We start from the raw sequence: 144179 nt of genomic DNA on the forward strand, positions 1-144179 counted from the left end.
TTACCTAAAACTTTACGAAGCTTACACCTCTTTCAAACGCGTGACCGAGGGAAACGTGGACATGTACTACACGCCCAGCGAATTCATAACCCACAGACCCATGTCCGTCATCAATACCACGAAGAGGAAGCAGGTGGTGGTCAACGATCGCACCAACATCAAGGTCGTCTGCGAGTTCAACAGTCCGCTGCCCGAGGACACCGTATGCAGTGTGATCCTAGTCGCCGAAAAGTCCTTCGTCCACGACGTGAAGAACGAGAGAGTCACAGAGCAATTTTAACAAGTTTTTAATATTTTTTCTTGCACAATAAAAAATTTTTGTACTAGCACAATCAGTTTCAATAGCACAATACAAAAAATTTCACTAGTTCAAGATCAGTTACAATATCAATTTCATCACTTATCAGTTACAATATCTTTTTTTTCTCATCAGTTTTTGCACTATAACACAAGACAATCAGAAATTTTTGCACAAAAATTTTGTTGTTGTTGTTTTTACATGGGAAAATTAACAATAAAATTCTTTTTTTATTGTTTCAGATGCTGTCGAACATCAAAAAAAAACACATACACATACAAACACACTAAAAAAATAAGCATGCAACTTTATTTGTAACACACACATACATTCACCATCTTCATCAAGAAAATATTATAATAAACATAATTATTTTTATCTATCACACAATAAAACTCTATATCCAAAATATTACAACATCAAATAACACTAGAGTCGTTAGTACACGTTGCATGTATTACGGAGGTCCTCTGTAGGGTTTCATGGAAGTTTGGGGAAAAAAAAAAAAACACACGTGAAACTCTACAGAGGTGCGGCTATCTAGAACCGCAGCCGTTAGAAAACCTTTTACTTTTTTGGTTGGGCACCACGCACCCTGGCGAGGTTGTAGGGGCCAGGCATCCTAAAAAACAACAATTATTATTTGTTTGTTTGCCTCACAATACGAAAATAAAAATAAGCACGCGCGCACGTATACATGTGCAGCACATCGTTTCCGCGAGAGAGGTTTACAAAAGTCACGATAGGTCTCTCTCCTTTTATCTTACAGCAACATTGGCATCTCTATCTCTATTTTTTTAGTTGCAGGTGGGTTGCCAACACACTCTAGTTAATAATGCTACATATTATACACACACACGCACGCACATACTGTGTTGCCATCCATCCATCCATCCATCTCTCTCTTTTACGGCAGTATATATTTGTTGCCGGTTCTCCTTACCCAGCATATGTATGTTACGTCAGTATATAAATTGGCTAAGCCTCAAGCAAGGTAGCCCTTGCCAAGTAAGAAAAAAAAAACTGTAGGCGTTGGCAACACTGTCGGTTGTTCAACTCTTCCCTCTCTCTTTTTTTTGTAAAAAAAGCTATGGCAAAAATACCAGTAGGTTAGCAACACTGCTTTATGCACTATAAGGCCTCAAGCAAAGTTGCCAGCTCCTTGCTTTAGGTTAGGTTAGACCAAATAAAAACCTTGGTGACTTTTCGAGTAAGATGTTGGCAACGCTGCAAGGCAAGCCTCAAGCAAGGTTGTCAGCTTCTTGCTTTAGGTTAAGTTAGACCAAAAACCTTGGTGATTTTTTCGAGTAAGAGGTTGGCAACGCTGGTGAGGTTAACATACACCGTGAAAGGCTACAACGAGTTGGAAACAGTGGTGAGGTTAACATACACCGTGAAAAGCTTCAAAATATCAGTTGGTGAAATTTTCGTGGGGTGAGTTGGCAACACTGGTGAGGTTAACATACACCGTAAAAAGCTACGCCTCGCCCGAGTTGGCAACGCTGGTGAGGTTAACATACACCGTGAAAGGCTACGACGAGTTGGAAACAGTAGTGAGGTTAACATACACTGTAAAAGGCTACGCCTCGCCCGAGTTGGCAACGCTGGTGAGGTTAACATACACCGTGAAAAACAACAACGAGTTGGAAACAGTGGTGAGGTTAACATACACCGTAAAAAGCTACGCTTCGCCCGAACACGTACACTCACACACAAAAAAAAGCTAAAAAATTATACACCGTGAAAAGCTACGACGAGTTGGCAACACTGGTGAGGTTAACATACACTGTAAAAGGCTACGCCTCGCCCGAGCAGAACAAGCCTCAAGCAGTGTTGCCAGCTCCTTGCTTTAGGTTACATTAGACCCAAAAACAAACCTTGGTGACTTTTTCGAGTAAAAAGTTGGCAACACTGCAGAACAAGCCCTCAAGCAGTGTTGCCAGCTTGCTTGAGGTTAGGTTATACCCAAAAACAAAAACCTTGGTGATTTTTTCAAGTGAGGAGTTAGCAACACTGCGAGCGCCACCGAGCGCCATTTTCGGTTGGTGAACCCGTGCCACTGTACTACTCTCATTGTAGGTTAGTTTAGTGCATAAAACGTCGTAAAATAAAAAATAGGTCAAGAACAAGTTGGCAACACTGTTTGAGGCTTGCTTTGCAGTGTTGCCAACTCTTTGCCTTAGGTTAGGTTAGACCCAAAAACCTTGGTGATTTTTTCGGGTGAGGAGTTGGTAACACTGCGAGCGCCACCGAGCGCCATTTTCGGGCTGTGAACCGGGTTGATTATACTACTCCTTTAATTTCTTTACCTAGATCGCTGATGGCGTCGATCACAGGTTGATCTTGACGTTTCTTCTCTTCGTAGAATCCGCGATTCTCGGATTTCCAACCTTTGAAGCGTTTCGCGAGGTAATCGCGAAGCTTGAGATTTTCGTCTTCGATTTTTCGTTTCGTCATAACGTTATTTATACACGTCGTTTCTCACAACGTTGCAACGTTTAGAAAGTCGTTGATTTTGTTTCTGTATTTTCCGTCGTTGGGTTTCCTCGTCATGTCGATCGTCGCGAATCCGAAATCGTCACTGTTCCAACAGTGGGAGCAGCAGCGTTCCGAAAATTGATTGTAGTTCATGTCTCCGCCTACGTAGTCATCGTACGCGTGCTTGAGGTTGGTGTGATCTTGACGAAACAAACATATGAAATTAGCGTTGTCGCGTACTAACTGTTTTGGAATTTTGGAAAACGTTTGAGCTAGGAAGAAGCAATCTATTCCTTTGTGACGACCTTGCGTGAAAAAATTGCGAATTTCATTTTGATTTTCCAGGATAACATCGTCGAACACAACGACTGAATTTTCACGACAATCGTCGAGTGGCTTTATTTCCGAAGCGAACGTTGCAATGTCCAGACCATCGTACAGTTTCATCAGTTGCTTGTATTTCGCTTGTTCGAGACTTTTCGAAAATACGTAGAGGTGCCTGTTCTTCCAATCTAACCAATTCGGTGCGAGGAGAAAATTGTCCACGAGCAGTGTTGTTTTCCCACACCCCGAAGGACCTACGATCAGACAGCGGATGCTGTCGGGAAGCAACTCACCGTTCTTTTTTCTCGTTTGACTTTCCGAATCCGGTAGACGTTTCACCACGTTCCATGTACTTACAAGATCACTTCGTTCGCGTTGATCCAACTTTTTTCTGGAAGCCCCAGCCATTTGACAAACAGTTTGTTGCCTTTTCTACGCAATACTTTCTCGATGAGGTACGTGTCGGGATGTTTTGTTTTAGAGAGTTCCTCTTCGTAAAATCTTCCTTTCAAAATCTCACCGCTACTATCTTTTATTATATACGTGTGTCGGTTTCCGGGTAAAACTCGAACCACCGTAAAAAGTTCCGTGCTCCAATTTTTTGTGAACCCCTTCTCGAAGGTGCGTTTGAATTTGCTGATCCTCACCTGGTCTCCAATTTTGAATTTTGATTTCTTGGTAGTCGTGGGAGTGTACTTTGGACAGTAAACTGTAGAAATTAAACGCTGCTCGTCAGATTTCGTAACGTCAGCTGGCTTCATGCCTATCGTTCTGTGTACTGTATTATTATAGGTGTCGACGAGTTCCGGCAGTATGTCGACCCATTTGTAATTTCCTCGAAGCGTGAATCGTTTCCACATGTGTGTTTTCAAGGTTCGATTAAATCTTTCCACGATGCTGGCTTTGATGTGACTGAAGGTTGAATAATGTCGAATGTCGTGTTTCCGAATAAACTTTTGGAATACACCATTGTAAAATTCCTTCCCCTTGTCCGTTTGCAAAAACCGAGGTTGTCTGTCGCTTTCGCGAAAAATTGTCTTGAATGCTTCCGTGACGCACGTTCCTGTTTTGGCTTTCAAAGGTAGAGCCCATGCGAATTTCGAAAACGTGTCTATGACGGTGAGGAGGTACTTGTTGCCCTTGTTCAATTTATGCACATTTTTTAGATTGCCGCTACTCATCTCCACGAGGTCACTTTGCCAGAGGTCATCGATTCCCTTGGTTACCACAGCTAAACGTTTGTAGTTGCGGCGTGCAGGTTTATGCAATTCTTCGACGATGGCTTGCCTAGACATTTTTTAGAGATTACGTTTGAAGAGAAGCACCAGCGTGATGGGATTCAAAGAGGGTGGCACTTCGCTCGTGTTTTGAATGATCAGCTTATCGCCGGCACTCACGTCGAAAACGGTGAGATCTTCGTCTTCGTGTATTTCATATATGTTGCGCGTTTCGTTCCAACGTGCCAGAGGAATGTTTCCTGCTTTCTGGACACCACGATTCGATATCAAGGTCATGGTGGGAACGCTAGCTTTTCTGCCGTGAGACCAGTACGAAAATTCATTTATCTGAATCGTGCCATCGAGGAGAAACTTGTAGTACGGATGATAAGGATGTAACATGTACAGTTTGTTACCTTCGACGAACGTGGAGATTCTCTGTTGATTGGGTACGCTGTTGATTTCGATGGCTTGCAGAGAATGCAGTTTAGCGAATTTAGTATCGACGCTAACGAGGTTGCTGTGAAGCTGTCCCAGTGTATTTTGTACGGGCAACAAATGTTCGACGATGGTATCCGTTACTGTAGAAAATGACGGTTTGATTTTCACTTCCACGTTCAACTGCTTGTAGTTTTCGTTGAGTTCTTGTAACTTGGCACCGAAAGAGGCCAGCGCCGATTCCTGCGTGGATTCCAATACTCCAACTTGATCTCTGATGTTGACGACGATACTCTGAAGGTTCTCGACTTGATTCAATTTCGAACTTTTCTCGGTAAGATCGTTCACGATGCTTCGCATCTCGGTAAACTGCGTGTGAAGATCGGCGACGCTCTGCGAAGTGGGCAGCGTCGACACCAGCGAAGCAAGTTCGTCTCGAATCTGTTCCACGTTCGCCGTTTCCGTTTCTAGTCGTTTCAGCATACGTGATATGTTCCTTTTCAAAGCGTGTAATTCTTTTGAGGTGGGGAGATTGGCCACCCTACTCTCGAGATCGCTCAATGAACTTTTGATGTCGCTCGAATCGGATAGTGCCGTCACCGCCGATTTCAATTTTTCCAAATCTTCGCTCGAAGGTACGCTTGTCCGTAACGATTCCAAGTCACCCTGTATGTTGTCGAGGACATGATGAAAATGAGCAAGATTGGATTCGACGTTCAAATTTTCTAAATATTCGATCTTCTGCTGAACCGTGCTCAACGTGTCTTGTATGCTCGTCAACGCACTGGCTTCAGCGTGAATATTTTTAATTTCTTCGTTGATCAACTCCAGAGACGCCTGAAGCGTAGCGATGGTGGTTTGAATGTGTTCGAAATCTTGATAAGCCTCCAATTGAATTTTTATGTTCGCGACGCTTTTGCTGATGACCTGCAGTTCGTCTGACGATGGTAGGTTCGTCATGGTATCTTCCAAAGTCTGTAACTTGGATTTAATTTCTTCCAACGTGCCGGCGAATTCTTCTTGTAATTTGGAAACAACAACATGCAAGCGTTCTACATCAATATCCTTCACGACGGTTTGAAGTTCAGAGAAATTCTTTTCGATTGCCGAAGTTCGTTCTTCGATTTCGAGTTTCAATTTTTCCAAATCTTCATTTTTCGATTGAAATTGTTGTAATTTGGCCAAATCATTTTGAAGCTTATCCACGCTCAACTGTATATTTTGAACGTTGTCGTAAGAAGGTACGTCGACATAATTTTTTATGAGCGTTTTCAGTTCGGAATCGATTTTCAGAATGGGGTCGAGACATTGCGTTTGGAGCGTAGCGATCTCGGACTCTAAACTTTTGTTTAAGGTCTCCTGCAAAGCGATCAAATCGCTCCTCAACTTTTTAATTCGGACGTCCAACATGAGAATCTCTTCTGCGTGGTCTACACGCTTAGTGTTGCCGAAAATATCGTTAGGCATTTTGGTTAACGGTTATTTATAATAGGATAGACGATTCGTAATTCTACGAAGAGAGGAATGAGTTTGTCGTAATCTCCTAGGAGTTCCACGTATAAACAATCTCCTGCAGAAACATCGTATGTAATGTTAGAAAGCATCTTGTCGTGCTTGATTCGAAAAATGTTCTTGCCGCTAGAAATTTTAATATTTTGCCCTTCGTTCTCCGGATTCACGGTGATTTGAAGTTTCCCACCGATCGGAATTTTGTAAAAATGTAAATTGTTGTTGAAGATGTAAAAAGTTTTGCCGACGTCTTCATCCAATTTCGTCCAAATGCTGTTGAGGTGAATGATCAACAGACCGTTGAGTTTAGGTAACACGGAAGGTAAAAGGTTATTGGAATTTGGTAGTGGAGTTTCCATGTTGCTTTGTTTCCGGAAACCAAAAAGATTCATTGTCCCTGTTATTTAAAATAAATTAAATTTCTACATGCTGTGCCCCTTCGTAGATCGAATGAAGAAAAAAGAAGATTTTATCTGCAGCAGTCCGCAATACAAAAAGACTCTAACATATAATTATCTCGTTAAAGCACAATGAAGAAAAAAAAATAAAAGTTGAATTTAATGAGCCTCGTGTTTAGAGCGAGCCTTAACGACATAATTACAACTTGCAACTTTTCATCGCCCGAGGGCTCCCCTTTCATTATTTTCCTCCGTCTGTTTTTGAAAAAATGGCAAAAGACACAGCGGACTTCATGGCTATGGGGTTACAGTTAACACACGTCACATTTATCGCTTCCATTGCAGTGGCCCCACTCTCTGGTATGTATTTGACAATCGAGAACACGCAACTTGTTGTCCCTTGCATCCAATGCGACCTTGGTTACGCGCGTCGTGTACAGTTCGTGTAAAGTATTCGCAATGCGATGATCTGTGCTGAGTTTTTTTTCACCATGAAAGAGGCATTCTTTGTAGTCTTTCATGTTGAATTTAGCAGTACTTGTTCTTCCTACCCCTTTCGCTTTCTTGATCTCTTTCTTATCTGCAATCTTGACGCAGTACATTTTGGCACGAAGCCCCGCAAATTCGCTGATGTAATTACCAGCCGCTTCGTCTTTGAACTTTCCTATGGTCATTTTGTTTTCCGTCGAATGCAAGTGATGGCCTGATGGTAAGTTACTGAAATCAAAAAGATGCTTCATCGAACTCAGATCACGTTCGAGGCTTGGTGTTTGGATTAGAAAAATGAAGCTATCCGTGTCAATGTAGCATATTTGGATGTTATCTCCGTAAAAGAGTTGAAACCGGTCGTAGTACGATTGGTACATGTGCAATTTTGATAGTTCAAGGACGGTGGCACCTATGGCAATCGGCTTGTTGAGCATCACTTGCTTCTTGTTCTTCTCGACGAATACCAGATTCTCGTCGAAAATGGTGAAGTTTTTGAAGTAGGGGGACGCGACAATCTTTTCGAATTTCTTTTCGTCCGTGACCAACGTTGCGTCGATGTAATTGCGCACGTTCTCCATCGTCTTGCCGTAGATGGCGTTGTTGAACAGTTTGTACAGATCCTTGTCTGCAGGCGATGTCGATTGCGCTCTGCGTCGCGTGTTCTCGGCTATGTAGGGTTCCAGCCACCTGCTCTGCCTAAATTTCAATCCTCTGTGTATTTTCTTCAGCTGCAAGCCGTGACGCACGTAGAATTGAAGGAGTCGGTAGTGCACAACGTAATTCCTCTTGTTCTCCACGCTTAGTATGAGTTTTGGCTCCGATGATCCTCCAGGTGGCTTCTCTTTGGTGGGGGCCAGGGCCAATCCGTGATGTTTCTCGTGAAGTGTTTCGGGATAATCGAGATCCACTTCCAAGAAACAGCCCCATTCGTTATCTTCGCTCCAGTTGAGAAAAAAATCCTCGCAGGAGAGTTCCTCTTTGGTCATCCACGCGTAGTCGCTGATGGGAAGACACTGGGACATGGAGTGGCCGTACAGGTTGTTGACATCCCAGTAGACGATGTAGGTGTTGGGCTTCGATGCATCGTAACCAGGCGTACGAAGATTGTTTGCCTGAGCATGGCGTCGGGGACATTGGACGATGCCACCGCGTATTGCACTCTCCATGAAGGCATACTGTTCCTTCTCTGCGATGAGTCCCAGTTCCATGTTGGTGTATTTCATCATCGATTCCCAAGTCAATCCCGGCGTCGTGAAGAAATACGCAGGATCCAACTTGTAGATCGAGATGCATCTCTTGCGAAACGACTCGAAAATGTCCATGAGGAGAGTCACGTCCAATTTCAAATACAGGTCGTGATAATCACGAAAAGTTTGGCAATTGAAGGCCGTCCACACACTACGAGCGTGTTCGTAGTCCTCTTCGGAAAAGACGTCCTCCGTGAGATGGGAATAAAATGCCTCCCGGGGTGGAAGTTCCGTCTCGTCAAATTTGTCGAAATCATTGACGTACTCGTAGGGGTAGACGCCCTTGCGACGCAACAGATTCAAATTCTCATCTCTCCCCGAAGAACACTTTTGCTTGGTGGCCACAAGATCTTCGTCGCCAAGTTGAGCTGCAAGGGAGGCCAGGCTGGAGGACAGGAAATTGTAAGAGTCCAGGATTCTAACTTCCACACTTCCTCCTTCTTCGAGAGGGATCCACACTCTCACCGCAATATACTTCTCGCTCGTTCTCGGGATGATGCTGATTCGAGTCGTTATGTTGTAGAGCTCTTTGACGAACAGATGCGTATCGTACTTCTCCGTGTAATGCAGAAACACGGCAACGAAATGCGACTCCTTAATCTTAAGATTGCACGAATTACAGATCGTGCTCAGGAATAATCCATTCTGATGATCATGGTGTACGACCTTGTGATTTTCGGGGGTGAAAGCCTGGTCACACTCCGCGCATCTTGTCGCCGTGTCATGTCTCCGCTGTTGTTCCGTCGTGAGAGCAGGTGGAGAAACGTAAGAGCCTTTCAGGCTGGGTGCAAGTTCTCTTGCGTATTCCGCTATCTTCTTAACAAAATGTTTTGCCGCATCAGGTCCGCAATACAAGATGACATCATTTAATTTTTCTCCGTAGATGGAGAAACTGCAAGGCTCGTGGTGAAAAATTTGGATTGTGCTTGAGGTAGAGGGATCAGGGTTGCAAGACGTCATGGGAACTTGGAAGCTTTCAAAGTCGGCATAAAGGACAGCGGGATGGTGGAGAAGAGCCTGGTGTTTCTGAAATTTCATCTTGGTTCCGGGTTCCGGCATGACATCTTCGGGTTCTGCAGTCACGGAGCCAAAACACTTGTGCTGTTCTTTCGTCTTCTTTCCCACGCGAAAAATTCTCAAACATCGATCGCAAATTTCGATCTTATCGTGATCCTTGCTGATCTGTCTTCCTACTAATCGTGAGAAATTCCGTATCAAACTGTAACGGCCATCTACAAGCAAGAGTCGAATTACATTATTCTGGCTTCTCGCAGGTCTTAACACAAGAATGTTGCCGGAATCGTCAACCCCAAACACAGAAATATCGAGATCTTCTCTTTTTTCCTCTCTATAGTTTTTTAAAAATTGATTGATCTTATTCAGGGGCACAGGATAGGAAATTCCTCTCATCATATTCTCGTATCTCCTCTCGTATCGTCTGTAATTGGACAGGCGTTCGGGGTGTTCATTATTAGCTGGGTGTAATGCGGCGATGACAGACCATAGGAAACTCTTCGCATCATTACTTTTTATGTTCAACACTGCATTTTGCTTTTTTTTTGTTTTTTTGTTTTTTTGAGCGCTGCGTAACGGTTTGAAATTGCAGACTCGAAGCTGTAACATGTGGCTGCGACCGCAAAGACTCCATCCACTTCCACGACCTTCAAACTCTTCTTGTTTTTGTCCCAAGTGCTCGAATAGCCGTGTCACAATTTCCTCCAGATCGTCGTGATTGCTCTCATGTAAGCCTTCGCACCCTACGTAAAAGCTGAAAGTGCTTGACTCGGACGAGACAACTTTCTCATACAGCAGGGTCAAGACGAGATGAATTTTAACTGCAACATTAACGATGCAATCCCGTAATTGATCAACTACTAGAGATTTCACATTGTCGAGGAAGATGCTCGAGTCATATTTTTCGTCACTTCCAGATTTATACGTCATGATACGTGCACTTTTATTCAAAGCACCGCCGCCTTCATGCGCATCAATGCGAGATTTCTTTGCCGGGGGGACTACGACGTCATGTTCCGGTAGACGACATTTTTTCAAATGCCTAGCAATATTAGGTTTAGAAATTAATTTTTCACAGTTGCGACATGCCACTTTCCCGCAAAGACCGGAGGGACCTGGTTGCGGTTCCATTTTTTCCTCTGTTATTTATATATACAGATAAATTTTTTTGGGGGGGGTTGGTAGGGGAAAGCACACTGAAACAGAAGGAAAAAAAGTTGAAAAAATGCTAGACATTTTTTTTTTCCTTCCACATATATATATTATTGGCGAGCCCAACTTAAGAGTTCAGTATGGGGCTTATGGCAACAGCGTTGCCGCATGGTGTGCAGTAGAAGAAAGCTCCAGTGCACATCGAGCGTCTGCTGTTGTACACGCAACAACAAAAGTTAGTGGTCAACAGGGCTGTTCACTGCCAAACTTTTCCTCTAGAGGCGCCACCCCTGTTTGTCCCTAAATAATTTCATTCGTCATCTGGTTGCCCTAAGCTTTACATTGGAGTGCGATAGGATAGCTATTCAAACGTTATTTTCAACGAAGGTAAGAACTTCTTGTGTAAATCGATAACAAAAATTGTTTAGCAAAGCTTTAGGATTATGTAGCAAGTCATAAATTTCTGAAAATTACGTTGTCCTGAACCTAAGAATTAATATATTAAAGCGCAACGACAGGGTAGCTCAGACGGGCTAAATATAGTATATTTATGCACAAAGAGCACTAAACTAGACGTTATTTTGGTTGTCCCTAGCTGCTATGGGTCTATAATTTAAAAAAAAATAGATTTCTGCACTACGGTTTTATGTTTCCTCTTGTTGCAACTTGCGAGTATGTGCAATTCAACGGCGAGAGTAGGAATCGGGGAAACTACCTAAATTACAAAAAAGAAAATATATTAAGTGGATAAGCGCATAATATTTATTATTATACACTATGCCCTATCCTATAACTTAATATTAACATATGTTTTCTTTGTATGAAGCAGACATTTCCCCCTCGTATTTTCGTCCTTTTAAGATTATAATTCCTGTAAATAAGAAAATCCTAGAGGTTGCGAGATATGAAACAGAATGTAACATATTTCTTGTAATAACTATTCTTCTCAATAAATGTGTATGTATAAAATAGAGAACTATATTTACTAGCTATGAGGAAAAGTATGATATCACGATAAAAAATAAGTCGGGTATTAATAACAACTAGCTATAAAAAAAAGTGCAGTTGCGTGGAATTATTATGTATTATTCTTTACCAGATTCACAAGAATAAAACACTTAAATTGTGAAAATTCAAAGTGACGTAAACAAGTGCTGTGCAAATTTAATGCTATTTTTAGATCCGATATCTTTTCTGTTATTGACGATCGTCTTATTAAAATTCTTAGTTTCACAACACTGATGTTCCGATATAATTTCCGATGTTAAGATGAAATTAAACTTGCAATTTAATGTAATAGCAGCACGTTCAGCATCAAATTCCCCTTATATTTAAATATGGGAGAACAATTGCCCATCAAAAGCGTGGGGTCACAACATGGGTGCTGGCACCTACAATAGTTTGCTTTGACTGGAACATACAAGAATGCATGACTTGGTGGGAAGCTGTTCATTCTTGCAGCTGTTGGTCCACAATAATGACGGTCCGTGGAGGAAGATTTGAAAATAACTGTTTCCGAATATACTTTTTATACGTCTTGCTCTCTATTTTATCACAGTGTTTTTCTTTCCTTTATGCACATAAAGGCGACAACGTTACCACTGCCCCATCGGGGAGGCCTCTTTCACATTTTTCGGTGCACTGTCTCATTTGAAACGGAACAGTGTTCATTATAATACCGGCATACACCAAAGGACCCCGGTCGTCGCATTTTAATTAAGGGATTAGGGTTCCATACCCTGTGGAGGCATTTAAAGGTTCGTATCTCACATAAAAACGTAAGTCCGTCTAGTCCCAATTAACATATCTGTGCAGAAAAATAAATTTAAAACTCAATTAATCAAAAACTAGAGGTGTGAAATAGATGAAGTTCTGTTGTATTTGTGTAAACAATGATAATAGAAAGAAAGACAGACATTGGAAATATTCAATCTAAAATGCTCTCGCTTTGTATCCATCAGTTAACGTTATTGCCTTTCAAACAACAAGTTCCGGATTAAATTTACTTAGGTATCTCATAAATCTATTCCCTATTTATGCATTTGCGTCAAACTTTACTATCTGGAAAAAAACTGCTCAATCATTTTATGTTCTTTTAATATAATGCTATCTAACTTTTTATAATAGTTAGTCATCCTTTGGGAAGAGCAAGTGAACCGGGGGTATTCCCGCTAGATCCACCAATGCATACAATATGCCTGTTTTCAGAGAAAAATTCCCCAAAACAAGAAAGCCCACACACAAAATAATAAATTTCTTGACCTGGCCCCAAGACGGAAGCCTATTCACGAACTTTTGCCTGGCCATTCCCCACCCCCTTCCCCACCCCCTTCCCTCTTCCCAACACGTGTTTGCAGCGAGTGGCAACAGGGGGATGGCTGTTATTTTTGACTCCCCAAATCGCGCTTAACATAAGAAAGGAAAGCGCATTTTTTGAATGTTCTGAATTGTAATAGAAGGTATAGAGCATCAAAACCTTACATTTCCTCTCCTTTTTGCATATTTATTATTTTCTCTTCGCATGTTAATAACTTTTGTTTCTGGCAGAATAGGGATGGGGATCTCAAAAGTAAAAGCCCATAACGGCCCATACTGAACTCTTAACTTGGGCTCCTCTATAGACGCGAACAGTATGTGTGTGTGTGTGTGTGTGTGTGTGTGTGTGTGTGTGTGTGTGTGTGTGTGTGTGTGTGTGTGTGTGTGTGTGTGTGTGTGTGTGTGTGTGCACTGTTGTAGGAGGTAAAAAATATGCGACATGTAAGTATGTATGTCAATTTTTTATGACTCCCTCTTGAATATGTGAGTGTCAGACGCAAAACAAAATATAAATATATCATGAAAAAAAATAAAAACTTACCTTTCAAGAAAGATAGAGAGACTTCAAAAACTTGTAGCTCACTAAAAAACTTCCACGATGATATGTATGTATGTATACTGCCAGACAAACAAATTAAAAAATACTGAACTGCCACGATTGACGTTCACCTTTCAAGAGAGATAGAGAGACTTCAAAATAAAACTTGTAGCTCACTAAAAAACTTCCACGATGATATGTATGTACTGTTTGACCAGCAATCCGAGAGCTCTCGAGTTTTCTGCGCATGCCCGAAGTAGAAGAGTCCAGTCGTAAATTGGGGGGGGGGGAGTTTGCGGAACCGCTTCTCTGAAACGCGAGCAGCGCGAGTGTCACGTGGGGAAAAAGAGCAATGTTGCCAACCGGAGAATATTGTCACAAGATATTGGAAGTGTTCTGGCCGTGGAGAGGCGTCTTTGCAAAAGCTGAAGTCTTGAACGTAGCGCCAGTTCGGCATCTTTGACCCAACCCCAGAGGAAGCCGACTGGACCCGTATCTCGTTTCGAGCCACCACTATGGGCGTCCGGAAGTTGGAGAAAATATGCCTTGTTTGCCCCCCTGAAAAAAAAAACCTTCCTTGCCCCTCCCCTGGAAAAAATCCTGCGAACGTCCATGGCCACCACCTGTTTTTCCGTAAAGCGCTGTCGTCACTTTTGCCTGCAGTGTTTAGACATCCATTCATTCACTGCGACGTTTTACTCCCAAGGTCTTTATATTATATATAAAAGAATAGCATAGCACAATAACACTAATCGAGATTCAACTCTTCAATACCAACAGTGAAACTAAAATTGGCAAACAGCATAGTTGTGCATGTCCCTCGGTTTTCGTTACCTATGTTCTGGTGAATAAGCATCCTCGCAGATTGGTAACACTGTTCAACGTGCAACTGCGAGCGGCGTTCTCGCGCCTGCCTTCCTATCGCCAACTTCCCCTTTTTCTTGGCACTTTGCCAACTGGAGCTCTCGGTTCGCTGGTCAAACAGTATGTATACTGCCAGACAAACAAATTAAAGAATACTGAACTGCCACGATTGACGTTCACTATGATAAGAAAGAAAACTGCTACGTTATATAGGAATCCCCACCCCACACGACCACCTCTCCTTTGGTGAAAACACAATGAGCGCTATAGTCAATGTCCTAGCAATAAACCCCGTCAACGTAATTAACGTAATTAACGTAATAAACATCGTCAGCGTAATTAATGAGGCGCGCGCGCGTGTGTGTGGCACATCGTTCCCGAGAGAGGTTTACAAAGGTCACGATATACAAACATTGGTGTCCCCGAGACTTGGAAGATTACGATAAGGTGCATTCATACTTCAAGAATGAGAGGATGAGAGGATGAGAGGATGAGAAGATGAGAGGATGAGAAGATGAGAGGATGAGAAGATGAGAAGATGAGAGGATGAGAGGATGAGAGGATGAGAGCTCATCTTTCACTCATCACTGCTTTTTTCTGCGCAGTGATGAGTGAAAGATGAGCTCTCATCCTCTCATCCTCTCATCTTCTCATCTTCTCATCCTCTCATCCTCTCATCCTCTCATCCTCTCATCTTATGCACCTTATCGTAATCTTCCAAGTCTCGGGGACACCAATGTTTGTATATCGTGACCTTTGTAAACCTCTCTCGGGAACGATGTGCCACACACACGCGCGCGCGCCTCATTTATTACGCTGACGATGTTTCGCAACGAAGAAAACGGCACCAAAACATCAAAAATTCATTTTACTCATTTGGCGTTCGCCAAAACCTCAAAAGTCCCGGTCAAATGTTTGTATATCGTGACCTTTGTAAACCTCTCTCGGGAACGATGTGCCACACACACGCGCGCGCGCCTCATTAATTACGCTGACGATGTTTCACGGCGCAGAAAAAGCAGTGATGAGTGAAAGATGAGCTCTCATCCTCTCATCCTCTCATCCTCTCATCCTCTCATCCTCTCATCCTCTCATCCTCTCATCTTCTCATCCTCTCATCTTCTCATCCTCTCATCCTCTCATCCTCTCATTTTTGAAGTATGAATGCACCTTATTGTAATCTTCCAAGTCTCGGGGACACCAATGTTTGTATATCGCGACCTTTGTAAACCTCTCTCGGGAACGATGTGCCACACACATGCGCGCGCCTATTTATCTATCATGGGTAGATCATGTTCCGCGCATTTATTTGTTGTGCTGACACAGCGTGATGAGTAAATGCACTTTCTTATTTTTGAAGTATGAATGCACCTTATCGTAATCTTCCAAGTCTCGGGGACACCAATGTTTGTATATCGTGACCTTTGTAAACCTCTCTCGGGAACGATGTGCCACACACACGCGCGCGCGCTGGTGCCTCTTATTATTTTCCTATTGTGAGGCAAACAAACAAATAATAATTGTTATTTTTTTAAGATTCCTGGCCTCTAACCCTGCCAGGGTGCGTGGTGCCCAACCCAAAAAGGTTCTAACGGCTGCGGCTCTAGATAACCGCACCTCTGTAGAGTTTCACGTGTTGTTTTTTTAATTTGCGCATCGAACTAATTTATATTGGATTTTGATCGTAGTGTGCAGTGTTAATTTGATCAGAGGTGCCTTATCGGCTGGATTGTTGTTATTCTGCAGCACCCTCGAGGTGAAATCCAAATTGTACATGTGCTTGTCGAAATGCTTTTGTATGCGTGGAAGGGTGTGCTTGGACCAGTGGGGAAATTTATTTTTTGCACCGAGGTCTGTCGCGGAAGTCTTCGTGCTCGAATTGTGCGAGGGGGGGGGGGGGGGTTGTTGTCGAAGATTCGTCCAATAGGAGTTGGCAACACTGACTAGTTGCTTCACAATTTTTTTGTTTTTTAAATATATGATATTTCACAGGCGAGGCTAACCTACAAGTTACAAGTTGACGGTGTAATCTTCTATAAGATGATAAGTATGCAATAAGATGAAGAAGACGCTAACTGGCAATAGCGGTGTTAATGTTTCCAGCTTTCTACCCCCTCTCACCTGGCCTCCTCCCCCCTATGGCGCAGTGGTATTTAAGGATTCGATACTCGCACAAGTGGTTTTTGAAACTGTAGGTCCACCCCTGATTAGTCTTACTTACAGGGGGGGCTCTTGTAAACACCACGGGGAGCGAAAAAAAAAGCATACTTCTGTTTTTCCACATGTATGTATGTATGTATGTATGTAATGCGATTTGTGTGAGGGTCAAAATTTTGAATTTACGGCTTAATTAATTTGCATGAATGCTTAATGTTTGATTTTTTTTATTTCTAGTTCGATATGAGATACACACAATTTTATTTTTGAAGTACAGTTAATATTACCTAGTTCGGGTTAAGCTGTAACATACAACTAGCGATCGACACGACCACCTGACACACAGACAGAGAGAGTGTGAGCAAATTCAAAGTGTGATCTATCGTGAACTAAACTAACCTCACTCACCCACCCACATATAGTCTTACAGGTAACTTAAAAAGCAGAAAGTAGTATATAGCATGACAGGTCGATCTATTGTAAACTAAACTAACCTCACTCGCCCACCCACATATAGTCTTACAGGTGACTCAAAGGCAGAAAGGCAGCTATATCACTTGTAAGGGGCAACACACAAGATCTATTGCAAACTAAATTAACCTACGACATAAGCCATGGACATATTTTCCAGACAGGGTATAAGCAACTCACCTCTTGCAATTGTATAACGGGGAAAATTAACCTACAGCTGGCAACACTGTTTGAGTTGCTTTCGACGAGCCAAACTTATATTTTGCAAATAGGCTAAAGCTAATTTTCTACAGCTAGAAGCTTGAAACATATACCCTCGCAGATTATGCCAACTTACCTCATGTAAAAATATTACCTAGTACAGTTAAGCTGTGACATACAACTAACGATCGACACGACTACCTGACACACATAGGGAGAGAGTGAGACAGCTTATACGCAATATATTCCTACATATTGTACTGGGTTTAAAAGGTAATTTGCAACAACTATTTCACTCACTCCCTATCAAAATCTTCTAACCGCATGTTTTTGATACTTGCTGCCAGAACATGGTGGTTTTAGACTGTAAATTCAACCCGATTATTCTATTTGTGCATGATGCCTGCATTTGGAATATTTAATTTTTGGCATACGGTATTTTGCGTGCTCCAGTAACCTTGCGCTCGATTCACGGAAGCTATGACGTGTATTTCCTGTTTCGCGAACATGCGAGAATTTTTCACAATAGATAATATATTGCAAGAGCGAGTTGTTTGTGTATATAAATCTAGTTTTTGGAAATGGACATGAATATAATGTCAAAAATTATTGCATAACTTAAAAAACATTGATATTTATTGTACTAGCAAAGGTAAATGTGGAATGCCTTGCCCCCCCTCAGCTGTTAGGTTAAACACCATAAAAATTTCATTACTGATAGCAAGCATTCTCATATTGACAAAACAGATCTAGTAATGAGCTGTCTTGCAAGTCTCCCGAGTGAAGGAATATGATGCCACTATAAACTGTAAACAAGATATGCAGTCCCTTGCATGAGATGTACGAGGCTTATGAACCTCGACCTATAGAGTTGTACAATGGATGTTTTTTTTTTAAGCATAGCGGTGTGTTTTTGCTTATTTCAATGTCATCGAGCGGGCATGTAAAGAAGGGGAGAGAAAAAAAAGAGGAGGAGGGGTTATAACGGATAATTCATATTTCGATTTCAATACTTTTGCTAGTCACGATTCACCTGCTATTTAGAAGGATACTGGACGATAGCTAAAAGCGAGTGAAGGAGAGAAATGTTATTTTTTTTTTGATTGTGTGTGATGAAATAGTTTTAGATAATAATAGTAGGTTAATAGAATTGTAGAAAACGGCTGTATCGTGATGCGAGGCTGAAAGCAATTTTGAAAGCAGTCTCGGGCATCTTCGTGTTCAGCCAACAAGGAAAATGCACATGGAGGGTGCAAAGGTATTGTCTATAGATGGTTTTTCTGAATAAACATACATATCAGTTTTTGCAGTCTCCAGATGGGACCGGAGCTTTTGTTTTGGTTGGACAAGGGGTTCAGATAAATGCATGGACATCAAAATAAAAGAAAAAAAATTTACTCCATCGCTCACATGTATTGAGTCTTCCAATAACATACCTCGCGGGGGCGTACCTACATGTATGCAAAATATAGTTAATGTCTTATTTCTCGAACCTGTGGTCTGTAGATTTGCTTTTGTTGGCAACAGAAACAGAAAAAATGCCACCATGTTATTGTATGCTGATATGGGTGTACTGTAATCATAACAATTTTTCTAGTTAAAAATCTATGTCGAAAAGCAATGTTGGGTGACTTGTCTGTGTTGGGTCTTATTAACAACTTCACAGCTGTACCTGCACAACTCATCGACTACAAGGCAACAATGTTAGGAAATGTGTGCATGGCTCCGAGAATACAATTTAAAATCACTAATGTAGCATGAACCCCCCTCCACTTGTGTGTATTTGAATATGCGAAAATTAGACACTTTGAATAATCGAGGAGAACAATCACAAAAAACAGCTTGCACCGTATGACGTGTTCAAACTTCAGATGATTTTTGTTAATCTACAAAAGCCAAGTGCCGAACGGAGATCACTACGAAAATTAGGAAAAAAGAAAGAAGCGAGGCTATTTTAGCTAATAGCAACGATGAGGATGAATAATGGTTGTTTTTGATAAAATTGACGAAGTCAATATGCCTAGCCTAAAATAAAATTCAACAATTAATGTTAAACATTTGCCACTCTGAAATGGGGACAGCTATCATCATAACATCACTTGTTTCTGACCTGTCCATATTGGCCCTCTCTCTACCCCTCCATAAATTTGATTCGAAAGGTACAATTATTCCAGTTCTTGAATAAGACTCGCATATGCCCTCAGAAAAAAAACAAGAGAAGAAATAAATAAATCAAGTTATGTATATTCTTCATCCCCAACTTTCTTCCTCAACACCGCACGAAGCCTCGAGTTTCGGATATTGTTGTTGTGCGACAGGATAGGATAGATGAACCGTATGTTTACCGAGGACCAGACGTAATCAAATATTTTTTTTTGAAAAAGATAGTTGAAGAGGTTGAGACCATTGGCAGCCTCTTATGTGAATCGAAACCAAAATGCTCTTATTATCCAGCGATGAACTTCAATCTCACAATAACATTGAAATGTGTCTGGTGTGCGATCAAAGGTTTCACCGACGAGAACCGAAAGTAATTTCATCATAATTATTTTACCCGGAAACTACATCGGTGGAATCTGTAACATAATGTATTCATGTATGTGTTTGACAATCATATATCACTTACTAGAACAATTTTCATATTGTTTTCACTACGTGAGATGATATTTTATTTATATTTACGATAAAATAGAGGTTTGGGTGTAATAACAGTTTTTATTAATTAATTTAGAGATGCATTTTTTATTTGTTGAGTTAATGATTAGGTTAATTCGTTATTTCTCGCGAAAAAAAAGAGGAACACAGCTGAAAGAAAATACACAACTTGTATTATTGAGGTCAAGAGTTTGTTTTAACATCACTTTTTGCACACATAGGCTAATCACGACTCGGGATACGTTTAAAATGGAATCTGAAACATTGATTAGGTGACCTGACTGGAACTCGGAATAGGACACACTGATTACAAGACGTCGATATATTACCACTTGGTAAGAAATTGTAGTGTTTCAATTCACACACACACTCACAATTTAAAACAACTAAACTGATCGCAGGCCCAACTGGTGGCTAGCATACACAACTATCCATCCACCCGTCGTCTTCTGGGGGGGGGGGGGTAAACGTTCTTATACGTTCTTGAACGTTTCAACGTTTATATAAGAACGATCAAAAACGTACTGTAATACTCATCTTCACGATTAGTCAAACGTAGTATTCATTCGCTGTACATATTTTCCGTCCTTAAATTCTAATAGTAACAAAAACCTTCCATCTCTCATTTTATATTTAATTCTGTGCAAATCACATGCCTGGAAGCTTGCGTGTATCACCCTCACTGTTTATTCAGATATTGACCTTAACTATTGATCATGCATTTTTTTATTGCATATTTCCCATGTCAACACAAAATATATATTTTCTCTTGAATTAATTTTAACAATAATGATGAAAATTAGAGAAAGAGTAGAGAGAGAGAGAAAGTCGTCTTCCGTAGCTGAGCGAGTTACGGCGTTCACTCGTCTTGAGATTGTTCGCTGCGAGACGCCATAGGTTCGAATCCGGCTCTGCTCGGAATTTATTCGGCCTACGTATAGGGCCGGTGGCAACCCACCATCGTGAGAAAATTGGGGGAGCTATGAGTGACTGGTGTAAGCTGGTTTCAGATATCTTCTATAACGGCTGAGGGTTCGTCGTGCTGACCAAGATCACCTCGTTGCCAGTTAAAGATAACTCTAGGTAGGATTCCCCATCCAAATTTTTGTTTCGTGTTCATGGCGATGGTAGTGCCCAATGCTGCAACTTTTTTTCGCAAAGAAGCATCTTTGCTCATGACCCTCCTGAAAGCGGCATGCTCCAATTTCTTGTCTGCTTCGTGACGTGCATCCAAATTCGTGTGCGTGTTGTAAGCAATATCGTAATCTTTGCATGCCGCGTCCAACAGATTCACACCCTTGTCTCCTCTCTCCAATCTTTTCTCGAGTTTGGTACCCGGTCCGCAGTATTGGTAGCCAAGTAAATGCATCTCGAAAAATAACTTGTTGATGATGTCGTTCACGAGTCCCTTTCCTTCGGCAACGTTCCAGAATCTCGGAGGCAGCATGTTGATAATTTTGATCAGGTAGCCGATACCTTTGTCGTCGTTCACGATGAAGTTGGAAAGTTTGCCAACATTGTAATTGGAGAGTGATGTTACCCCTACAGATTTTACTTCACAATAGAGGTTGTTGACACTCATCGAGACACACACACCCCCCAGAAGACGACGGGTGGATGGATAGTTGTGTATGCTAGCCACCAGTTGGGCCTGCGATCAGTTTAGTTGTTTTAAATTGTGAGTGTGTGTGTGAATTGAAACACTACAATTTCTTACCAAGTGGTAATATATCGACGTCTTGTAATCAGTGTGTCCTATTCCGAGTTCCAGTCAGGTCACCTAATCAATGTTTCAGATTCCATTTTAAACGTATCCCGAGTCGTGATTAGCCTATGTGTGCAAAAAGTGATGTTAAAACAAACTCTTGACCTCAATAATACAAGTTGTGTATTTTCTTTCAGCTGTGGTTCCCTCTTTTTTTTCGCGAGAAATAACGAATTAACCTAATCATTAACTCAACAAATAAAAAATGCATCTCTAAATTAATTAATAAAAACTGTTATTACACCCAAACCTCTATTTTATCGTAAATATAAATAAAATATCATCTCACGTAGTGAAAACAATATGAAAATTGTTCTAGTAAGTGATATATGATTGTCAAACACATACATGAATACATTATGTTACAGATTCCACCGATGTAGTTTCCGGTAAAATAATTATGATGAAATTACTTTCCGGTTCTCGTCGGTGAAACCTTTGATCGCACACCAGACACATTTCAATGTTATTGTGAGATTGAAGTTCATCGCTGGATAATAAGAGCATTTTGGTTTCGATTCACATAAGAGGCTGCCAATGGTCTCAACCTCTTCAACTATCTTTTCAAAAAAAAATATTTGATTACGTCTGGTCCTCGGTAAACATACGGTTCATCTATCCTATCCTGTCGCACAACAACAATATCCGAAACTCGAGGCTTCGTGCGGTGTTGAGGGAAGAAAGTTGGGGGATGAAGAATATACATAACTTGATTTATTTATTTCTTCTCTTGTTTTTTTTTCTGAGGGCATATGCGAGTCTTATTCAAGAACTGGAATAATTGTACCTTTCGAATCAAATTTATGGAGGGGTAGAGAGAGGGCCAATATGGACAGGTCAGAAACAAGTGATGTTATGATGATAGCTGTCCCCATTTCAGAGTGGCAAATGTTTAACATTAATTGTTGAATTTTATTTTAGGCTAGGCATATTGACTTCGTCAATTTTATCAAAAACAACCATTATTCATCCTCATTGTTGCTATTAGCTAAAATAGCCTCGCTTCTTTCTTTTTTCCTAATTTTCGTAGTGATCTCCGTTCGCACTTGGCTTTTGTAGATTAACAAAAATCATCTGAAGTTTGAACACGTCATACCGGTGCAAGCTGTTTTTGTGATTGTTCTCCTCGATTATTCAAAGTGTCTAATTTTCGCATATTCAAATACACACAAGTGGAGGGGGTTCATGCTACATTAGTGATTTTAAATTGTATTCTCGGAGCCATGCACACATTTCCTAACATTGTTGCCTTGTAGTCGATGAGTTGTGCAGGTACAGCTGTGAAGTTGTTAATAAGACCCAACACAGACAAGTCACCCAACATTGCTTTTCGACATAGATTTTTAACTAGAAAAATTGTTATGATTACAGTACACCCATATCAGCATACAATAACATGGTGGCATTTTTTCTGTTTCTGTTGCCAACAAAAGCAAATCTACAGACCACAGGTTCGAGAAATAAGACATTAACTATATTTTGCATACATGTAGGTACGCCCCCGCGAGGTATGTTATTGGAAGACTCAATACATGTGAGCGATGGAGTAAATTTTTTTTCTTTTATTTTGATGTCCATGCATTTATCTGAACCCCTTGTCCAACCAAAACAAAAGCTCCGGTCCCATCTGGAGACTGCAAAAACTGATATGTATGTTTATTCAGAAAAACCATCTATAGACAATACCTTTGCACCCTCCATGTGCATTTTCCTTGTTGGCTGAACACGAAGATGCCCGAGACTGCTTTCAAAATTGCTTTCAGCCTCGCATCACGATACAGCCGTTTTCTACAATTCTATTAACCTACTATTATTATCTAAAACTATTTCATCACACACAATCAAAAAAAAAATAACATTTCTCTCCTTCACTCGCTTTTAGCTATCGTCCAGTATCCTTCTAAATAGCAGGTGAATCGTGACTAGCAAAAGTATTGAAATCGAAATATGAATTATCCGTTATAACCCCTCCTCCTCTTTTTTTTCTCTCCCCTTCTTTACATGCCCGCTCGATGACATTGAAATAAGCAAAAACACACCGCTATGCTTAAAAAAAAAACATCCATTGTACAACTCTATAGGTCGAGGTTCATAAGCCTCGTACATCTCATGCAAGGGACTGCATATCTTGTTTACAGTTTATAGTGGCATCATATTCCTTCACTCGGGAGACTTGCAAGACAGCTCATTACTAGATCTGTTTTGTCAATATGAGAATGCTTGCTATCAGTAATGAAATTTTTATGGTGTTTAACCTAACAGCTGAGGGGGGGCAAGGCATTCCACATTTACCTTTGCTAGTACAATAAATATCAATGTTTTTTAAGTTATGCAATAATTTTTGACATTATATTCATGTCCATTTCCAAAAACTAGATTTATATACACAAACAACTCGCTCTTGCAATATATTATCTATTGTGAAAAATTCTCGCATGTTCGCGAAACAGGAAATACACGTCATAGCTTCCGTGAATCGAGCGCAAGGTTACTGGAGCACGCAAAATACCGTATGCCAAAAATTAAATATTCCAAATGCAGGCATCATGCACAAATAGAATAATCGGGTTGAATTTACAGTCTAAAACCACCATGTTCTGGCAGCAAGTATCAAAAACATGCGGTTAGAAGATTTTGATAGGGAGTGAGTGAAATAGTTGTTGCAAATTACCTTTTAAACCCAGTACAATATGTAGGAATATATTGCGTATAAGCTGTCTCACTCTCTCCCTATGTGTGTCAGGTAGTCGTGTCGATCGTTAGTTGTATGTCACAGCTTAACTGTACTAGGTAATATTTTTACATGAGGTAAGTTGGCATAATCTGCGAGGGTATATGTTTCAAGCTTCTAGCTGTAGAAAATTAGCTTTAGCCTATTTGCAAAATATAAGTTTGGCTCGTCGAAAGCAACTCAAACAGTGTTGCCAGCTGTAGGTTAATTTTCTCCGTTATACAATTGCAAGAGGTGAGTTGCTTATACCCTGTCTGGAAAATATGTCCATGGCTTATGTCGTAGGTTAATTTAGTTTGCAATAGATCTTGTGTGTTGCCCCTTACAAGTGATATAGCTGCCTTTCTGCCTTTGAGTCACCTGTAAGACTATATGTGGGTGGGCGAGTGAGGTTAGTTTAGTTTACAATAGATCGACCTGTCATGCTATATACTACTTTCTGCTTTTTAAGTTACCTGTAAGACTATATGTGGGTGGGTGAGTGAGGTTAGTTTAGTTCACGATAGATCACACTTTGAATTTGCTCACACTCTCTCTGTCTGTGTGTCAGGTGGTCGTGTCGATCGCTAGTTGTATGTTACAGCTTAACCCGAACTAGGTAATATTAACTGTACTTCAAAAATAAAATTGTGTGTATCTCATATCGAACTAGAAATAAAAAAAATCAAACATTAAGCATTCATGCAAATTAATTAAGCCGTAAATTCAAAATTTTGACCCTCACACAAATCGCATTACATACATACATACATACATGTGGAAAAACAGAAGTATGCTTTTTTTTTCGCTCCCCGTGGTGTTTACAAGAGCCCCCCCTGTAAGTAAGACTAATCAGGGGTGGACCTACAGTTTCAAAAACCACTTGTGCGAGTATCGAATCCTTAAATACCACTGCGCCATAGGGGGGAGGAGGCCCGGTGAGAGGGGGTAGAAAGCTGGAAACATTAACACCGCTATTGCCAGTTAGCGTCTTCTTCATCTTATTGCATACTTATCATCTTATAGAAGATTACACCGTCAACTTGTAACTTGTAGGTTAGCCTCGCCTGTGAAATATCATATATTTAAAAAACAAAAAAAATGTGAAGCAACTAGTCAGTGTTGCCAACTCCTATTGGACGAATCTTCGACAACAACCCCCCCCCCCTCGCACAATTCGAGCACGAAGACTTCCGCGACAGACCTCGGTGCAAAAAATAAATTTCCCCACTGGTCCAAGCACACCCTTCCACGCATACAAAAGCATTTCGACAAGCACATGTACAATTTGGATTTCACCTCGAGGGTGCTGCAGAATAACAACAATCCAGCCGATAAGGCACCTCTGATCAAATTAACACTGCACACTACGATCAAAATCCAATATAAATTAGTTCGATGCGCAAATTAAAAAAACAACACGTGAAACTCTACAGAGGTGCGGTTATCTAGAGCCGCAGCCGTTAGAACCTTTTTGGGTTGGGCACCACGCACCCTGGCAGGGTTAGAGGCCAGGAATCTTAAAAAAATAACAATTATTATTTGTTTGTTTGCCTCACAATAGGAAAATAATAAGAGGCACCAGCGCGCGCGCGTGTGTGTGGCACATCGTTCCCGAGAGAGGTTTACAAAGGTCACGATATACAAACATTGGTGTCCCCGAGAATTGGAAGATTACGATAAGGTGCATTCATACTTCAAAAATAAGAAAGTGCATTTACTCATCACGCTGTGTCAGCACAACAAATAAATGCGCGGAACATGATCTACCCATGATAGATAAATAGGCGCGCGCATGTGTGTGGCACATCGTTCCCGAGAGAGGTTTACAAAGGTCGCGATATACAAACATTGGTGTCCCCGAGACTTGGAAGATTACAATAAGGTGCATTCATACTTCAAAAATGAGAGGATGAGAGGATGAGAGGATGAGAAGATGAGAGGATGAGAAGATGAGAGGATGAGAGGATGAGAGGATGAGAGGATGAGAGGATGAGAGGATGAGAGCTCATCTTTCACTCATCACTGCTTTTTCTGCGCCGTGAAACATCGTCAGCGTAATTAATGAGGCGCGCGCGCGTGTGTGTGGCACATCGTTCCCGAGAGAGGTTTACAAAGGTCACGATATACAAACATTTGACCGGGACTTTTGAGGTTTTGGCGAACGCCAAATGAGTAAAATGAATTTTTGATGTTTTGGTGCCGTTTTCTTCGTTGCGAAACATCGTCAGCGTAATAAATGAGGCGCGCGCGCGTGTGTGTGGCACATCGTTCCCGAGAGAGGTTTACAAAGGTCACGATATACAAACATTGGTGTCCCCGAGACTTGGAAGATTACGATAAGGTGCATAAGATGAGAGGATGAGAGGATGAGAGGATGAGAGGATGAGAAGATGAGAAGATGAGAGGATGAGAGGATGAGAGCTCATCTTTCACTCATCACTGCTTTTCTGCGCCGTGAAACATCATCGGCGTAATAAATGAGGCGCGAAACGGGGAGAGAAAGTGGGTTTTTGAGGTTTTTGTGGTCGTTTGGTCAAGAAATCAAAGTTGTCGTCAAAGGCATATTTACTATCTACTCGCACAATAATATTTCTTACCAAACTGTAAATTTACAAACTCAGAGCAAGAAATGTAAAACACTGTAACTGAGAATTCGCCTGTTGTGTTTAATAATAAATAAATAAATAAATAAATAAATCTTCTTCGTATTATTATTAGTATTTGCAGTAGGGTTACGGTTTCTGCTGATTCTCTAACAACATAAGACGCCAGGGATCCTGGGCTCGAATCACGGTCTGTCCATGGGTGTTCTTTTTGAGTGTCCATTATTTTCATCATATCATCACTCATCCTCATCGTCGCGATTAGCCAAAAGTGGCAGAAAAGCAACGCTAAATATAAAAAATAAAAAGAACTCTCTAACTATATTAAACGGCTTTTTGGTCTTCATACGTTAAACTGATAATGTACACAGTTGTGCTAATAGTTCTTAATATGTACAATGTGCAGTGAAATGATTAGCACAGTGCACTACGATGCCAGCGATCCCGTGTTCGAATCCCTGCCTGGACAAGGGTGTTCTTTGTGAGTGTCCATTCATCAATTTCACCCTATACTCTGTCCTCAGTTATCTATGGAGCAAGGCCTCGCATAACATCAGAGAAGCGGGGGGGATCTAATGGGCAGAGCCAAGCAGTACACGCTGCTCGAAGGCTGCTAACTGCAGTCGCTTTGCCACGTCCTGGAGAAGGTGACACCAGTCCGGCTTAGGCCAGGGAAGGTACAATTCACCGTACATTCTTAATTTTTATATTACATTAAATTTATATACAGGATTGTATTTAGAACTGTCTCTTTGTTTGTTGGTCACATATATCTCCATTAAATATATTTCAACTACTGGAAGGCTTCTTCTTCTTTATGGATACGTGATGGACATCTTCTTCTATTTGGCTAACAAGCTTCTTCTTACTCTGCTAATAGGCTCCCTCTTCTTCTTTATCGATATGTGAAAGACTTCCTCTTCTGTCGGCTAATAGGCATCTTCTTCTATTAGTTGATATACTAATTTTACTATTGGTTAATGGACTTCTTCTTCTATCGTTGATTGGTTAATAGACTTCTTCTTCTATCAATTGGTTAATAGACTTCTTCTTCTATCAATTGGTCAATAAGTTGCTTCTTCTATCAATTAGTTAATAGACTTCTTCCTCTATCAATTAATATGATGATTCATCTATTGGTTAATAGGCTTCTTCTTCTATCAATCAATATATTTATTCTTCTATAAATTTCTTCTATCAATCAACTTATTCTTCTATAAACGTCTTCTTCTATTATTTGATATACTTCTTCTTCTATCGATGAAATCATATGCCTTTCATATATTTATTCTTCTAGTAAATATATATCTTATTTACAAAGGTACCTATATCCAAATCCCATCATTTATTACACATTGGATTGATTCTTGTATCTTCCCTTCTTTTTTTGGACTTTGTCAAAGATACGACAATAATTCAACTCAGTATTTTTGCTGCACAATAGCCTAATACAAGCATAACAAATGGGCACATCGTAGACAGTAGAGGTATAAAATTGTAATCGCTTTTTAACTTCATTTATCTTTACACATAATCACATAAGCCGCACCTGTCGATCATTTCTTTATCTTGCCTTTATCCATCTCCATTGTTTATCTCAGTTCATAAATTTATGTCACCACAATTAATTTCAGTTCACCAAAGACCTTCATTTAATTCGCATGCGCATTGTTACTATAATCTGCGATCCTAATATTTCTTCCCCGTGCTGCCATCTATGATTCTATATTTAAATCATTGGCCATATGGTTTACATGTGTGGGTACGTAACAGCTTCTCCCCTCCATGCAATCCCGTTCCCTGTCACGTGTTCATTGGTGGAACCATCTCGCGTCACTACTTGCGCAGATACTCACTCATCACTCATCTTTGCGATTAACCAAAAAATGGCAGAATGGCGTAACCAAATCAACCAATCAATGTACAGTATATGGAAACGTAACAAGTAAATAAAGTTACAAGTATATAAATAAAAATAATAATGAGAAGTTAATAAATTGACTCGTAATTAGCAGTAGCGGGCGGTGGAATTTTCGGTTGGGAAAGCATATCACGAAAAATTAATAAAAACAAGAACTCAGTGTTTCTACATGATGCGGTTATACTGAAGAAATGAGTACTCTACCTGATACTGTTTCCTTAACGTCTCTGAATGTCCTGGCGCAGTTGATCATATTCTCGAATTTCAATTGGTCTGTTGTCAAACGTAATGCAACATACGATCGCGTGTGATTGAAAACAATTTTCAAGATTTTCACACATTGCAATATTCACAAATCCACTTTGGTACCACGTAGTTCTTCCCGTAGTAAATAGTAAACAATCTCAACACTAAAGTTTTTGAATCAAACAAATAGAAATTCACCCGCCCGAAAAACAGTAGGCTATCTATTCACCTCGCAAAGCGCTTGAAAAAAGTGTGACCGCAGCCAGCGAGTTTTACCAACTCTATTTGACGGATGTCCATGGATATGTTAGCTGTCTTAATAGACCGAACGCTCTGAAACGTTTATCTTCACATAGAATATGTCATCCGTTTGTAAGTAATCATGTTATTGTGTTTCTCCTGTGTTTTGAAACTCTATAGTTTATTTATGGATATTAATTTTTAACTAGCTTGGTGGATATGCTACATCGCTGACATTATACAGTACACTTGGACACTTAATCGTGAAGTTCGCAACACTGAGGACATCAACAGACTGAACCGATGGCACTCTGGCTTTCTTTCAGCTCTTACCGATTGGAAAACAAACTTTCCCTGCACATAACGTAGCCTCCCATTGGATATTTCAAGGTCGCCTGTTGATTTTTCGGTGCGTTGTTGGTGTTGGCTGCCTACAGGCTGGCCAGGGTGATGTGTCGGAGATGTTTTGTCAACACGCCACGAGAGGGTGCGGATGGCCCTATATCGGAAAAGAACGAACTTTGGAGGCTTGCAGGTTGATTCTGTTGAGCCAATAGGAAGAAATAATGAAAAACCAAAAGTTAAAGAAGTACTTTTGTTCTTGTAACAGTTATACTGTGTGCCAGCACTGCTTGGCCTTGCTGTACTGGAGTGCACGCACATGGTAATTAGCTTATGGGAGGGAGGTAATGGGGTAAAGAGTCACTGTGTCAGTATTTGTTCAATTTATATTTTGAGCCTAACAATGAAAAAACAGGAATTTGGCATTGAAAACTGCTTTATTGTTTTTCGAAGTATTCTCCTTTATGGTCAATACACTTTTGCATTCGTTCGAACCATTTGTCAAAGCAGTTTTTCCCATCTTCTTGAGAAACTTCCAAAATATGGTTTTTGAACGCTTCAACGGCGTCTTCCGCCGACGAAAATCGTTGTCCACGCAATTTATTCTTGACATTCGGGAACAAGAAGAAGTCATTGGGTGCCAAATCAGGACTGTACGGCGGATGACCCATCAATTCGATTTTTTGACTGTTCATAAAGTCGGTTGTTAGACGAGATGTGTGACAGCTGGCATTGTCTTGATGAAGAATGATCCGACGGCGTTTGTTTGTTTTCCGTATTTGACCGAAGACCTCTGGCAAGCAAATTGTTGTGTACCATTCAAAGTTGACCGTTCTACGTTCCTCTGAAGGCACAGTTGCCACATGACCAGTTTTCCCGAAAAAACAGGCGACCATTTGTTTCGATGTGCTTCGAGCGCGAACAACTTTTGTTGGATTTGATTCATCTTGAAACACCCATACAGTCGACTGCTGTTTACGTTCCGGCTCATATGCATATATCCATGATTCGTCACGTGTTACAATCTTATATACGTCTTTTGAAGCACCACGATTGTATTTATTGAGCAAAAGACGCGAGCGTTTTTTTGAGTTTTTGTCAAATTGTGTGGGATCCAACGAGAACATACCTTTCTCACAGCTAAATGATCATGTAATATTTTATATATGCTGGTGGAACTAATACCTATGGTTGCCTCAATGTCACAGTATGTCACATGACGATCTTGTAGTAATAAGTTTTGCACAGCATCAATGTTTTCTTGAACAACAACTGATTTTGGACGACCTTCGCGAATCTCGTCGGTGAACGAATGGCGGCCACGATTAAATTCGTTATACCAGCGTTTCACAGTGGCAAAGGATGGGGCTTCATCGCCAAATGTGGAAGTAAGTTGATCGATGCATTCTTGTCTTGATAATCCACGTCGAAAATCGTAAAAAATCATCGCACGAAAATGTTCACGAGTTAATTCCATTTTTTTGTTGCCGCGCAATCTCCAAGGCAACATAAACAACACAAATGAAGCTATTGACAAAACATTTGAAGTACGTTATGGTCAGTAATGCCAGACGATTCCGTGCAAACGTCAAATCGCGCCTAACTTCAATCAGTGTTGCCAAGGCTCAAAATATAAATAGTGACCCTCGTAATTTGTTTAAATTTGGCTAAGATAATTTCTCTCCTTTCTACAGTTTACAAGTTGTTGAAACCACGCTTTACTTGCCAGAGATGACAGGGATTCTGTACGAACCACTTCCCTAAAGCCTACAATGTTGAAAAATCACCTCTAGACGTAACATATTACGAAACATAATTATTCTAACCTTTCCCTTAAATCTGACACTACTTTCCTCTTAGAAGCAGCAAAAAACATCAAGGAAAGAGGCTTTAAAACAATTAATTCTAATTTGTGAGAAGAATAATATGGATGCTTGCCATCTTCTTCTAATTGAGAACAATTATGAGCGCGAAAATTGTAATTTCGAAAATATTTTCTTCCTTTTGAAAAAGGGGCGAGGAGAAATTAGGAGTGTTATTTCTCAAACACAAACATTGCATTCTGCGTTATCCTCAGCAACAAAAGCAATAAAATTAAGTTAGCCGGCCCCCGTGGCGGAGTGGTTAGCACATCGCGCTACGACGCCAGTGGTCTCGGGTTGGAGTCCCGGTTAGGACTTGGATGTTTGTGTTTGTCGGGGGATACTACCGCATACGGGTATTCCTTCCATTAAAAAAAGTCCCGGCCTAGGTATGGGTGTCCAGTCATCAATTTCTCATGTCATCACTTATCCCCATCTTCGCAAATTAGCCACAAGTGGCTCAAAAGCGAAGTAAAATAAAGCAAACAATGAAAATGATATCAGAAAATTCTTATATTAATTTCTCTGTCTTTTAACTTTTATCGGAAAACGATTAATACCTACATTATATTGTTACATTCTATTAAATTTCATGGCTTATATTTGTTGAAATAACAATTGCTGTCGTTTGTCTTACTATTTAGAAAGCGAATATACTTTCCTATACTACATATTTATAATATAAATGAACTGAAACATACAGACCACGATCACCATATTGAATATTGGAAGAGATGAATGAATAAAAATACAATTTGTGGGTACCTTGACAGCGAGGCTATTCGGTAATGATTATACGAGGGTCATTCGGAAAGTAACTTCCGTTTGGATATAGAAGGAACACCAGTATATTGTGAGAGTTTCTATTATATACAACTGAAAGAGACAACTCTAAACTATTTTTCTACATAAGCACCGTTTCTGTTGAGACACTTATCATATCGGCGAACAAGGTTTACAATACTCATGTCAAAGAAATCTTCCGCCTGTGCATTCAGGCACGAAGAAGCTCATGGCATCTGTGTTTTGGGACAGAAAATGGATACTGTTGGTGGAGGTCCTGGAACGAGGCACAACAATCAACGCCCAAGTGTATTGTGAAACCTTGAAGAAATTGTGACGAGCAATTTAAAACAGGCGACGTGACATATTGAGTTCTGGCACTGTTCTCGTGCATGATAACGCTCGAACTGCTGCTCGAACCAAGCACCTTCTCCAACATTTTCAGTGGGAATTGCTTAACCACCCTCCTTACAGCCCTGATTTGGCCCCTAGTGATCATCATCTCTTTCCACAAATGAAGACGTGGGTAGCGGCACAGCGCTTCAACAATGAGCTGAAGGACAGTGTTACTGCATGGCTGAATGCACAGGCGGCAGATTTCTTTGACATTGGTATTGTAAACCTTGTTCGCCGATATGATAAGTGTCTCAACAGAAACGATGCTTCTGTAGAAAAATAGTTTAGAGTTGTCTCTTTCAGTTGCATATAATAGAAACTCTCACAAACGGAAGTTACTTTCCGAATGACCCTCGTATGAAATGGATGAAGGGACACTTACAAAGAAAAACACATGCCTAGACCACAACTTGAACCCGGAACCACGGGTGGATACATTAAGAGCCGATCGCTCAGTGCTCTCGCACGCAGATTTTTTTTCGGGGAGCTGGATTTGAAAAGGTGGATATTTCGTAGCTGCAGTCTAGGGGGAAGTGGAATCCTCATCACTATCTTGTCTTCACCGAGAATCGATCCCAGAACCTCTTGATTACAAAGCGACGACGTTACCACTGCACCATGGGACAGGAACTGTATGTCACGTGTGCATTAATTTGCACAAAATCCAGTTGCATCATGAAACGTTAATAATTCTCCAAAATTACTTACAAGTGGACAGAATGGCATAGAAATCATATTTTTCATGAGTACAATGTCCTGAAATGGCGTTTCTCGCAACAATTTTGACATTTTACGCACAAAAATAATTTCCTCGTTTATATAAGTAAACTTCCCAATTTCGTTTCATTCTCCCTATCTCTAATGTGATATTTTTTTTATTTTAATAATCAACAATCACATAGCAAAGGACCGGATTCGATACCTGGTGGAGGCAAATTACACAGTGGTTCGGATCCCACTTTGAACTGTAGGTCCAGTGCATACAGTAGTCCTAAAAACAACAATTTAAACGTAGCAAAGAAGACGATTTTCACTTTATAAATTGCACATAGTATTAACTCTCAAGTGACCAGTTGCAATATTATATTTTATGAAGTAATGCACATTAGAAAATTTTAAAAAACTAAACCTACAGATTTATTCAATGAGAGGGATTGTATTACATTTGTTCGAGTTGGTTATTCTGTACTTTCATTATTTAAATAAGGTAAATATCGTCAAAATGATTGGAAACTCTATGCTAAAGTTATAACGAATTCTCAAAGACTACAATGTTAAAATTTTATCTTCATATACCTAATAGTTTCTGCGAGAAAGGAACTTAAAGTTGCAACAATTGATCTAACATTGTCCAGGAACGCACCCCCAAATAACCTGACAAGTTAAGTCCCAACATGCTCAGATCGCTGCGGAGCACTTCCTATTACGTCATCCTCCCCACCACTCTTCCACGCAGTGGTCTCTCCTTGAGAGTACCAGTGGTACCAACTCAGCAAAATTAAGCGGCTCATATTATATTAGTGGTTCATTTTATTTAATCCGGCCTTTGAAAATGCGTGCGGTGCGCGGATCGTAATCTGTAGTATTACGCACGCGCGTTAAGGTTTATAACGAAGAGATACTACAGGGCGAATGCCTTCATTTTCTGAATGCGACATCGAGCAGTGGCCTGTTTTTTTTTAAAAGCCGAGTGGGGTGGGGGTTCTTTTGTTTATCGTACAACAATCACTACGAGAAGGCAATCTGATAACACGCTTGCCTGTGTTTTTTTTTAAACCATTGAAATGTGCTTGCTCCTTACTCTTGGCTGCATATTTTTTAAATGCAAGCTCCTCTTTTATATCTTATCGATATCAGTATGCGAAAAATATTTCACCGTTGTTTAACCCTATCTTTCTTTATCTGACGTCACAACTGCAGGTAATATTTTCACCCCCGTCTGACCCCATCATTCGTGTGAAAGAGGTTCTTGTTTTCGGAGGTGTTTCTCTGCTGTTGAAATTATGTCTGTGAAAATCAAATCAAGCCGGGTCCAACGAAATCCACAATCTGCTCTGGAAAGCCCCTTAGAGGACAGGCCAGAGAAATTGTTTACAATGTTGCAACATATTTGCGAAATCAGAAGGAGTTACATAAACAAAACTAAATACGTAATACATAAATAATAATACATAAACATTCAAATTTCGTTAAAAATACTCAGACCATTCCGCTCCCTCCAGGTTGCAACACTGCGAACTAACGTCGTCGCAGAGAAGGGAGTGGGGAAATGAGGTGTGAGGTGCGCAACAGCTATTTCCAGCGTCTTGTTTTTAAACTTGTCAAGTTATAGTCTGCGCACCTATGTCTATCATGTCCCGATTAACCGGTCTATGTCCAAATGTCCAAAGTGTACGTGAAAAGCAAACTTCGACAGTTCGATCCGTCCGAGAACTTTTGGATCCAACCTAACAATCCGATCCGCAAGAATTCAATGTTGGCAAGAACTATCCATAATTCACGCCCTCTGGATTCGAGGCAAGACCAGGCAGGCGTTTTATCGAGTCCCGTAACGTTTCAGCCAACTCACGCAGTCGTACTCAGCTCCTATTTGACAAGGTGTCCACCGTGAAAATGCAACGCGTAGAGAGAACGTGCAAAAACGTCGGGCTCCGTTAACGCGCATGCGCGGGATTCAGCTTTGCTTCCCCTCCCTTCCCCTCTTTATTCAGTACACCGTGGCACATTTCCACGCAACGCTTAACCTCTTAGTTCTCAAACGGCTGTCGTTGTGGTCGGTTGTGGGTTAGGTGCCTGTGCAATGACGAGACGCGAGAGATCGGAACTGGGAAAGTTAAGTTAGCTTGCAAATTCACACCGGGTTGTCATTTTAAAAGCTGTTGCACATTAGTTTTGCAAAACATTCAATATTTTACATATTTTGAACCAAAGTAACTCATTTTCCATAACAGTTGACATCTTTCAATTTCTTCTGTGCGTACAACAATGAAATTTTGAACACTCTAGCACCAACGCTACTTAAAGTTTCAAAACAATGAAGAAATATATTAAATAACAATACTAAACGAAACACCCTTCCTTGTAAAATGAAGCACGAGTTAACACATTTAAAATAATCACAGTAAAACTTTAAAACGTACTAAATTATGTACAATATAATTTCATCCAATCATATCCGAAATGTAAACGTAGCCGATTTGTTGTTCTAGGACAGAAACAACAAACTATAAACATAAACAAGAAAGGGAAACAACTACTAAAAGTGAAGAATTAGTGTTTAGTGATTGTTGAATAGTGAAGTGTGTTGTGTTTAATTGTTGAGAAAACAGACAAGGAACCTCATGTGTGTCGTGTAACAATATACTAGCGCGATGGCTGGAATGCTCTCATTGTTTCTTCTCGTCTGGTGCGTTCTTCTGCAACAATGTAAGTACCATCATTTTTATTGTTGAGTAGTTTTCATAAGATAACGCAGAACCTCCACACGTACTGACGTTTTTCAGTGTTGTCAACGTCTTGGAATATAAATTAACTAAATCGTGCTTATGTCTTGGATAGGAATTTACGGAATTTAGCAACAAGTTCTTGTTTAATGGTCTGTAAACGTTATGGAATGACGGACTAGAGGCGTCATCACAGGTGCGGAAATTTTGAAAATGAAAATTCTACCAAATTATTACAAATTTGACAATTTGTTTAGCTCTCCATGAAGATTACATGATTACTTGTACGGAAATGGCGGATATTTGGTTCCAACATATCCACGTTGGCAACAGTGATTATTTAAATATTGCGCTAAGATTTCTAACAAATACATAAAGTTGTTATTTTTGTGAATAGTCAGTACTGTTACATAAAATGTTCTTCCACAATGGTCGCATATTGTTCTTCCTCTGTATCTCTGGAAGAACTAATGTTGTGCAGGGCACATGATTACTAATGGGAAATGCTGTAAACATCACACTGTCTCTACATGTTAGTGAAAAGTGTTAACTTACGCACCGTGTGAGCTAAAGGTAGCTTCGAAAATGCTTACGGAATAGAAAATCCAATTATCGACGACTACTGGAATTGAAAGAGGCTAAACAATACCAAGGAACATTTTATTATATTATTCGTATCTATTTTATATACAAACTATGCAAGTTTGTATTTTACGGTGAAACTCTGTAGCATGGGCGTACTTGAGACTTATCTTTGTGGGGGCAGGTACGAACTTGAGGCTTACATTGGGGGAGGGGGGGAAGAGTCAAACAGTTTTTCATCACATAGAAATAGTGTCCAGTGCTAAATAACTGCTACAATTGCGAAATAACAAATAATATTATTTATTACTTAGCTCCTCAGGTCTCGGGAAGTTAACAAAGAATTCTTGTAAATTTTTAAATAAAAATGAAAATTGGGGGCAAGTGCCCCCTTGCCCCCGCCAAATTATGCCTATGCTCTGTTTGGATTATAAATCAATGTGATTGATTACATTAGAATGAGGCTAGAGATCGAAAGATGAGTTGTGACTGGTTTTCTAATTGCATCTGCAAATCACATTGCATTGAACCACTTTCGCTCGCTCAAATTCGATCGAATCTCCCACTCTCGAGCGTGATTCGCTCGAACATATAGAATGGCAAATATCATTTCAATGTGACAATAATCGTACAAATATATGTATAAAATTCGTGCTGGTAGTTTCAGCCCGTAATCATCTATTCATTTTCATATATTGCTATGTATTGGTAAGATAGGCTAAATTACATTTTAACATGGAGATGATGACTATGATCACATTAGTTTCAATTTCACTGCGTCTTTGACTTCACGGAACATATTTGAAGGCCCACAGACAAATTACGGTTGTACGTGAACTACTGGGCTTCGAGCGTATACCGATCGTTTTGACTGTTCGAGCGTTTTTCGCTCGAGCGAAGAAACATCGATTCCGTAAGCCATCTAGCGTCATCCGTGCGAACTATTAGACGATCGAGCAAAAAAGCCTGGATGCAGCACTCTACGGCGAGACCAAACTTTTGAATAGTATAAACTGAGGTTTATAAAGTTATTTTTTTATATAAAAATATAATACTAATTTACAGTAAGATATCAATTGAATGCCACCAGTGTATCGCATGAGTAGATAACGAATATCTGACCTTCCAGGAGATTTACAGACAAAAGTATAGATGGCGCGCATATTTTAATTATCATATTCTTGTCATTAGCCGTTCTTTGATACATTACGGTATGTACAATAAGACGTAGTTTATATAAATTATGACTTTCTGTGTTTTGTCTGTATGAGAAATACTCATAGTGCTTAACGGTTTGTCAACATGCCGGGTATGTTTCAAATATCGAAGAAACTTTAATAACTTAAAGAAGGATAGTTTAAGTTATGAAACTGCGTAAGTTAATTTGTATGTGCTGGTTTGGAACTCTCAATGAGAACGTTTTTGGTTGATTGAAGTAGGGATTAAGGAGTAGCCACAAGGGCCAAATGCGAAACCAATTAACATGTATGAAACGTTAGCGACCGAATAAAGTAATAGGATTTAGGTAGTCGCTACGCTAGAGGAGTAAGTGACACGATGATAGATTGATTGATTGATTTGACGTCGCTTTTATGACCCTTTGGCTGAATGCAACGATGAAGATAAATCACGACAAGCACATGAACAGGACACGCAGCCTACGTCCCACAGAGGATTATAATAGCTCTGAGCTCAGACGCCAAAGCTTCGTTAGCCAGCATTTGAGTATGTTGGTGTGAAATCAATAAACCGATGGTGGCTTCCCCCACTGGCGCAGTGGTAGCGTCATTGCCTTGTAATCAAGGGGTCCCGGGTTCGATACCCGGTGGAGGCACAAGTGGTTTGGATCCCACTTTAAACTGTAGGTCCAGTTCCGATTAGCCTTACTGTGCACAAAGTTAAAGGACTTAAAACCTCAAATCAAATCAAAAAATAAACCGACTTCAATAGAGTGTGAAAAGGAAGAATAGGTTTGTTTTAATTGTTGTTTGAAGTCCACTTTATGCACACATACGCTAATCGGGACTGGACCTACAGTTTAAAGTTTGATACGAACCCTATGCAAAGTGCCTCTACCGGGTATCGAACCCGGGACCCCTTAATTAGGGAGGAATAAGTGTGAATGCAATAACAACAGGCTACGGAGCTAGACGATAGGAGACAAGACTTATCAGATTCTTGACTGGTTTTGTTATAGGTCTATATGGAATTCTGCCTGTGTTTCTCGTATCATGTCGATATCTAAATTACAATGTTGGCCTCGTCTCCAGTCTTCTCTGATGAAATGTATATTGGTGCTAACGCAACGACACGCTTGGTCATTGCTCAGGATTCCAACCAAGAACCTTATGATTTTGGAGAACCTTACGTTGACTATTCCTCCATGCACGTCATACGTCTCTATTTTTAGACCCATAGGAGTAACTTAGGGCTAAACTTTGGGGGGGGGGGGGGGTAGAATCGAAAAGTTTTCTATTCCATAAATATAACGTCCAGCATTATTTGCTTAATAACTGCTACATTTTTGAAATTGCAAATATTGTTATGTATTACTATTCTTCTCGTGACCTGGGAGATTAATAAAAGTTCGCTTAACTTGTAAATTATAATAAACGCAATTTTGGAAGGGAAAGTGCCCCCTTTGCCCCCGCCAAGTTACGCCTATGGCTTTACCCTTCTCATCTCGGTCAAAACACTACAAGGACAAGCGCAATAACAACATCTTGGTATTGCCAAATACGAGGCTTCATTACCACAGCATCATATGTTTCTACCAGTCCCCATCCTGTGCGAGATCAATCCACTGTTGATCATCCTTGCCAGCTTCCTTCAGGTTCTTCTTAACATTTTCATTCTATCTTCGTCTTGGCCTTTCTACAAGTCTCTTACCATCAGGTTTACCAACAAGAACCCTAGAAACTTTTCTATCCTCTCTCAAGCGTGCTACATATACTGCTTACCCAAGGCTTCTGGATTAAATTATTATAACAATATCAGGGAATGAATACAGAGTACTAGACGAAACACGCCCTCTCAATAAAGACGATATTATTATTATTATTACTAGTTAAGTATCATGTAACCTTATCTATTCCCCTGTTGAATAAGTCCAAATATCTCATATACAATAATAATATTATAATATCACATCGAAAATTATAATAATAATAGTAATAAGATGAATCGAGAAAATGGAACTCTACACCCCGCGACAGGTTAAGTTTGCAGCAACGTTTTGCATATATAGACCCAAACGTTTACCCCGACACCCCCTATACGCCTTCATGGCGTGGTGCTAAGCACAGGGGAACACTTTACCTTTTTTTACGTTAACGCAGAATATAGTTCTGCTGCAATACTGACGATTTTCTCACAGTCTGCGATATGAACAGCTCGATGGTTGAGGCAAGACTGGAACGGAAGGAGCAGAACGTCGTTCTCACGCGGATTAATACATAAAACCTGCTGCAAAATTAACCTATCGCGGGGCTTAGTTAAGAGGGCGGCGGAGTTTGGCAAAGGTCGAGCCTGACACTCTTCTCGCTCCATGCAAGAGTCAGCCAGCAATCAGTAAAATTCGAATTGCTTTGCCAGTGGAGAAATTTTAGCCTCCGAAACCAGAATGAAAAGAAACAGGTGGGTGTCCTTTTCCTGGAAACCTCACTGCGGGAGTCGCGGAGGAGGGGAGGGGGTGATGAAGGGAGGAAGGTTCTCTGACCTCGGGTTTAGGACAGCCGAAAATAATTCCTAGTCCCCTGATATGTCGCTAAAGTAAGAATCACGAACCTTCCGACCTTCTGTAAACAACCGTCTAACTTCGAGTTACGTATCACTCCGCGCCAGCTGTTCGTGAATGGTGCGGCCATCATATGCTGCTCACTCGCAACCTTTAATTTTACGTAACATGGAAAAACGTATTCTTATTTTAACTGATAATCTACACATTGAAGTATAATTGATTTTCTAGAGATTGATTAAATACGTGTTCTTGTTTAAGAATGAACATATTTTTCTACGTCCCATTTATCTGACATTGGGTTAACAGATCCCCCTTCCTCCCTCCTCTCTCAGTATGACAGCGCCAAAGTTATACGTACAAGAGAGTGAGAGATTCGTTTCAGTAAATTCAAGCCGTTTGGTTTTATTGCTTCCTCTTCCACCAAATTATTGCCCAGCATTGTTGACATGTAGAGTATTGTTTTCTCCTTTGTGCAACAAATATACCGCCAGTTTTAGCAGAAGTTAAACAAAGATAAGCCGGGGAATAAAAATAGATTGTTTATCTTTCTCTCGGTTTCTCGTGCACTAGAAAACAAGAAGACGATAATAAGCACATTATTTACGCACGTCTCATGCAAGTAATGTATTTTCTTACCTTGATTCAGCAGTTCCTTTTTGAACTTGAGACATTTTCGGCGCTAGACATCATCTTGTCAGAGTACGGTCTGTCAAATTTGCTTCCCAAAAAGGAACTCAACGTGGCACAAGAGACGATTTAACGTCGACTGCTAAAATTGGGGAGATCGTCATCAATCATCACTATCAACATCTTTCCCACAGTGGACACGACGGCTCTTTGATTGAAAGAATACGAAAGCAACTCGCGTTGTATTGCGTTTATCTCAAAATCGGTGTACTTGTATATACGAGCAACAACGTGTTTTTGTCGCGGGACTCACAACTTGACCGGTCGTTTTCCTTTCTTTCACCACACCGAAAACACAAAGACGGAGACACACAATTACACTTGGACACCAACTTCACTGCTTGCTCAGGATAGCACCGACACAACGTCACATAAACGTTAAGAACAACCTGCTTCTTGCCACTTTTCAAACGGCTGTATTTCCGAAAGACTACTCTGAAAACACGAGAGACCTTCCTGCACACATGGAAGTCGCCATGTTCGAAACTGGCGCTATTTTCTTGCTGTTCACGTGATCGATTGTAATTTATACAATAATGACGTATTATTATTATAAACAGAAACATTTAATGAAAATATATTTTAAAATGCATAATCCAATGTAATTTACACGTTTTTCTTCCATTAGCTTACTTTCATAGAACGGACTACATGATGCGGAACAAATCCGTTATTAGGCTGTTGCCAACCTCAATACTTCTCACTAAGTCAAGTACAGAAACGGAAGTGGTATGTCGAATGTCGGCATATGATAGTGTGATTTCACATTGTCAGTGACGATCCTCCGAGGATGGGGGAGGAGTCGATCTATAATCCAGAGATGTTCACCATCCGGATGGTGACATCCTCACACTCCGGAATACTATTGAAGGAGGGCATGCCGTAGGGTGAGGGAGGTTGATTTAAAATGAACACCTCTCAACAAGAGAGAAGAAAAATGTGACAATATTTAAAAATTCACCCCCGAATATGCATTTTATTTTATATGTAGCATACAATAAAATGTGATCGCCTCAAAATATTTCTGTATTCTACAGTCTTCTTTCCCCACTTTTATGCTTCTCAAAGTTGCCGTTTTAGTTTCCCTTGGTGTCTTTGCTGCATAATCCAGCATTTTTGAACGAGATGAAAAAGGACATACGAGTGTGTTTTTGGATGAAGTAACTTTAGAGATGTTGAAGTACACTCTGGAGGATACCGGAATGTGAGACATTGAGGTGTAGATCGACCACGTTGTGACACGCACATTTGTCATTAGTTACAAGACGATGAGGGATAGGTGATATTCGAATTCCAAATTAGTTAGCCGCCCCCGTGACGGAGTGGTTAGCACATCGCGCTACGAAGTCAGGGGGAACCCCTGAATCGTGGCCTGGTCATGGATGTTTGTGAATGTCCATTCATCGATTTCATCATATCATCATCATTCATCCCCATCTTCGCAAATTAGCCATAAGTGGCACAAGAGGGGAAATAAAATAAAGCAAATCAATCAAACCGAATGAATTATTTCCATTATTTTTATCTAATTAATAATTATTAATTTAGTCAATCAAATCATATGTATTAGCTTACTTTGAGTAATAATAAATCATTACACTTTCAAACATGAAATAAATTTAATGAAGAAACCCCGGTTTCAAAACGTAATTTATCTCAATGCGTCTCATTTTTTAACAAGGTTATTTTAGAAAAATATGAAAGATAATTACTCCTTTGGTACGGAACCGTCTTACTCCTGAGGGATAAGATGTAAATTTTGTATTTGATTTTTTAAATTTAACGTTGCTTGTGTTCCACTTTTGACTAATCCCGACGATGAGAATGAGTGATCGTAAGATGAAATTGATGAAGGGACACTCACAAATAACACGTGATGAGTCTGAAAGTCGGCCGATGTACTAGGCAAGATGTACATTTTCATATTTTTTTTTTTTCACATACATTCAATAACTTTCAACAGGTCATCAGTGATACACTGCTTATTCCGCATCTGTTGACACATGGAATGTTTTTACACCTTGTAGGCTATGTGGATTATTTTTTTTTCATAAGTTTGCAACACTGTTAGGGTACACGTGCTTTTGTTTACAGAAGGTCTGAAGTTCTATGATTCTCACTTTAGGTGTCTCTGTATCGCATCGGGTCAGGAAACTACTTTCATGCCACTCCAGGCCACTCTTAATGATTCTTACTGGTTCGCAGACCTTCGTGGCGGAATGGTTAGCACAGCGCACTACGACACCAGGAGTCTAGGATTCGGATCCCGTACTGGGCACAGGTGAGCTTTCTAAGTGTCCCTTCATCATTGTTATCATATCATCACTCAATCTCATCTTCGCGTTTAGCCAAAAGGGGCTAAAAGGTTAAGTAAAATAAAAGAAATCAATATTATTTGTTGGAATATAAATAGTGGAGATGATATAGTATAGAAAACACGTTATCGGAAAATTTACTGCAAAGGCATTCTGGAGTTGGGGTTCAACCTTATTCGTTTGACCATTGCAAAACTCAACAGACACTGAATATGTACGTTTACATGTGTTGTCCGAATATATATCCTAGAGCTGTCACACTGCGATGCCACTGCAATCCTACCGCCAGCTCTGCAAGTATATCTCCTGGCATCTGTTGCGTTTGGCAAATGTTTCACACAGTTGAGTGGACGAGGTTTTCAGGTGCGCTCTGCTTCAGGGGTTGTGGATTCTAATTCTATCTTTCTTTCGTCCCACTTTCTCTCTCTCTCTCTCTCCCCATCTCATTTCTTTCGTTTCCTCTCTTATTTTACCTTCTGTTTCTTCCTATTTACTTTTTCCTCACTTCTCTCCTCCTTTCTGTTCTTTACCTTCTACCTTCTTTTCTTCCCTGTTTCTTCTCTTTGTGTCTATGTTTCTGTCTTATTCTGATTCCTTATCGATTTCTATTGTTTTCATTCTCTGTATTTTGGTGTCAAATTGTCCATTACAATTTTACATTCAGTCTCTTTTTCACAATGTGGAATTAAAATGGCAATAAGCAGATGTTGTTCTCTGCTTAGAAACAACAAGATCCCATATTCAAAACAACATAGGGCGTGGAATAAAAAATAATGAAAGTTGTGATGGGTAATTTGCCTACTATTATCTTTGCCGTTTGCTGTACGTGTGTGTGATTTTCTGTCTACAATTAATGATGCTGAATTTTTTTTATTGCAGTTTAATTCTGTAGACAGTTAGATTAGAAAGGGGACGAAGAGCATGAGTGATGATTGGGTGGTAATGAAAAAGGGACACTCACATTCCCGGACATGTATTCGAACTTAGGTGCTGAGTCCGAAAATTGAGCACGTAGCGCACTCGTTCAACGAACCGGCTGAGTATAAATGAACACGCTTGGCAAATGTTTTTGACAAGTCCTCGTATATATTACTGGACAACCATGTCTCAGTTTTGTTTAAAACGGTGATGGTCTTGGGTGTCTTCTATTTAGGCCCCATGTCCTCATATCATTGATAAAATTGTCTATGCCGCGGTAACTCAGTCGTTAGGGCGTCTGACTACCATGCGAGAGACCCGGGTTTGATCCCCGGCGGGGAAGAACCAGGATTTTTTCCACCTGTTCAAGCTGCTCCGGCCCCCACTCAGCGTCGTATAAAGTGGGTACCTGCAGGAAACTGTGGGGGTTAAAGGCGGCCAGGGGCGTGGTGCTGATCACATCACCCTTACATTGTGAGGAACTGTGTATATAAAAACATAAACCTTGTTACGGATGTATAAAATACTTGCAGTTTGGTAACTGTGTTTCAATATCCCTGTAAAGTGTGTGTAAGAAAGAAAAGTGCTCATGTCTTTGTTAATATTTAACCACAGGATACACCAATAGCAGATGTGCTCAAACAAAGACCTCTCTTACCATTATAACTTGACACGCAGCTATGGGTCTCAGCAAAGTCCTGTGATTGCTTATCTACCCTTGGTAGGACTTCTTAGTTCCAAAGGCGGGGAGAAGCAATACGTCATATTATGTTATCTTCTGCATGGGTGAAAACTTATGTTTCATCACTTATTAGTTCGTATTGGGTCATTTTATACACATGGTATAATACTATTACACTATCCAAAAAAAAGTCTTCAAGCACGGTTCATATTATAATCTCCTACTATTTTTGAAATGTCATCATATTATACGCAGTAATCAGTATAATCAACGTTTGTAACTTTAAACATTGAAAAGAGAATTAACATGAAACTTGCAATTCGTTACATATATGCCCTTGTCTTTTTCCACCAACAATATCAATCATTATGTTTTCTTAAGAGTTTAACATAAAGGTTGGTCGTTAAGCACAAGCTCTCAAGAATGCGTCATGCTGTTGAAATTCCAGCGATTACTGCAGTTGAAAAACATCCTCATACTGTGAGTTTCTATCTGGCGTCCTCGTTTTGTAGAGGGAGCAGCAGGGGTGTGTGTGTTTGCGTGTCTGTACACACACACATTAAATGTATCTGTTGAAGAACGTATTCTCAAAAACCATGCCGCAATTACAGTAGCACCCTATGTAATCGTAAGAGCAAATATATTCATTGAAAGAATAATGGACTGCGGTACGAATTGCAACGCTTTAGTAGAGTTTGATTAAAACCGCATTATTTTGCATTGCATTGGCGAAACGGTCCTGCGTGTATTTGATTTCACTCTAAACCAATTCGGTAGCAAACACAGTGTTCGAGTTTGTAAAATTTAAATATTTGCTTTAGCCAAAACCAATACTTTTATCCAAATATTTCCGTTTTTTGAATACACAAGAAAGATACGAATGGGATTAGATAAACAATACTATCTGACCAATGATATTGTAGCACATTACATCAATCTCGTTTCGTTGAACATATATTTTAAGGGGTTAATGCTTTTCCATGCGTGTGTGCTTCTTTGGTAGTGTTTGAATGCGAGAGATGTCACTGCTTTAACAAAGTAACAATTACAATTTCCTCTAAAAGCATACGTCAAGTAATTTTAGGGAAACTCGTTATAATCACAGAAGATTTTTAAAATCAGAAAAGAGCATTTTGTATTGTGGTAATGCATTTAAAACAAAAACATGCAAACATTTATAAAAGTAATTTCACATAAACAAAACCGAACTATTCAAGGAACTTAGACACTCACAATACCACACAAAAAAATATCTCGAATTTCAATACTACCAACACAGGCCATTATACAAAGGGATCCAGTTATACAATTCTTTATCAAATAGTTACATAGATATTGAAGATCCACGGTCTTCAAAAGTAAAGTAAAAATATAAATATGTATTATATTCAGTTAAAGAATTTCAGGAACTAAATAATTTTATAAAATAATTTTAGATTGTATACATTGAACAGTATTGTATTTGTATATTTGTAATACTATAAAAATAGTGCCCAATTTATGTACACGTATAAGTATTATGTGCGCTGTCAGCATTTCGTATTAATCTGTAATGTACGGTCACCAGCAATAAAATTGGGACACCTATATTCTGAAATACACGTTTCCCTGCAATGTGCTATTTGTGTTGGATAATTTTACGGCTAAAAGTGGATTTAAATAGCAAATTTTCAATGGCAAAATCTACCACCGCCGTTAAGTTAGGCAACACATACAAGTTTCGTCCATAAAACAAGTAATTACCTTCAAATGACTTTATCACCTTCAAAATAATCACCAGAGGAGCCAATACACTTTGATCAGCGTTTGTACAGGTCTTGGAAACACTGTTGATAGTCATTGACACTAAGTGTTCGTAAAATACGCGTAACATTTAATTTAATGTCCACGACGTCGTCAATTTCTTTCCCTTTCATAGCCATCTTGAGCTTGGGAAAAAGGAGAAAATCAGAAGGCGATAAGTCCGGAGAATATGGAGGGTGATTGATCACTGTCACTGAATGCTTAGCGAGGTATTGTTGTACAAACAATGCGGTATGAGGCCGAGCATTATCGTGTAACAGAAACCATTGGCCAGAATGACAGAGGTCCTTCCTAACCAGCTTCATCCTGTTTCTGAATCGACCAAGCGCTTCCTTGTAATACCACTGATCGATTGTTTCGTTTTCAGGGACAAATGCATGGTGGATTAGTCCTTGGGAATTAAAGAATGCGATCAGCAGCACCTTTATATTCGATTTCGACATCCGTGCTTTTTTCTTTACGGGTGAGAACTGTCTCTTCCACTGGGCACTCTGTCTCTTTGTATCGGGGTCATGTTGTAAACACCAGGTTTCATCTCACCATACACTGCCCGTATCATCTGTAACGTTTCTGTAAACGATTTACCCAATTTGTAACAAAACTTTATGCTGTAACGTTGTTCCATATTGGTGCGCGTATTTTGTACGCCGCCTGCACACGACCTGCAACTGACGCACGCTTGCCCCGATACCGACTGCCTGTAACAGGTTGAAACATGCACTGACGGGAAGTTTAGATATAGCTCTTTGCAGTTTTGCCGCAATACGGTATATTGTTATTTGCTTTGGTTCTTTTTCTTTGACAGTTCAGTTTCTTTATGGGCGGACCTTGTACAGCGCATTGCAGCGAAGTGAGTATTTCAGGATGTAGGTGTCCCAATTTTATTGCCGGTGAGTGTACATTCACCAATGCCACTCAGGGGTATTTTCGGTGTCAGAAGTTCTCAATAAATCTCAACTCTCATTTCATAAATTATCTATTAAAATGTATGAAGTACCATAAGTGTACTTCATTCGTGTCCGTTAATGTTCCAGTCATCAAAGATGTCCCTGCCGACAAGTATGCACCCTTGTGGATTAAAGAAGGGTGCCATTCTGTAACTGAATAACTCACGGAGTCAAGACACTACAGGTTGTTTTCCACTTAAGTTTTCATGGCATGGCGCTGATAATTTACAACTATTTAAGTCTTCAGATAGACATTTGCCTTAGTTTGAACTTGGCAATAGAAATTTGGTCACGTTTTCGGAATTACTAATTCGATAGCTCTTTATGAGTTTGAGTTTTCTTACATTGAAGTTAAAAAAAAGGTAAAGTGTTCCCCTGTGCTTAGCACCACGCCATGAAGGCGTATAGGGGGTGTGGGGATAAGTTATACTAAGTGTTATCATAAGATTTGATCACCAAGTTAGAACCGATCTTCTAAGCTAATTAGAACTGCGAGGCAATAATTTAGAAAAAAATAATACTTCCCGAAATGAAATAACAAATACGACATTGAGTGTGCATCCCCACCCGCAAAGTAAAAAGCTTAATTATTCCTAAACACTAAGGTTCATTACCACAGCAGAATGCGTATCGTATCACCAACCTGTGCAAGATCAATCCACTCTTGACCTCGTTTACCAGAGGTCTGTTACCATCAGGTTTCCCAACATGAATCCTTTAAACTTTTCTATCCCCTCTCAAGCCCGACATGAGCTGTCCACAAAAATATTCTTGATGTAATTATTAAAATTATTTCAGGGGATGAATACAGATGGCGCAGTTTTGTACTCTGTACCTTTCCCCTACTTTCAGCCGTTTTATCTTCCATAGGTCCAAATATCTTTCTCAAAATTTTATTCTCAAAAACACTTAATTTGTGTTACTCTGTTCTTTAAAAGACAATGTTTTACATCCACAAATAACTACAGGTTTAACTAATCTCTTGTATATTTTAACATTCAATTCTTTATTATTAAATTAGATCCATAAATGTCATGTATTTAATGCATCATTCTGTGATCTGCCTTAGCTTTCCCATTGAAACATTTATTTCGACCAACTTTTAAATCAATATTGTCCACACCTATAATATATTTACAGAAATCTTTAAGAGCTACTATCCGTGACAAAAATATTGAGCCCTCGATTTCCGCGCTTGTAAAACTGTACTCCTCGGGAGGGAAAAAGTCAAATATATCTCATACAAGTGTCTGCTTTTTAGACAAAAGCAAGACAAAGGGATTTTAACTCTGTTTTCTATTCAGACAAAAATGTTTGTAAAAGTGTAGGTTTTTTTGTGGAATTTTTACATTAGCTACATGTGTGTAGCTTCGTGTAAAACCGTCATAAAAATATGATTTTTTTGTGATTGCAGGGACGGCGCCAGAAATTTTCGACCGGGTGGGCAGAAGCTGTATATTGATAGATTAGGGTGGGCAGGTATAAATGTAAATATACTGGGTGTCATTTTAATGGCGCCCACGGACCAGAGATTCGTATAGAGCACATCAAAACAAACAACTTTTCTCAGCAACAGTTTTCTCGTTGGCGTGTCGAATTCGACGCTACAGCCGTTCAAAACAGACCGTTTTGCCGCCTGGATGCTGGCAACCCAACACAACATTTGATCGTATCTGTGGCGTCATTTCCTGCGGCGAAACAGCGCACGGCAGGGTTGCAAGGAATACACAAATTTTGTGAAAAATGACAAACTACCAACCACATTATTAGCTGTAAAACGAAGCGAGAAATGCGTCCAGAAGACCGAACATCATAACCTACCAGCCAGAAGATCAGCAGTCATCTCCGGTGAAGGGGGAAGTGAACCAACGATATGAGAATGGTAAAAATACGTATTCAAAATGAAGTGTCAATATCGGATTTTGTCTGAGCCTACATGTCAAATATCAACAACAATAAATTTTATTGGACTTACAGCTTACATGTGGCTGTTTACGCCCAGTTACATGTTAAATATTTGCACAGCTTACATGTGGCTGTTTACGCCCAGTTACATGTTAAATATTTGCAAATCTCGTTGCAAGGTTGATATCTACAGGTTTGTGTCCAGATGCCATGTCGTGCTTTTCTGCTGATAAGGGAAGTATCCGAGGTTCACGTTGTTACATTACGGCTAAAACACGTACAGCCACAGTAACAATCTAATGATGAATAAGTAGCGAATATACTGTCCTGTTCACAGCTGTAAACTATTACATGTGTATCCGGTGCATAGATAAACACAGCCGTCGGAGAGCTTGTATTACTACTACTTATATCCCTGTATTTTCAACCATTTTTGCCACTTGCCTCATAATTCCCTGAATATACATTATATTAACCTATGTGTTGCTTACCTTTGGAATTTTGAGTTCTTTAATTTATTTTTTGTCATCTGTTCAGTGTGTCACAGACAACTAGTATCAGAAGGACAAAGTGGATAAGACTAAATTGTAGATGCCAACTTGGTAAATAAATTTGCAAATATTTGACATGTAAGTTGAGACAAAATTCGATATGACCACTTCCACTTGAATTCGATTTTCATTCTACCATTTTTCGTATCGTTTGTTTACTTCCTGTTAGGTTACAGAACGTGTTTTCTCGTTTTGTTTTACGGTAAATAATGTGGCTGATTGTAGCTATGTCATTTTTCACAAAATATGTGAACGCATCGCTTCACGACTGGATATGACGTCACCAATGCAAACAAATGTTGTGTGTGGTTGCCAGCATTCAGGCGGCAAAACGGGCTTTTTTGAACGACTGTAGCGCCGAAACGACGCACCAACGAGAAAAATGTTACAGAGAAAAGATGTTTGTTTTGATGTCCTCTACACGTTTCCGTGGTCTGTGGGCGCCATTAAAATGACACCCTGTATATATATGCATGCAAGACACATATATGTACGACATGCATGCATATGTATCCCCTTCTCTCTTACACTCCCGAGTTCCCTTCTATTTTCCTTTTCCTTTTCATCTTTTCTGTTTTACTCCCTAATGCCTTCTTATATCTTTCTTTCTCAGCTTGTTAACGTTACATCTTTCTCCCTTTCTTTCTCTCGATCCATTCTTCAAATGTTTCTCTTAACTGCCATGCACAACACATCACATGTATGCTCCTCTTAATCGCCGCCATCAGATATTTGGATTAAAAGTTATGTCTTATTGGGAATGTAAACACGCACACACGGAAAACCCAATTCTTTTTCATTCTGCATAAAGTATCCCCAAGGTTATGAAAGGCTATTTTGACAAAAGACCGCCCAAAAGTAATAATCAATTAACATTGAAAAATCTGTTAGCTAAGTAGTTATTCTGTTTCTGAAGTAATATTCGTTAATCATGCCGGAGAAGTGATACACGTAGGGTTAGATGAACACATACACTGAGGTAACAAACAGTTTACATTTTGTAGAATGTGATTTTGGGCACAAGGAATTCATCGAAATTGGTCACTATACCGGTAACTTTTCGAAAGCGCTCAAATGTTAACCTCTATCCTGAGCAGTATACCTGGAAACTTTAATCTTGCAGGCGAACGAGTCTCTGGCGCCAAGAACCACAGTCAAAATAATAATTTGTGGGGGGTTGTATTTTCAATGTCTGCGTGTATTTGTTTTCTCCCTTTCGTCACTTTCATCTAATCACGATTGAACCTCATTGTCGCCATTAGCCAAAATTAGCAGAAAAGTGACTTCACATAGAACAAATCAGTCGAATCAGCAACAACTTACTTTTACAAAAGTGGAGTTTCATTAGTTCATACCACTTCGAATGTTGAGGTGGTAGTTTCAGTTTCACAGTGTTTCATTGTTGAATCAAGGCAGCTAACTCAGTGAAAAATAACGTTGTTTTCCGAAAGTCTCAAATATTGTCTCTGGTAATACACCCTCTTAAATGAACTCATCTTCTATTGTCATAATATAACACGTTTCCTGCGAATTCTTTCTGTATATTTTTTTTCTCCCATGGCATAACGTTGTCGCCTTATAATGAAGAGGTTCATCTACTGCCCCCTCTCCTGGTGGAAGCACCATGCACACTGGTTCAGACTCCACTTTAAACTGTACTTTTAGTCCCGATTAGCCTATCTGAGCATAAAAGTCGACTTAAAAACAAATAGACAAAATTTTCTTATGGATACTTCGTGACATACCTTTTCTTCTTTACTTCATCTGCATCTACAAATTCTGTTGATGTTTTCGGCTAAACCTCTGATGCTTCTAAAGTTTAAACCATTCTCATCGCGATTGATCTGACCCACTCAAAACAAAGCTTTCCTTCCAACCCCTTCTTTAAATTCTACGTAAGTTAATCACAAGAAAATCGCACGATTACGTAACTGATAGGCAAGAATTTATGTGTGAACTAGAATTTCTAAACAGAATTACAGACCCATTATCAATTCAATGCAATGTAGACCTAATTCAAAAGTCGAAATAATTTATTGTGTTGCTGGAGGAAGCAACGCTGAGATCTTTATTTGTTTATTTAGAGATTAATTTAATCATACGCAGGCCGGGATTTATATATGTGAAGACCCGAAGCTTACAACACCAAGACCCCACCCCAATCCCCTCCACAGTTTCAGTTATATCTTTTCGCCAAGCTATATGAGGTGGTTAGTTATACCTTTATCTACATTTTTTCATCACATCCAGTGTACCTATTTTTTTTTCTATATGCGGTAGCCTACTTTTCAAAGCAGTTTTTTCCTCAGTGAAGACGGCGACAGGGGAGCAGCAGCCCTCAAGCTCACCCTAAATTCTGATCTCATTTTGACCATACCCTGTATAATCTTGCGCCTCCTAAGCCCACTAGCTGCTTCTAATCATAGAAGTATTCAATTGGTCCCAGTTTTATTGTTTCAAGATCTCTTGTAATTCCTTATTGCTTTCTAATGACAAAGTTAAATCAGCTTTTTATGGGATGATGATATGTGAACATTTCTAGTATAGATAATATTCGTTAATAAAATATACATGTAATGAACATCAGAATACACTTATTTATTGCAACAATCACATATCTCTAAGTATGTGTACTTAGTGAATTTGATTGGGTGGGCAATCGGGTGGGCACAGAAATTTTTGGGTGGGCGCCTGCCCACCCGTGCCCACCCCTGTCGCCGTCCCTGTGTGATTGAAGCTTGGTTTTGTGGAAATATCTCAGTCAAATATAATGGTACTATCAGCTGTAGAACAGCCACAATTAATGATTAATTATGATGTTGCAATCTTGGAAATGGTCAGTGCAATGATCATGAAATGCATATCAAAATGATGGCCGTGGAATAAAAATCAAATTTCCATATCTCATTCTTTCACACTGTGCGATTTGAAAACAACAGAGCGAATTGTTTTTCTTGGCAACCGGTTCCCGCGCGATTCACATCGTTGCTAAGAACGCATGTAGAGCAAGTGAGCTTTGTTGCCAAGCGTTTCCACTTGCCCTTTAAACTCCGCATCCAAGCAGCTTTGACACGGGAAATGAGCCGAAACAATGTGTTGCGCAAAGGAAAGCATTCTAGAGATGCCGAAAGTTTCTTTTGTCACTTCTGTGTTTACATTCCTGCCATGAATATTGCCTGAACTCCCACATAGCCATAATAATTCTTACGTGCATTCTATCCAGGCAGTCGGTCTCTCACGTGTTCGCGTGTTTGTTTGTACGCACAGTATTGAGTGGTGGCGGTGCTGTGTAGTGTTGTCCACGAGACGAGACTTTGGCCTGTCTCGTCTCGTGGAAATGCTGTGAAATGCTGTCTCGTCTCGAAAATATTCGTTTGTCAAAGGGACACATGATCAATCTCGTCTCGTCTCGAATTTTTAAAAGCCTGTCCCGTCTCGTCCCGTGGGCAACACTAGTGCTGTGAAGTGATTTTTTTGTTGCATCATAATGGCAAGACGGTAATATCATAGTGGTGCAAAATAAATTATAGTCAGTGCCAAGAGATATTTCGACCAGGGGAAACGAATAGCCGCATATCACGACATAAACCAAGGTGTCAAGTGCACGACGGAGTGCTTGGGAGTTACGTCAGCACAGTGAAAAAGGTATGTAAAGAAAAAGGGAACAACAAAAATTTGCGTCGACCCAATATTTTATTGGGCGTGTTTCTGCAAGATGTGGTGAGAAGAAAGTTACACGACTTGTATTTTAATTATCCAGTTCAACAGAATCCATTATGAACAGCATTTTATACTTTTACCTTTCACTCATTATATTTATTGAAAATTTATTAGTTTTTAATCCTTCTGTCTCTCTAAATGAATCCACAACTCCTTGTTTATTACAACAGTTGCAGCTGTGTAAGAGACCAAAATATAAAAACAATAATTCACGTGGAATGTATAGCAACACGTTAAATGCTGAAACCACCACCACTTCTCGATACAATGCTTAAGTGAATTTTTCGAGATAAACACAATTTACATGCGTTTTTGCTCGAAATATATTTTGAAATGTTAGTTGGCGTGAAGGCTTGAAAGACGCAATTTTTAAAATATAATTTTTATGCGTTGCTATCGCTAGTACGCACCTCGCTCTGTTTCCCTTGCTTATGAAATCGCTGTACACAGCAGGTGCGTTATTATTGTATACAGAGAGGACTGGATCTCTCATCGAACATCGTTGCACTCAATATATCTGTTTAAATGTGCGACATAAAATATTACTGGGAAAATGACGTTCATATAAATCCGAGTTGAGTTGTTTTCTCTTTCTTTAAGTTCACTTTATACACAGGTAGGCTAACCGGGACTGGATCCGAACCACTATGTACCTCCACCGAGTATCAAAGGAGACGACGTTCATATGAAGTTAACAGCTAGAAGAACTCCACCCCCCCCCCAAAAAAAAACCTGCAGTACTCCATTTGCAGTATGAGAAATATTTCATTCATTACTTTATGCTGCGACAATACTTTGGATCGGCTAGACGGAACTCACTTGCGCGATTCTCGAAGCGAAGTGCAGGGAAACGGCAACGCTGTGGAAGTCGCCCGCAGCCCGCGGAGTCTGAGATTGGCCACACCCGGGCATACGTCATGCACCCGTTTACCATATTAGGAGTGTGAGCTGGAACCATATTTGAGATACAAATGCCAAATATCAACAGTTTTTTGCAATTTCATTGAATTTCTAATTATGCATTTCAAGTTTGCACGTTTTCCTAAAACGCCAATTTTTGAAGCATCTATAAAAAATATGCATTTGATTTTTTCTACACAGGTGCAGAAATAATCAAACTTCAAGTACACAAAATCTTAAAATTATATGTACAGTCGATTATGAACTGTATGGTGTTAAGTTCCCCGTTCGTGAAAATTGGAAGAAAAAGCTACACTTTTCAGCGATATTTTTATTATAGTAACATATCAAAGTTAAGATTAATTTTCAGATAACGCTTATTAAAAAGTAGATACTTGAAGCTTTCCAATGAGGTATATTTGAATTTTTTCCTCCCACGGAATACAATTTAACAAGCGATTGTAGAAATACGTTAATATTTCAACAGCAGAGAAACAAATGAGAAAATAAGTTAGATCGAAAATTTAGGTGGAAATAAGGAACAGCATCAGAAGGTTATAATTCCATGTTCTATGACCCAATACACGGAATTCCAAAAATGAAATTGTTTTGTGAGAGGTCAAAACTGACGACTTGATTTTTGTTATTTAACACTACTTTTCTGCCACGTCTGGCTAATCGCGACAATAAGGATGAGTGATGATATGATGGAATTGGTGAAGATATCGTTACAAATGAAATCTTCGGCTTCATAAACTTCATGACTGAAATTTTCCCTGAACTTCAAAATGCTTTTCGATCCCAAAAATAAAGAAATCCTGGTTTGTTGATGATCACTAGGGCTCGCATAATTATGCATTTTGCATATTCATTCATATATTTCATATGCACGTACATATTTGTATTAAAATAAGTTGATGTGCATATTTTTGTATCCACAATCAACACCGAGCGTATACTGTATTTAGTTTCCTTCTCCTTGTTCCTCTTCTCCTTTCTTTATCTTTTCTCTGTCTTTCTTCCTTCAACAACTTCAGACAAGCATCAAAATTATAGAAGACGTTAAAGAGGTCCTCGCCCAGGTTGAAGATCCTGTGTATGTACAGAAATTGGATGCAGCATTGAAAACGAACAGTGGGTTTGCAACATTGGTTAAACTTTACAAAATTCTGCATACAAATGGACAACGGGTGGATGATCTGAAACTTGATGTGTCTGACTTTGTTGCCCTAAAATACAGTCCACTTGTATCTTGCGAACTGGATCGTGTGTTTTCGGAATATAAGACTATTCTAGCTGAAAACAGAAGGAACTTCAAGTTCGAAAATTTTAGAAATCAAATTGTAATCAAATGCAATCATGATCTTGATCTGCAATGTATTGTTTCATTTAACGCAGAAGCGTATTAATTGAAAAAAAGCTGTGTAGCAAATGAGCATTCAGAATAATGCATATTCATTGCCTGGCATGTAATCTTTTGTAGTTTGTAATATACAGCATTTACAAATTAAACAAGTTGTTAAAGTGCATATTTAAGTGCATATTTTACACTTTTTTAGTGCATATTTGCATGCATATTTTGCGTTTCTTTAGTGCATAACTATCCGAGCTCTAACACTCATCTGGGTGTAGAAGAAAATCCCCAAAACTATATGTAATGAACTAATGATTTATAATAATAATTGTGCTTTGATTTTTACTCCCCTCACCATAGCTGTGACGCTTAAGGCGTCAAGCTTTGTGCTCAGGCTATGGAACGCTCGCTGGTTCCAGTCTCCTGGGGGAAGCGTGACAACTTTTCTCCTGAGATTTCGGCCTTTGTATGTGACCGGTGGACACCCACTATGAGGAAATTGGGGAGCTACGAATGGTTGGTCGATTGAGTTAAAATATTTGGGTGCTTCGCCACGTATGGCCCTTTTGCATCCCTCTAAGTACATAAGGAGAAATTCCCTTAACTTAATCCCTTACCTTAAAGTTAGAAAAGGAGTTTAACGAGCAAATTGCGAAAGTTTAAAATGCAAGTTCTTAAAGGACTTGCACAGAACAAACGTAACACATTATAAAATATAAGGATAGCTACGAATTAGTGGCGTAATCCGGTCATGGAAATCTACAACAACGACTGAGGGTTCGTCGTGCTGCCCACACGTCACGCCCTAATAGGTTGCATGATAGTCACGTGGGAGTGAGGCCGTCAGTCGGCTGGTAGGGCTTTATCCTGAAGGGCTGTTGCGGTACGAGTCACTATTATTTTCTATTAATATTAGATATTTGTGATTTCTATATTCAATTTTACATCAACAGCCTGATCCTTTCTGTAAAAATTACTGGCAATTTCCAAGTTGGCTGTGCAAATGATTTGCGCGTAGAAAATTACACAAACTTACATTTTAATAATGCGTTCGCGGTAATTTGAATAGCTCACGTGAATCGAACCCTGGCGTCGTGTTCAGTAATCAAACACCCTGACGACTCACCTGCAGAAAGCAGCAAGTCAGAAATTCCCTCTCCCGTTGAGGCCAAAAAAAAAGAAAGAAATCTCTTTTCGGTAGAGCGAAATATCAAGAAATTCTCGCCCGTTAGGGATCTCGTGCTACCCTCCCCCCATTCCCCTCCCCGGCGCTATTTACAAGAGACGCCCGCCGTTTCGAAGAGCGCTCAGCAATCTCGCAGGAGTTTTCGATTTGCATTTCAAGCGGGAAAGTCCTCAGCCAGCCCGACTCGAGAATTATCCATACACCTCAACAAGACTGGCGAGATAAAGAGACGAGGGCATCTCTCTGAAGATTCGAGTTCGGTTCTCTAGCAGCGATGCAGAAAACGGGAACGATCGAGGTAAAAAATACTGCAGGAGGCAAAACACAAAAATCGGTACGAAGCTCGCTGAGATGAAGTTTTAAATTTGCAGTTACGGACGTAACTTGTTCCATGAAAGTGCACTACGCACAGGTAGCTTAACGCACATATAAACGTATTTGAACTTATGTAGCAAACCATCTTCGCTATGAATTACTGCTCCCAAGAAGTTCTGCCATTCACCGCTGAGAGGCGCCACTGGCATCTTTTAGCTTTCGCCTGTAGACTAAAGCGTTCAATAGATGGCGCTGTTATATTTCAAACCTAGACATCTGTGTTTCAATCCACTGTCGAAGCGTGACGTCACAAGATCCACTGCCCGGATGTATGGGGCATTTTGCAGCAGGTCAACGTCTGGTTAACGTAAATCAATAGAGTAGAATGTGTCTTCATTTAAGCAGGCGTGTTTCTGAATCATGAGACGTTCTTGTAACCAACCCTTGTCACAGATACAATGATGGATTTAGATATTTCGATATATTATTGTACGTTACTTTTGAGTGATGATATTAACAAATTGACGAAGCAACTCTCACAAAGAACACCAGCGGCATCCTCGATGTCACAGTGGTATCGTCGCCGCCTTGTAATCAAGATATTCCGGGATCGATACCCAGTAGAGGCAACATAGTGTTTCGATTCCCACTTTAAACTTCCCGATTAACCTGTCTGTGAGTAACGTGGACTTAAAACAAACACTAAATCTCAAAAGTACACCCGCCTGCCCCCGTGGCGGAGTGGTTAGCACATCGCGCTGCAACGCCAGGGGTCCTCGGTTCGAATCCCGGCCTGGGCATGGATGTTTGTGCGTGTCCATTCATCAATTTCATCATATCATCCCCATCTTCGCAAATTAGCAAACAGTGGCACAAAAAGCGAAGTAAAATGAAGCAAATCAAATCAATCAAAGAATCTATGTCCAGGCCAGAATTCGAACCCGCGACCCCTGGCGTCGTAGTGCGATATGATAACCATTTCGCAACCATTTCAGAACCATTAATGTAGTCTTTGGACAATATGAAATTATAGTTAGCGGCCTAATCTCGCGGGAGATGAAGGTTCGATTCCCGGAATGGGTGTATGGGCATTCTCAAGTGGGAACATCTCCAGCGATAACCCCACATGTAGCTGCTCTGGGGTCCACCAATTCTCTAAATGGATACATTTCGGCGGAGCGTGGTGTTGATCACATCACTTCTACATATGGCCGAGATTGTGAATGCGTGTAGGGCATCTATGTACAAGGGGTATCTTTACAACAGTATTCTTCTAATAATGTTAATCATATGTAAAATAAGGAGCAGTAAATTCAAAGAGTATCGGGGTTATAATTACAACTATTTATACGTATTAAAAATAATACGCGTATCTTACAATTAATTAGAGCTGCTCTTTCTAGCGAGATATTTCTGCAGATTTAGTAGTCTATTCCAAAGCTGATATGAATGTTTCGTATAGTCCCGTTTCGCTTAATTGCTTATCAGCACAATACATAATGCGATTCATGACCTGGCCACCATTTTAGGTGAAACGGGACATTTCATCTCGCTAAATCCCATTTCGCCTAAACTGGTTGAAAGGGAAATGTTTAAAATGATGGAAATTTAATGGTCTCTCAACAGCGATTGATTGATTGAGTTGGTGTTTTAAGTCCACTTTATGCACAGTAAGGATAATTGGGACTGAACCTACAGTTTAAAGTGGGATCCGAACCACTATGTGCCTCCACCGGGTATCGAACCCGGACCTCTCAACAGGGAGATACGTGCTCTGTTTTGATATGTTAATTCATCATTAATTAGCGCTTAAGGTTAAGTTAATAATGTAATAACTTAACCTAACCAAATCTTACCTTAATTTCCGTTTAGCATGCGACTAAGGCTATTGATTGTTATATTGCTATTAGACTCTTCTGACAGTTCCTAATTAGCATCGGCAAATTCTCTATTTGTTTTTGTGTTTACGTTGATGTAGCGCGTTAGCTACATCTGAAACCGTCACAATTTCCCTCACTTGCAATATTTCCCTTCCAACCGGTATATACCCTGTCCAAACTATCTGTGGAACAAGGCCGTGTCATTTTCTCCCCTCCACGCAATCCCGATCCCTCTCACGTGTTCAATGGAACAGTCTCGCGTCACTACATGCGCAGAGACTTGTTTTCGTTCGCTTGCTTTAGAGATACCCGCGACAGAATATAGGCGAAATGGGATTAGGAGAAACGGTATATCCCTTTTCGCCTAAAATTGTGGACAGCTGTCAGGTTTGATTGACAGGTTCAGGTATTGCGAAACGGGATACGATCATCTGGTCATCTTTTCTGTGAAGTACAAGAACTGCAGTCATGGGAAAAAAAGTACTTCCCCTAAAGATTGGATTGGATTGATTTGTTGTTTTATGTCCACTTTATGCACAGTAAGGCTAATCGGGACTGGACCTACAGTTTAAAGTGGGATCCGAACCACTATGTGCCTTCACTGGGAATCGAACCCGGCACCCCTTGATTACAAGGCGACGACGCTACCACTGCGCCATCGAGGATGCCACATCCCCTAAAGAGCCTTAATACCAGTAGTCTTATGGGAGAAGTATTTGATGACTAAAAGTGGTAAACGTTGTAAGTGCAAAAAGCGAAAGTGTTGGGAAATCGCATCGTTCAGCACATCGTACGAACGTTCACACTAGTGCTTTTTTACACGCAATTTGAACTACTTAGAGGGCTACCAGCCACTTTTCACGTTTACCACATTAAAGCATGGCACATTTCACAGTTTAACGTGGAAAACGGTGTTTGAATTCTTGTGGCACTTACAGCGTTTACCAGTTTTGGTCTTCATTTCTTTCCCCGGCTGTACACCGAAACGACAACTTCCTTACGAAAATACAGAGAAAGCTGCAGTAGTGACCTCATCTTCAGAAGCGGCCAACTTCTTAAACAAAACTAATCTGAGAAACTCGAATTACTTTTCTTGCCGCGATGTAATTTCACACTTCAGGGCAGCTTGGGTTAAGTCAACGAATTTTCCCCACCTATCCACTTGTAAATGTTAAGAGTTAGTGGGATAATTCTCGCTCTTCAAATATATTCTTTTTTAATATCAAAGAATGTGCTCATTAACTCTTGAAAAATCAGCTGACGCCATCTTCGTATTTTGCCCTTGCACATCGCACGAAGAAAATTTCTCTCACCCACACGTGAACTTCCTCTTCGCTCACGTCACTCCGAAAAGCACGCTTGGTCTTCAAAGCCAGGCAGACTACGTCATCATTTTTTTGTCTTCTCTCTGTCCTTGAAAATCATTCTCTTCTGCTACGACTAAATTATTCATGCTTCTCCAGTATCTCTGAGAGAGCCTGGTTTACAAGACAAATGCTCGTCGTAGCCAGATCTATCCACGTGTCTTGTTGTAGAACACAATATTCGGCAATGTTCGCAAACTTAAAGGAGAATAATACTGCTATACGGACATTTGAAAGAGGAAGTTGCTTATAAATTGGATAATAAACCTTTTCGAGCAAGGCCTCATCTCCAGGAAGCTATAAACTCGCGGCAAGCCACGGCACCTAGCGACCTGTTGAGTAAGATGAGTCAAGGAAAAATGGATAATAAACCTTTTCCTGCTCCCATAAAAATAGGCAATAATTAAGCTGGAGAGTTCAATGTAGTAACCGATCTCTAACTACGCACTGGTAATGATCAGGCTGGAAAGTTCATTCGAACTAACCGATCACTGATCTTGCTTTAACTTGCGTAAGAAACTTCTATGTTCATGGGCCACACTTCTCATTGGGAAATATATTACTTATTAAAACAAAGTACTAATCATAATAAAAAAGTAATGACAAATTTAACAAATTAAGAGTCTAAGAATAAAATTGTATTGAGAAAGTAAGTAGCATTCTTTTTCTGTGAAATCTCACCGTCATACTTCTGTAGACATTTAATTTACTGTGCTGCCATCTATTAGACATATTCAGCAACCAGGTTAACTAAGAAAATCAATTTGAATATATATTCTCAATCCACAGCAAGGATGAAATTAATGTTAGTGAGATGACGATGAGTGATGATATGATGAGATTTATGAAGAGAGACTCCCAATGAACACCCGTGACCAGGCTGGAATTCGAAATCGGGAACCCAGGTGTCGTAGCCCCCAGCTATGCTAACCCCTCCGCCACCGAGATCGGCGAGGCACTTATTCATTTAGTTGTTATTGTTTACTACGGGTTGGTATAAGGGATGGACCGGTCGACTACGTGTGTCCTCACCCATTGCCCCCCCCCTCTTCCCTGCACTTTTTGATCCACCTTTAGAATTAGGTCGGCTTTAGATTAAAGCATTTCCTGTAACATTTTTGCTAGCATAAATGCTACGTAAATACTTCCAAAAATCTTATAACGGTAACAGAGAGTACTTTACACGAAAGCTTTTCATGGAACATTTCTGTTAGCTGTTGCAATTACAATGTATAATACATACAGCACGAAAGGCACGTCGAGTTACACCGTCTATGGTGAGTGCACGGTGTTTACAATTGAAAAAGCTAAAATATTCTTCCATACGTGTACAGTAAACGTTGTAAAGTATGTATTTAATCAGTGCCATTCTTCTCTACCTAAAACCATTTAATACGAAGCGATATTCCTCTCGGTTGAATAGTTATCGTATTTTAAAAATGTGAAGTGATACGTTGTTTACATCTGACGCGGCCGCCATTACAACTGCACACGTGACCTAGTGGTCGCTTCTGATTGGTTATGCTACGGAAATAGAGCCGGTTCTATCCTTGAGAAATACAAGGCCCGCCCATAAAAAAACGAACTTTTTTTAAGGAAAGAAAACAAGTAATTACCTTCAAATGACTTTATCACCTTCAAAATAATCACCAGAGGAGGCAATACACTGTGACCAGCGTTTATACAGGTCTTGGAAACATTATTGATAGTCGTTGACAATAAGTGCTCGAAAAGAGTAGACCAAGCACTTCCTTGTAATACCACTGATTGATTGTTTGGTTTTCAGGGACAGTTGCTGCGTGGTTAAACGTCTATCACCTCTCACCAGTGCACGAACTTTCTCCACATTGTCGTCTTTCCTTAAGGTTGAAGGTAGGGTGACCAGATATTTGTAGACTTAAAAGAGTATAGTCTATAGGTTGAAGGTGCGCATGCACAAAACATAAAAAGAAAACGAAAATAAGGGTGGATATTTGTCATTGCTTCTATTATAGCCACTATAAAATAGGCCTACACTCTACAGATTCAAATTACTTATGGGTCTAATGTAATTAGATAATTACAAATTCTTACTCACCAATGGGCACCATCGCTCATACTTCTGGGATGATTTTCCTTTCTTGAGTATGTTTAAATCGTACTTTATTGCCAGTCCAAACTATTCACAGGTCATGTCCACATTGAATTTCACTTTCATTACTTGTTCGAGTGTTGACAACAGGAGTGTACATTTTTCCTCTCGCCAATAAGTTTTAATAACATTGAAGAGCCTTTCACAACCAACATTTGTACCAGGCAGAGTAAACAAGAATTTTATAAGAGGCACAATGTCTTTTAAATTTGACCCAGTCTGTACTAAATCTTTGCACACTGACCTCCACTTACCCATCATTGATTCTTTTCTTTCCCCCCAATCTTCAAGATGTTTTTCAACGGCTTTTGAAATTGCACAGTAAGTTTAAAAAATATCATTATTAGGGATGAGCCGATACCGATGCCGATTGATCGGTATCGGAAAGTATCGGTTGGAATTCAGCTACCGATACCAGCCGATACTTTCCGGCATTTTGGTCTTTCACGGGATCCGCAAAAATCCCGCGCGGCTTCTTGACAGTCTAATTATCCTAGAAATTATGCAAAATTAAAACTTTCTTTTTATTTTACATTAATTTTGCACGAAAAACTATATTTTGTGACCACATAATATCTATTTTAATATTCTGATGCAATTCTTGAATATTCTAAAGCAAATTTCTTGGTATGTTGATTCATATAATTGGAGGAGAATATTTACACACCAATATTGATCAATATTTTAAACAAATTTTAATTATTGCAATTTTCAAGTATCGGTATCGATGGGAACCGATACGAGTATCGGCATCGGTATCGGTTCAAAGTGGTATCGGCTCAGCCCTAATCATTATCATTAAATTCCAATGAATTTGAAATATGTTTTGCTTGTTGATGGAATATGAAAATGACTCTTGAAATTGATGGGAAATTCTTGAGTCAAGGAGTAAATACTTCAGTTTGTTGACATCTTGACTTTTTCCGTTCTGTGGATTTAAGGCATTTTTACGCGTAAAATAATGAATGAAATTAAATAGCAAGGAAAAGAGTATATTTGGGGATTTTTGCAAATTGAAAAGAATATAGAGTATATGAACCTCTAAAAGAGTATAATACTCTTAAAAAGAGTATGTCTGGTCACCATATTGAAGGACGTCCTGATCTTGGTTCATCCTCGACACTTTCACGTCCACCTTTCAAACGATTGTACGTATACGATTCATACACCTGGGTTCTTGATAATGCTGCATCACCATACACTGCCCGTATCATCTGTAACGTATTAACCAATTTGTAACAAAACTTTATGCTGTAACGTTGTTCCATCTTGGTGCGCGTATTTTGTACGCCGCCTGCACACGACCTGCATCTGACGCACGCTTGCCCCGATATCGACTGCCTGTAACAAGTTGAAACATGCACTGAAGGAAAGTTTAGATATAGCTCTTTGCAGTGTTGCCAGAATACGGTACCTTTCTATTTGGTTTGGTTTTATATTTTAGGTAATTTGGTTTCTTTGGGGGCGGAAGTTGTATAAGGTTTTTCCTAGTGCTTTACAGAGCAGAATACTTTTAGTTCAAATTCTTAAAAAAAACAAATGATAGGTTTCTGATATCTTCGTAATTTTCATGGCTTGCAAATTCGTCATTTAACGTTAATTTCTTCTTTCATTCTACCGTTCCAACCATTTACAAACAGAGGCGGCGCCAAGAGGGGGCCTAAGTGGGCAATGGCTCACACGAATTTGGACTGGCCTGCCTGTTGGCCCACCCTTTAAAACGAGATAGGTAACTTTCTACGTACAAATAAAATAACAGTGCATGGCTAAAGATCAATATGTTGGAAACTTTGCTTAGACACATAATAACAACAGTAGAATCAAAATACATTTTTCTTTGAATATATGACACACCACTGTTCACTTTTTTTTCTCGTATTCCTTTTCTCACCTCAATCTTTGACAGTTCTGTTCCCACATTCGTGATTTTCATTCTATCTGCATGGGCGGTCTGCGACTACAGAAGTCCAGGGTTCGTATCCAGGCGTGGGCATGGGTGTTCTTTGATCAATTTTATCATCCTCATCGTCGCGATTAGCCAAGGATTGAAGAAAAGCGACGCTAAATAACAAACATCAATCAATCAATTCTTGCACGAGGGTCGTTCAAGGAAAAAGTTTCCTTTTTTTTAGAAAGTACGAGCCCGATAAATGAAATGAAACTAGGAATGTGTTCTTACGTCTTTCCTCTACACACAATGCAATGTTCGTGCGGGCTACCGCGCATGCGCGGCACGTGATTAGCGTGAGTCATGCAGTGAGAAACGTGCCCTGGCCATAAGGAGTAGCGAGTCATGGCGGAACAACGTGTTTTGGCGGGGTGGAATATTGCTCACAGAGTTTTTGAATAAAGGGGGAAACAGTCAATGCTGAACGTTATCGCCAAACAATGGAGAATGGAAAAAAAAATAGCAATTCGCCGCAAAAGTCCTGGACTCCTTTCTGTTGGTGTCATTCTTGTGGATGACAATGCTCGTCCCCATTCGGCAGCACTAACACAGGATAAGCTTCGAGAAATTAAATGGGAAAGGTTACCACCCCCATACAGCCCTGACTTGGCCCCGAGTGACGTATTTCCTGCACTGAAGTCCCAGCTGCAGGGTCAACGTTTTCACACTGATTTGGAGGTTGAGACAGCCGTGAAAAGTAGAGTCATTCGGGGTGAAGTCGGCATATTAAGGACAAAATGCAGTAGTATTTGCTTATATAGATAATTATTTGAAAATAAAAATGCATAGTACAAACTTTGAACCTTCTGCAGCAAACGCAATATAAATTTATGTGTATGTGTAAAATAATAAAATTGGAGGAAAAAAATATAAAAAAGTAGATGTATTACCGGCTTCACCCCAGCAAACGGGGTGAAGCCGGTAGGTAGACGGGGTGAAGTCGGTAGGTACATGGGTTGAACCTAGTATATGTTTATCAATAATCATATGTGTACCATCACATATTCTTCAGGCAACACCATCACAACATCATCAGGCATCTAATATATCATCACCACCACATCATCAGACGATCATCACCACATCATCACAAGTCATTCCATCATAACTTCTCAACATTTTCCACACACAAAGTACATGGGTGAACCAAGTGCACTTTTATTAATAGTCATACTATATTCTACCCTGTATAGATCCTATCACCACATATTTAAAAACTACTATGGACCCTATCACTAGGCCTACATTATCATTATGCATCTCTATCATCACATCATCATATGCATCGGCTACGTCATAACTGCTCAATATTTTCACAACACATTTTCTGTTCAACATTTTCCGCACACAAACTGCAATTTATGAAAAGCACCTACACAGTATTCACGATATCATTTTGCACAACGTTGACATTGTATCCACTCCAAGAATTTGCTGCACGTCTCGTTGCTGTATGACCGTCCACAAAAACCGCAAATATTTCCTGTATCAGCTGAATCTACAGTGTTTGCCGACCTGTCTCAGTACTTGCCGATGCACACTGAAGAGACGTAGCTGTAGATGTAGGCCTAGACCTTCCTCTTCGCCCTGACAGCTTGGAAATGTGATCGGGAGAGGTCAGTATTTCAGTTTCCTGTCTGGTTCTTGTTACTTTCTGCTGGGACGCTCTCTTTGCGGGTGACTCCAGTCGTGACATCCGAATTCTGTCTTGGCTGTTCAGAGTACGTTCTCCTTGTTTCTTCATTACGCGCCTCAGTTAAAGAGACGTCAATAATTTTGTCATCGCTTATGGCCAGCCTGTTCAGTGGAAATATACCAGTAACTGCAAGCTCTATATTTTCCATGTGCAAGGAAGTACCGACTTCACCCCACACAATAGTGCCGGCTTCACCCCATATAGTGTAGTTCTTCGTTTTGTACCAACTTACTATCAGTTTAGCAAGCAACACGGTACTTACTTTCTACACTATACACACAAACCTTACCTTACCATTTGTAATAATACGCAAACCAGAATAGTTAACGAAACACATTCTACGCCTTAGGTTATCGAGTTGGAAATTTATAAGCGAGATGACAAAGAGCGCGAATGAGACACCTTCAAAACAAGAAAGCCTCGTGGTTTGCTTGCTGTGCGTTCTTCGTTCCTCGTTTCCTCCCTGGCTGACAGAGTATGACTAACTGGTGCCAAAACAAGAGTTCGTTCAGTCCCTCAATACACTGTGATGTTGCTAGTTCTCCATACGCTTCGCGTTACCGACTTCGCCCCACTACCGACTTCACCCCGAATGACTCTATTCTTCGTTCCCTGAACCCCGAATTTTTGGCAGATGGCTTTCAAACATTTGTGCAACGATGGGACAAATGCTTGTGCCGCCTTGGAAATTATGTTGAAAAGTGAGAAAAGACCATGCTACTTGGTGCAACTTGATTTTTGTCTGTAACTTAAGAAATACATTTTTGGCAACATGGGGAAACTTTTTCCTTGAACGACCCTCGTATTTACAATTGTATTATTTTGCTTTACTTTTCTGCCACTCTTGAAATTAGGAATGATAGATGAGATTGTTGAGTGGATACTCACAGAGGACATCTAAGGCAAGGACGGGATTCAAACCTGTAACCCTCCCGTGCACCGAGGGTACTATTCTTTGTTTCATGATTTTCCCTTTAAACTCTTTCGTCGTGTGTTTCTTTCTTATTTGCGGCAGAGAACACAAGTCGATGTCACTATCGAAGGGTTTCTGGTTCGATTCCCGGCCTGGGAGAGGAATCGACAGGGAATTGTATTGGAGTAAGATAAAAGGTGAACGAATATTTTCAGGTGCGCCCTGCTTGGAATTCTTGTCGCTAAAATTCCCCTTTTCCCACATCCCTTTCTCTCTCTCTTTCTTTATCGTTCCTTCATTGTTTCTGCATTTCTTCTTTCTACTTCTTCCTTACTCTGTTTATATTCTGTCTCCTTCTTACTTCGTGTATTCCTTTCATTCTATCGCCGCCCTCTTTGTTTCTGTGTCTATCATTTCTTTATTTCTCTGTTTCTGAGTATTTCTTATTCTTGACCTCCATTTTTCTTTCTCTTTCTTTTTACTAACTTATTCTTCCTCTGTTACATTATATCTCTCTCTTCCTCTCTTTCGCTCTCTTTCTCTTTCTTCCTCAGTTCCTCCATTTCTTTCACTGTCTCTCAATTTCTGTCTGAATCTTTCAATCTATTTCTCTTTATCTCACAGCGTGATTCTTGATTGAAATGAAAATTTCGGGTGCGTCGGAACTTCCACCTGGTGGTGAAAATTTGAACTATATTTCGTCAGCTTTCCCTTCAGCATGGACTCCATCCGTTCCTTGTAACGTGCTCCAGATGTCTCTGAATAGGTGAACCTCAGCCTTGACAACCGGGACGTCTTTCAAATGATACACTTTCTCTCTTGAAATACTGTCAGCAGGCTAGCATTCAGTACTATTTTGTATGTTCTTCTCTTCAATAAGAGAGATACATTGAACGTACCAGGAACTACACCTGTGAGCCCGGAGCAGTGGAAGTAAAATGGAAATTAGACGAAATGCGCTATCGTTCTGGTTTCCTTGACATGACCTAGCGCTTGAAAACAGGAAGAGAGAGAAAGAAGCTGTTTGCATCCAAGTATGAATTTAAGATTTTCCTATAATTTTAACCCCCCAAAAAGGAAGGAAAAATCCCCGCTCCCAAAGGGCTTGCGGGGGTGAGTGGTGCCCGACCTGAGTCAACCGGCGACTGTGCCTAAAGGCGCAGACCTCGCCTGAGGCGTTGGTGTACTCCTAAGTACATCATAGCCCCATGTCTGGTCTTTTGCGTAGGCATAGTCTTCCCTTCAGAATAGATCCAGTCAAGCCACATTTCTCCCTTTGGGAAATCTCCATTCATGCTTGGCATGCACTAGTATGCTAACTACCTACATGACATCGGGATTTGTTTAAACCTGGTTTCAATCTGGGAAATAGATTTTTACCAGGCGGCGAAAGTAGAATAGATGTTGGAAAGAACTACAAACTAGGAAAAGAAACAAAGAGAAAGAAAGCTCCCGAGGATAAAACCAAGTAAACTTGTAAAACCTCGGTTGCGTCGAGGTTTCCTACTTTGGAATCATTTATTTTCTTCAATACGAGAGATGCATTGAACCATTTACTTAAAAGTGCTTAATTGTCATACAGTTTTGAAGAAAGAGTTCCTGGTTTCTACTAGTAATAGCGCTTCGAAAGTTGAACAGTTCCTCCGGCTTTTCGTGCTTCTGCACAAGAATAAACAGGGCAGTGCTTACTGTGTAATTGCTATAATCGATACAGCCCCATCTTCCGGTGAGAAATTCGCAGGGCAATTACAGCAGAGGGAATGAAACAAATATAGAACGGTGTGAAATAGGAAAAGGTAATTTGCAATTTTCTCGTCACCAAAGATATTGATCTTAACACGACATGATGAAGGGTTAAGGAGCTCCGTCGGTGGTCATTAATATGGCGACGTGCAACTGACGAAGAGCAAACAAAATACAAGGAGGTGGGTTTTTTAAAATTGGAAGGGGTTGGAAGGTGATAGAAACATCCTTCCGGACGAAGAAAGAGGGAAAATATAACATGGTGGGTTACTTGGAAGTCTCCTAACAGCTGGTTGTATACACAGGATGTGACGTACCGGATGTTTGACATTCATTCCCCATTGAAATATCGATTAAAATGTTCTTTCCGTTTTGCCGTCATCTGAGGATGATGTACAGTCACCGTCAATAAAACGTTATGTGTGTTGCCTAAGTCTAAGGCGGTGGTAGAACTTGTCATTCAGCATTTGCTATTAAAATGCACCCACCGCCTTAGAGTAGGCAACACACATAACGTGTTGCAGGGAAGTGAGTATTTATGGATCTAGTCGTCCCATTTCTATTGCCTTTGACTGTACAGCAGTGCGTCCGAAAATGTATTTGGAAGTTCTTAAGTCAGGGAGAGTAGTTTGAGCTCCGCTCACGGCACCAGGTGAGAAATCATGGTTCACTATAACGGGGAAAGAAACTGGCATCTTGCACTTTCAGGATGAGTATAGTACCCAGAGATAATTGTAGATGAGGGCGTGGGGGGGGGGGGATTATAAGTGTGTCCCTGGCGCTAAGATGTAGGGGCTCAACTCAGTGTTGTTAAAGGTCCAGAGATTTTAAATAAATTCTATTCCGATCCAGGAGAGAAAATCAGCAAGCGTAAATGGGTTCGGGACGTAAAAAACCTTTTTATCTGTAAAGTATTTCAGTTCGGTCCAGGAACATTCCCCCCCCCCCCATCAATTTAAATACGGTCCAGGAACCTTTTTCCATATGAATTTAAATACGGTCGGAGAACCTTTTTTCCAAACCAATTTAAATTCCGTCAAGGGACAATTATTACAGGATCAATTTAAATACGGTCCAGGGACCTTTTCTTTCCGAAGCAGTTTAAATAGGGTCCAAGTTCCGTATTGAAATGAAACAATACGCAACTTGGATGGAATACGGACCTGACGATAAACAATTATCCACTTGTGAGCATTAAAGACTAATCCAGGTGCTGGCTGTCTCGAGTATCTAAGGTACAAGGTAGAAATGGGCGAAACGCAAACGCTGCAGTCACGTTGCCCCTCTCCATGTAGCCCCATTCTCTCGCGCGCGCTCTGGTTGTAGTAGGACTGCCCGTCCCTGTTGTGATATCTGCTGGGAACACAGCAGCCTCACGTTACCTCATCGACGGCTCCTATTGGCTGCGGTTCCTGGATCGGATGCCAGAGCAACACGTGACGGGTTTGTTTGAACTCAATGTGACGTCACACTAATATAGCCCTTTGCGATATGTACAGTGGCTCTCCGATAAGGGAGTTTTTGAACCTGGCCCACGAGAGAACAACAGCATTTTGATTTATTCCCTGCGCTACGTTTTCTACAATCGCAGTGCGACGTTCCAATATAAAACGTACTCGTGGACAATTTTAGAAGGGAACTTTTGATCGTTCATCCCTGGCCCAGGAATTATAACTAAATTCCATCCCGGACTGGGAGAGAAAGTAAATTAGTTCTAGACAGTATAACCTTTCCACATTAAGAGCATTTCAATTCGGCCCAGGAACCTATATTTCCTTACAGATTTTCATTTATTTACTTAAAAATTCAGATACAGAACTGAATGACCGTTACATAACCGCAGCAAAACGACTGATTGGTTGGTCTGAATGAAAATTGTGAGTGCGTCAGCACACGTCACATTATGCAGGGACCAGCCCCTTACTGTACTTAAAAATCAATATCTCGCGCTGAGGACTTAAATCTCCTTACCTAGTTAAAATATGAGGCTGTAAATGGACAACCAGCACATATAATGACAAAACACAGGACAACACACAGCCCTACAAATTATTATATTGGGCGTTGGTCTAGGCGCCACAGCCTCGTTTGCCTACAAGAGCTACCGGGAACAGCTAATCGACAAAGAAAAATCAAACATTACTAAATGGCTCAAAAAGACACACACACATTCAAAACTATTACCGGGAACTATTCTGGGAAGAAAATGCAACGTTTGGATGCAGGATATTACAAAAGCAGAGAAGCTTATAGATAATAGGCTGTTGTAGTGACTGTTGTAAAAAGCTTTACGTTGTGGACGATCGGGTGGGTATTCGTAAAATAATTTATTATTACAATTACAAGAACTCAGAATATTTTAGTTACCTTTAGTGGCGCTACAGATGTCCAAAGTGCATTCAATTTCAGCTCATGTGTTAGACACCATTGTAACGGACACGTTCTCAATAGCATCACAAATACGATGGCGTGGATTAGGAAAATCACGTGATAATGTTTGGTACACTTGACATTTTACAAATCCTCATAGAAAAAAATAATGCGGAGTTATATCAGGGGATCAAGGAGGCCAAGCGGTAGGATGAGCACCTATCCTAATCCTGCGTTCAGGTAACTCACATGCTCACCAGGGCTAAGATGTTGGACTGGGAACTTAACAATGCTAAATGCCAAACTTTTCGGGCTATATATTCAATGTCAATATGAAACTATATCAAGTATGTGATTGTTATATATTATGCGATTTAGGATTTCATTAGGTCCTCCTCCGTAGTCGAGCGGGTTAAGGCGTTCATTCGTCTTGAGATCGTTCGCTGCGGGACGGCGTAGGTTCGAATCCGGCTCTGGTCGGAATTTATTCGACCTACGTATAGGGCCGGTGGCAACCCACCATCGTGAGGAAATTGGGGAGCTCCGAGTGAGTGAGCGTAACCCGATCGAGAAGACCTGCAACGGCTGGGTACTCGTCGGGCTGATCCCCCGACACTCCAATACTGGTTTAAGATCTCCGAACAGTGTGGGAGGGAGACCAGCAGTCGGTAGGTAAGCCAAGGCCCTCATCGGGCTGTAGAGCTATGGGTTATTATTATTATTATTATTAGGATTTCATTAGACGTCATTATACATTTACTTGTATTGTGTATCTGAGTTAAAATTTTATTACAATAATTTATTGTATTCCTTTTGCAAAGCAGCTAGAGGAGAAGATGATGGTATTAAAACTAATTTTGAACTTTTCTCATCTACTGATACGTGGATTGCATATTTAATAATGGCAACTATTTATTTTCAAATGATCAAAAAGAGATACGTCTGTTAAACTTTTACAGCCCTTCGATGTAGTCGCCAGCATTGTGTACAACCGTTGTTAGCGATGTAGAAGTCGCAGTATTTCTGTAGGAGTGCCTGTTCTGTTGAAGGTTTGAATGAAGCGGTCTATTGCCTGGAACAGTTCGGAAGCTTCATCTTAGGGATCAAATCAAAGTCACAGGGGCTGGTAGAACATCTGCCAGCCCACATCGAGCTAACAAATCAGCCACAGGTTGCGCTACATGCGGCCGAGCATTATCCTGGAAAATGATGGGAGGATTCGGCTTACAGTAATACTGAGTATTGACGGTCTGTCCTGGAGGTACGGCGAGATTCACCAGAACTTTCACATTAGTGGGGTTCTGACGACACAACTTTAGACCGCCAACTCCAACGATACTCAATTCATCTCGTCACTGCGCATGCGCCTAGTGTTGTAAGGAAGAGTCCCTTTACTGGGAGGTAGCTTAGGTATCAAACTAACATGTGGTATAAGTGAGAAGCACCGGTTCCGTTTCATGGCGTATACTCAGCAGTGTTGCCACTATTAAATTTCCAACCCACGTATTAAGATTCCATTTCAAGTAATTGAAATAATTGACATTCATAAATTGATAACGAAACTCATTTTCGTAAGATTGGAAGAAAATAAATGTGTTTAGTTCTATCATATTCAATAAGGGATTAGAACAGGAAATTTATTGTTAAAAGTGAACGTGAGACTCGTTTCGATTAATTTAAATCAAGTATAAGAGTGAAGCAGTTATAGCGAGATTCGTATACGAGTCTTTCAAACAGAAGATTTATCATTAAAGGACAGTGACGATCGTTTCCAAATGTTTTATCTTGCTTAAGACATTGTTTTGTACAAATTCTCACAACCAGTGACATAATAATAATAATAATAATAATAATAATAATAATAAATTTTCTTTATTCAGCGGGCGAGGTTCAGCCAAGGGCTGCTCTGCCACCTAACCCTTGTCAATATGATAATACATATGAGATGATTATAAACTTATGGAGCAGTAAGCTAAACGTAAATAATAATAATAATAATAATAATAATAATAAAAATTAAAAAATTGAAGAAAGAAAAAATACATAGGAATTAGTTGCATACAAAAAAAAGTATAACTAGAAATACAAAAGACAATAGTAATAATAATACAATAATACAATTCGTTATAGTGAGTGACTTGATACCTTCAGTATGTGCCCCGACTCTGCCATTGTTCCATTAACAGCAGATCTTTTATTTTACCTTTGAAATATAATGGATTGTTTACACTAGCAATATTTGCAGGCAATGCATTCCATGCTTTGGGAGCCGAAAAGGAGAAAGATGATTTGTAGGCCGTGGTAGAGTGATTGGGTAAATCAAAGTTGTTCCGCTTACGGGTAACATACTGATGGATTTCCCTACGGGAATGCATCTTCTCAAACAGGTACTGCGGTTTACCTTCTGTCAGTATGCGGCGTATAAAACAGAGATAGTGCAACTTCCTTCTGTTTGCCATGGTAAGAACCTGATTATTATTTAATAATGGAAGAATATGATCGGATCTTTTTGCTTGAAAAATGTATCGGAAGCACGCATTTTGCACCATTTGTATTTTTTTACTGAGCTTTTGCGAGAGTTGAGTTCCGTAAACATTATCACAATAGTCGAACAATGGGTAGATTAATGCTTGGATGAGTCTTAGCTTGCATTCCGCAGGGAGGAAGTCACGGAAACGATTCAGATTCCTAAGTGTTCCATAAGCTTTCCTACATTGCGTCTTTACATGTTCTGTCCAATCAAAAATTTCGTCAAAAATCAGACCAATATTTTTAGCAGTGTTATTTCTGACAATTGGCAAATTGTTAATTTTGAGCTCGATCTTAATATTTTTAATTAACGACCTTGAATAATTAGAACCAATGATCATGAAAGTGGATTTTTCTGGATTTATTTTAAGACCGTTAGATACACACCAGTTACTGACGATGTTCAAGTCAGAATTTAGTGACTGAAGCTTATGTTCCAACGAAGCGTAATGATCTGAGAAATATAACTGGGTATCGTCTGCGTAAAAATGTGGAGTGAAGAATCTTATGACTTGCTGCAAATCTGCAGTGTAAAGGGTGAAGAGGATGGGGCCTAATATCGATCCTTGCGGCACGCCTGCTTTCAGCGTTATAGGTTGAGACACGTGAGATGGTGAATTATGTAATACGACCCTTTGACGTCTGTTAAATAGATATGTTTGAAACCAGTTTAATGTTGAAGGAGAAAACTTGTAATATTTAAGTTTGGCTAATTATAAATCTCTCGTTGTACCTTTTGCAGTGTAACATCAATGAAATTTTACTTCCGAAATATCACCATCAACACCTTCTCACGGCTGGTATTCCGTAAAACGGTGGTGTCTAAGTATGATGTCTTATATGGACTTAAAGCTGGACGAAATATTTTCAAGTGGGCTCTGCTCCGGTGCTAATGCCTGCTATAATACGATCTTCTTCTGTTTATTGCTCTTCGTTCTGTTTTCCTGTCTCTTACCTTCTTTCTTCGTTGGCTTTTTTTTCTATCCATCTTTACTCTTTATACTTTGTACCATGAACATAATTAAACATATGTACAGTCACGGACAATTCTGGGTTATAACAATTCCATTAACATTCAATGGAAACGTTACAACCCAGAAGGATCCATGACTGTACATGTTCGTATATGTGTTTTATTGACAGCCGGCCCCCGTGGCGGAGTGGTTAGCACTCACTCATCCCCATCTTCACAAATTAGCCAAAAGTGGCACAAATAGCGATGTAAAATCATTTTTTATACTGCCCTATGTTGGCTATTTGTCTAGGCTAACGCTATACGACGGTGGACTAGAGCAGGAGTACACGTGCCTGCATGGATTTCCTCCCGCTCCTTCCGCAGTTACTCAATCCTCCGCTGCGAGTTTAGGCAAGCTAAATTAAGCTGTTTAGGTAACGCCATGTTGCATACGTGCAAGGGGCAACGAGATCGAAGCCCCCGCCTGGCACCCAACGTGCGAAATACTCGCTTTAACAAGGGCTGAGGTTGATGTAGCCCCCGTGAAATATGTCTCGTGCCGGAAACCCATCCACAAAACACGAATCTCCCGTCTAGGGAAGGGTGGGGGGAGGGGGTGTTCCGTGCTAAGCCCCGTGAGCGAGAAGGCCGCCTTTTAATCCATAACTTTTTTAAAGTCGTGTTCTTCTTATCGCCTTGTCCAGAAGGTGGGGCGAAATGGAAATGCTATCCCTCCCTTTTCCCCTCCCTCAGCCCCCCAGCGGACACGTCAAGGGAACGCTATGAATTGCATGCAGGGGAAACTTTGTAACGAAGGTAGGTTGGAAGCGTTTAACGTTACCGTGGAAAGTTGAAGCGTTTCCAGTCTTTTTCAAGTATGTACTTAATGAAACACCTCGTGACGTATACTTTTAATAATTGAGTGACTGGTATAATTTCGCTCAAAAGTAACTCCCTTACTTTCATGTTCTGTCCTGCGAATCTCTGGTGCGAAGCAGTACACGCTGCTGGTAACCGCAGTCGCTCATCCCCTCCACGCAATCCCGTTCCCTCTCGAGTCACTACTTGCGCTGAGACTTGATTTCGTTCGCTAGCTCCAGGATTGCCCGGACAGAGTATAGTTACTTTGCTTAGGAAGTAAATCGCTTACAAATACAGTTACTTTGCACAAAGTAACTCACGCTTTTCTCAAAAAAGTAACACACTTCTAGTTATTAGTTCAAGATATATCGTTTAAGGTCACTTAAGTGATTACTTAAGCGCGGCTATTTGTTTCTTTGAGTTGGTTTTTAATTCACTTTATGCACAGAATGGATAGTTAATAGTTACTCTACTCAAAAGTAACACAGTTACAATTAATTCGCTAAAAGTAACTCACTTGAAGTGAATTCGATTTAGAAGTAACTCAAAGTTACAGAAACTTCGGTGAAAAGTAACTCACATTTACTGTATATTAACTTTGCTCAAAAAGCAACTCAAATATATTTTGTTACGTTGTCAAAAAAGTAACTCGCAGTTACTTTGCTCCAGAACTAACACAGCAGTGGCGTACGCAAGGAGGGGGTTACCGGGTTTAAACCCCCCCCCTTGAGCTTTTGAAATATTATGGAAAATGCTGTAGAAAAAATTAAAAATGGCAAATTTATCACAGTCAAAGATCTGCGACAGTAATAATAATAATAATAATAATAATAATAATAATAATAATAATAGAATTATTACTCCCATGCAGCATAAAGAAAAACACAACATTCCAAACACAATCTAAGCGGCCGCAAAGTTCAATTTTGCAATATTTTTTTTGCAAAAAGTCGCGCAGTGACTCTCGCGAGAATTGTGAAAATTGCTTGCTTCGTCGCAGTGTGCCGACCTTATTGCAAACGTTCTTCCCTGTACTGATTTCACATTCCCTTGTGAACTCCAAAGTGATGCTGAGTCTACATCCACATCATTAAATAATATTGAAGAAGTGCTTTGTGAATCACCTAGAAGTGATAAATGTGTTGGAATGTCTATAAACTTACTTTTCAACGAAAACATAGACTCAGTGGAATTTAGCGGCATGTAGGCTATTCTCGCGCTTCATCATCATCCTGGGCGAGTTCCATAGGTAAAGGTAATGTAAATTCCCCCGTGCATATAGCACCGTGCCATGAAGGCACACGTAGTGGTGTGGTGGCCCCCAAAGATTCTCGATCTCGTACTATTTTGCAGGTGATGTGATCAGCACCATGCTCCGGCAGCCTTCATCCGCCAGGGTTGCTCTCAGGTACCCATTGATGTGAGGCTGGGTGCGGAGACAAGCCTGGATAAATTCCAACCAATTCCGGGAATCGAACCCGGATATCCCACGAAGTTGTCTGACTAGACCAGCGCGGCTTCTTGAATGAGTTTCATATTTCGATTATTTCAATAAATTTAATATATTTGCTTGTTTTTATGGATTTTATTCACACTTAAAATGTCTCACTTATCATATACAAATAACCGTTGACTAGACAATTATTTTGTAACAAAGAAACAAAAGAAATGTAATTTTGTTCTATTTCTTTCATAAATAGCAGCTACATTAGTAGTAATTAAACTAATTAATTCATTATAAGAAATATTAATTAATTATTATTATTAATTAATTAAAGTATAATAAAACAATGGTAATGTGAATTTGTAGAAAGTTTTCGAAATAACACCCCCCTTGATAAAATCCTGCGTACGCTACTGTAACACAGTAACATTTACCTTGCTCAAAAATAACTCCGTTTGTGTTACATTGCTCAAAATGTTACTCATAATTACAGTAACTTTACTGAAATGAAGACTCATTTTCAGTTACTTTGCTCAAAAGTAATTCACTTCTGTTACGTTATCTCGCTCTTTCCTCTATCTTCTTATGTAGTGTCGAAATGCAGAAATTTATAGACCAATGGGTTTCCAATCTCTCTTTAACAAACAGTCACTGCTCAGTGTATGAAAATTATATTTTAAAACTAACCAAATTACAGTTGTAGTTTTACGTAAGTTGCTATGCAGTTTTTTCTAGCTGTAAGAGGTTTCCTGGTATGGTGTATATGAAATGAAATATGAAATATACTAACAACCTGAGATAATTCTAGCGGGGTTTGATTTGCGTTTCTATAGCAGATCACTTTCGATGCGTTAGCTCTCTCTCTCTCTCTCTCTCTCTCTTCCCCCCCCATGTGTGTCCTTTATGTATTTACCTAATTTTCTTTGTCTCTCTTTCCTTCCTCACTCCATCTCTTTCTTTTTCTCTCTCCCGCTTTATATTTCCCTCTCTCTCACTCTCTCTCTCTCTCTGTAATTTATTTGCACCATTCTCTCAATTTTTTTCTCTCGCATCTCTCTGTTTGTTCTCTTTATTATCGTTTTCTTTATCTTTCCTTTCTTGATCTCCTTTTTCATTTTCTTTCTAAATTTTTATCTTTGCTTTTTATCTCTATCCTTCTTTGCTTTATTTTCCTCTCTCCCTCCTTCTCTCTTTCTGTAATTCTCCGTAGCACTATCTGTATTTTTCTTGTTTTCTCTTTAACTTTCCTCTCTTCCCTACCTACATTCTGTCTAATTTATTCCTTATGGCTCTCTTTCACTTTATCGCTCACTTTCTACATATCCTTTCTCTTTTCATTTCCTTCTACATTTCATTCTTTTCTTTATATCTCTCTTTATTTTTCTCTCTTTTCTATGCCATCTCATTGTCTTTCTCTTTCTGCCCTCAGTGTCCTCATATTTCTATTATTTTCTTTGCTTCCTTCTTTCTTGTCCTGTTCTTTTATTTTCCCTCTTTTTCTCTAATTTCTCTACCCCATTCTCTCTAATTTTCATTCTCTGTTTCACTTTTTCCTGTTCCCTATGTTACACGTATCTCTCTTTTCTATCTTCTATCTCTCATTCTCTCTGTCTCTCCGCTTCTCCCTTTCCTTTCTCTTTTTCCATACTCTCTCATTTTCTTCCTCTTTCTCTCTCTCCGTAACGTAATGCATGCAAGAAGGAATTACGTTCTCCTCTCCGAACGCCTTATCTGTTACGTGTCTCCTGTGAAGCTCACCGGACTAAAAGAAGTGAATACCTGGCGTTTCCTGAGGAACTAGAATTTATTTCCATTGCAAGAAACAGGCGGCGCATGGCATCCTACCAACTCAGCGAGAAAGGTGGAATTTATTATTCCGACTCCACCGCGAAGGAGGAATCTCATTTCACGATCCTTTACCTTGCTCCTGTCTCTATGAAAATTTCATCGAAATGGGCCTGGCGTCTTCTCAGAAGTAGTTTGTCATGTTCTTGTAATAATAAAACTTCCGTGTGTTTTTATGGGGATATGGAACCTAACTTGTATTGCACCGGGAAAAATAATTTCAAGGAAATGGCTGGTTGATTGAAATTAGAATGCATGAGTCATCAGTTAGGCTGTTAGCATCCGTCGCACAATACAAGGACTGAAACCACAAAAGGGCGACATTCTGGTAAGGTACCTAAGACCCAACCTCACCTCTATGTATACTTTGTCCCGGGAATCTGTGTAGTAAGGCCGCACATGACAGTAGAGAAGGGGAGAAAGCGAGTGGGAGGAGCGAAGCAATGCCAAAATCAATTACTCTAACAATAGTAATTATACTAACAGTTTCTTCTGTCTTGTAGACTCCAGCTCTCCATAATTCTTTTCTTTACTCCTAATGTAGTTTGGTAAAGTGTTCGGCAGCATCCCAAACCCTTCAACAATGTCACTTCTGTTTCTCACACCTATTTCTACTTCTCTTGGAACTTCTACTTTTTCTATATTGTTAAGCTAGTGATCGCGCTGCGCTTCGACATTGCAAACAATGTACCCTGCCGAATCGACAACTGATAACTGAGGAAAGATAACAACACTTTCACAAATTATTGGCTAGTGGGGGTTGAAGAACGAACACCCGCCCACAAAAAGTGTGGGCAATCCCACGTTATTGAGTAGAGGGTGAAGGCTGCATACCAGGCCAGAAAGTTTCCCTTCCCTGTGGTTGTCTCTGGACAGCTGCCTTCGAATTATGTAAATAAAGGTTCGAAATTCGAATTACTTATGGAATTTAACATTGGTTTCAATGGAAATTTGAAGGAGAAAAAACTTGTGTTCGAATTACAGAATGATTCGAATTATCCAATTTGGAATTACCGAACAATTCGAATTATCCAAGTTGGAATTACCGAATAATTCGAATTATTCAAGTTGGAACTACAGAATAATTCGAATTGTCCAAGTTGGAATTACCGAATAATTCGAATTGTGAAAGTTGGAATTACCGAATAATTCGAATTGTCCAAGTTGGAATTACCGAATAGTTCGAATTCTGAAAGTTGGAATTACCGAATAATTCGAATTGTCCAAGTTCGAATTACCGAATAATTCGAATTGTCCAAGTTGGAATTACCGAGTAATTCGAATTGTGCAAGTTGGAATTACCGAATAATTCGAATTAGCCAAGTTGGAATTACCGAGAAATTCGAATTGTCCAAGTTGGAATTACCGAATAATTCGAATTAGCCAAGTTGGAATTACCGAGAAATTCGAATTGTCCAAGTTGGAATTACCGAGTAATTCGAATTGTCCAATTTGGAATTACCGAATAACTCCATTTGTCTAAGTTGGAATTGTCGAATAATTCGTATTATCCAAGTTGGAATTACCGAATAATTCGAATTATCAAAGTTGGAATTGAAATAATCTATTTTGTGGACATATTATAAGTGTCAAATGAAAACCATAAAATTCAAATTTACATGAGGTATCAACTGTTATTTACAAACGACCTCAAGGCTGCAACACTAATCTAGTGAGCTTCAAAACCCTCTGGCAGCCTAAAAATTAGAGAAAGTTTTCGGCAAACGAAAATTCAATATCTCTTTGCATGCTTACCACCCCAGCAGGTTTACTAATTGAGGAGAAAGTTCGACAAAGGCCTCAGTTCGCAGGCAGATGGGTGTAAAGACCTTCGCATTGGCGCATACGTGACTGCATGTGGACCCCAAACACATATTCTTCTTAAGGTATACATGCACTAACTCGAAGTTAAAAATATGTGTAGATCAGCAATATGCCTGTGCTAGAATGCAGAAAACTTTGGCAACCCTGCATACTGAACTCTACTTAATAAGAAAGAAAAACAAATTATGGTTTTCAATTTACTCTCCCTTGTATAATTATAATTTTTAGCTGCTTGCCTTGTAAAACCACAGCCCTACAATATCTGGTAGCCAGACCCAGTGCCTGAAACAAAAACCTCCTTTCAAAGATCTGAGGAATGAAGGGTTTCTAGGCTCCTTTCGGATGCTGGGAACCGAAATCCGATGACGGTCCTTTAGTCCTTCTTTTGGCAAGCTGGATGTCTCCCGTGGGACGCCCCGGGAACGACCTGCAGAATTTTTGTCTGCGAATTCTTGTGCGAGGAAAGAAGAATAAGGCATAGGAATGGAGAAGACTTTCCTTTTTTGGCAAATCTTGCCGCAGAAATCGCTCTACCTTTGTCGTTTTCTCTTTTTTTCTAGAATTTGTTCTTCCTCTTTTATATCTATCTTTCTCTCTCTGTCTCTCTCTCGCTGTACTCTCTAACAGCGGCGACTGTGGTGGATCTGAAGTTAGATGAAGGGCTAGGAGGAAGAAAGTGGGGTAAATACCGAAAAGTAGATCAATAATTGCACACACTTATTTTAACAATGAATCTCGAATATTTCTTATACAGGGTGTTTCCGGGCTGATGATACAAACTTTCAGGGATGATGGAGAAGGGCACATGTATCAATTTGAGATAACGAACCCTGGTCCGGAAACGACTTAGTCGAAAGTTATCAGCGAAAATCGGTGGATGAAGATGTAATACTTTTATTACCTGCACAAGTTTCACAAGCTGCTACATTCACAACGGTTGTTCAAAGTGGCGTCCCCCAGCTTTGCTGCAGGCATGACATCGTTGCACAAAGTTCTGGCGTACGTGTTGGAACAACCCCGGGGTCACAGGCAGCGAGAAATCTTGCCAGAAGTTCCTCTTCAGGCCACTTTGTGCGACGATATCATGCCTGCAGTAAAGCTGGGGGACGCAACTTTGAACAACTGTTTTGAATGTAGCAGCTTGTGAAACTTGTGCAGGTAATAAAAGTATTACATCTTCACACACCGATTTTCGCTTATAACTTTCGACTAAGTCGTTTCCGGACCAGGGTTTCTTATCTCAAATTGATTCATGTGCCCTTCTCTATCATCCCTGAAAGTTTGCATCATCAGCCCGGAAACACCCTGTATATCAAAGCGATCCTTCTGTCCTCTAAGCCCGCAAATCTATCAGTGCTGCCCTCTGCTTCTTAATTTTAGCTGAAGTAACAGTCCTTTCTGATTGATTTGGTGTTTTAAGTCCACTTTATGCACAGTAAGGCTAATCGGGACTGAACCTACAGTTTTAAGTGGGATCCGAACCACTATGTGCCTCCACCGGGTATCGAACACCGGAACCCCTTGATTACAAGACGACGATACCACGGCGCTATCGGTGAGGCAGCAGTTCTTTCTGAATTGCAAGATTCACTAATAAAGAAAGTCTCTGTTGTGAAATTGCATTCCTGAGGTAGGTATTTATCCGTTTGACGCAGCGGGGCGATTACGGGGGCGGGGGCCCTCATTTTTGCCACTTTTGCCCCTGCACTTTGCTAAACATCATCGACCAAGGGAAAGTAAACTGTCCATGCCCCCTTCTCGCCTAGTTTTAGCACCTTGCCCCCCCCCCCCCCTGTGTTTGAGGCATGAAAAACATCTTTCCATGGACGTTTAAAATTCACATTGTAGTACTTACCTGATTTCTTAACTTCTTCCCTAACACTGATTGTTAGTATTTCGCTGGGACGCACACGATGTAAAACATCCTTCTTATCTTCGTCTTTCTAACGAGAAAATAGCGTTTCTAACAAGACACACACTATATCATAGAGATGACTCATATTTCTGTTAAAATTGCACAAGAGGATACGACACTGGGAACAATACGCACTCAGTTCAACTCCTCGAAGGCAAGTGCAGTGAGTTGCTTTGTCTTCCTCAGCTTTTCACTCGGGAAAAGGCTAAACCTCGAGTCCAAGGGTGACGTCACGGTTTTCATGGCAACCAAACTAACACAGCCACCTTAGTGTGCAGGGATATCGCTATCCCAGCTAGAGCTCTGCACTTGGATGGTTCTGTGCGGCAAAAGCTGTTCTCGAGGGCGCGTCCCGCGTTACAGACGCCAATGCCCAAATAAGTGTCTTCCAATAGATACATGATAAGGTTAATTTAATAAAACATTTTGTACATTAATATTTAGTGAAGTGACACTGAATATATTTTAAATGAATAGCTGCCACTGCTCTCTACCATTTATCTATCTCCCTAGTGACTGCCTCATTTCTTTATTTATTCTCTCTCATTCTCTCATTTTATCTCTTCCTTACTCTCTCTCTCTCTCTATCTCTCATTCTCTCATGTTGTCTCTCTTCCTTACTTTCTCTCTCTCTTACTCTCTCCCCCTCTCTCCCTCCTTCTCTCTATCTCATTCTCTCATTTAGTCTCTCTCCCATACTCTCTCTCTCCGCCTCTCTCTCTCTCCCTCTCTCTTTTTCTCTCATTCTCTCATCTTGTCTCTCTCCCTTACTCTCTCTCCCCCTCTCTCCCCTTTCTCTCTCTCTCTCTCTCTCTCTCTCTCTCCCTCTCTCTTTTTCTCTCATTCTCTCATCTTGTATCTCTCCCTTACTATCTCTCCCCCTCTCTCCCCTTTCTCTCTCTCTCTCTCTCTCTCTCTCTCTCTTATTCTCTCATCTTGTATCTATCCCTTACTCTCTCCCTCCCCTCTCTCTTTTTCACTCTCATTCTCTCAGCTTGTCTCTTTCCCTTTCTCTATCTCTCATTCTCTTATCTTGTCTCTCTCCCTTACTCTCTCTCTCTCTCTCTCTCTCTCTCTCATTCTCTCATCTTGTCTCTCTCCCTTACTCACTCTCCCTCCTCTCTCTCCCCCTCTCTCTCCCCCTCTCTCTCCCTCATTCTCTCATCTTGTCTCTCCCCCTTACTCTCCCCCCTCTCTCTCTTTCTCTCTCTCATTCTTTCATCTTGTCTCTTTCCCTTACTCTCTCTATCTCTCATTCTCTCATAATGTCTCTCTCCCTTACTCTCTCTCTCTCATTCTCTCATCTTCTCTCTCTCTCTCTCTCTCTCTCTCTCTCTCTCTCTCTCTCTCTCTCTCTTCCTGTCAACTCTTTTCACCATATGTCCCACTATTCTTCATTCCTTCATATTCTTTCTGCCTCTTTTGTCATTCCTTTATTTTTCCATCTCATTTCTACTCCTATAAACCTGCCCGATGGCATAGTGGTAATGTCACCGCTTTGCAATCAATGGGTCCATACCCAGTGGAGGCCCATAGTGGTTCGGATCTCACTTTAAACTGTACGAATACATAGAAAACAAAATGCACAGATTTTGCACTAAAAATGCATTTTTATATATTGTTTGTTTGTTTCAAAATGTCGTCAGCCTCGCTCACTTGTTCATCCCTCTTGTCCTGACGTGACAATGGCTTCATTCTTTTTTAAAGCAATCTTTCCAGTTATACATATACAGATTTGAATATTGGAACAGAAAAGCAATATGAGTGGATAATGTTATGTATTCCTTTTCGATAGATTGCAGAGATATTTCCGTGCTTTCCTGTAGTAGCTTTACACAAATGTTGGCATGGGAAATATTTATATTCTGCTTCGTCTAGTTTCAATGCAGTGGTTAACATAAGAAGTAAGCCATGTTAAAATTATGTCGACACGTAGATATAACCGTGAGATGGGGTAATTATCTTCATCATTAATTATCAGTCCTTTATTTTACCACCATTTCAATATTGGGGCATGTTTTTTCAAGTAAATCTGGTAAAATTGATTACGTTTTAATACCTACCTCGAAGTCTTTAACAGGCAACTGTGCATATGGTTAAATTGTTACGTACACTCCAATACATACCTGCATTTCGGTGGCCAAACGCGTTAAGTGGTTGAATTCCGATATCGCCACCGAAGTTCACAGGTTAAAATTCCGTTTTGGGTAACTGTTTTCTTTGTGAGTGTCCTTTCATCAATTTCACCATATTATCACTGTTTCTCATCGACGCAATTAGCTGAAAGTTTTGGCTAAAAAGCGTCGCTAAGTACACAAAAATTCAAAAACAGTGAATAACTTACCTGGATTAAACTGTCCTTATCACAAGATGTACTGTTAGTCAAATTGGAAGTGAAAATTGTTCATCAATTTATGTTTACATTGTCTATTTTGTACCGGAAACACTTGCGGATGTATACAGGGAACGTTATGATAAATTAGACGAACTTCTCACTCCTAACTCTCGCCTGATTCTAGTGGGGGATTTTAATATTGCAGAGATCAATGGGAAATAATTCATGCTTCCCATGTCAACGAAAGTCAGGGACCTGTCAAAATTTATCGGTTACTTTGATTTAAAAACTCTAAATTGGGTCACTAATGTTAGGGGTAGAACACTTGATCTCTTGTTATCTAATGCAGAAAACGTCTCTGTGCACAGAGAAACCGACGCTCTCGTACCCGAGCACACACCACCGTCCCTTGTTGATTGAGATTAGGAACAGGGCTCGGAACGTTTCAACTCGAGAGGAAAATATATTTTTTTAATATAACTTCAAAAAAGCGAATTTCCAGTCTATATATCGACAATTAGCAGACTATAACTGGGTAAATCTATATGATATTGAGGGTGTCGATACACTGATCAATACGTTTTATGATATTTTTTGTAATATTTTGAAAGACTGTGTACCACTGAAACGCATGAAGATACCTAAATATCCTGTGTGGTTCAATGGTGACATTATTAGGAAAATAAAGTCAACATTATATCATTACAAAACCTCAATATGCTGACCAAGGCAGAAATTTATTTTATTATAAAACATAAACTAAACGCAACGTTTCAACCTTCCAGCAAGGTCTTCTTCAGACTCTGTACCTTCTAGCAGGTGGCTTTCCCTTGTCAACTGTACTTTCACCTGAAAGAGAATGTGGTTGGACTCTTTATCTCACGCTCTATTTCCTTAATTCTTCTTCCTTCTTCTCTCCTCTTTCTCTCTTGTCCTTTCCACTCTTTCTAACACCTTCTTCCATTCTTTGTTTAACTTCAGTCCCCATTCTAGGCACCTGCTACATTGTTCCAGAACTACTTTCTAATAGTCTGGAGGGGAGTATTTGTGTGTATATGTATCGTCCTGTTTTGTACCTTGTTATATTTGTACTTGGTGCAGAGTCTGAAGAAGGTCTTGCTTGAAACCTTCTACTGTTCAAGACAACAATGAAATCTTACACAATGGGCACGATATTGTAAATGCATTTGCTACCTATTTCCTATCAGTGTACAAAGATGCTTCACAGTACTCTATAGTTGAATCGAATAAGTGCGAAACTGGAGTGCTTTCCCAACTCGATATATCGCGTATCGAACTGAATGAGATCGAGGAAGCAATGAAAAAGTTAAAACCCAAAAAAGCAGCGGGGATGGACAACATTCCTCCCTATGTGGTCAAGGGGTGTGCTGAAACGCTAATACAGTAAAACCGTTGAGTATAATATTCAATAAAATTTTGGAACATTACAACTTCCCATCAAAATGGAAAATCACTAAAGTTAATCCCATAACAAAAGAGACAAATGTAAATAACATTAATTGCTTTATGCCAGTGTCAATTCTACCAGCTTTTGAACAAATACTGTACGAGAGGATAATGGCCAACGTACGACCGGCTATATCTCCCATGCAACATGATTTTATATCGCGGAGGTCGGCAATCACAAACCTTGCCGAATTTACACATTTTGTAGCTTATGAATTAGACGAAAGGAGACAGATAGATGTATTCTATGCTGACCTGGCCAAGGCGTTCGATTCGGTGAATCATGACATATTACTTCAGAAGCTATCGTATTTTAATATTTCTAAAAACATAATTATGCTGCCAAAATCTTACCTAATGGACCGAAAGCAATTGGTCAATTATAGAGAATCTTGGGAATACCCAATGCCTTCTGGGGTGCCGCAGGGATCCAATTTTGGCCACACTCCATTTCTTACTCTTTATTAACGACCCCCCGAAAATTATTACGAAACGCGTTGCTTCCTATTTGCTGACGATGTAAAAATGTTTAGAACAATTTGCTGTGACGAAGACAGCCTTGACTTGCAGGCAGACGTAAATAGATTACTACAATGGAGCGAAAATAATAGACTTTCTTTTAATCTTGATAAATGTCAGGTAATGTCTATAACAAACGCTCAAACAATAAGAAACTTCCAGTAACAGATGGGAGGAAAACAAATCTATGTTTTATAGAGCATATGCATCATATCGTTAACCATGCGTATAAGAAATTAGGATTCATAGAAATATGAGGGGAAGATCTGAAAAGAACATCAATATTAATAACTAAGGCCCGAGACTTTATGTCCTATAAAACTGTAAAATATGTATGTAATTATGTCATATAAATTGGAAAATATGTCATGAAAAATTACAAATATGTCAGAAAAATGAAGAAATATTCCCAGTAAAGCCAAAAATATGCACAACAGTAGTCTCGAATTTATCCCATACCCGATAGAGTAGAATTGGGGCTGAAATGTACCGTGTGTTATTTTTACTTTTAACTGATTTTTGTGAAAAGCGAAAAAGGCAAAGAAATGAGAACGAAACTTTTTTACTTCCCGTGCAACAATGAGAGATAACATTTTTCCTCGATAATGTTTGCATGGCTATTAATTGTCGGCGGGATAAAAAAGTTGGGTATTATTGTTCTGTACTTCCTCCGTAAATTCCATATCCTGCCATCGACAATATGAACTATCCGTTGTGCTAAAGCTACGAAGAAAAAACTATGAAATTACCGATTATGTGCGAAAGAATTACGAAATTATACAGAATTATGTCTTATTACAACAAAATTGAAGAAATATGTTGTAAAAACGCGAAATTGGTGAAATATGTCAAAATATACTTTGTAAAGTTTGTCTATTTCGGCTGATTTTCATCAGATATGTAAAGATCTCACCCTAATATTAGATCCGAAGCCAAATGAAAAATATGTTATAACATAAAGTACCGGGCCCTATTAACTTTGTATGTCTCCCCCAGTACGCTCACTTGTAGAATATGCATCAGTAATATGGCAACCTTTGGACAAAAGACATATGAGATAAATAGAGATGATTCAGTCAAACTTTTTGAGGTATCTAAAGTAGAAAAAATACAAAGTGTATCCTAAATTCACTACTCTGAGCTTGTATCGCAGTTTAACATTGAAAAAATTGAAGAAAGGTGTAATCTAAATTTGATGAGCACGCTGTATAAAATTGCAAATAACAAAATAGATTCTATGGGGTTAGTATCTGCATTACAATATCATGTACCTCAAATGAGAACCAGACAGATACCTGGACTCTAGAACCAACTATGTAAAGATATCTCCGATGTGGAAAATGGAAAAAACTTATAATGAAGTGTTAACAAATGATCCGAGCGTTGATGTAAACAATATGTCACTTCAATCATTCAAAAGAGCCCTACTGGCTCAGTGGAAAAAGGAGTGAGGGGTTCGTATATATAGTAATTAGTGAAACAATTTATGTTATGCACAAATATATTTAATGTATAAATATATGTGATGCACAAAATGTATGTATGCCTCAATGGAACAATGTTCTGTGGCATCATTTGTTTAATAAATAAATAAATGGTAACAGATTAAACTGTGATTGCTATTTGTTAATCACAGGTCTCTTTAAATATGTTTCTAAGATATATTTGTATTTGCCGTTTTTCATGCTTTGTTTCGCAGGAATAACTTTGACTGCAACTGATCAAGTGTCGTGTACAGAAACAATGTAATTTGCTTTCGTTTATCTTCAATGGGACATCATATCGAAACACCAGAGACATTCCGAGGTAATATCTCGGTTTGGTCTCTGTTAATTGGGTATCCTGCGATTGCTTACTTTTTTTATGTTTGGATAACAAGATAGAAATAACAGTTAATCACTGTTGATGTCCGTACAATGGTCGATAATGATTTTGTTACTCAAAAATAAGATGTAGGCCTATAACAATTTTATATTTGGTAACACTTACGCTGCTATAGTGACATAAAATAACATAGATGTGGCTTAAAACGTTGATTTAACAATATGGGTTTAAAGGCCTTCTCAGTGTCTCTCATAAGTGACTGCACGTGGACCCCAAAGGCTTATTAAGGTATACAGGCATTAACTCAAAGTTGAAAATGTGCTAAAATGTTGCAAACGTGTGCAATCCTACATACAGAAATCTACTACATAAGAAACAATTGAAGGTTTCATTTGACTGTCCCTTGTATAAGTTACAATAATTCAATTGTATGTGCAAAACAATGTAGTGACAAATGTAGTGATGTATAAAAAAAAAGGCAATTGGAGTGTTTCTGAGAAGATAGGTAGAAGCAGCTACAGAGAAGGACATTATTGGCTAATGTAGAAGCGTTTCATTTATCTTATTAGAAGCATTATTAAAGTTATTAAGATTATACAAACTGGTAATTCACAAAAGTAATATCAACAAGAAAATAAAATACCACTACATATTGTACTTTAGTCTATTAAATAACATTGTTTAAAGGCAATCATTAAAATACGCGTTTCATTTTTTTTACTTTGAAAATGCCATTATCATCATTATTCCATCATTCATGACAATGTTTTTTTAAAGAAATAAGTTATTTCATCCATGTGCCTTCAATAGGCACATAATCAAAAGATAATGGAAACATGCTGGTACGGTGGGTTAAATGGGAACGGCGGGTAAAATGGGGACGTTCCTTTTCTTACTGATTAATGCTGCACCTGTTACCCAACTACCATTCCTGGCCGTCTATATGGCAGTTTGAATCGACCTTCTTTTATCTACGAAGATCTCATGAAAAATGTTATCAATCTTGCCTCTATACTGTATTGCGTCTTATCAAACCACCATTGACCATTCAATTTTTATAAGCACGATATTAATTCTTCCAGTTTTAAGTTTGACACACTGTTTGATAGCTTATCTTACATCTGTGTGAAGAAACGCCATGTTTTCTAGCGCCCGTGAATAAAACGGGGACGTTGAGGGTAGTCCAAAATGTTCTCAACGCCACCGATCAATATCGAAATATATTTTAACTACTAGGCCTATGATTTAATTCTCAGACAAATCAGTGATATTTTGGTTGTGTAAGTGTTTAATTTGACTGTAAGAGATTGTGTTGGGGTGGATGTTCAAAAAAGCTAAAAATTACAAAAACACTTCTTGACTTATTTTAGTGTATTTTCATGGTTAACGTGACTTTCGTTCTTTCGAAAAAAAAATTGTAACAAAATTTTGCATTATACAGTAAAACCTTGTTAATCCGGACTATGGAGGAGATAAGTTGACCGGATTAACGGAAATAACCTAAAAGAACAGCAGAAAGTGCATTAAAACTCCGTTTATAGCAACAAAACACGTTCATTATGGTGTATTTAAAGGGGATAGGCCTAAATTCACTATACAGTACAGTACAAGTCTGCGGGAAACAGAATTTAATCAGTGGTTGACTGCCTTTTCTTTTCGAAGTTCTCTTGTTGACTTCTAGCCACATTTAAAACCTTGCACTCTCCTTTTTTCTTGCTTCTTGCCTGTCCGGATTAAGCGAAATCCGGCTTATCGGAGTACGGATTAACGAGGTTTTACTGTACTTGAAATTTACATTGTTTCATATGATTCTCTTCTGTATTGTGTCTTACCAAGCCACCATTGAATATTTGCCCAGTACCCCATTTTACCTAACCGGATATCCAAACTGGAAACATTTTCCAGAAAAATGTTTTTCCTACCTTCCCTAATGTTTTTTACTTCACTTAACCATGTTTCCTGATAGTCTAGGACCTACTCAGAAAAGAAAAGGTTTGAAACATTATTTTCATTGTCAAAATATGCTAGTGTCCCCATTATGGATGACTCTCTCCTACTCTCCGAAAATTTTGGGACTACAGCACCGGTGATAATGGTTTTGATACAGGTCGATATCATATTCATCCAAGTTATTCTGGATAAAACTTTTGATATAACTTGTACATTATACTCTGCGAAGTTAACCTGACCTTCACTGAAAATAGCTAACACAATTAGCAATATATAGCTAAATTGGTAGGCGACTGCAAAAGGTTCGCGTTCATAAATTCTGTACTCTTCTCCCTGGAGCTAAACGCGCACTAATTTGTCCTCACGCACTATTTGCCATTGCATAAGTACTGACTAATTAATGAGCAGGAGCACTGTAATTTGAGAAGCGGAAACATAATCCTCTTTCGACTGGAAATGAAAGAGTTTTAAAACATCCACCTCTCTCGCTATTAAGGGGAGAAAACAAAAGCAAACAGGGGAACTTTTTTGTGCGGCGCAGCGTTGTCTGGCAGGAGCGAGCGTATTCAAAAAATCCTGCAACTGATGAACTTTGTGGTTCCAGGCATTCGGATATCTGGACGCTAGGCCGAAAAGGGAGACAAGCGATAATTGAAGGGAATTATCGGGTAGGGAAACCCTGCACCCGCGTGCCATCGTCATAATCTGGGTTTAATCCTCCAGGGGAAGAGATTAAGTTGGTCTTGTTAGTCTTTGCCGTCCCGCCACCGTGGCGCTGCGATCAGTCTGGATCGGATGCATGAGCGGGAAACGGCTGTGCAAACATGGGAAGGGATTTTTCTTCCCATATATCATCCTCGGGAACTTATCATCCTTGTAATCCTTCCTGTCTTTGTTGCTGGAGTTTCGCGAATCAGTTATAGTGACGTAATATCCGGTATAAACCCATTTGGGCTTCTGAAAATTCTGTTACAGCATTGGAACTACACTCTTTTATGGCATTTGTACGTTTGTGGGACAGACGAAAGTCACTTAAAACCATAAGCGTTCCTAGAAAAAGATTCCAAAGTTGTTTAGACATTGTTCATATTATTCATAATTATTATTGTTATTGATTATCACTCTAATTAATTGACTAAGTTTAAAGTTTAAGAAAGTTTTTTTATCAAACCAAAATGCAGTCATCTCTTTACATAATAAGTCTGCTCCATCTGTACGAAGAAAGCTAACTTTTCTAGTTTTTTATATTAGTTGAGAACATATGGATAACAAGCACAAGAGAACGTATGGATAACCAGCACGGGATATCCCATGGATATGCAATGGATATTAAGAACTGGACATCCAATAGATATCCAGAACAGGAATCCAGAACTTAATGTCCAATAGATATCCAGAACTGGACATCCAATGGATGTCCAATGGATATCCAAAACAGGACGTCTAATGGATATCCTTTGCAGATCACGTAATTTTTCGATCCCACCCATTTTCATCTTTTGATAATTCTGTTGAATAAGTAATTAATTAACTGAACTGTATTTCTGTTATCGGCTATCAAAATAGTAACCGTTTTGCTGTTTCTAAAAAGTAAATTAACGCTACCAATTTCCAGGAAGAAACCTCATGGTAAGATACCTGTAGGAAGGCCAAGACGAAGATGGAGGGACGACGTTGAGATGGACCTAAAGGAAATCGGTAGGGATGGAAAAGAGTGTTTAGATCTTGCTCAAGATATGGACAGATGGAAGGACGTGTTGCTGCAGCCATGAACCTTCGGGTTTAAGAAGGCTAGAGAGTTAGTTAATTTCCAGGAAGGGTGGATACACCGACCGGTTGGGCCCATTACCCCCTCGTAACGCCCATATAAGTACGCCGCTGAATTCATATATGACATTAAATAGGCTGTTGTTGGTTTGAAACATGAATTAATCGGCAAAGCAGAAGAAGACTACGGGAAGAAATGGGTAAGGGATGTTTTTGCTCACGTTTCGTGACCACCTCTTCCGTGAAATCAATCAAGGAGTAGAGCCCTGGCAGACATCTCAAGGCCAGGAGGAGCGTGACTGAAGAAGCTCTCTCGAAGAACCCAAACAACATCTCCAACAGTCACCAACAACCACGTGTGGTAACCAGTGGTGCCAACTCATTTGGGCAGTGACGGCGCCAGCCTGAAATAAGCGAGGGGTTACGGATTTCTGTTTCAAATTCTCGGGAAGCTAACTAAAACCTGTTTATTTACTTTACGTCAGGGGTCCTGAGTTCGAGTGCCGGCCAGGGCATCTGTGTTTTTTGTGATTTAAGGCGCCAAAAAATGGCACTGTGTTGCAATAAACTGCTAGCTGATTGTTTGCCACACTCAGACTATATACGTACTAGGCATCAACGAAACACTACCTTGAATTGAAAACTTCTTAATGATACTATTTTCTCTGCCAAGATGAATGGAATCCAGAACTTAGGGATAGAAATGTGGAAAATTGAAAAAAATACCGTTCACTTACAGTAACATGTCTGAAGATAGGAGGTTCCACACTCAAAAAACAAATCACTACAAATTTGCCTCCACTAGGAGACAACTACATTCATATAAAAGCAATGAATGTAGTTGTAACACTAGTCATTTGATATGTGATTAGTGAAAATAATTACAATTGGATCAATGTGTAGTTTTAGATGTGCTTTAAAGATTGATTCTCCTAAGACGAATCTAACCTCAGAAGTTATAATTATCCAAGCGTGCTGATTTTTTCACCGAATTGCAATGTATAGTTGGTTGGATTTGGTTACGTACAGTCTATGCACAGAGGCTAGTCGAAATGAGATATATAGCTTACAGTACGGTAGTGTTACCGCTAGAGGGCAGGGAGACCAAATTTCAATACTTCAAGTTCTTAGCATTTAAGAAATAGGTAGATTAGGTTCTCCTTGATTCCTTAACTTCATATTTTTCTCTTTCGGATATTTGCAAGAATGAAAATTTCGTATTCGAACAAACAGAAAAGAAACTTCACAGTTCTTGTTGAAAGTTCTCCTACGTATAAAAATAATTTTCCACACTAACAGTGGTCAAATCGTCCATGGGAAAGTAAGGAGTTATCTTTCCAAAAATTTCAGTTACATCTAAAATTGGCAAAAACGCCCCCTATGAAATTAATGTATTCCTCTCACAAATGGTTCGAACGGGTTTTTAAATGTACAAAACTTACATTTCCTAGCCAAGGAACAAAACGTGCATGTTAGGGAAAATCCTCAGCCCACCTATGACATATATTATTGCATTAAATTATGAAACAAATCTACATCCGCACACCCAATGTTTCTCAAAAGTTGGCGCACCTGTTGGTAGCTTCTGTGGTTGGTTGATTTCCATGCCAAAACAATGTATGTTCGAGATTTGAAAAAAAAAAAATATAGGTGCAATAGAATAGAACTTTGAATAAATCGACAAGATATGATTTAAAATGGATTTTGGAGAAATCTGGATAGGATAATATAAAATAAATATTTCTTTATTAATTATTATTTATTATCTTAAGAGGGTTACAATTAAGCCATACAATATTTCATCCAGTTCATTATTAATACAAGTAATGGCACGTTGCCCTATTGAAGAAATTGAGAAGAGTGATTTTAAAATGGATATTTGAGATATCAGGAAGGGATAATGTGAAATGTATATTGGAGAGATCGATAAGAGATATATGTAGTTCAAAACTGAATTTGTACAAAATGAAAATAATGCAAAATTGATTACATTATTATTTTTTGATGTGAGAGAGATTGTTAATTACTACGTAAACATTAAGAAAGAAATTCATAGATATTTCAAAGTCGATTTTATAGATATCATAAATGAGAGTATTAAAATAATGATTTATATATTTTTTCGGATATATCGGAAAGATTAAAGTGGCATGTAGTTTGAACTTGGATAAATGAGTTAAGACACAACTATAGTTCTACAGTTTATCGAATAAAACATTAAAATGCTGACCAAGGTAAAATTTATTGTATAAAATTATACACTAAAAACGTAAGGTTTCAACCCTATAAAATGCCTTGGTCAGCATTTTAAATTTTTATTAACATAGAAACAAGGCTCAACAATGTTACCATTGTTATCGAGTTTAGTCTCCCTAGCAGAGATGCCATGGGAATAATAGATTTCGATTAACAAGTAAATTACATATCAGGTACCAGTCAGCATGTTGTTTATCTATGTAATACGTACCACATATTACCCTTATTTTCAGCTGGATTTAATCGCTAGATGTTGGTCCACAGATTATATGCTTCGTTTCAGTAAATAGTATATGTTTACGATTTTTCATATATATATATATATATATATATATATATAATTCCTAAACCAGACTGTTATTTTGCCGCAGGATCCTTACTGGGGGGATGTAGCCTCTCCAGAAATTTTGAGAACTCAAAATTTTGAGAACTCAAAATTTTCAAATGAAATCAGTTAATAACTAGGGAAAAGATTTAGGGTAGGGTGGTACATTTTCGATATAGGTACTATTTCGATCACCCGTTCTAAAAAGCCGAATATTTTGTTTCCTGTTACTGGCAACGCTGATTTGAGGAGTAAGAGTTCTTTCGTGAGGTGTCAGGTGTGTTGTGCAGAAACATCCAGAACTTCTACGGAAAACCCGGGGAACCAGACGTAATTTTGTATGGCAAGGTGAGTACGTTGGAGATAGAATAGATGCTTTGTATATAAACGTCTGCCTGTCATTTTGCGTGCCCCGTGTTTATGCTTGAACGTAGGACGGCAAAATTCAGGTCAAACGTGGACAAGCATGTGGTGGCTGTAGCATGTGACATCTGTAGCTATCTGGTGAGAGATAAGGGAACTACAGAAATATTTGTTTCCATGCACAAAGTGGTACATATTCGATCGGCGGAAATGGTACAATTTCGATCAACGAGGTATACAGTTTGAGTTTCATTACCGTAACGTGCGCAACACATTACTTCACAAAGGAAATGCGTTGTTCAATGTATTGTTACAGATGCCTCGCAAAAGAACACCGAAGAAGGTATATCAACAGTATTCGTCCAGAGTTCTCGAAAATGCCGTGCGGACTATTCTAGAGGGACACTTATGTATACGCGGACCATCGGAACTTTATCATGTTCCATTTGCCACCCTCCAAACAAAGTAACAATGGCACGTCAAGAAGCAGCGGGTTTTCCTTCCCCTTCCAGGACTGATGTTGGCTATCCAACAGTTTTCTCCAAGCATATGGAAGACGCAATTGTGGAGAGGCGGATGTATTTAGAAGGGCGAGGATTGGGATTGACACCGAAGGAAGTACGGGTAGCTGCGTAACGATGTATGTAGTCAAACAGAGTTATTAAACTAACAGAAAATGTGGTTTGTTATTATTTTGCTCCTGTAGGCCTACGCCGTAGAAGAAGTTGCACCTGTAGCAGTGATGTGCGTCTACGCGTAAACAACGATAGTCTACAGTCTACACGTAGACTATTTTATACACGTAGATTACGTAATCTATGTAAACAACATGGCGAAAGGTGATATCTTAGCAAAGGGCGCCGTGGAATTAGAAGAAAATTATACTGCGTATCAGTTGCTGATGTATAAGAAGAAATTTTCATACTGTTTCTTTCAAATTCGAACAATTTCTCACCTAGGAAAAAACCTAATATAGGAAATATTCTAGTTTATGGGGAAAATACCACTTTTGCCTCACGACTGCCATCTGTTGTTGTTTTTTGCATACTATTTATCTTCTTCCATAGTTGATAATAGAAGAGAAGAGAAATTTGTTGTAAATAGGATTCTTTTTATTTCGTTAGGAACCAATATAGTTGAAAATGTCACTTTCCTTTCATGAAACCCTTGAAAATTAATTTTAATGCACTTTAGATTGTCTACGTAGTCTATGTAAACTACATCCAATGTAATCTACGATTAGATTACGTGTAGACAACGCATGTAGACATAAACTTATAGTCTACGGCACATCACTGACCTGTAGTATATATTAAGGATACTGTTTCTTCACTCAATGTTGATCCAAATTGTACCGCACGGTGATCAGATTTGTACCTACCTAGGTACAATTCTAATCAAATTTTATCCGACCAAAATTTCGTTCTTTTGTCTACAGTAGCAGAACTAAAAATGTCATGTTATGCCAGCGTCTTTAGTAAAATGGTAAGCATTTCATTGGCACAAAAACTGTAATTTTGCTTCCTATATTTTCAAGTTATATTGAATTTAATTTTTTGTGTTCGAAAATGTACCACCTTACCTCCTTACGGAGGGCCCCCGCCCACTTTTTGTCACTTTTGTTCCCTGGCACTATATGGCACCTTATGTACCAAGGGATAGTTAATTGCCCTTGCCCCCCCTTCCTGCCCACCCAGTTTTGGAACCCAATCACCGCCACTGCGTCCCACTAATATGCATCTAAATTCAAGTTTATATACGAGCTTACATGTTATTCTTTAAAAATTGATCATTTTAACAGGACATTATAAGTACATACTTTACGGTCCTCAATCCCAATGACGCACACACACACATTTACATGAAGTTTAAGTCAAACTTACTCTCTCCCCAAATTATTGAAAGTGTGTGCAACACTGGCATTCTCCGCAAACGTGTACAAAGAGAATTGCAGACATCGACATGCAAATGTCTCATACCATGAATGCCTTCAACAGAAATGCGTTCCCGATCATGAGAATATTATCGATCGAATCAAACATTCCGCTCACCAAGTGAATCTATTATTTTTTTTCATCTCTTAAATCGCAAATTCTAATTTCGTTCCCGATCGCAAGGTTGCATGATTGAAAACAATTTCTTGCGATCAGAAAAGCCGAAAATATCACTTACTCTTGAGATGTGGTATTTGATGTATTGCCGATTACTAAAGTACATTTCCTAAATCACCTTGAGATTAAAACCAAAAAACGAAAAGAATTCCTACCTTTCCGTTTCAATCGGTAATAAATAAGGTACAACTTTGTTTCGTGAAACAAAACCAAACGAGGTCAATGCAAATATTTGTTTCCGTGATACCTATATATATATATATATATATATATATATATATATATATATATATATATATATATATATATTCCGTGACCTTTGAAATACTTTTAGTTGGTGTTAGTAGTAGAATGGTAGACACCAGATTTAAAAAAAATTGGACTGACATTTCAATTACCTTACTATGCTTTCGACCGCCGGAATTTTTAATTTCTCTGAACAGATGGCATGATATATTATTTACAAGATATAAACATTTTTCTGTTCCTTCTTACAAAATATGTTCCTTATGTTTGAAAATATTAATTATATATAAGTTAACGTTAATTTACTGTCCATGCGGTTATAAAAAACTTGAAATATATAGTTTATTTAATTTGAAGTGACAAATAGATTTTAAGGTAACAGTTTCATACATCGGAGACACATTTCTTCAATTTTACGCAAGAAACTACTTACGGAAATGAGTTTCTCCAAGGTTTACAAACCTTCGTCGATATACTGTATATTCTTCCTAAAACTTCATCGTACAATGCAGCAGAACAATAAATAATCACTTTTCATGTAATAATATTGCGCATTTTGTGAAAATCGGGAACATCATGCCGTTGTTTCCAAGATGTACCTGCAGATGGCTCTAGCGTCGGAAGTCACGATCTTGCTAGTGGAATCAGGGTTTCCAAACGTGCGATTTTTTTTTGAGAAACGCGCGGGTTTTTTTTTTCGAAAAACGCGCGGTTTTTTGTCGAGAAAGGAAAATGGTTTTTCGATTAATTTATGGCTGAAGTGAGTGCTAATGGAACCTAACCTAACAGGCCTAATCTAACCTCGTGTGAATGGTTCGTGGGGCTACCCGTGGATGGTTTTTGGGAACGTCAATGGTTTGTAGTACTATCCGTGGATGGTTTTTGGGGCTAACGAGGAATGATTCATCAAAATGTATTTCCAGACGTGACCCCCGGTTTTTTACAACTTTCATGCACAATAGAGTTGGAAACATTGCCATTCGAAAACAAAAGAAGCGTTATCATTCGCAAAGCAAGCGATATCGCACCGTGACGTGCTTTCCGTAGCATTAAGGAAAATGGTTTATTTTAGCAGAAAAAGTGTTTGTTTTCGTGCAAAGAGCATAATGGCACCTTCCACTATGTTCCGCTATACATAATTGGTAAGTACTAACCACGAGAAAGACAAAATATCCGATGTAAAAGTGTCTCCGATGTATGAAACTGTTAATACGTTAATTTACTGCCCATGCGGTTATAAAAAACTTGAAATATATAGTTTATTTAATTTGAAGTGACAAATAGATTTTTATAAAAATATGTATCAATGTGTATTTATATTCATTGTAGGTGGTAAGTAGATGAACCACTTCGTAGTTGGAGATCGGTTTGTTCATTGAACTCTCCAGCCTAGCTATTGCCTATTTTTGTGGAAGCAGGAAAAGGTTTATTATCCATTTGTCTTGACTCATCTCACCCAACAGGTTAATAGGTGACGGGGATTGCCCCGAGTTGATACTTTTCTGGAGATGAGGCCTTGCTCGAAAAAAGGTTTATCATCCATTTATAATCATTCATTATATCATGCATTCAAGTTTGTCATGAAGGCTATGTATTGTTAATTTATTTCGTATATTTTACTTCTATTGTCTGCCATTTTTGACTAATCGTGATAGTATGATGACATTGACGAAGGTACATTCAGAAATAACATTCATGCCCAGGCCAGGATTCGAAACGGTGACCCCTAACGTGACGGCGTGCTGTGCTAATAAATTCTGTAATATATGTCGGCTTATAATTAAATTAAACAATCGTTTTTGTACATAAGGTATGAAGGGTACAGGAAAAATCAAAGTCCGCTTTTGGTAAACATTGTGATTCTTGATACCATGATATTGTAGGGATGGATGCACTTTCTGAATGTGTATCGCTGCTCCCTTCTTTACACTTGGAACTAGGAGTTGGATGATGTAACGGGGAACACGCTTCACGCTATTAAGTATTAAGTCTACCGTTGTTGCATGACGTTGTCGTACCGTCTCTCCAGTCGAGGTTATTTTAACGCGACTTCGAATTGGACACAGCCGTCCAGCACATCGTCATTCCTACAAGGCTTAGACCCTCAACTATGTCATGTGTGTAATGCCATTTTAAGTGTTCGGTATATTATTATCGAGTGTGCCGATTTCACACTTTCCTCAGACAAACTTTTAATCTTCCCAACTTTATGTCATCCCTGTTGGGGATGATGCCAGTTTTTTAACTATATTTTTTAGATTTTTTAGTAGAACGAGCCTCTTACACTGTTCCTGAGGAAGTTTTTAGTCTGTTCTAACCCCTTTAATCTGTTGTTTACGTCCTGTACAGGTCCCTTTATAACCTGCTTTAACATTTCTCAATGGACTTTTTACACCTCTTCTCGAACTCTCAGGTAAAGATCAACGTCTGGTACACGAGTATACGAGGTTTGGCTAGAATGAAACCGGATTGTTGCTACAAAATCTTTTATTGGTTATTTTGTACAAGACGAACATTAACCCCTTCAAAGTACCTCCCTGCACTATCGATACACCTCTCCATACGAATCTTCCATAGTTGGAAGCAGAACTGGAAATCATTTTCTGTAACCTTGTTCATGACCCCCGTCGCTTTTGTTCTCACAGATTCTACGGTCGTAAATCTGATTCCTTTCAGTGCTGATTTGATCTTTGGGAGAAAAAAAAAGGTCGAAGGGAGCGAGATCCGGCGAATAGGGTGGATGTTCTAACACTGGGATCCCATTTTTGGCCAAAAAAACCTTGAATGACAATGCCGTTTGGACAGGAACCAGGGAGTCGTAACGTACCCAATTTGCGTTACACGGTACGTTCCATTTTGTAGGAGGAAGAGTATGGTTCCACTGCTGGTACCCATGTAACGTAACGAAATGCAATATCTTATAGAGTGACGTTACAAGGAACGTAACAAAATGTATTATGGTAGATATTAACGTTATAAAGGAACGGAACGAAATGAGCACATTGGAACATAACGTAATATGCAATATGGTATATACTACCGTTACAAGGAGCGTAGTAACGAAATGCAATATGGTATATATGGTATATATACTAGCGTTACAAAAACGTAACGAAATGCAACATGGTAGTAAATAACGGTACATAGGAACGTAATGAATGCAATCCTCCGTAACGGAATGAAGTGAAAGGCAATATGGTCAATTAACGTTACATAGGAATGTAACAAAATGTAAACCACTGTAGCGGAACGGAACAAAATGCAGTTGGGTACATACCATCTGCATAAGGAACGTAAATAAATTCAGTATGTTAGATGTTAACGTTACAAGGAAAGAACAATTCACAAATGTTAGGTAGTAACGTTATAGGCGCGTGACGAATATAATCTATTTAACATCAAGGAAGAAAAAGGAATAGCCCAAGTCTCTTACCTTTCAGTATATCGTATGGGATTAATGTGAAATAGCCGTTAAAAATATGGTTGTTTGTAAAAAAATGAATTTCAACCAGGGTTGATAAAGGGTCAGGAATTTTAAATCAATTCAATTCCGGTTCAGCAGGGAATATTAGCAAGCATAAATGGATCTGGACCGTAAAGAACCTTTTTATGTTTAAAATATTTCAATTCGTTCCAGGAACCTTTTCTCCGGATCAATTGAAATACGGCACAGGGACCTTCTTTCCGGATCAATTTAAAGACTGTCTAAGTTCCATAAAGGTAAAGGTAAAGTGTTCCCCTGTGCATAGCACCACGCCATGAAGGCGTATAGGGGGTGTGGGGGTAACGCCCCACACTTTCTTGATCCGGTCGTGAGTGGGGGTGATGTGATCAGCATCACGCCCCTGACCGCCTTTACCCCCCCAGGGTTTCCCCCAGGTACCCATGTTATTCGACGCTGGGTGGGCGCCGGGGCCGCTTCCATCGTTAGAAAAGTTCCCGGATTTGAACCGGCCGGGGATCGAACCCGGGACCTTTAGCATGGTAGTCAGACGCGTTACCGACTGAGCCACATATTGAAATGAAAGAATACGCAACTTGGACCGAATTAAAACTGTGCGATAAAGAAGGTTCCGGTCTTGTTGCGGAACCCAATAGAACCCATTAGAATTTATGGGTTCGTGGACGTTTAACAATCCTGATTTGAAAATTACATTTTTGGCTCGAAATTGAATACAGCTTCCAACTAGTGTAGAAATGAGTAGTCATAGACGTGCGCACGGGGTGCAAAGGGGGGGGGGGCACATGCCCCACCCCCTAATTATTGACGTCTGCCGATATTTTCGACGCAGGGACAAGCAAGGTATTTTTCCATGGGGCATATTAATCAGATAATAGTGTTGCCCCTTGAATTCGAAATTATCGCATTCCTGCATTCCCATTATAATAATTAATGTACATTACTATGACTGGGATCAAATTATACGCGTGAAATATATACTTTTAGCTGACATTCGTTTTCTAAAGGGGAGAGGTGGCCATCCTCGCCCCCCTTCCAGATTTCCATGCCCCTATATTATTATACTTTAATCCAGAAATTTAGGGTTGAGGAATCTTATCACCGGTTATTAAACGATATTATGCTCTTGAAGAAAATTAAGTATTTTCAAGCAGATGAAAGTTCGCAAAGCAACAACGGCGGAAGAAGGTGCAGTGGCGCAACCACAGGGTGCAGGGGAGATTAGCTCTCAAACTTGTACGGAAATCAATTCTAGGGGGTTAGGGGGCAAACATTGAACTATAGAAAGAAAGGTTGCAGAATCTAAGAGTAGCAAGACAAAAGGATACTGAAGATGGATTTAGTTTTCACGTCTGTCGTGCACTATTTCTTCCAGACGGTCAAGAGCACCTGCAAGGAGGCACAGAGGGGCAATTGCCCCCTCTTGATTTCTATCTTTATACAAATATAAATAAAGATATATAAACTTGGACAGTTGCTGCTGCTTACGGTGTACGTTTTGCCCGTGTAAGGTAATATATAGATGTATTATTAATTTTTGAAACCCCACCGTTCATTTATAAACACACTGTATATGAGTCATTGTGAATTCGAGTCAATTAAAACATTTTGCGTTGTTGGGAGATTATCTATTAGGATAAAATTTGGACATAATGAATCTAAGTAGAGAAAATGCAACTTGTATATCAAAATTGCCATGTCCAACTGATCTCCGAAAGTAGTGTTTAGCACGTCACGTTTCAAGTATATTGTAATAATCTTCAATTAGGCCAAACGTTAACGAACAAAACAACATTTATTTAACTTATAACTTCATGTTATATAAACTACATGAAATACATTTAACAAAGACAAAAGACAAAATACAATCTCTCTCCAATTCGACTTGTTCACAGTATCTCTTCTAAAATTTTTATCTTTTTCTTAACTTCCATCATATATGATTGATTGATTGATTTGAGTCCACTTTATGCACAGTTAGGCTAATCAGGACTGGACCTACAGTTTAAAGTGAAATCCCAATCACTTGTGCCTCCACAGGGTATCGAGCCCGGGACCCCTTCATTACAAGGCGATGACGCCATCACTGCGCCATCGGGGAGGCCATTTCAAGTATAGTCCATGATTGTATCTAGTAGTATATGAACGAGATGTGTCCCTCCATTCAAACAATACATGGCTTGTCCCTATAAGTGTGTCACTTATAAATTAAGTTTCCGAAAGCAGGTATTATGCATGAAGAGAACAAAAAATACTCGTGAGAAATTACAAAAATTATAAGTAAGTTCGTGGCGGGAGTTATTGACGGTTTTCCCCACAACCTATCCGCTTTAGGTTCCGGGTTCGAGTCCTTATCTGTAAATATCTTTTTTAGGTGTCTCTTCATTAATTTAATCTAATTATCATCCATCTTCATAGTTTCGATTAATTATAAAAGTGACATAAAAGCGAAGCAAAATAAGAACATATAAAAATAATTGCAAAATGATTACAATGTCAGAACTACATTTGAAAAATAAAATGCGGACAGAAGATTCATTTTCAAACAGGTATTTGGGTAGAATTGTGTAGAGAGACAGCATGCTCTCGAAAGTTGCCAATCCACGTGTCATGACCTTCGATACTGGGGTTGTGCTTTTTCAGGAAAGTTTTCTCGACGCTCCTCAAGCGTCTTATCAAGAATGCCTCGGTGTTTGCAGCATTACCAACTTATTTTCCGTCGGGAAAATCTTTTTTCTCCTATTTAATCTGCGGTTGACTCTACAATACAGCATATTAATCAAGATACAACAACTGAATTACGGCGAAGTAGGTTAGAAACCCTGCGTGCTCAAGAGCAGCTTCGATAAGGCACCTGAATTGTTTCGAGCTGAACCAGGAAATTGGCGATGTTTATTCCCCAAGGCCATTCTGTAAAACTAATGCCACAAGAAGTTTTCTGTGTGGATTTGTGAGCATGAAATTGTAGGTTAATGATAGTACTACAAGACGTCAAGTGGATTTATTTTTCTGTTTCGTTATTTTATATAGCTTTCCTACCTATATAGTTTGAATAACTAATTAATCATTTCATAAGCAGACAAACACGAAGAAGCCGATCCCGTGGCAAATTGGTTAGCGTAATAAACTGCGAAGTCTAATGTCGGATTAGATTGATTGATTTAGTTTATTCTACTTCGCGTTTTGTGCCTCTAGGCTAATTTGCGAAGATGGGGATGAGTGATGAAATGATGAAATTGATGAATGGACATTCACAAACAACCAAGCCCGACCGGGATTCGAACCCGGGAGATGTCGGATTAGAGCCTGGACTAGAAAATATGGATGGGTTGGGTCATTGTCTTTATACCATTTCCATCACCTATCACATCCTTTATCATCGCGATTAACCGAAAGTGGTAGACGCGAAATAAAAATAGAACCTTTGCATGGAAGTCCGAAAGAGAGGCAAGGGGGGGGGGGTGCACGAGCCACCTGGAAAATGAAAGTCAACCAAAAATTATATATATATCTCACACAATTCCATTTCAGCTGCAATAATATATGTTAATTATTGCATGAACATAACTAGCTAACTAACTAACTCTCTAGCCTTCTTAAACCCGAAGGTTCATGGCTGGAGAACACAGGCCTTCCATCTGTCCCTATCCTGAGCAAGATCTATATACTCTTTTCCATCCCTACCGATTTCCTTTAGGTCTATCTCAACGTTGTCCCTCCATCTTCGTCTTAACCTTCCTAAAGGTCTCTTACCATCAGGTTTCCCAACAAGAATCCTGTAAACTCCTCTTTCCTCTCCCATTCGTGCCACATGGACTGCCCACCTAAGTCTTCTTGATTTAATTATTCTAATTATCTCCTCATCCCTTTTAGGTCCAAATATTTTCCTAAGGATCTTATTTTCAAATAAGATGAATATGATAACTTCAAATTAAAGCAATGTTTTTTGAGGAGACAACACTGTTATGCACCTTGTTTGCCTCCCTCCCCCCGGAAAAACTACCTTGCTTGCCCCTCTTTGGAAAAAATCCTGCAGACGTCCATGAACCTTTAGTATCGACTTCGGAGTATAAAGCATTGATTCTTCAATGTATAGCGCGGCAATATACCGCGACAGCCTCTTACAGAGTATTTGCCAGGAAATATCAACACGAGAACAGGGATAGGAATTCCTCTTATTTTAGATTTTCTGAAACTAATTTCAAGTATCTGGTGAAAATTCTTTCTATTTAGTATGCAAATAAAGTAGTGGGGTTTGTGGTATTACCAGCTCAGGAAAGTATGAACCCCCCTCAAGCAGATTTGCTTACACTTAAAACTAGCTCAACATGCCCATATGAGTTTTTTGCTCAAGTGTGGAACCCTGTCTAATCCAAGATTTTTGTAAAAAAGCCCTCATGGACTCCATGAGAAAGTATGACCCCCCTCAGATTGATGAGGCTACACTTACAAAAGGTACTTCTGTGAGATTGTTGTCCATAAACTTGTTAAAAATATGCCCCTCTTGATATTTTTTTTTTTTGGCCACACTTAAAACTAGGCCACACACACACACATATTTACTTCCGGTTTAAGTTCAATTGGGCACCAGGCTCAACTTGTATATTACCCACCCACACCCACCCTTACATATTTACTTCCGGTCCACTTCCGGTCCACTTCCGGTCCACTTCCGGTCCACTTCCGGTCTACTTCCGGTCCACTTCCGGTCCACTTCCGGTCCACTTCCGGTTTGCCTACTTCCGGTCTACTTGTGGATAAGTTGTGACCTATTTCTGGTTTATTTATATTGCATCATGCTGTGCAACAAATTTTTATCCAGTATGGAGTTTTGATTTGACCCCCAAGAAATTTTATATAAATACCAAAGCCAAAAATATTAACACACACACACACACACACACACACACACACACACACACACACACACACACACACACACACACACACACACACACACAGCACAGTGCTGAACCCAACTGATATTTTTATCCAGTATAGAGTTTTGAATTGAATCCCAAGAAATTGTATATAATAAACAACAACAAAAATTCCATAGCCAAACATACATACACATGCACTAGGTATACACACTAGGTATACAAAGCACAGTGCTGAACCCAACTGATCCAGTATAGAGTTTTGAATTGAATCCCAAGAAATTGTATATAATAAACAACAACAAAAATTCCATAGCCAAACATACATACACATGCACTAGGTATACACACTAGGTATACAAAGCACAGTGCTGAACCCAACTGATATTTTTATCCAGTATAGAGTTTTGATTTGAATCCCAAGAAATTGTATATAATAAACAACAACAAAAATGCCAAGTCAAAAATATTGCAATCAGTGTAATAAGAATATATCCAGCCCCAATTGGGCCAAGCACCAAAAGATTTGTGACCCAGACAAATACAGAACTCCCACAAAAATATGCCCCAAATGCCATAGAAAATACAGCATGCAATACTTCACATATACACATAAAAATACTTGTTTTGCACAGTCATCAACATTGCCCCCACAACCATCTACATCTGGTCTGAAGAGAAAGCATGAAGCACCTGTTAATGCTGGACCGGCAAAACAGCTACGCTATGCACCTATCCATAGCAGTTTTAATGCCCAACTTAGGGATTATCGGCTTGTATCAGAGCCAAGATGTGATATTAAGAATTTTTTGAACAATATAAATTCTGATCTGCAGGCAATTCTAAATGCACAAAATGGCTCTTATAAGCTGTCCCTCAAATTGTTTGCACAATATAAGAAACCAAATGGCACAAAATTTACACAGCCCCACATAACAGAAACTGTACCGGTATATTCAAATGTAAATTCAGACAAAATAATAAGCAGTTTGATGGATCAATTGAATATTAAGCACTCAGAATTTGCGGCAAAAGAGTCTGGATGGAGCCTATGCGGCTCTCCACACAAGTTATATGTTAATATTTCTGAATTCAGCCCATTACAAGGATCTACATATCTGCCGTTACCTGCCAATATTAAAAACAAACAAGCCGTGGTTAATATTGAAAATAATGATGAGAAATGCTTTTTGTGGTGTATTTTAGCTGCTTTGTATCCAGTTTCAAGAAATTCTCAGAGAATAAGTTATTACAAACAACATGAACATGATTTTGATGAAGCAATGGAGGGTGGCGTCGGTAACGCGTCTGACTACCATGCTCAAGGTCCCGGGTTCGATCCCCGGCCGGTTCAAATCCGGGAACTTTTCTAAGGTTGGAAGCGGCCCCGGCGCCCACCCAGCGTCGAATAACATGGGTACCTGGGGGAAACCCTGGGGGGTAAAGGCGGTCAGGGGCGTGATGCTGATCACATCACCCCCACTTACGACCGGATCAAGAAAGTGTGGGGCGTTACCCCCACACCCCCTATACGCCTTCATGGCGTGGTGCTATGCACAGGGGAGCACTTTACCTTTTAATGGAGGGTTTGGAATATCCAATGTCTCTTCAGAATATTGATAAATTTGAAAAAAGGGCCAGGCATATCAATGGCAAACAATTATCTATTAATGTATTTATTTGTTCCACTGGCAATTGCTCGATAGAACCTCTCAGAATCAGTACAATTGATGATGATTCTGCTATTCCGATTGATTTGCTCTTAATTGAAGGGGAAGATACATACCATTACACTCTGATACATAATCTTGAAGCTTTAGTGAGAGCACAACTTGACAAATCCAATACAATATTCAAGTTGTGCAGAAGATGTTTAACTGTATTTGATGGTAGAAAAACAGTGAAGGGGGTTCCTGAAGAGAATGCAGAAATTGCTAAAAACAAGTTAATTGAGCATCTGAAATATTGTGACAACCATAAACCTGTTCATATGGTGATGCCAATGCCAAGTGAAAATTGCAAATTCAAAAAGTTTGAAGCCTTGTTGGAACACCCAGCATATATATTCTGTGATTTTGAATCAATCCTCAAATCTTTTAAATTCTGCAATCCAGATCCTGAAGAATCTTCAATTACACCATACCAGCTACATGAACCTTCCAGCTTTTATTATGTGGTTGTACAGGATGGTGTTGTTACCAAAAAAGATTCATACATGGGGCCAGATGCCATCAAAATATTTGCACATAAAATAGAAAATGAGTGCCGTGACATAGCATCTAATATCTTATTAAAATCAAAACCTATGCTGCCTTTAACAGAGAAACAGATTGAAGATTTCAACAATGCAGATAAATGCCCGGTATGTGAATCTGAATTTTCAGATACAAATATCAAGGTGAAACACCATTCTCATACAGATGGTAAATTCAAAATGGCACTGTGTAATAGCTGTAATATTAAGATCAAGAGACCAAAATTTATCCCCATATTTTGCCATGGAGCATCCAATTATGATTTCCATCATCTAATCAGGTACGAGGGGTTTGAGAAGCAGAATTTAAATATTTTAGCTGAAAATGATGAAAAATATATATCTATTAGCAAAATAATTAAAGTTAATGGAGTTCCTATTCACATAAGATTTCTTGATTCTTACAGATTTTTATCTGCTAGCCTGGCTACACTGACCACTCAATTATCTGATAATCAATTCAAAATCACACGTGCATTGTTTCCAAATCAGGATCTGAAATTAATTAGGCGGAAGGGTGTATATCCATATGATTATGTTACAGATTTTTCTAAATTTGATGAGTGTGCTCTGCCACCACAACAAGCATTTTACAGCAAAATCAGAGGATCTGGAATCACTGATGATGATTATCACCATGCCCAATTGATGTGGAACAATTTAAAATGCCAGACATTTGGTGATTATCACATGGCATATTTGAAACTTGATGTGACCCTCTTAGCAGATATAATGCAGGCATTCAGAAAATCATCAATGCAAAATTATGGACTGGACACAGTGTATTTTTACAGTGCCCCGGGCCTAGCATGGGCTGCAATGTTTTTAAACACCAAAAAGCAATTGGATCTGATCCAGGATCAGAACATGTATCTGTTTATGGAGCAAGGTATAAGAGGAGGGATGGTGCAATGTTCTCAGAGATATGCCAGAGCAAATAACAAATATATGCATGATTATGATCCAGCACGGCCATCAAATTATATAGTGTATGTAGATGCCAACAGCCTCTATGGTCACGCCATGATGCAAAAACTGCCATATGCAGGGCTTGAATGGGTTGAAGATTTCAATATTGAAGATCTTAAGAATTTTGATGACCGTGAAAATGGCCTATTCTTAGAGGTTGATCTGATAATTCCAAAAAAATTCCACAATAAATTTTCTGATCTGCCCCCAATTACTGAGGTTCAGTGCTCACCTGGCTCTAAACAGAAGAAGCTCATGATGACACTGGATCCAAAACAAGGCTATGTCATATATTACAAAAACCTCCAGTTCCTGATGCGTCATGGTGTCCAAGTGACCAAAGTTAGAAAAGTTTTGAGGTTCAGGCACTCAAAATGGTTGAAACCATACATTGATACAAACACGGAGCTTCGAACATCTGCAAACAGCCAATTTGATAAGGCCTTGTTTAAATTGATGGTCAATTCTGTATATGGCAAAACAATTGAAAATGTCAGAAAACATACCGATGTTAAAATAATTACTGACCCCAGCCTGAGCAAAAAATTGGTTGCAAAGCCTAATTTCAATTACAGAAGAATTTATGATGAAAATATGGCACTTTTCAACATGAAAAAAACAAAGATTACGTTTGATAAACCTATTTATGTAGGGGCTGCAATATTGGAATTGGCCAAATTACATATGTTAACATTGTATTATGATGTGTTGAAACCTTTTTATGGTGATAATATAAAATTGATGTACATGGATACGGATAGTTTTGTTCTTGATATTAAAACAGAAAATGTTTATCAAGATATGGCACAGCCTGAATTGTTTCAATACTTTGATACCAGTGAACATAAAGAGATTCAACAACACCACAACAAAAAAGTGCCTGGCAAGTTAAAAGATGAGACACTTGGTGATGTTATTGTGGAATTTGCTGGGTTAAGTGCCAAGATGTACAGTTTTAAAACATGTGATGCTGTTGTCAAAAAAGCCAAGGGCATTGGCAGAGTGACTGTTGAAAAAGAGCTCCAATTTGAAGATTATAAAAATTGTCTCAAATCCCAGAATTTAATCAAAACATCAGAATCCAGAATCCAGAGTGTGGATCACTTATTGACTTCAAATGTTGTAAGAAAAGTGGCTCTGGACCCACATGATGATAAGAGATGCATTTTATCATGTGGCATACATACTCTACCATGGGGTCATTGTGATTTGAAAAATGGCAATCAATGCACAAGCACAGAGCATGATTTGAAATAAATAAACATGCCTATGAACTTATTTGGGTTCAAAAAACGGGCTATTATGGAGCTGCCAACACCACAAGCCTCTCCTGATATGCTGTCTAAACTGAGTGGCTTGTTAATTATTCATCTGAACAGCATACTTACAGATATTGATGATGAGACAGGCAAAACATTGTACATATTCAACAATAATTTAAATCATTACCATTTACCTGTAGGTGGGCAATTGCAATTTATTACAACCCCTGAGGGTGATGTTAAAATTTCAGTAGGGAGAAATATTTATAGAATTAAGCACTCAAACATGGTTTCTGACACTGTTTATACTGTTTCTGCTGGTGACTGCTTATATATTGAGGTCCCGGGATCATATGACAAGCTTATACCCTTTTTTATAGAATTAAGAATCAGATACTCTATAATAAATAACTACTAAATCAAAATGCCTAATGATATTTTTGGCCATACAAGACATGAAGATCACAGTGATGAGATTCTGATGCTTGATGTCAGAGTCAAGAAATTAAGAAGTGATTTACAAGCTTTACAAACCACACTCAATGCCAGTCTTCAATTAGAAATTACAAATTTGCAATCACAATGCATGGACCCTCTTCTTAAAATTGATTCTGAACTCAAATTGCTGCTTCAGAAATATACTGACCTGGCCACATTAGATAATTTTCAAAGTTTAGAAGAAGCTGTTGCAGCTCTTCAAGCCAAATTTAAGACCCAGGCCACCAATTCTGAGCAATTGAAACAACAATTGGAAGAGCAAATAAATAATGTCCAGGCACAGCTCCAAACAATTGTCAAAAGCATAAAATCACAAGAAGATTTTGATCTAGTGATTTCCGCTCTAAAGGAACAGATTCAGTCACTCCAGATACCTAATCTGGACCCTCTGAACAATGCCATAGCCGAGGTTAAAGAAAAAATTGAGACACTTGAAAATTTTATGAACAACTTGCCATCTTCTGATGCTTTGAATGCAATAACTCGGAGTGTGGCAAATATTAAGCTGCAACTTGAAACATATGAAGATTTTGGAAAAATTCAAAGTTCCATAACCCATCTTGAAGGTACAATAGCAGCAGTGCAAGGTGATTTGGCAAATGTACTAGAATCCAGATTGCCCGGTATTGTAGATACCCTTGTTAGTGTCCAGCACCAAATCACAAAGCTTGAAAACCTCAACACTGAATCTGAACTATCTCATTTTCATCACTTGATCGATGATATCCAAACAAAGCTTGAAATTTTACAACAATCAACACCCACTCAGGCAGATATAGCCCTGCTCCAAAATGCTATGCAAAATGTGGCTCATGCTTCTGAATTAAACACTGTGAAATTGGCACTTGAATCTTTGCAAAATACAGTCTCAAATCTTCCTACATCACAGGAACTTAAAAATATTAAGAGAGCAGTGAATAGGATATTGAAATCAGAAGATATCAAGAATATCCAGGCAGAGATCAAACATCTCACACAGACAGTGGTCACTCTTCCAACCAATCAACATATTAATGAACTGCATGCCCTGTTTGAGGATATCAGAAGACAGGTCCATGATCTTACAGCTCAAAATTCAAAATTGGCAATTGTTGAAAATTTGCAACAAATTGTAGCTAATATCAAGCAACAGCTAGGGACCATGGAATCCAATCAAGCAAATGCTCTGTCTGTTTTTGCCACCCAGCTACAAGAAATTGTGCAACAATACAAAAAACTTGTTGTGGACATAAAAATAAAGCCAGGCCATGATGATGTTGTTAGGACCATCAATGAGCACCTTGAATCTGTAACAAGCAGATTGCTCACAGCAGAAAAGGAAATAACAGGCATAATTGAAAATCCTAAACATACAGTAATTCTTGAATTGTACAGCATCCCCAACAAAGAATATGATTTTCCATTTACACCAGGTGGCAAAATATATATGCTGTCCCCTGCACAATTTTATTACCAATTTTTTGTTGGGGGCACATTGAGACCAATCAAGATCAAATATTGGCTTCAACCACAGGCACACCACTACCCTACCTTATCAATAACAAATGCTGATAACAAAGTGAAAATCACCAGTGTAGAATTGGAGGATTTTACAGATCCCAATACATTGGAAACAGCCTATACTGAAGATGATGGCTCTTTGGAATTTAAAATACAAATAGGGGACAAATTATATTTAGAAAATCCTGCAGTATCAGCTGCTGAACACCCTATAGTTGCAATATTCTTGTTTACATATTATGTCTAGAGAAATTATTGTTGATGAATTACACAGACAAGCCCGACATAATTTTAAGAGACTCCCAGTAGTCACAAAGGGCATAGATGATTTATGGCAGAGCGACTTGATTGAAATGGCAAGTGGACAGTTGAAAAACTTAGACAAAATCAACAAGGGCTACAAGTATCTACTCACTGTAATAGACACATTTTCAAAATTTGCCTGGGCTGTGCCACTCAAATCCAAGACTGGAAAATGTGTTACAGAAGCTTTTAGAACAATTATCAATCAGAGTGGAAGATCCCCGCGCTATTTGCAAACAGATAATGGCAAAGAATTTTATAATTCAGTGTTTCAACAATTTATTAAAAGCCAGGCAATAAAACATTATTCGAGTTACAGTGATCTCAAAGCCTCAATTGTAGAGAGATTCAACAGAACCTTAAAAAATCTTATGTATAAACAATTTACACTTCAAGGTAATTATAAATGGATTAATATTCTTCCAGAACTTCTACATAAATATAACAACTCGGTCCATTCCACAATCAACATGAAACCCTCTGAAGTAACTTCATCTGATGAGCAAAAATTGATCAGCACTGTTTATTATCCTAAATATCAGCCAACAACAAGAAAGGCCAAATACAGGGTGGGTGATCAAGTAAGAATCAGTAAATATAAGCACTTATTCAAGAGAGGCTTTACAAGAAACTGGAGCACTGAATTATTTACAGTGGTTCAAGTTAAACCCGGGACCCTTAACACTTATATAATAAAAGAACACCGAGGAGAAATTCTCAAAGGCAGGTTCTATGAACAAGAGCTCAGCAAAACTAAACAGCCTGACACTTATCTCATAGAAAAAATTATCCGCAGAAAAGGCAACAAGTTACTTGTCAAATGGCTAGGACTTCCAGAACACAGCTGGATCGATGCAAACAAAATAATAATATGAGCACCTGGGATGTTATAAAAAGGCTGCCAGAACCTGAACAACAGAATAAGAGAAATGGCAACTTGCTACCTGATAATATTAGGTGTCTTATTGTTGGGCCATCTGCTTGTGGTAAAACTACACTAATGGTTGATAATTTTTTATTGGCACCCAACTGGTTAGACTGGAAAAACAGGCACTTGTATATCTTCTCTAAGAGCTTGGAACAAGTAAAATATCAGCAGCTGATGAGGCTATATCATGGATTGGATATAGCCACTTTTGAACCAGATGTTAAGCCACTTCATGAATGTCTCGATAATTCTGTTGTTGTGTTTGATGACATTATACTGGATAATCAAAACAAGGTTAAAAATTTCTTTACACAGGGGCGGCACAAATACATTGATTGCTTCTACCTGGCACAGACTTTTTCAAAAATACCCAAGCAACTGATCCGAGACAACAGCAATTTTATATGTGTATTTCATCAAGACCATACCAACCTCAAACACATACATGATGAATATGTAGGTGGGGACTTGAGCTACAATGATTTTTCCAAGATTTGCAGCAAGTGCTGGAACCAGGACAGTTATGGGTTTGTCACAATTGATATGACAAGAACACCCAATAGTGGCAAATACAGAAATAAAATCAACAATTTTCTAGACATTGAAACATTTTCTAGACGTGGAGACGTATATAAATAAACATGAAAAGGCCAATCATTGATGATCTTAAGTTAAGAGATTATCTTGTAAAAAGATTTAAGGGATGGAAATCAGAGAACCGAGGAATTTATGAAAAACACAAACAAACAGAACAGCCTGTAATTGATGCTATTAATAATTTAGGTAAGAATATCAAAACTGTTACAGAGCAAAATCAAAATTTGCTCACAGAGCTTGTACCTGTAGCTGCAAGGAACATATTAGATTATCCATTCACCCCACTTTCAAGTATTCATACACCTAGTCCTATTGCTCCTAGAAGAATTGAAGCTAGTCAAGATCCTATTGAATTGGGTCTTCTTGCTCAAAAATATTTAACCACACCTAAAGACAATAAAGATGAGGTTTTTGGCTTATATGCTGACACAGAGCTTGATGGCAGCATCATACATAGAACTGGCAATTTCAGAGTAACATTTATGGGAGATGATATAATTGTATATTCAGAATCTCGACTTGGAGAAAAAGGTGCTTTTGTTAAGTATCTCGGAACACCTGGATTGTGGGAACTGATGACTAGGAAAAGGCCTGGCAGCTATACAGATCAAGATTATGAGGATTACAAAGAAATATTAATAAAATCAGATGCTCTATACCAGAACAATGATCCCACACAAAAAAGAGTCAAGTCGAGCAGTGGAGCAAAATACAACAATTTAATCAAGCCCATATGGTCACAAATCAAGACTGGCAGTGGAATCAAACAATACAACACCCTGCCTAAAGAATTTGTGTGGGTTGATGATGTCAGGAAACTTGTAGATAGGTTATTGGTGATAGCTGGGGAGGAAAATGCTGGGAACCACAATTTTTACAATGAAAAGGTTGGAATTATGGACATGATAAGCACAAAATTGTCTAATTTTATAGTGAATGACACTAAGGGGATTGGATATCTTATAAAAATAATTAATACTCTACCACCTAAATTTTGGAATATTTCTGAGGGTCGGGGCCTTGTTAATGACATTATAAACAAGCTGCCATTTGAACTACACATTCCAGGCTATCAGTATTGTGGTCCAGGCACAAAATTGGAGCATAGATTAAACAGAGGTGATCCTGGTGTTAATCCCTTAGATGCTGCTTGTAGAGACCATGATATTGCATACAACACACATTCTGATCTTGACAAGAGACATGTTGCAGATAAGAAATTAGAAGAGGCTGCATTTGGCAGATTTGTAAGCAAAGATGCATCTTTAAGTGAAAAAATAGCAGCATTGGGAACCACCATAGCTATGAGCACCAAACAAAAACTGGGGTGGGGGTTGTGAATATGTATATAATAAACCTACAATGAAGGCCAAGGGTGTTATGTATCAAATACCTTATGCAGGTCTCAAATCTCTTAAAACTATTGACAGTCTCTTAACCAAAAAGCAGCGCAAGAAAAAAAATTCTTGTATTGCCAAGGGTCATGGAATGAAATTGTTACTTAGCACCCCCCAATTAAAAAAATTACAGCAATCAAGAAAAAAATCACATGTGGGGGGTTTCATATTTACCATCCCTGCCATCTTAGCTGCTCTCGGGGCTGTTGGGAGCTTGGCGGGGGGATTAGCTGCCATAGCAAAAACAGTAATAGATGCCAAGAAGAATAGGGCAGAATTAGATGAGCAGAAGCGCCATAACCTGGCTATGGAGAAACAGGGCAAAGGTGTTAAGAGAGCCATGAATAAATTAAAAAAAAACAAGAGTCGCTTACAAACCAAGATATTGAAGCTTTAATCAAGCCACTGGGCATCAAACATTTTAGAGGTGTGTACATGTCTGATTCTTTGCCAGAACAACCACTCAACAAAGAGTGTGGCATTGTTAATTTGGATGAGTACAAAAATCAGGGCACTCACTGGATTTGTTATCTTAAATATTTAAAAGATGAGGCATTTGTGTTTGATTCATTTGGAGGTGTTCCACCTGAAAATTTAATAAAATATCTAAATTCAGCTAATCTTTATTACAATAATGCCCGTGTTCAAAACTTCAAAGATGTTAATTGCGGACATTTGTGTTTATCTGTTCTTAGATATATGTCTCAAATAAATAAACCATCAATTGAAGATTTTCAAAAAGCCTTGTGGTATCTGAAACATCATGGGGGTATTCCATCTCACCAGCCAAAATTCAATATTGAAACTCAAATTACATGATGACATAATGTATCCCAAAACAATAGCTCTCAGAGCATTTTATGGCATGTACCTGATCCCTAATATTACACACCACAACAACAAAATTGCAGTTGGGGATGAAAAAATTGTCATCACTCCAGGGCAGTATAATCTATCCACTCTAAATGCTCAATTACCCAGAGGTATAGTGTTAAGTCAAAATTCTGTCACTCACAGAGTAGAGATTGTATCTGCTACAGAGACAGTGGATCTGGGTACTATAGGAGAGCTGTTAGGATTTGAGAACAACACAAAACTTGAACCGGGCATCAAACACACTGCTATGAATATACCTAAATTCTTAGCCATAGAGACTCTGAATATTCACTGTAATGTGGCTGAGGGTATGATCACCAAATCAAATAGCATAGGCACTCACAAACAAACAGGCATTATTGCAACATTCAAGCCTAATTCTGAATTCATGGAGCCCATCATCTACAATCCATCCCCAACATTATATTTTCCTGTGTGTCATAATAGAATAGATTATATTGAATTGATGGTCACTAATGAAAAAGAAGAATTAGTTGATTTTGCTGGAGCCACAACAACTGCAATCATAGAGATTAATATTTAAATAAAAATACATACAAGAAAAAAATGAAAAATATTGAGAGTTATGAGCTACAATCATTCCCCCCAAACAGGAGGACATTTGCAAATTTAAATCAACCCAACACAGAGATTGAGGTTGATCTTGATGTAGGGGATGGATTTATACACCCTCACAGAGCAGATTTATACATCAAATTTGATGTTGTAAAGCTCGATGGTACCGATTATCCGGCAAATTCAAATATAAGATTGGTTGATAATTTTGTGCCGCATCTATTCTCTGAAATTGAGATCAGAAAGCATGGCGTTGTTATAAACAGAGTGGATTATCCCGGCATTACCTCCACAGCTTTGGCCACATTAAAATTATCCAAAACCGAGGCTTCATACTACAAAATCGGTGGATTTGAAGCTGGTGATAAGATATTATCTAAGAACCACACAGTGCTGTTCCCCATGCGCCTGTTGCCAGGATTCTTCTCAGATTACAAAGATATTATGTGGAAGGGTGGGTTAAGAATTACATTTAGAAGAGCTGCAAATGATAACAATGCTTTGATGAGGTACAGTGCAATAAACCCTACAGGAGAAGCTCTGCCTGATACCCTACCAGATGCAGGCAAATGCATTATTCAGACTATGGAGTTAAGAATCCCTGTTGTTGAGTATGAGGCCAGTTATGCTCTTAAATACAAAGCTGATATAATAAAAAATCCACAGATTCCTCTTCAATTTTATACATATCAATGTGTACAGAAGCCCGCAACTGGTACATATTATGAGTTTGATGCTACAAATTCATTCTCCAGTATTCAATTTGACATGCCTGATTTTGTGGTGGTACTGTTTCAGACTGGAAGACACAATAATCAGGAAAAAAATTCAAGTAAATTTGATAGCTGCAACATCAAGAACATATATCTTAAAAATGGCAGAAATGAGGTATTTCCTAGAGAAAATTACAATTTAGACATGTCCAAGGATGATTTCCTTAAATTATATGAGGCATTTACATCCTTCAAAAGGGTCACTACTGGCAATACTGATATGTATTACACACCAGATGAATTCAAAGCACAGAGACCCATGTTTGTAATCAATGCTTCAAAAAGAAAACAAGTTGTGGTGAATAACAGGACAAACATTAAAATTATCTGTGAATTCCATGAGGCATTACCTGATGACACCATATGTAGTGTTATTCTCATAGGTGAAAAATCATATGTTTATGATGTAAGAAATGAAAGAGTCACGGAGCAATTCTAGAAGAATTGCATTGTTTTAATATTAGATAAACAAATTGAACCTGGTATCCAATTGAACTTAAACCAGAAGTAAATATGTGTGTGTATGTAGGTGTGTATGTGTATGTGTGTGTGTGTGTGGCCTAGTTTTAAGTGTGGCCAAAAAAAAAAAAATATCAAGAGGGGCATATTTTTAACAAGTTTATGGACAACAATCTCACAGAAGTACCTTTTGTAAGTGTAGCCTCATCAATCTGAGGGGGGTCATACTTTCTCATGGAGTCCATGAGGGCTTTTTTACAAAAATCTTGGATTAGACAGGGTTCCACACTTGAGCAAAAAACTCATATGGGCATGTTGAGCTAGTTTTAAGTGTAAGCAAATCTGCTTGAGGGGGGTTCATACTTTCCTGAGCTGGTAATACCACAAACCCCACTACTAAATAAAGGTTTTAAATTTGAATGGGCGTATTAATTTTCTGGGTTTTTCCTAGAGACGATATGAAGCACTGCGGATACGAAGGGCGAACTCAACAAAGTGCATTGTGAGGGAAATGCGTTTCAAATTCGAACTCCACAAAAACTTGGTAACAGTAGATCGGAATGTTTCATGCGTGATTTTCAAAGATTTTATGGAGTTTGCACTGTGCCTGGCAACTTGAAACGCATTTCCATCACAATGCACTTTGTTGAGTTCGCCCTTCGTATCCGCAACGCCTCATATTTTCAATTACTTTGAAGCATTTTGGACCATTTTTTATTTTTATAAGCAACTGCATTAATTGATAGAATGATCTTAAACATGAAACTAATTGTTTTTTTCCAATGATTGACTGTTTTCTTTGCCTTTCATTACGCTAGGTCACTCAGCCGCTATCTTTGTTGTGAGCCTAGATTAAGTGTGATTGGAGCTTATCCTATATGCTTTCTTCATACAGCATGGCTGTCGGCTACATGTTTGACATCGTACAACTTCTTTCAAACATCGCTCATGAAATGTATTTCACCTATCGTCCTACGGGAATCAGAGGAACGTAACTACAAAAATTCTGTTTTCAGTTTCGTTAAAAAAAAAATCCTCTGAAGAGTATTTGGAGAAAATCGACATTTTCCACTTCTAATTCTTATCTGTAAGGCGGAGTCACGTTTAAGAGTCATATTCCTAAGAATACATTATTTCCTCTCCTATTAATTTGATAAATTAGAGTTAAGTCGCTCTGGTTCTCACACACGCTATCAGCCCCTATTTTCCAAAATTTGGCACGTTAGGTATTACGCCAGATGTGTCATTTGGGTATGATGCATTTTTGTTATATGCCTGTGGAGATTCGAACAGTGTTCTCGGCTTGCGAGCCAGGTTATATCGGCGTCAGCGTCCAACGTTTGGAGCGCATACATTGCTCTAAGCAGGATGCTCTCTACCTTATGATGGGAGCAATCTATGCGCTCGAAACATTGGACGCTAACGCCAATTTAAGGTGGCTCGCAAGTCGAGAACACTTCGTCAGGAAGCTACACTTTTTTACCCATGAAAGTTATTGTCCGTGGCCTGCAAGCAAAGTTCTTGCAACAAACTGCCTCGAGAGAATTATGCGTAGGCTATGTGTGACTTTTCTGTTTCTCAGACCACGTGTGACTATCTACAAATTATGTGAAACAATAACATAAACAACTTCCCATCTGAGTATGAGAAAACACTTGCATTCTAGCCGGGTTCGATTCCTGGTGGAGACACAGTGATTCGAATTCCACTTTAAACTGTAGGCCCACTCGCAATTAGCCTATCTGTGCATACAAGTGAACTTAAAACAAGACAAACTTTCATTCTAACCTCAGTCATTTGTGGGAGCTGCTTAGAAGTAGTAGTGTTGACTGCCATGACTAAAATTTCTGGATCCAAGTTCACTTCCTCTCAACGATTTTATTTGTAGTTTTAAGTCCCCTTTATGCACAGTAAGGCTAATCGGGACTGGACCTACAATTTAAAGTGGGATCCGAACCACTTGTGCCTCCACCGGGTATCGAACCCGGGACCCCTCTCTCGACGATTTGACTGAGTCTGCACTCCTGCGCCACACTCCGCTGTCTATGCAATGTAGATTTAAAAGTTGTTAACTGAGGTATCCTAGTCAGCAATTCCACCGCTGCCACCGGTTAGTCAAGGTGTGACTCATCATCAGCCATGCTCGGGCGAAATGCAACTCATTAAACCGTCGCGGACGAACTGTGGCATTTTTCTAGGAATTTCGCTTTCGGACCAAACGCTACTGAACGTACAGCAGTCCCAGTGCCTGCTCCAAGTTGCACAGCTGCTTTCGGAGCCCTTGGTTTGGGAAGGGGATGGGGGTGAGGAAAGGGTCTTGATTTTTCATACTGAAGCTCGTTCATTTCGTTCTCCTATTTCTCTTGGTTGAATTTTCTGAGATACGGAATCTACCTCATTTTCCTTTTCATTACGTTTTATTGCGTCACCCACGGTACTCTTACATGTACTTAACATTTTCAATTTCCCTGTACCTGCACCCTTTGGTTAGGTAAAAATAAATAGCTGCAGTTCGTCAAATGTATTTTGTTTTTGTTACCCATTTTTCTCGTACTTCAGTCAGGGGCAATGGAGCTACTGGTAACAGACGTAGTTAGGAAATAGCATGAATTGTTTCTTCCCCGCACTGTAGTTGACCGATAAAAGAACTATGTAAAGTCTCGTTTCTATTACCACAAATTTTACCGCGCAACAGAGACACGCGGCATGCGACGCTGCATGTGCCAAGCATTTGTTGAAATGGAAACTGTCTGCAACATGCCGCGGCGCAAGTGCCGGGGACAAAATTACCCCAAACGATTAAGACGCACAACGTGCGCGGCGGACAATGGAAACAGCCTGCAGCAATTTCCTGGGGCATACGAACTAGAGTAGAAACAGACGACGCGACTACAATATGTGGTCCAACAAGATTTAATAACAATGCAAAATCACTTGCAGTCATTCTTACAAAGTTTTCGTATCCACTTTGAAGACGTAAGTCTCTCATCAACGAGTTATTTTTTGCTAGCAAACTTCTAATCCACCATCTAGGTTGTTTTCGCCTCTTTTTTTTAGAAATTCATGATACGCGCCTGCCATAACCACAAAACCCGCCATACCTTTATTGTTCATCTTTACCCAAGTTAAATCACCACCAAATTATTACAATACAAGAGAAGGAACACTGACTACTCTAAAGCACTGCATAACGCTACACTGCGATCCTGCACTCCAGTGTTGTTGCGGACGTATTTTGAAGAAGTAGTTTTGAATTGGAAGCAGTACGAGTACACTAAATGACGCGCAACATGCGCCGGCACATGTTGCACGTCATGAGTCTGGAACTTGTCTGAATGGAAACGTAGCTTAACAGAAACAGAAGGCTTTCACGATTTGTCTGAATATTAAAGTGATCTCTTCTTTCACACCAAAACATAAATAACTATTCTCAGATTTTTAACCGTAACAGGGGTGTAAGGGGTGACCTTCCACGTAGTACACCCAATCGTCAACTTCATTCCACGTAGTACACCCTGGACTGCTCTTTGCAGACTAACGAGGCTCTGGCGACTGACCCTATGGCCAGTATAATTCTGTGTGTTCTGTTTTTTGTCATGTGTGCTGAGTGCCCCTTTAGAGCCTCAGCTTTTAACCTAAGTCAGAATATTTTAATATTTCAGTTATTCGATATTACAGTTACGTTATTTGTTATGGTAAGGGGCTGGACCCCGTATAACGTGGCGGTTGCAAAATAGCCTAAGTGCTGACGCACCCAAAATTAAAAAAGAAAAAATGTAACATATATATATATATATATATGAATATAGCTTTAATAAATGCCTATAAATATTTCACTATCGTTTATATTTATGTACATGTTGTTAATTTCGAAATATTGTGAAGAAATGCAGCAAAATGCTACATATTCGATTACTAATTTGAGTCACTGTACATGTTATGTTTTTATTTCATGAACAATGCGACACCACAGGTCCCGAGTTCAGATCCCAGCCTGTGTATTGTTTCCATTATTTTCTTCGTGATGTCCTTTCATCAATTTTGTCATTGCATCACCCATCCTCGTCTTCGCGATTAGCCAAAAGTGGCAGAAAACCAAAGTTAAATATAACAAATCAAATCAAACATACTTGCAAGACAAGAATGGATAGGTTATTTTGAATCTGCTGTTATTAAAAGTAAATTGTATGTAGCTTTCCTAGACAGAAGTTTCAAACACAGAAACTGATTGATTGGATAAGGGCTGTGGATTCCTACTCGAGCAGAAAATATATATGTTTCAATTTATTACTTACAACAATAGCAAACTGATTTCCCGCTAAATCAAAGAAAACTTGCATTCACAGTTACAAATTGACGTGTTGAATGACCTTAACTACAAATTTCTCTCACTCCAATTCTGATTAATCGAACAGCACACCACAACGTGGGTCATTAAATATTTCCAACTTACTCTCGAGTTCCTCAACTAAAAATAAATTGACTGCGAGACAAAAACTCCTCTCCGATAACACATTATATGCAGAGTATACGTAAGTTGAAATTCCATCATAATAATTTGAATTCTTCAAGTAGTAGCTACAAATATAATTTTTCATGCATATTTTCTTAGCAGAATATGAAGTTTCTCACTTCAGAAGGATAACATATACACAGTATTTCACAAGCGTTTTTAGTTCGAGGTAGTCGTAGGCCTAATATGAATATAAACGTGACTTCATTACTTAGTTTAAAAAAGTGCCAGGCAATCAAAATTCGAGGGTATGCCTGAAATTATTTGTAGTATCTCATGTATCAAGGGGGCTTTTTAAGTAGTAGTAGTAGAAACGTAATTATACTGCATGTTGCAACTGAAACCGTAGCCTCGAAGACCGAAGTCGTTGAGTGGTCCACTCAACGACTGTTTGGTTTTTTCTACCAAACATTTCAAGTTCGAGTAGACACCTGGGCATGGCTGGTTTTTTTTTGTAAGCATCCCTTCATAGTTTTAATATGATCATCATTCATCTTCATCGTCGCGATTATCTACAAGTGGCAGAAAAGCGATATAAAACAAGAATAATACAAAAGTATAACAAACAAAAGAGGATAAAAGGATGAACTGAGTTAATGATAGGAAGTTTTATAAAATTACTGTTTCTTGAAGAATCCTGTCCTTTGTTACGATTGTATTTCTCAGTCACGCGTTGCTCAATGTTCACGTCGACTGTCGTCCTTACGTACTTGAAAATTACTTTCATGTCTGCCTATGCTCTTCTTTCAAACGTGGTAGGTGGGCGCTCTGTCTGTTTCTACACCAAAAAGTTTAATGAACCTCCTGTCCAAGAAGACAAGAATTACTGAAAGTAATTTTCAAAATTGTAATCGGATGAGGGCCCTTGTAAATGATAAAATATACTGTCCTTTTATTCGCTTAGTTTTGAGAATCACTTCCCATACAATTCTTGCCTTCTTGAGAGTCCAATGGCCCTGTCTAGCCACAAACCAGTTGCACAAACGCGGTTTCGTTTGTTTCGTACAACAATTCCATCTAACGTTTCGTTTCTACGTAGTTTCTACTTGCTAAAAGTGCCTTTCATATCGCCCCAGGGCGTTGTCTACTCGGCTACTTCGTGACCCAAGGTCACGTGTACAAAGTTTGAGGATTCACATTTTCCGATTTTGCGTGGTGCTGCTGCTGCTACGAGCGAACACAAGGGAAAAAACCTTGGACGAAAAGTCCCCGCGCAGCTTCGCTTCTACTCTTCAGCTCGGCCCATAAGGAAGAACGGTCAACTCTCCCCCTCCCCTCCACGCGGTAGTACAGTGCACAGGAGTTGCGGGTCTGCACAGGTTTCTTTCCTTGTGGTTCAGTTCGCCTTATCAAGGTCGTGCAGCAAATAATTATTTTTCGTCTTCCGATAGGAAAAAGCTTGCCTCTCGCTTACGTGGATGAACGCGTAGCACAGATGATTCCTTGGTTGGTCCTTTATGTTTCGTCCTTCAGCAATTTAATCTAAGCATGAATCATTCTCATCGCCAAACATACTGTATTTTTTTATTGATGTAACACATGTAAACTGAAAAAGAGAGAGCGAGAGAGGGAGAGAAAGATATACATAAACGTTTTCTTACAACAAACGTTTGTTTTCTATCGTATAAAGTGAACGCACATGTTAAAATTCATCTTGCATAGATAATCAAATTAGAACAAATCCACGTAAAGTGATTTAGTATGCAGAAAATAAATATATTTGTGATAAATACATAGTTAATCAGTAAATTCCAATAACCAGAACTTCTGTCACGCCGAATCATGTTTACGGATGTTTTCAAACGTTTTGTTTTACAATTTCATTTTTTCACTGACATCCAAAACGAAAATACGTATTATAATTTAATGACTTTCAAAATGTCAAAATACTGTAATGTTAGTATGCTGCCGATCATAATTGTGAGGCTTCTTCGAAAACGCCTTCGATAACGGTATTTGCTATTCGTAACGGATATGTGTATCACTTTTTTGAAACAGACTTTTGTGGAGGGAAAGAACTGTAACGTTACAAAAGTAACGAGCACAATTATACGAGAGACCTATGTTATTCTCTCCGGAACACGGCATCGGACACGGTATTGCACATCGGAACGTCTGTATGATACCAGCTATAAATAACGTTGTTGCTTTGAAGCAAAGAGTGTAACGTTTTTACAGTCGTGACCTCAATTAAGTTACTGGTTAATTGTAACGTTACTATCACTTTCCACACACACTAAAGTTACTAGTCAATCGTGACGAACTTGTTTCTTACCCTGTAACGTTACTGGTTGCCGGCAATGGATGTAACGTTAAAGCGTCACCTAACGACCTACTGATTTACAGATCAGTTATGGTTCGGTACCGTTATGCACACCTGTAACGTAATGTTCATATACCTGAGGTAACGTTTCTGTTCATGAAAAAAGTTATTCTGTTTCTGGTTGTAACGTAACGGAAACCGTAATTGAAAATACCGTTCCATTTCGTTACGTTACGACTCCCTGACAGGAACATTGTCCTGATGAAGAATCCATGACTTGCTTTTCCACAAATCAGCTCGTCGTCGTCTTACTCGCTCAAGAAGTGTCGTCAGCACCGTAATGTAATAATGTTAGTTGACAGTTTGACCTTCGGGTACCAAATTAACGTACACAATCCCACGGATATCGAATCAGTTCACTGACATTTGCAATGTTTGATTCCGTTTTTGACGTGCAAGGCCGTCCAGGACGCAAGTCGTCCGCGATCACTTCTCGTCCCTCTTTAAAACTTTGAAACAAATCAAACACTTGCGTGCGTGATAAACACTTATCTCCGTACACTTCCTTCAACAAACCATAAGTTTCTGTGGCGCATTTTCCGAGTATCATAATAAACTTCACATTGATACGCTGTTACACTTTCACACTTAATATTTTTCCGACGGAGCACAGATGTACGGTTTACTTCGTCCACAAGCTACAGCGGAACTGATCGCCGCGTACCCTGGGAAATCACACAGTCGATAGACGGGATATCACGTTATACACTCATGCACCGCTTGACCTTGACGCGCTTGCCGTTTGTCGACAGCAACATCGATCCGGTTTTTTTCTAGCCACACCTCGTATTTCTTCACGAGTTTCAGAAATTCATAATTTACCAAGTAGACGCGGGTCTTACACTCCTTCTGAAGCACTGCCAGTGCACCTTATCATGTTTGGCCTTTTCTTTTAAGCACAGAAGTGACCTCCCTGATGGCGCAGTGGTAGCGTCGTCGCCTTGTAATCAAGGGATCCCGGGTTCGATTCCCGATGGAGGCACATAGTGATTCGGATCCCACTTTAAACTGTAGGTCCAGTCCCGATTAGCCTTACTGTGCATAAAGTAGACTTAAAACAACAAATCAATTTAAGCACAGAAATCCGTCATGAATTGGTTTCTTCCCACCATGAGAGGCATTCGCTTAGATATCCATTTTCTATGTGATGAAGAAGACTCAGCATATACAGTCACTGACAGTGAATTAGGAATGAGAGATAAAAGGGTGTGCAAAGAGAAAAATGCTAGAAATATGTCTTGCACCAAAATGCTAGAGCACCAAAATGTCTTGCACTAAAATGCTAGAGCACCAAGATGTCTGGCACCAAAATGCCCGGCACAAAAATGTCCGAATTCCAAGAATTTTAGATAATTTTATTTCCTCCCATATACATTGAAGGGTGCAAAATGGCAATGTGTGCCTACGCAGTCAAGAAAATTTTGCCTATATTCCAGGGGAACTCCATGAAGGAATAATAGTGAACATATCACCTACCCCGGAAATAGTTTCAGAAAGAGATATTGATTGATTGATTTCTTTTACTTCACTTCGCTTTTGTGCCACTTTCGGTTAATTTGCGAAGATGGGGATGATATGATGAAATTGATGAATGGACACCCACGAACGTCCACATGCCTAGGTCAGAGATCGAACCCGGGACTCCTGGCGTCGTAGCGCGATGTGCTAACCACTCTGCCACGTGGGCCCGGAAATGGAATCCACGTTGTTTTGCATGCCAGTCAGGAGTGTGCGCGTGCGTGCGGGGCTGTGTGAGTATATATGTGGAGAGAGAGAGAGAGATTTTTTTACTCCGTAAAAGTGTGTCAAAGAGAGAGAGAGAAAGAGATCTCTCTCTCTCTCTCTCTCTTTCTATCTCTCTTTCTCTCTCTCTCGCTCTTTCTTTCTCTCTCTCTCTCTATATATATATATCTCTATCTCTCAGAGAGAGAGAGAGAGGAGAGAAGGAGAGAGAGATGAGAGAGAGAGAGAGAGAAAGAGAGAAAGAAAGAGAGAGAGAGAGAGAGAGAGAAGAGAGAGAGAGAGAGAGAGATCTTTTCCTTTCTCTTCTTTCCTCTCTCTCTCCCTCTCCCCCTCCCCCTCACCCCTCTCTCTCCCCCTCTCTCCTCTTCTCTCTTTCTTTCTCTCTTTTTCTCTCTCTCTCTCATCTCTCTCTCTGAGAGAGAGAGAAAGAGAGAGAGAGAGAGAGAAAGAAGGAAAGAAACAAAAAAGGAAGAGAAAGAGGAGAGAAGAAGAAAGAGAGAGAGGGGGAGGGGGAGGGGGGAGGGAGGGAGGGTAGTCTCTGCTACACTGAATGTCGATCGTCTCGTCTTTACATCTTGACAGACAAGCAATATAAAATGACCAATCAATATCTCTTTAACCTTGAAAATTTCTCAGACAACTTTGTCAGTGTGTTAAAAGTTAATAAAGAAAAAATACGCACAATTCCAGGCCTGGACATCCAGGTTACATTGAATTTGTTTCAACAATGTCGCATTGATTTCTCTTTTCCCGATAGGGCAGCGGTAAATACACGTGCGTGTGTGATAGGTGACACGATTAACACACCCTACCTAAAGGTCAAGAAGTAGTTTGACCTCTGGCGTTCTGGGAACAGCACGTGACACTCCCCCACCTATCCACTCTTGTCAAGAGTTCCTTATCTGTACAGCAATGTACTAAGTGAAGCTGTGCCAATGGATTTGTATCATTATACTGCTGAGGCGTTAATAATTGAATGTAGTGTACAGTTATGCTCAGAAGGGATGGTCTTTATCGATTATTAGAATTGTTGTTGTAATGCTACTCGGGACTGGACCTACAGTTTTAGGTTGTATAGGAACCACTATGTGCCTCCATTGGGACCCCTTGATTCCAAGGCGATGACTCTACTATTATGGAATTTTAATAATCGATGAAGGGGTCCTGGGTTCGATACCCAGTGGATGCACATTGTGGTTCGGATCCCACTTTAAACTGTAGGTCCAGTCCCGATAATCCTTACTGTACATAAAGTGGGCTTGAAACATCAATCAATCAATACAGAGCATGTAATTAGTAGAAGTGAAGTACCATCTTAATAATAATAATAATAATAATAATAATAATAATAATAATAATAATGATGATAATGATAATATTATTGATGTCGGCAAGGCTCAAAACAAAGAATAGCCTATGGGAACAAATTTAATACATCTTCCCCTGGATATGCTGATAGACTACGTTAGGCGAGGTGTAAGGGATTACCTTCTGGTAAGGCTGCCAAATGCCAACCTCACTTCCACCACGTAGGCAAACGAGACTATGGCGTCTGAACCGACGGCCAGGATAATCCTTTGTGGGGTCGTGTTGTCCTGTGTTGCTTCTTCTGCGCGTTGATGGCCCTTTTCAGCCTCAGCTTCTAACTTAAGTAAAGGGATTTTAATGTTCAGAGTCAGTGTAGTTTTACTTTTCTTCGAGCACTGAATAATGAAATAGTTTTAAGAGAAATAGTAAGCAAGTTTTTAACATATTTAATTTTATTTTGAGGAGCATCAGTTTTGTTTCATTTAGGTTACCGGGGAAAATAGCCTATGTGCTGATGTGCCCGTACTATAAAAATTCAATCCATATAGATTAGACAATGGTGCACCATGCCAATTTAGAACTCAGTCATTTTCCCGCCTTAATAGAAGGAGGTATTAATTTTCATTATTATGAATGTATGCCATTTATATTTATCCTGCGTTTTTGCCATGTCGTTGTTGCAACGTCGTCGCTTTGTATTAAAAGAGTCCCGGTTCGATACCCGGTGGAGACACATAGTGATTCGGATCCCACTTTGAATTCTAAGCTGTTCGGAAAACCACTTAGTCCAAAACATTCAATTTTACAACAGTTATTTATGATTATACTTTTAATAGCAAATATTCAGTGGTACCTAAATGTAAGCAGCAGGAAATCGCAATTTGTGAAGTAAGTACCTTTCTCCGAACACCCTAGAATTGTAGGTCTATTCCCGATTAACCTATATAAAGTATACTTAAAACAAACTCGAACTCCTTTCTTGCGTCACTAAGTTCGTAGTAGCTTAAAAATACAGTTGCGTCACTAGAAACGGACAGCCAACCTACGTGTTGGAATCATTAGCACAGGGGTCCCGGATTCGAATCCCGGCCTGGGCATGGATGTTCTTTGTGAGTGTCCTCTATCAATTGTATCATATCAGCACCCATCCTTATCTTCACGATTAGACAAAAGTGGTAGAAAAGCGAATTAAAATAAACCAAATTAATCAATCAAGCCTTTTGGAATGTAGTATTGCGTTTACAACTCAAGAAATACAATAAAACCAAGACAAAACCTTGTTTTGCCTAAAGTCTTGTTCTTCCCTCGCTTGCAGAACTTTGACCTTTTTGGAATAAACCAGGTGATATTGTAGCTAGCAACTGTCAAACCTCACATCCCGAGGAAGCTAGGCCACGAATAAGCTACAGGGAATGCACAAATGCACACAGAACACAACAAAAAGTACCTTGAACATTGTACAAAACCATCCTGTTTAACAAAACATCTAGAGAAAAGTAGGAATTAAACTACGATGTTGCAACACCGCGTACGTAAGCGTTGCTTCTCTGCTTCCCATTCGCTCGTCATTATTCTCGATTCCTATTGGCTCGGGAACTTCCAATCGATCACTAGCGCGGCAAAGCAACAAATTGGACGAAAGGGCTTTTAAGTGCAGAAGATACACCTAGAATGTGCATTCTTAGGTGATTTTTAGCGATGAATCGAGACGAGACTTGAGAGAGTCTCGGTTCAGTCTCGAATTGATAAGCGCCTCTTTCTCGTAATCGGTTTTCCGATAGAGGACAACATAATTTGACATGAAAATAGTGCATAAGTCTCACTAAAGTTGGATGAACGCTATTTAAATGTTGAGAATTAATCTTACTGAATTTCTAGTTCCACTTGACGGTGCAAAATTCCAAATCTGGATAATATTTTATCCTGTTAAGTGCCAAAAGTAATTCTATTCACCTTAGATGTCATCAGGATCGTAATCTATCTTTCCTTTCTTTCTAATATATAAAAATTGATGTATGTGTGTGTTTGTTCCGGCATAACTCTCGAACGCCTGGAGCGATTTCAACCAAACTTATAGTACACGTATCACTTGCAATCTCGAAAGAAATACTGTGGGGGTAAGACACCCCTGGCACCCCTAGGTGAGGGGGTGGGGGGATGACATGTAAAAATAATCGAAAACGCCCGACATTAATGTGGAATCGATAGTTTTCTGGGTTGCTAAGATGAATAATGACTCTCCCAATGCCGTATCGCATGAAATGGGAGGTAATATGGGGAAGACCTTTTTCCACCACTGTACATACATACAGGATGTACCATAAATGATAGCGCAAATTGAAACAGTGGAAAGCACACTATAGTAGAGGCGAAAAAGTATCAGTAAGTATGGGCTAGTAAACGACCTGTTTGCGAGATAATTGCGAATATATGGTTACGACCCGCCACTGACTTGGTTGTTTGTACACATTGTACGCTTATCTCCTTGCGCACTCCGAGGTTTCAGTCTTTAAAACTGAACATACTGTAACATACTGTACAGTACAAAAGTTCTCGGTAACGAAAGCAACAGTAATGTCTTGTTACGTTAAGGCCGTTCGCCGGCTTAAACTGCTTGGCTGCAAGAGGATGTTTGTATGAAGAATGGAATTAATTACGCTCATTGCTCTTTACCAATATTTAATAGAATCGCACAAGTGAGGGGGGAGGGGGAGATCACGCACGAGCCAGCAAGATATCTAAACACTGACAATGATAAAACCCAAAGTGTCACCACTGTACCTGATTTCCTTCGCGGTTCCTCGGCTGAGTCACGACGTGGCGCTCTGTCGGTCCATCGAAGGTGTCCTCAGTGGGTTCTCCCAAACCTTTTAAATGGACCGACTTAACACTGTCACTCGCAACACACTTCGCGCTTCGCTCCCTCGACCAGGACTCCTCCGGCGACCTCTCGTCACCCGGGGATTGCTGGCGTTTTTGATTACACGGCATTTTATTTCCGGCTCGTGACAGTCTATCGAGGTGAAGTCATAAATTCTGTTGTTTTTTACTAAGTATGACTATGGCATCTCACACGCGAGAAGCGTACGGTGTTTATAAACAATCCAGTCAGTGGTGAATCGCAACCATACATTCGCAATTATCTCGCAAACTGTTCTTCTGCGACTCAATGTTTACTGAGACCTTTTTTGCTTCTACTGTGGAGTACTTTCCACCGTTTCAGTTTGAGCTATCACTTGTGGTACGTACACCCTGTATATGATTGTTGATACGTTCGTTATTTAGGGGAAACGGATAAGCCAATCTATATGTCGGTATTTTTGCCTGGTGTGTCCTTGCCTACAATCGTTTTTCTACATTAAAAATACATGGTAGTGGCAACCCCTGTATTTGCACTGAATGAGTGCATACATACAGTGTGAATTTTCTGATTTTTAAGAGTTCTGAAGTACAGACATTACCAACCGAAGTTTCAGCTGTACAAAAAGTATGTTGGCGTTGTGTGTGAGCGTGTGTTTGGCCGTTCTCTGTGGCGGAGTGGTTAGCACAGCGCGCTACGAAGGCAGGTGTACCGGGTTCGAATCTCGACTTAGGCAGGGGTGTTCTTTGTGAGTGCACACAGAACCGAAAACGTGTCAATTGACACAGATGTGTTGACTCCAATAACACATTAACGTGCAGAAACTGCAAATGATGCGCTTTTTGGTGCGTCAAAATATATACAGAAATCCATACAAAGGCACTTTTATCAACTGGTGTTCTGTGCGATGCACTAAAAGTGCATTGATGCGGAAGATCAGGCAAGGTCATTTCAAACACAACAACATTTCACTTTGAATGCATCAATTGACACAAATATAGCTCTTTCCAGTCTTGCGGCGGGCGCTCTACATGCTGGCAAATGAAGTGGGGAGCTAGGAATACGCCGCAGACGAACCAGACAACAGCGCTGGTGCCCAGAGTTACGACGTCGCGGGAGGATGTGCTGCGCGCACCTCGTTCTACAGGCTGCTGTGTTTCTTATCGTGCTGGATTGGTCGCTTTCTCGTAAGACTGGACAAGAGATATACGTAAATGTGTAATGTTACTATCTTTGACGTTTTGGTTCTGAGAATGCCTCTTCATCTATTTAATTATATCATCACTCATCTTCAACTTTGTGATCAGCCAGTATTGGCAGAAAAAAGTTAAGTAAAATGATCCAAACCAATCAATTCATCAAGCATGCTCGTACTTGTCCAATTATGTATTTTTATCAATTATATACATTAATTACATAATGTTCACTTCACCAACATACGGTTTGCAAATTTCCTTGAAATTCAATTTAGCTGAAAACATTCCCAATTCCCTTATACCTCTTTTTCAACTCCACAATTCCAGGCAAACTTACGTTCTTCAATATTTGTTATTCAGAGAACAAAAACAGACTCGAATAAGAAAATATGTTTCCGAGAAATATTTCCGGTGCCCCACCCTTTGACACTACACGTTGGAACAAGAAAAAACCCGTCCTCGATTTTCATCTTTTAGCAGCCATTAGAATAAAGAAATATAGAAATCTGTTTCAGCCTACGTTCGCTTCCAGGGAAGATATTCCGTTTGATCCTGCGAAGGAGAGTTTCTGGTGATTTCCTAAATTAACAATTTATGCGCATGCAAAGGGGAAGACCGTGTGTAGATCACTTACCAAGTCTCTTTGACCTAAGAAGAATTTTTAAAATCTTTAGTTCATTTTTTCTTCATCTTTCTCTCTCTCTCTCTTTCTCTCTCTCTCTCTCTCTCTCTCTCTCTCTCTCTCTCTCTCTCTCTCTCTCTTTCTCGCTCCCTGTAGATTTCTTACTACCCCGCGTAAGCAGAAGCAAGCAAAGTCCTTTTATGCAGCTTCTAATCCTACGCGCGTAAAATGTTTACAAATTCTGATATACGAGGGTATACCAAAAAGTTGGTGATCACAAGTCTTACAGATCCTAACGGTTTTGTATTCAAACACACGAAGATCTAACAAAGTGTCGAGCAGTAGCGTATATTGCAGGCTAGCTATGCTATCTGCGTAGCCTCAAGCATAGACGAAGATACAATACAGAAGGAAAGTCAATTACAAATTGTGGAATGAAAGTGCAAAGAAGATTCTCTAGTTATCAACCTGATTTGTAAAGAGCTTGCAATAATGGCACCTGCAGGATTTTTTCCCAGTGTGGGGGCAGAGTCACAGAAACTTTTATTATTGTTATTACCATTATTACCATTACTATTATTATCATCAAAAATTACTATGACCAGCATTACTCTGAATAGTTAACACAGTTGAATATGTATTCCTTAGAAGAAAGAAGAAAAATGAAAAGGATATACAGTAAAACCTGTCTATCCCGGAACATGATGATTCCGAGCAAAATTTTCGGTCTTAACAGTTTTCCTTCTTATACAGGGTTGACTTTAAATACACTATAGAGCGCTGCAGGAAATAATGAAAAGACAGATTTACATTTCGCATTACTTATAATGTAGGGTACTAATGTATGTACGTACATGAATAAAAATGCGATACATTCATCAATTTCATCATATCATCACTCATCCCCATCTTCGCAAATTAGCGAAAAGTGGCACAAAAAGCGATTAAAATGGACCCTCACAAACATCCATGCCAGGATTCGAACCCAGGACCCCAGGCGTCGTAGCGCGATGTGCATAGAGGGAAAGAGAAAGATTGAAAGATGGAATAAGAGAAATGAAGAAAGATTGAGATAAAAGTGAAGAAAAAAGAAACAAACAAAGAGAGATAATAAGAAAAATAGAAAGATGACGAAAGAACAGAGGAGAAATAGACAAAGAAAGGTGGAGAAAGAGGGTAAGAGATGAAAGAAAGAAACGGAATCGTAACAGCTATGAGTATTGTAGCGCATTCTTTCATATCGACAATGTTACCGATAAGCGAGTGGCAACAGAGGCGTGTTACACTTACAGTATTGCATTAATTCTCACAGATGCCCTCAGTGTATTATTTACGATCGCTCGTTGTGGTAAGGCAGCTTATCGTTTGCAACTCTTTCCCACCTTAATTTTACAGGAGTACTTTCACCTCCACCACAACGACCAACGAGTACAGTTCACTTATGTCAAAGCGCATAGCAATCTTAATCCTTATCAAGACCTAGTGGATCTTTATGCCAAAACAGCTGTGGACGTTCCTTCCCCCTCTCCTATCCGACTTGCCTATACTGATCTTTTACCTCGGGTCAAAAAAAAATTCATTCCCAGTGGGAAAATTGGGCTCATGCCGCAGTGGCAAAAACCACTACTTATAAATGGTTCAACGATAAACTCCCTATTCGACCCTGGTTTCATCACCTAAAAATGCCTCGTGAAGTGATCACTTGTATCCTACGCCTTAGAACGGGACACGTGACCACAAACGATCATCTGGCAAGAATTCACCAAACTCCCTCTCCCAATTGTACCTGTGGAGAACATAAACAAACCCCCACCCATTTATTTTTTCAATGCCCGCTATGGAATACACAACGTCAGGCACTCTTTCACAGACTCCTTCGAAAAAGGTTCCATTTCCTCTCTCCTTGCCCTCTTTACTTTCATCACCTTCCCCCTCTATTATGTGGATTCTCTATGGATTTGCTCGACAGTGTGAACTTCGCTTTTGATATCATCCCTCATCATTGCAGTGTTATAGTGACAGTGAAGTGAAGTGGAACAAAATATTGTGCTGTTTATACTAGTGCGCGAATTTCCAGCCCTCAATGTTTTCAGACCGTTGCCCAAGACTGCTACCATACAAGCGGTGAGGGGCATGAAGAAGAAGAAGAAGAAGAAGAAGAAGAAGAAGATTGTTTTCTTGCGAGCGAAAAAAATAAAGGAAGAAATTTCCGTCTTGCTGAGAATAAAAACATCTCGTTGGTCTTTAAATGGTGTTCAGTTTCCGCGTTAAGGAAGTTTCCGCCTTAAGCAGGTCATTTTCAGGTATAAAATCGGTCCGTTCTGGGGACCTTTTTTTTCGTATTTACAGGTTTCCTTCTTATAGAGGTTCCGTGTTATGCAGTTTTTACTGTATTTTTTACAGAAGATCTTAACTTTCCAAGTTGAAAGTGAATATTTTTTTAATAATATATCTTATAAAATTCCCAGACATTCCCATAGGTACATCTCAATTCTTACATGCCTAAACAAGGCAAAGAGGTTTAGTAGCTGATCTTGTTGAAACCTACAATTTGAATTTATGTTGATGTATAAAATTGTAGGATCCACTGTATTATTTTATAATTATGTATTCAATTCTGTAATTTTGTATAACCAATTTTGACATAGAGATATACCTGGTTGTTTAATCGTGATCATCACTTAAACAATTATTATTATTATTATTATTATTATTATTAGAACAATACACAGTTAATTGCACAATTTTATATAACAATAAACAAATATTATTGTTAGAGATATAATAGATGTCGTTGAAAACTGTAACTTGAAGTGTAAATATGCTGCTCTCATTATGTTATTCTACAGCTTATGTAGACATATGCTCAACAGTTAATATAAACGATTATTATTATTATTATTATTATTACTATTATTACTGCTATTATTATTATTATTACATTACATTACTATTACTACTACTACTAATTATGTTTTTTAAATTACATACATTTGTAATTTTCACATTCTATAGGCCTATATCTATATACAATTTGCAAAACTGCATATTTAACATTAATTTATATATGACAAAAAGCTATTTCTTATAGTTATCAGTGTAAAATAGGCTGTAAGCTTAAATATAACCCTACTTCAAATACAATACTTTTTCTTATAAAATATTTCTACAATTTCAACATCCGAATTACATTCAAGGGAAGGAGCAAGCGCCCCCCCCCCCCTGGTCGCCCATAGTTTGCAACCTGACTGCCGTTGGTATGGCAACGTGACTTCCTTGAAGACGCCTAGAACGAGTAGAATGGGTGTGTCTAACCATTTATACACGGTGTTTACGCAAGCCTATTTCTCTCCCATTTTCCATAACCTGGCACCACGTGTCATAGTAAGATACTCCACATCTTAGAGTGAGTAATCGCAGCTGGTGTCGAGTGTATTTAAAAAGATATGCACTGCATAATCCAACATTATTTATTAAACATCATGTTATACAAACTCCATATATTTAAAAAACCCTATCTGTTACTACAAACAAAACTCCGCTTTCTAAGATTCTATAAACAATACAGTCCATTTATACCCATAAAAAATCGCAGGTTCACACACGACAATACGTTTACACTAAAAGATTGGACTCTTTTAAATAAACAATGTGTGTTTGTATTTTCAATTAACAAGCTCTCAGGATGATACAGCCATTTTCGCGTCAAACCATTTTAAAAAAACATTATAATTCAAACAAATATTGTGCTGCACTCATTGGTTGAGGCTTGTAAAAAATACGTTATTAAAAATCACACACACAATCTGTCACTCTAAACATAATTCCGTCTTCTAAGGTCTTAAAAAAAACCTACAATAATTTTATAATCTTAAAACGATCGCACACCCATGTCTAAGAATTCGTTTCTCAAATTCAATAGTTTTCTAAATAAAGGAAAAAATATTCTCGGAATGATTAGACTGATTTTTATGGAACTTGGATTTATTTCTCTCTACCTCTGCTATATCATCAATCTTTGGTAATGAGGAGATTTTCTTAAGATATTTATCAGGAGAGTTGTACTAAAGTTTGAGAGCTGACATCATTGAATATAAGCCAATCATTGAATATGAGGAGAGCGTTGGCTCTGGAACCTATTAACAGAGCACATCGGGATACCACGCCAGGGGTCATGGGTTCGAATCCCTGCCTGGGAATGGATTTTTGTGAGTGTCCATTCATTATATCATCACTCATCCTCGCAAAATTAGCCAAAAGTGGCACAAAAAACGAAGTAAAATAAAGCAAATCAATCAATTAATCGAAGCTATGTTCATAATTCACCTCGTTGACATCCAAGGAAAATGTCTTCGGAATTCTCCACGGGGATAGCTACAAGATATATTTGACTCTCTGCAGCCTTGAACTATTTCTTCCAAGAATATCTATTGTCAATTCTCTTTGTCAAGTTTATACGCTTTACCGTATCCAAACCATGAACATCTCCATAGAATCTACGCTCGAATTCTGCGAAAGGTACGGATGCGTTTTTCTATCACTGCATATGAGAAAAAAGAATAAAGTGAATGAGATACGATGTAAGTTAGTTGAAGTACTTAAAAAAAAGCTAGACTCAGGTTCAAGTCTCTACATCTTGTCACACTGACTGATTTACCTAGATTTTTTTATCGTAAAGTTAGTTCCTTTTTAGAACATGTCTGCCCGTTTCTTATATGCGAGTTTATCATCTGACGATGAACAATTTTCCTCCTTCCGCTTGCCATTTTTCGACCTTACAGAGCATGGGCAGGACATTGCAGCGCATGCGCAGTGAATTACAACTCGTGCTCAAGAACTCACAGTAGGTGCGCAGTATATTGCAGCACATGCGCAGGAGATTACAGGGTATATCATGACTTTTCTCTTCACAGTTGGTTCTAGAATCAAGGACTAGCATTAGATTAAATCCACAGACAAGTTTATCTTTAACTTTATTTATTTATTTATTTATTTATTGCGTCTTGTTTATCATGGCGAAGTTAAGGCTTTGTAGCCTTTTCTACCACTTAATTATGTTTACATCGAAATTTGATCATATGAAAATTAGAAAACAACATGTAAAAAATTACATACAGAAGTAAATATTGAAAACAAAGAAAAAATATATATATAATTACAAAAAAGGGAAAAAGTACATACGGGAATAAAAGTCTAACCTATACTCACCACCATACAAGAAAACACACACACGCACACACACATACTCACATATTCATGACAGTAGTCAGGGATTTGAAATATTAATGTGAATAAGGGTTTTCAGTGTTTCCTGCAAATAACTGTATTATATTTTATTAAATTTTACACTAACGTATATAAGCTTGCAGTAAGGTGCTAACAATAAAAAAAATGTTTAAATTGTGTCTTAAAGGCATTTTCTGAAGATGAGTTTCGGATTTCCAAAGGCGAGAAGTGGAAACGGTGAAGGATTTTGAATAAAAATTTAAGTTATGAGGGGGGATGAGTAGTTGAGTTCTCCCGCGCGATCTGGTGGCAATGCTGTGTGATTCGGAAAGCACTGAGAATCTGCTCGAGAGATAAGCCGGTTCTTTTGAACTGATTGCCCTATAGAGAAGGGTGAGGTTGTGTACCTTTCGCCGATCAATTAATTTGAGCCAACTTAGCTTTGTAAAGAAAAAGAATAGATGCTCCTTGTATTTCAGATCGAAAATAAAGCGTTTTGTACTCGTTGAAGACGTTGAGCGAGATCATATGTTATGTCGGAATAGACAGAATCGCAGTAATCGAAGTGTGGAAAAACAAGTGCTTGCACCACTTTGATTTTAATGCTATCCAACCATGATAGGTGCTGATTAAATATTACGCCCAGATTTTTTACTTTTTTACTTAATTTAATATCTTTCCTAACACCATTATGGGCGGGAGAGACAAAATTTGTCTTATAATTATATTTGTCAGTTTCAGTGCCATATTGAGCTTCGTCTTCATCTTCTCCTGCATTGGCATATTCACCATCATTAACATCTCCCTGTACACTTTCCTCTGTAGCTGATTCACCTTCACTAACCTTATATTGACTATCAGCGCCACTGGTGTTATCAATGTCTGTTACGGAATCATCCAAAGTTTCAAGGATGTCTTATTTGTTCACATTGCTCGACGTAACTTCGTCGCTGTACAACATGCGTTATCACAAAAAGTAACAATGACGACACGCCTTGGTCATGGGGATCCAATTCTAGTTGCTTCCGGCACAGTGACGCCCTCACGACAATGACCACACCACTGAATAGAACAGAGGGCTAGAGTGTGCGTCATATCTCCTGCTATGGCCTTGAACGGCTGAACAGCACCAGCGAAACACAGACGTGCCCGTCAAATATTCTGCATATGGCCTTGAACGGCTGAACAGCAGCAGCGAATCACAGACGTGCGGCGTTGCCTAGTTCCGTGACAAGGCGTTTCGCTCAACCACGCTGTCTCTTTTCCGTGTGAGATTTCGACATGGCACCCTGCAGTGCGATGCTATTGGCTACCGCCATATGCAGGAGATTTGACGCGCACTCTAGGAGAGTACTGCACCAGCCATGTCATTACTGCCAACCATTTCTTAATGAAAGGCAAAACAAAATAACGTCGCGTCCTGGGGGCGCAGGTGTGTCGACTACGGGTTCAAAAATGTCACAAATATTTCAATCAATATTCGTCTTCCCAGCCTTTTCTATCCTTGTTGGCACACAAGCTCTCTGGATATGTAGACTGGGGTGAAACAAGAGGTGGATGGTTACATGTTCGGAGACATCGTAAAGCAAATGGGCAGCCGTATTCCTTCCACGAGGTGAAGTGAATGTCCTCTACGCAAAATAAATCCATTCCTAAAGTAGTCACATATTTTTGTCACACCCTGTATATCCCTGTTAAAGGTTTAGCAGGATAAAGCGCCTCTCGCACGTAAAATTAAATCGAGTTGCAGCTCAGAATTGTCCAGAAGGAGAGTCTGTTCTTTGGCGGCGTTTCCTCTGCTGGACATGTTAGCACGAAACCTACCACCCTTCTCCTTACAATTTCAGTGATTAACGTTTAATAAAGACCCTGTTCCAGCAAGCCTGTCCCTTAGCCACCAACGCCCTCTTGGGGAGCCAACCACTCTGTTCTATTTGCAGATCCTAATCTCACAGAAGGAGGATATTACCTGTTCCTACCGATGACTGATTATTTCTGCTCGAACCTTTCTCTTTTCAATTACCAGGCAGCCTAACAATCAACACGCGATTCCACAAAACCCTTTTTTTATCTCTTCCATTCAGGTATTTGCTCTCCTCTTCCTCGTCCAATGGAAGAACAATATCCAGCCAGAGACCTGTGTACCCACTCCTCTCTATCCACACTGAGAGAGGCTAATTTCTCATCTTCTCAGCTGCTTTGACGACAAGGGTTGGCGTCTCTCTAAGCAATTAATACAGGAGATGGAAAACAGGGTTGGCAGGAACTACATAATTATCTCCTTCCGTTTGATAATTATCACCTGTCTGCTCAAAGACCCTTTAGAGAAATTTTCCATGTGTAAAAACTGTTGGAACGGTACATAATCACCATATACTGCAGTTGAAATATGATCTGAACCACGGATATGTGCTTATATATAATTTATTTGGTTAGTGAACTGTAATGTTACCCGTGCACTTTGCCATAAGGCATATAGGGGTATGGCCACACACATTCTATCGATCTCGGTTATGTTGGAGGTGATGTTATCAGCACCACGCTCCGGCCGCCTTTACCCCACAGAGCCTCTTTATGCGGGGACAAATTCATGCATACGGGAAACATACCCGGATTTCCCGCGTGCCAATCTGACTAGACCATAGCGGCTCCTTGTTTGTTTGGGTATCTTCTTAATTGAGAAGATGAGAATGAGTGATGATATGATGAAATTGATAAAGAAACGCTCACAAAGACCACCCAGGCCAGGATTGGAACCCGGGACCCCTGGCGTGGTACCGCGCTGTGCCTCCACCAGGTATCGAAACAGGTACCCCTTGATTACAAGACGACAACGTTATCGTTACGCCATCTGGGAAGTACACATGCTCATACTTGAAATTAAACTCGCGTACCTTGATTTAACTAATGCAGCACGAGGAGCCGGTGTGTATGCAACGGCGTAGCACAGATTCAAAGTTCTACATAATAAGTTACACTTATTATGTCTGTCGGATAACGTCCAGAAGCGATGAAGCGCATTGTTATGCCAGAGAGGACTCCATCAAGTGAAATGACAGGACTTGTGTCTCTTCTTTTTAGTATTATGAAATGCACTTACATTTCAAAGAATCCATTGAGGTAATATAACACTCCATGAACTCTTCTGTTTAAAAGCACAGCTTAGAGATTGACACAAAGAAAAAGAAATGGAGAGGAAGACGAGGTATGGGAAGAAAGAGAGAGGGAGAGAGAAAAAGGGAAAAGAAGATAGACAGGAGAAAGAGGAGAAGAAGAGAAAAGGAGACAGAGCCACGGAATAGAATAAGGAGAGAGATACCAAGAAAGACAGAGAAAGAATGAAAATAAGAAGATAGATAGAAGAAAGTGGAGAAAAAGGAAGACGTCAGAGAGAGAAAGAAAGGGAAAAGAATTGAAGATAAATGAAAAATAGGGCAAAGAAAGAGACAAGGAGACAGAAGAAGGAAATGGACTAAAGAGAGAGATAGGAAGAAGTAAAGAAGAGGACAAGAGAAAGAGATAATAAGAAAATATAGAAAGAGAGAAGAAGAGAGAGCGAGATAGAGAAATAAAAAATAAGAAGAGAGACAGGAAGATTTATTACAACACACATATTTGAAGAACTGCTTTAAAGAAATACTTTATACATATTACCTGTAGAAATTCAACTACCAGAGGACGCTCTTTGCCTATATTTATTACATACACGTTATATCCGTAGCAGACTATGATGGAACAAATAAAGGTCTGTGGCAATCCTGAATCTATACTGCGTGTATTCATTGATAGAGGACTACAGTATAGAAACTATACTTTTATTAACGACTCGTAACGTAAAAACTAGGTTTTCAGGAAAAGTTATTCTGTTGAATGCTCTCTTCACTCCATTAAAATTTGTGTTGTGTGTTAGATCCTCACCGATTGAATGGTGGAAATGGTATCGCCTTGTAATCAAGAGGTCTAGACTTCGACTCCCGGTGGAGACACAGTGCACACAAAACTGAAAGTGCATCAAATCAAGGTTGATAAATTTTAGTGCATTTATTATTATTATTATTATACCAAAACTAATTTTTTCTTCAGTTATTTTGGCCAACGTTGGAACATAATTGAATAGTGTAAAACCAGATAAAAAATGTATTTTTAAGATTTTCAATAATTAACTTCATTTTAAGATATACTAAATAAATTTAATTTTTTTCCGCAATATATTGTGAATTAAACTAGAGGTAAGCTTGTATTTCTAGCTACTTCAATACTAAATCCGCACTTACAAATACTCTAATGAAAACAATATTATTGAATTATTATTAATTACAATTCTTATTAAATTAGTTTCATTCACAAGTGCACACCTGCGCTTCAACAAAACTTGGGAAAACAATTACGCATAAACGTATTTGAAGTTGCTTTTGACTTTGAATAGAAAACTACTTTTAAAACTATGGTAAACTCGGTCGATCATTGAAATGTTCCAAAATGAGCATCCTGGCAGAAACACAATAATAATATTTCATAGCAGTGCCATCTATTAATTTTCTAAAAACTTTTCAATTCAAAAACATTCAAACGATTGTCGATTTCCACAGATATTAATCAACTTGAGCTATGTCTGCAGGATACTGACATTTGTAAACGTGCAGTTCCATAGTAGTTGTATTTGCTATAGGATGAGCACCACTTATAAGTGTAGAAAAGGAGAGGCTATTTGATTGAACAAACCGATTTGCTTACACTTAAAACAATGGCAAGAGGGGCTTATACCCCAATTCTTCAGGTGTGATATGCTCTTAATTTTAAGAAATTCTGAATTCAAGTGTAGAAAAAGGTGAAGCCTCTCAGACAGATTTGCTTATACTTAAAACAAAGGCAAAAAAGGCCTATACCCCAATTCTTCAGGTGTGATATGCTCTTAATTTTAAGAAATTCTGAATTCAAGTGTAGAAAAAGGTGAAGCCTCTCAAACAGATTTGCCTATACTTAAAATTATGCCAAGTTCCCATATCATCTTATTGTTTATAGTGTGTTTTTTCTGTCAAAATCCCAGGAATCTTAAATCCCCCTCTCAGACAGATGCGGCCATGTGTGTAAAAGCTATATCTGTGTGATTGTTGTTTATAAACTTGTCAAAAATATGGCTTTTTTGATATTGTTTTTGGCCATATTTCTATGCTCTACAATTCCATTGCTTGGGGTAAACAATTATAGCTCGGAAATGCATGAATTGATATTAATCTATCAAAAGACTAATGTTTTGCCTGCATGTCCTGCGGCACGCAAGAGATATAATCTACATAGCCAAAAGAGGCTATTAATTTTTCTGTGTGACAGGGGAAAATGTAACAAAGATTGAGATAAAGATACACATTTTCTGTGCGACAGGGGAAAATG

The sequence above is a fragment of the Lepisma saccharinum genome, chromosome 23 (genome assembly GCF_977018435.1).
Source record: "Lepisma saccharinum chromosome 23, izLepSacc3.1, whole genome shotgun sequence".
Classification (NCBI taxonomy): Eukaryota; Metazoa; Arthropoda; class Insecta; order Zygentoma; family Lepismatidae; genus Lepisma; species Lepisma saccharinum.